Source organism: Anolis carolinensis, unplaced genomic scaffold (assembly GCF_035594765.1).
Source record: "Anolis carolinensis isolate JA03-04 unplaced genomic scaffold, rAnoCar3.1.pri scaffold_13, whole genome shotgun sequence".
In the NCBI taxonomy this organism is placed as follows: domain Eukaryota; kingdom Metazoa; phylum Chordata; class Lepidosauria; order Squamata; family Dactyloidae; genus Anolis; species Anolis carolinensis.
The window spans coordinates 5,590,940-5,735,118 of NW_026943824.1; the positions used below are offsets into that span (position 1 = coordinate 5,590,940).

At 40.9% G+C, this 144,179-nt stretch overlaps 7 protein-coding genes across 16 annotated transcripts in view; 5 read left to right on the top strand and 2 right to left on the bottom strand.

The window, feature by feature from the left end:
- Positions 1-6,424: 6,424 nt before the first annotated feature.
- Positions 6,425-56,523, bottom strand: tom1l2 (target of myb1 like 2 membrane trafficking protein). Of its 6 annotated transcripts, none has more exons than XM_062964582.1 (16): positions 56,368-56,523; positions 46,800-46,884; positions 38,713-38,791; positions 36,560-36,709; positions 36,162-36,296; positions 35,485-35,640; positions 35,247-35,363; positions 35,008-35,141; positions 33,023-33,071; positions 31,069-31,192; positions 29,708-29,828; positions 27,713-27,788; positions 22,262-22,327; positions 15,979-16,038; positions 13,300-13,336; positions 6,425-9,955 (listed from the first exon to the last, which is right to left on the bottom strand). In XM_062964582.1, exons 1-16 carry the CDS (start codon positions 56,417-56,419, stop codon positions 9,807-9,809), a joined length of 1,590 nt encoding a protein of 529 aa, XP_062820652.1. In that variant the 5' UTR covers positions 56,420-56,523; the 3' UTR covers positions 6,425-9,806. The 6 variants fall into 6 exon arrangements, with proteins under 6 accessions (XP_062820652.1, XP_062820653.1, XP_062820655.1 ...); XM_062964584.1 differs by having other exon boundaries at positions 9,815-9,955; positions 13,228-13,336; positions 35,247-35,365; positions 35,484-35,640; XM_062964583.1 differs by lacking the exon at positions 22,262-22,327.
- Positions 56,524-56,792: 269 nt separating this feature from the next.
- On the top strand, positions 56,793-70,635 carry drc3 (dynein regulatory complex subunit 3). Of its 4 annotated transcripts, none has more exons than XM_062964589.1 (13): positions 56,793-56,949; positions 58,499-58,716; positions 58,961-59,077; positions 60,246-60,412; positions 60,555-60,701; positions 61,494-61,613; positions 62,178-62,290; positions 65,679-65,853; positions 65,989-66,120; positions 68,067-68,137; positions 68,663-68,786; positions 69,863-69,994; positions 70,103-70,635. In XM_062964589.1, exons 2-13 carry the CDS (start codon positions 58,554-58,556, stop codon positions 70,208-70,210), a joined length of 1,569 nt encoding a protein of 522 aa, XP_062820659.1. In that variant the 5' UTR covers positions 56,793-56,949; positions 58,499-58,553; the 3' UTR covers positions 70,211-70,635. The 4 variants fall into 4 exon arrangements, with proteins under 4 accessions (XP_062820659.1, XP_062820658.1, XP_062820661.1 ...); XM_062964588.1 differs by having other exon boundaries at positions 56,831-56,956; XM_062964590.1 differs by lacking the exon at positions 56,793-56,949 and adding an exon at positions 56,988-57,108.
- Positions 70,636-70,766: 131 nt separating this feature from the next.
- LOC100553942 (phospholipase A and acyltransferase 4) lies at positions 70,767-81,002 on the top strand. The gene is made up of 4 exons (XM_062964592.1): positions 70,767-72,329; positions 75,457-75,532; positions 80,161-80,263; positions 80,421-81,002. The coding sequence occupies exons 2-4, from the start codon at positions 75,500-75,502 to the stop codon at positions 80,714-80,716; spliced, it is 432 nt and encodes a 143-aa protein (XP_062820662.1). The 5' UTR covers positions 70,767-72,329; positions 75,457-75,499; the 3' UTR covers positions 80,717-81,002.
- A 1,382-nt stretch (positions 81,003-82,384) lies between these two features.
- Positions 82,385-91,102, bottom strand: atpaf2 (ATP synthase mitochondrial F1 complex assembly factor 2). The gene is made up of 9 exons (XM_062964593.1): positions 90,889-91,102; positions 88,764-88,910; positions 88,015-88,059; positions 86,932-87,077; positions 85,675-85,772; positions 85,326-85,406; positions 85,103-85,215; positions 83,688-83,803; positions 82,385-82,850 (listed from the first exon to the last, which is right to left on the bottom strand). The coding sequence occupies exons 2-9, from the start codon at positions 88,894-88,896 to the stop codon at positions 82,713-82,715; spliced, it is 870 nt and encodes a 289-aa protein (XP_062820663.1). The 5' UTR covers positions 88,897-88,910; positions 90,889-91,102; the 3' UTR covers positions 82,385-82,712.
- A 240-nt stretch (positions 91,103-91,342) lies between these two features.
- gid4 (GID complex subunit 4 homolog) lies at positions 91,343-98,341 on the top strand. The gene is made up of 6 exons (XM_008123702.3): positions 91,343-91,690; positions 92,247-92,306; positions 92,446-92,553; positions 93,159-93,260; positions 94,253-94,383; positions 94,599-98,341. Exons 1-6 carry the CDS (start codon positions 91,358-91,360, stop codon positions 94,660-94,662), a joined length of 798 nt encoding a protein of 265 aa, XP_008121909.2. The 5' UTR covers positions 91,343-91,357; the 3' UTR covers positions 94,663-98,341.
- A 2,050-nt stretch (positions 98,342-100,391) lies between these two features.
- On the top strand, positions 100,392-114,623 carry drg2 (developmentally regulated GTP binding protein 2). 2 transcript variants are annotated; one of them, XM_008123700.3, is made up of 13 exons: positions 100,392-100,543; positions 103,055-103,215; positions 103,897-103,986; positions 104,805-104,865; positions 105,010-105,100; positions 106,464-106,536; positions 107,773-107,863; positions 109,499-109,596; positions 110,871-110,947; positions 111,379-111,467; positions 113,085-113,143; positions 113,972-114,025; positions 114,216-114,623. In XM_008123700.3, exons 1-13 carry the CDS (start codon positions 100,480-100,482, stop codon positions 114,300-114,302), a joined length of 1,095 nt encoding a protein of 364 aa, XP_008121907.1. In that variant the 5' UTR covers positions 100,392-100,479; the 3' UTR covers positions 114,303-114,623. The 2 variants fall into 2 exon arrangements, with proteins under 2 accessions (XP_008121907.1, XP_008121908.1); XM_008123701.3 differs by lacking the exons at positions 113,972-114,025; positions 114,216-114,623 and adding an exon at positions 113,320-113,960.
- A 20,129-nt stretch (positions 114,624-134,752) lies between these two features.
- LOC134294220 (unconventional myosin-XV-like) overlaps positions 134,753-144,179 on the top strand; it is a 14,247-nt gene continuing 4,820 nt past the window's right edge. Inside the window, exons 1-3 of the mRNA XM_062964568.1 lie at positions 134,753-139,107; positions 142,414-142,487; positions 143,847-143,910. Coding sequence (XP_062820638.1) covers positions 135,433-139,107; positions 142,414-142,487; positions 143,847-143,910 — 3,813 coding nt within the window. The 5' untranslated portion in view covers positions 134,753-135,432. The remainder of the gene's footprint in view (positions 139,108-142,413; positions 142,488-143,846; positions 143,911-144,179) is intronic.

The window sequence follows — 144,179 nt, forward strand, 5'->3', positions numbered from 1 at the left end:
GCAGGGGGCGGGGCTAGGATTTAAAGGGGCCGCGCAAAATATTAGGAAGAGTTTCCTTTTAGTAGGAGCTTTGACGGGAGAGGAACGGAATAATATTATTAAATAACTAGCTGTGCCCGGCCACACGTTGCTGTGGCGAAGTCTGGTGGTCTGGGAAATAAAGTATTGAGGAATTGGTGGTAGTTAAGGTCAAGGGTAAAGGTTTTCCCCAGACATTAAGTCCAGTCGTGTCTTACTCTGGGGGTTGGTGCTCATCTCCATTTCTAAGCCGAAGAGCCGGCGTTGTCCGTAGACTCCTCCAAGGTCATGTGGGATGACTACATGGAGCGGCGTTACCTTCCCGCCGGAGCAGGACCTATTGATGCACTCACATTTGCATGTTTTCGAACTTCTGGGTTGGCAGAAGCTGGGGCTAACAGTGGGGGCTCTCTCCGCTCCCCCAATTCAAACCTGCGGCCTTTCGGTCCAGAAGTTCAGCAGCTCAGCGCTTTAACACGCTGCGCCATCAGGGGATATTATTTCCTAAAGGTTGTGAATATACAATATTTCTGATTGGTTTTTGTTTGTTTGTTGGAGGCAAGTATGAATGCTGCAATTAGGAAAAATGATTAGGATGTAATGGCCTTGCAGCTTTAAAGCCTGGCTGTTTCCTCCCTGAGTGAATTTTTTGTTGGGAGGTGTTAGCTGGCCCTGATTGTTTCCTGTCTGGAATTCCCGTGTTTTCAGAGTGGTGTTGTTTGCGATATTTTATGTGCTTCTACTGTCTATGGCCCTGAGAAAACAGAGGATTTTCCAGACTTTGATGATGGGAATCCTTTGTTGGGAGGTGTTAGCTGGCCCTGATTGTTTCCTGTCTGGAATTCCCTTGTTTTCAGAGTGGTGTTGTTTGCGATATTTTATGTGCTTCTACTGTCTGTGGCCCTGAGAAAACAGGATTTGCCAGACTTTGATGATGGGAATACTTTGTCGGGAGGTGTTAGCTGGCCCCGATTGTTTCCTGTGTGGAATTCCCCTCTTTATTTACTGTCCTGGTTTTAGAGATTATATTGTTCTGCATTATTCTATCCCAGTAATTATTTCATATTAAAGAAGAATCTCACTTATCCAACATTCGCTTATACAATGTTCTGGATTATCCAACGCAGTCTGCCTTTTCATAATCAATGTTTTTGTAGTCAGTGTTTTAAATTCATTGTGATATTTTAGTGGTAAATTTGTAAATACAGTACAGTAGAGTCTCACTTATCCAACATAAACGGGCCGGCAGAACGTTGGATAAGCGAATATGCTGGATAATGAGGAATTAAGGATAACCCTATTAAACATCAAATTAAGTTATGATTTTACAAATTAAGCACCAAAACATCATGTTAGACAACAAATTTGTCAGAAAAAGTAGTTCAGTACACAGTAATGCTATATAGTAATTACGGTATTTATGAATTTAGCACCAAAATATCACGATATATTGAAAGCATTAACTACAAAAATGTGTTGGATAATCCAGAACATTGGATAAGCGAGTGTTGGATAAGTGAGACTCTACTGTAAATACTACATAGCATTACTGCGCATGGAACTACTTTTTCTGTCAAATTTGTTGTATAATATGATGTTTTCGTGCTTAATTTGTATAACGATTACCTAATTTGATGTTTAATTGGCTTTTCCTGAATCCCTTCTTATTATCCAACATATTCACTTATCCTGCCGGCCTGTTTACATTGGATAAGTGAGACTCTACTGTATATTTCTAATCTTATATTATCTGCTCAGAACTGGATTATATGAGGCTCCTTCTTCACAGTTGTATAAAATGCACACTGAAGTGGATTATATGGCAGTGTGGAGTCAAGATAATCCAGTGCAAAGCAGATAATATAAGATTATAAATGGGTTATATAGCTGTGTGGAAGGGCCTTGAGTCTACACTGCCATATAATCCAGTGCAAATTAGATCATCTGTGGAAGAAGTCTAAGTGAGGCCTAAGTCTGCCTGTCCCCTAACTGAACCCTGGCTGTCCCTTGGTTGCTAGGCAACCAAGTGGGCAGAGATTAGCCCTCTAAACTGGCAGCCATTGGATAAAAAAAATTATTGCTCTCCCTCTAATTAGGACTTTATTTTTCTTTTCTTTTTGTTGTATCAACCTTGAGGCGTGGATGATGGGTTGTGTTGTCAAATTTTGAGGTTGGGGGGCCTGTACTTTTGTTGTTTTGTGAATCGCCGTGATGCCATCACTCTTTTATATATATAGATATAACTTATTACATAATTTGAATTATTATTATGACATTATTTCTTAGGTGCCCTGTTGTATTGCTCTGACTTAAATAATATTGGAATAATATTGTTAAATAATATAACTTATTACATAATTTGAATTATTATTATGACATTATTTCTTAGGTGCCCTGTTGTATTGCTCTGACTTAAATAATATTGGAATAATATTGTTAAATAATATAACTTATTACATAATTTGAATTATTATTATGACATTATTTCTTAGGTGCTGTTGTATTGCTCTGAAATAATATTGGAATAATATTAAATAATATAATTTAACTTATTATTACATAATTTGAATTATTATTGTCATACTATTATTATTAAATAATTATAATTACTCTTATTATTTCAAACGTGTTGTCCTTGGTGGATCAGGATGATGGGAATCATAGTCATATAATATTATTATTAAATAATATAACTTAACTTATTATTACATAATTTAGTTTATTGTTATGAAATTATTATTAAATTATTATGATTACTCTTATTATTTCAAACATGTATTGGCCTTGGTGGATCAGGATGATGGGAGTCATAGTCATATAATATTATTATTAAATAAAATGTAACTTATTATTACATAATTTAACTTATTATTATGGAATTATTATTATTAAATAATTATTATTACTGTTATTATTTCAAACATGTGTCGGCCTTGGTGGATCAGGATGATGGGAGTCATAGTCATATAATAATAATATTATTACATAATATAATTTAACTTATTATTATGAAATTATTAAATTATTATTATTACTCTTATTAATTCAAACACGTGTTGTCCTTGGTGGATCAGGATGATGGGAGTCATAGTCATATAATAATATTATTATTAAATAATATAATTTAACTTATTATTACATAATTTATTATAAAATTATTATTAAATAATTATTATTACTCTTATTATTTCAAACATGTGTTGTCCTTGGTGGATCAGGATGATGGGAGTCATAGTCATATAATAATATTATTAAATCATATAATTTAACTTATTATTACATAATTTAACTTATTATTATGAAACTATTATTAAATAATTATTATTACTCTTAATTCAAACATGTGTTGGCCTTGGTGGATCAGGATGATGGGAGTCATAGTCTTATAGTAATATAATTTATTATTACATAATGTAACTTATTATTATGACATTATTATTAAATCATTATTATTACTCTTATTTCGAGCATGTGTTGTCCTTGGTGGATCAGAATGAGGGGAGTCAGTCATATAATAATATTATTTAAAAAATTTAACTTATTACATAATTTAACTCATTATTATGAAATTATTATTACATAATTATTATTACAATTATTATTTCAAACATGTGTTGGCCTCGGTGGATCAGGATGATGGGAGTCATAGTCATATAATAATAATATTATTAAATAATATAATTTAACTTATTATTATGAAATTATGAAATAATTATTATTACTCTTATTATTTCAAACATGTGTTGGCCTTGGTGGATCAGGATGATGGGAGTCATAGTCATATATTATTATTATGGAATTATTATTATTAAATAATTATTATTACTGTTATTATTTCAAACATGTGTGGATAAGGATGATGGGAGTCATAGTCATATAATAATATTATTAAATAATATAATTTAACTTATTATTATGAAATTATGAAATAATTATTATTACTCTTATTATTTCAAACATGTGTTGGCCTTGGTGGATCAGGATGATGGGAGTCATAGTCATATAATATTATTATGGAATTATTATTATTAAATAATTATTATTACTGTTATTATTTCAAACATGTGTGGATAAGGATGATGGGAGTCGTAGTCATCTCACACATCGGGGATGATAGGTCATTGGAGAAGTCTGAAGTGATGGCTTCCAGGTCAGAAGGGTAGTGCTTCAACTCCAGGTTTTCCTTCTGGCTTTTAATGGTGCCAAATTCTTCTTCACTGCTTCTGGGAGAGACACGCTGTTGGCAGGGGATCCTGGGAGATATAGTTCCCCATCGAAAACACTCCGAAGGAGGAAAATATATTGCTGTTTGGAAGTCTGGTAGAGTCCTCTTCTCTGCAGTTCGTTGCAAAGTCTGGATGGCCATCTGTCAGGAGGGGTTAGATCAGGCATGGGTAAACTTCGGCCCTCCAGGTGTTTTGGACTCCAACTCCCACAATTCCTAACAGCTTACTTGGGGATTCTATGGCATTATCATCATCATTATTAAGCAGCGGCTGAACCGGCCATCTGTAGATAACGCACGAGGTTCCATATGAATGGATTTAATGATCTATGTTTTTAAGCTTTATAATGTACTTTAATAGTACAGTAGAGTCTCACTTATCCAACATAAACGGGCCGGCAGAATGTTGGATAAGCGAATATGTTGGATAATAAGGAGGCATTAAGGAAAAGCCTATTAAACATCAAATTAGGTTATGATTTTACAAATGAAGCACTAAAACATCCTGTTAGACAACAAATTTGGCAGAAAAAGTAGTTCAATACGTAGTAATGCTATGTAGTAATTACTGTATTTATGAATTTAGCACCAAAATATCACGATATATTGAAAACATTGACTACAAAAATGCGTTGGATAATCCAGAACGTTGGATAAGCGAGTGTTGGATAAGTGAGACTCTCCTGTATTTTTAATTGATTTGTATGTACTGCTTTGATTTTATAATTGTGTTTTGGACATTGAATTTTGCCAATTTTTGTGAGTCCCCTCGGGTGAGAAGGGCGGGGTATAAATGCTGTAATTAATTAATTAATTGGTAGGGTTTGGACTGTATATTCCTGCATAAAATGGGGTTGGACTGGATGATCTTTGGGTGTCCCTTCCAACACAAGGATTCAATGGTTTTATTATTCTTGTTGTTGTTATTATTATAATACAGTAGAGTCTCACTTATTATGGGTTCAGGGTTTTCGTGCTCATCGATTGGGCTGCGTCCATCAATGCAAGCCACCACTCTCTTCGAATGAAAGATGTAAACAAAGGGATCTGCTGGGTTGCTGTGAGTTTTTTGGGGCTGTATGGCCATGTCCCAGTAGCACTCTTTCCTGACATTTTGCCTGTTATCTGTGGTAAGCATCCTCAGAGGTTTGGAAATGAGGCAAGTGGAGTGTAAACACAGTGAAGTCTTACTTATCCAAGCTAAACGGGCCGGCAGAACCTTGGATAAACCAAAAATTTTGGATAATAAGGAGGGATTAAGAAAAAAGCCTATTAAACATAAAATTACATTATGATTTTACAAATTAAGCACCAAAACATCATGTTATACAACAAATTGACAGAAAAAGCAGTTCAATACACAGTAACGTTATGTAGTAATTACTGTATTTGTAAATGTAGCACCAAAACATGGCAACATTGACTACAAAAACACTGACTACTAAAAGGCAGACTGCCTTGGATAATCCAGAACCTTGGATAAGTGAAGCTTGGATAAGTGAGACTCTACTGTATTATTATTATTATTAAGCAGTGGCAGGATGGCTATCTTTACAGAGGGGTTACATTGTCTCTCTTACACAAAATCGAGTTGGACCGGATGGATGACCTTTGGGGTTCCCTTTGATTATTCCAATGTCCTTCCAGCTTCTAGGCAAAGAAAGATAACCTTTTGGGCTGGAAAACCTTTGCAAAACAGTCCTAGCTAGTAAACCAGCTGCAATAAATCACTACTGACCGAGAGGTCATGAGTTCAAAGCCCGGGTTGGGTTAAGCCCCCAACCATTAAATAGCCTGGCTTGCTGTTGACCTATGCAGCCCGAAAGACAGTTGCATCTGTCAAGTAGGGAAATTTAGGTACGCTTTATACAGGGAGGCTAATTTAACTAATTTACAACACCATAAAACTACCAGCAAAACACGAGGAAAGGAATGAGGAAGTACAGCCACTAGTGGACGGTGAAGCAACAGCTCCCCCTGTGGCCGGAATCGCGAAGCTGGAAAAGTGTTAAATGCCTCTGTGTCTGTCTATATATGTTGTTTGTCTGTTGGCACTAAATGTTTGCCATATATGTGTTCATTGTAATCCACCCTGAGTCCCCTTTGGGGTGAGAAAGAAGGGCAGGATATAAATAATGTAAATAAACAAAATTTCAATATCCAAGAGGCGAACGGGAGCCGTTTTGACAGTTTGCAACTAACGCTTCTTTTATTATTGGAATATTCTTATGGTGTGTTTTTATTTCCACATGCAAGAACAGAAGAAAAAACATACAGAGAAAGACGCACAGGATGAAAGGATGAAGAGTTAAAACGACGGCAAGGTCTGTTAACACATAATAAAAAGGGGAAAACCACACACCAAGAGGGACTTATTTTGCTTCGTACATTGAAGAACATCTACGTAAAAGAGAGAGATAGCAACCTGGGAGAGTTGTGAAGGCATTGAACAATTATTATTATTATTATTATTATTATTATTATTATTATTATTATTATTATTATTTATACAGAGCTGTCTTTACATTAAAAAAGAAGTTAATTCCCTTTCCCGGCACCCCAAAAAACACACATGTTCAGGAAATAAATATTCTCCACTTCGCACTTAAATATACAGAGGGATATTCTAGGACGCAGGTTCGAGGGGATGTAACAGCAGAACATATTTTGATGTTTTAATATGTATACATACAGTATATATATTTAAAATAAGATATTCTATAGGAGTGTTTGCTTTTTTTAATGGGTTAGGAATGCCAGCAAATGGTTTTAAGTACCATAATACCCAAGAGAGCCATTAGAGAACTATACGTCCAATACAGATATCCATTAGAGAACTATAAGTCCCATCGGAGGACTACAACTCCCATAATGAGCTTTTTTTTTTCAATTCCTGGTTCATGAAAGCCGTGCCTGGTTTTTGCAATTTTTCCTCTCTCTCTCTCTCTTGTTCATAAAACTTCACTTTATTTCGGACTCCGAACCACAGTCAGCGGTAAGGAATGCTGGGATTTGTAGTTCACCCTCATCTAGAAAAACCATCAAGGGATTGAAGCTGTATTTTTAAAAAACTCAATAAATATTATGAGCTGGTCATTGACCGTAATAAAAGTTTACATTACATTACAATAAAAATTAAATTTGGGAAGTGGGTAGTTTTAGCTAGGAGTTTTTAAAAAGTAATTTAAATTAATGGGTTGCTGTGAGTTTTCCGGGCTGTATGGCCTTGTTCCAGGAGCATGAAACGTCAGGAGAGAATGCTACTGGAGCATGGTCAGACAGCCCGGAAAACTCACAGCAACCCAAGATATTTTCAGATTGAAAATATCAGGAACTAAAAATCGACCCCTGAATCAATTGGGGCCTTTTTTAATGTGGTTGGACTACAACTCCCAGCATTCCTGGCTAAAGGCCTACCTGTTGGAAGTTGTAATTCACAACGAAAACATATTTTTTTCCGTCAAAAATGAGGAAAATTGCAAATCATGAGCATCTTCCTTGAACCAGGATATAGGTTGGACTAAAACTGTATTTAAAAAAATTCAATAAATATTATGAGCTGGTCATTGACCGTAATAAAAGTTTACATTACATTACAATAAAAATTAAATTTGGGAAATGGGCAGTTTTAGCTAGGAGTTTTTAAAAATAAATTAAATTAATGGGTCGCTGTGAGTTTTCCGGGCTGTATGGCCTTGTTCCAGAAGCATGAAACTTCAGGAGAGAATGCTACTGGAACATGGCCAGACAGCCCGGAAAACTCACAACAACCCAAGATATTTTCAGATTGAAATACATAAGATTTGTAATATCAGGAACTAAAAATCGACCTCTGAATCAATTGGGGCCCTTTTTAATGTGGTTGGACTACAACTCCCAGCATTCCTGTTGGAAGTTGTAATTCACAACTATAAAGTATTTTTTTCCTCCCAAAATGAGGAAAATTGCAAACCATGAGCATCTTCCTTGAACCAGGATATAGTTTGGACTAAAAGCACATGATGGGAGTTGTAGTCCAACGCCCTGGAAAGACAAGGCAGGGCTTCCTTCTCTTTCCAAGTGAATTGGCTTGAATTCAATGCGCTCATTTTTCCTCTTTTCGCTCAGAAAGTAGTGCAAACAGTCAGGATTTGTAACAGATTTCGCCATTGCAGCCGATAAAAAGATCAGGAAAGAAAAGGTGGAAGATGGACTTGTTAATATAGTACGGAATCTATAAAGAATTCAATGTTTTCTGCCCCGATTTGGACCGAGGCATTAAAAGGAAGCAAAAGGAAGAAGAAAAAAACAGATTTCCCTTAGAGCTCGGGAACCCAATGCGACCCGACGCTTGCAAACCACACAACGGAAAAAGTCTCATTAGTGCCTTAATTTAGTGCCATTAACCCTTCTTACTACAAAAACAGTATTTTTTAACATTATATAGATTCCCACGCTACATTACCTGGGGAATTATTAGTATTATTTTAATGACCCATGCCGGGATTCTCTCCAATTTTGGGAGTTGTAGTCCGAAAATATCGATTCCAAGTGTTTCCGATGCAATGCATTGCACCTACACTGTAGAACTGATGCAGTTTGATACCTCCTCAATTTCTCAGTGCTATCTGGAGTCTTGGGAGTTGTAGTTTTCTCAAGAAGGCGAACTACAACTCCCAGAATCTCTCCGCATGGAACCCAGGAGGCGAAAGTGGTGCGTTTGCTAAGACTCAACGAATACAGATTGGAGAATCCGCTCCGAAACTGATGCTCATATGGTCATCTTATCGGTAAACCAATCAAGCCATTTCAACATTTGGCAAAACTGGCAAATAATAATAGAGTTGTTGTGTGTTTTCTGGGCTGTATGGCTATGTTCCAGAAGCATTCTCTCCTGACGTTTTGCCCACATCTATGGCAGGCATCCTCAGAGGTTGTGAGGTGTATTGTTCAAGGGTCTGCAAGCCATGAATTCCTATGAGGGAGCTGGATATACCTCGCAACCTCTGCCATATAGATGTGGGTGAAACGTCAGGAGAGAATGCTTCTGGAACATGGCCATACAGCCCAGAAAACACACAACAACCCTGTGATTCTGGCCATGAAAGCCTTCAACAACACAGTTATAAAAAAAACTGCCTTTCCTCCAAACTGGACAACTTTGAGCCGAAGCGTATGAATGAGAACGGCAAAGGGAACCTTGATTTAAAATAGTAGGTGAGATGTGCAATGCAGTTTTTTTGTGGTGGAAATTGGGAAAATAGTATTGGGAAAATCTGTGTGCTTCGGATCGGCTCCCGAGAGGCACCACAACGTAAAACTCCAAAAATCCACTCCGAATCTAGTGACAAGTATTTAGGAGGCAATAATAGCACTCATGCATCTCAAAGAAAACCAAGGAAAGGACCAAGGAAAACCCCGATATTCGTTGACCTGGAGGCGAGGGATGGGAAGCGGCCGCAGGAGGGACGAAACCGGACCGAGACGTCGGTCTCGTACAAAAAGTTAGCTTATTTGGGCACCTGGGAGACCGGGGAGTTTGCCACGAAGGCGAACGGGGCGAAGGAGTGTTTGCCTTGCATCCTCACAGGGCAAAGAGGGCGTCTTCCGAACGTTCGGGTTTCTTCTTGTTGGGGTTCATGGCGGGGGCCGCGGGCTCCTCCTGGGGCGGCGAGGGCAAGTCGGGGACCCTTTCGGCAGCCTTGGCCCGCTCCTCCAAAAACTTGTCAAACTCTGAAAGAGACAAATGAGATGATTCAGGGACAACACAGCCTCCAACATCTTAGAACTCTAGATTTCAAAAAAGGCCATCTGGTCCAATCACCCATTCTGTCACCATACAATTAGCCGTAGCTTCGGTTTGTTGACAATAAATTCAATAAATTGACTGCATTTACAACCTGAGGAGTCCCATAGAACTGCTCCAAGACTACAGAGACTTTGATTTGTTTTGACTCCAAGCCAGGTTTGAGTCAATTGATTTGTATACTGATATACAGTAGAGTCTCACTTATCCAAGCCTCGCTTATCCAAGCCTCTGGATAATCCAAGCCATTTTTGTAGTCAATGTTTTCAATATATCATATTTTGGTGCTAAATTCATAAATACAGTAATTACTACTTAGCATTACTGCATATTGAACTACTTTTTCTGTCAAATTTGTTGTATAACATGATGTTTTGGTGCTTAATTTGTAAAATCATAACCTAATTTGATGTTTAATAGGCTTTTCCTTAATCTCTCCTTATTATCCAAGATATTCGCTTATCCAAGCTTCTGCCGGCCCGTTTAGCTTGGATAAGTGAGACTCTACTGTATTTAGTTTCACAGCATATTATCACATGCCATTTTGGAGAGACTGAATGTACACATACTGTGTCGCTAACAAACTTTAGTTCGAGTCTTGTTGATATATGTTTGATATATGTTCTATACTGAAAACTGCTCTGTGTAGCATTTAAATCTGGATGATTGCAGTCTATAAATCTTTATACTCTGTAAGTTACGACTGTGTGCCACTACAGCTGACTGAATTTGGTCATCAGTTGTATTATTATTTGTATTATTATTGTTAATACTATTATGAATATGATGCTCTAATATACATATTGTGTTCTATGCTTTGAAACTTTATCGTGGTGCATATTTTTCAGATATTGTTTAGAATAGACAGCTGTGTTTAGTTATAGAATCACAGAACCCAAGAGTTGGAAGAGACCCCAAGGACCAGTCTTATGTCAGCCACCTGCGCATGCGATTGCCCACCAGTGTGTCCTTCCGTGTCTTTATTCTATTAGTATTTCTAACATCTGTGTTTGCTCTCCAACGTGCATCCCTAGATTCTGGCCACTGAGGCTTCAGGGAGAAGTAGTCACAGAATCCTAGAGTTGGAAGAGATCCCCAAGAGTCATATAGTCCAACCCCCTGCCATACAGGAACACCGAATCAAAGCACTCCCAACAGATGGTCATCCAGACTCTGCTTAGAAACCTCAATGGACACCAAGGCAGTGTTGAAGCAGCTCTTCCCACCAGGAAGTTCTTCCTAATGCTTAGGTTGGACCTCTTTTTCCTGCCATCTGAATCCATGGCCTCATTATGTTGTAGTCTCCAGAGGAGCAGAAAACAAGCTTCCCTCCTCCTCAATACAACCTCCTTTAAAATATCTAAATAGGGCGATCATATTCCCCTTCTCTTAGCTTTCTCTTCTCTAAGTCAAACATATCCACATGCTATGCTAATTTTTATTTTTTTATATATATATATATATATATATATATATATATATATATATAATATGTATAATAATCTATAAATATATAATATATATAATAAATAATATATTGTACTAACTGTGCCCGGCCACGCGTTGCTGTGGCGAAGTATGGTGGTATGGGAAATAAAGTATCTTATATTATCTGCTTAGAACTGGATTATATGAGGCCCCTTCTACACAGCTGTATAAAATGCACACTGAAGTGCATTATACGGCAGTGTGGAGTCAAGATAATCCACTGCAAAGCACATAATATAAGATTATAAATGGGTTATATAGCTGTGTGGAAGGACCTTGAGTCTACACTGCCAGTTCAAATCAGATAATCTGTATTTTATAGGCAGTGTGGAAGAGGCCTAAGTGAGGCCTAACTCTGCCTGTCCCCTGGGCTGAGTGGGTTGCTAGGAGACCAAGTGGGCGGAGCTTAGCCTTCTAACTGGCAGCAATTGGATAAAAACAATTAATCCTCTCCCTCTAATTAGGACTTTATTTTTCTTTTCTTTTTGTTGTATGAACGTAGAGGCATGGATGAGGGATTGTGCTGCCAAGTTTAGTGTTTCTGGGATGTGTAGTTTTGTTGTTTTCTCCTAGGCTGAATTTTTTTTATCCTTTTATATATATAGATGTGACTTTTTATGACTGTTTTTATCGTTGTTGATGTCTTATTGCTGATTGATCTGTTTTATTGCTTTTATATTGTTGTGTCCGGGCTTGGCTCCATGTAAGCCGTGCTGAGTCCCTTCGGGGAGATGGGTCGGGGTATAAGAATAAAGTTGTTGTTGTTATTATTATTATTATTATTATTATTATTATTATTATTATTATTATTATTATTATTAGGCCGAGAGGAGACATGATAGCCATGTACAAATACTTGAAGGGAAGTCACAGGGAGGAGGGAGCAAGCTTGTTTTCTGCTGCCCTGCAGACTAGGACACAATGGAACAATGGCTTCAAACTACAGGAAAGAAAGGAGATTCCGTCTAAACATCAGGAAGAACTTCCTCCCTGTGAGAAGGGCTGTTCGACAGTGGAACTCTCTCCCCGGGGCCGTGGTGGAGGCTCCTTCTTTGGAGGCTTTTAAGCAGAGGCTGGATGGCCATCTGTCGGGGGTGCTTTGAATGCGATTTCCTGCTTCTTGCAGGGGGTTGGACTGGATGGCCCATGTGGTCTCTTCCAACTCTACTATTCTATGATTCTAAGAACTTCCTCGCTGTGAGAAGGGCTGTTCGGCAGTGGAAGTCTCTGCTGCGGAGTGTGGTGGAGGCTCCTTCTTTGGAGGCTTTTAAGCAGAGGCTGGATGGCCATCTGTCAGGGGTGCTTTGAATGCGATTTCCTGCTTCTTGCAGGGGGTTGGACTGGATGGCCCATGTGGTCTCTTCCAACTCTACTATTCTATGATTCTAAGAACTTCCTCGCTGTGAGAAGGGCTGTTCGGCAGTGGAAGTCTCTGCTGCGGAGTGTGGTGGAGGCTCCTTCTTTGGAGGCTTTTAAACAGAGGCTGGATGGCCATCTGTCGGGGGTGCTTTGAATGAGATTTTCCTGCTTCTTGCAGGGGGTTGGACTGGATGGCCCGTGAGGTCTCTTCCAACTCTACTATTCTATGATTCTATGACCACAGCAACCCGTTGGCTGCCCCGAAGGCCAAGAGACGTTGGGGCTCCTCCGAGGGCCAGACCCGCTTCCCCCGGGGCCCCATGCTCTGGAAGAACCAACTCATAATACACACAGAGCCCGGCTGGTGCTTTATCCCTGGCCAGGCCATTAGCGGGGGCCTCTGTCCCAGCGCCTCCGCCATTACCTTCGCTCGTCACCCCTTCTTCCAGCTCGTCGCCTTTCTGCAAAAGGAAGAGAAGAGAAGGAAAAGGAACATATCAACGCACGGTTCAAAGCATCTCCATTGCAGTATTCCAAGTACATTGGAGTCGCTTTCGACAATAGAACGACTGCTGACTTAAGCTGTACGTCTTCTATGAATCATACAGAGCTTTGCCAACCCGATGCCTTCAGGATACCTTGGATTTCAGTGCCCATCATCTCTGCCAGGGCCTACAGAATGAATCCACTTTAATTGCCTTGGTTCAATGCTATGGAGTCATGAGGGCTGTAGTTCTGCAAGGTCTTGAGCCTTCTCTTCCAATAATAATAATAATAATAATAATAATAATAATAATAATAATAATAATAATATCACACAGTCCTAGACACTTGGGAAGTGTTCGACTTGTGGTTTTGCGAAACGAAATCCAGCATATCTATCTTGTTTGCTGTGCCATACAACGTCGTTGTGTTGATAATAATAATAATAATAATAATAATAATAATAATAATAATAATCACACAGTCCTAGACACTTGGGAAGTGGTCGACTTGTGGTTTTGTGAAACGAAATCCAGCATATCTATCTTGTTTGCTGTGCCATACAACGTCGTTGTGTTGATAATAATAATAATAATAATAATAATAATAATAATAATAATAATCACACAGTCCTAGACACTTGGGAAGTGTTCGACTTGTGGTTTTGCGAAACGAAATCCAGCATATCTATCTTGTTTGCTGTGCCATACAACGTCGTTGTGTTGATAATAATAATAATAATAATAATAATAATAATAATAATAATAATCACACAGTCCTAGACACTTGGGAAGTGTTCGACTTGTGGTTTTGTGAAACAAAATCCAGCATATCTATCATGTTTGCTGTGTCATACAACGTCGTTGTGTCAATAATAATAATAATAATAATAACAACAGGAAAAACTCAGCCGCTATCAGGACCTCAAGACTGAACTTCAAAGACTCTGCCAGAAACCAGTGCAGGTGGTTCCGGTGGTGATGGGCACATTGGGTGCCATGCAAAAAGATCTCAGCTGGCATTTGGAAACAATAGACATTGACAAAATTACGATCTGTCAACTGCAAAAGGCCACCCTACTGGGATCTGCGCACATCATCCGAAAATACATCACATAGTCCTAGACACTTGGGAAGTGTTCGACTTGTGATTTTGTAATACAAAACCCAGCATGTCTATCTTGTCTGCTGTGTCATAATAATAATAATAATAATAATAATAATAATAATAATAATAATAATATACATCACACAGACCTAAACACTTGGGAAGTGTTCGACTTGTGATTTTGTGATACGAAATCCAGCATGTCTATCTTGTTTGCTGTGTCATAATAAAATAATAATAATAATAATAATAATAATAATAATATACATCACACAGACCTAAACACTTGGGAAGTGTTAGACTTGTGATTTTGTGATACGAAATCCAGCATGTCTATCTTGTTTGCTGTGTCATAATAAAATAATAATAATAATAATAATAATAATAATAATAATAATATACATCACACAGACCTAAACACTTGGGAAGTGTTCGACTTGTGATTTTGTGATACGAAATCCAGCATGTCTATCTTGTTTGCTGTGTCATAATAAAATAATAATAATAATAATAATAATAATAATAATAATAATAATAATAATATACATTACACAGACCTAAACACTTGGGAAGTGTTCGACTTGTGATTTTGTGATACGAAATCTAGCATATCTATCTTGTTTGCTGTATCTTACAATATAATAATAATAATAATAATAATAATAATAATAAAAAAAAAATTTTTATACGCCGCCTCTATCTCCCCAAAGGGGACTCAGGGTGGCTATACAAAATCCCAGAATACTTGTAAAGTATCTACACAAACACAAGATGGTCTGTGTACAAAGAAAATATGTCCAAATAGCATATAGTATTATTAAAGTTCCCCGAACAAAGCTCAATTTGGCAGTACCAGACAAAATGAAAAGGAGCAACAGCTCTAACACAAAAGTTATCCAAGTCTGATATTGGTTCCAATGTATATAGGCTTCAGGGATACATAGTCAATGAAAATATCTTCCAAACAAAGTAAACAGACGGTTGGTCATGTTGCTGTATACTGGAATATCAGACCTGGATAACTTTTGTGTTAGAGCTGTTGCTCCTTTTCATTTTGTTTGGTACTGCCAAACTGAGCTTTGTTTGGGGAACTTTAATAATACTATATGTTATTTGGATATATTTTCTTTGTACATAGACCACTTGCCAGTTGCTTGAGAGCTCTGGTCGCACATGACTAGACTTAATGTCAGGGGAAAATCTTTACCTTTCCTAATTTAGCCCAAAAAAGGTGAGCATTATATTTCAGTCAATAGGGTAATTCAAAAATGGCACATCTTTCCTGTAACCTGAAGAGTACCCCATGTGATATACCGCCTGGTTGAACCGAAATCCATAAGGTTAGAACGGAGATCCATAATGGAAATATTAATTCTCCATGCAAACATGGAAGTCTCTCATTTCCCACTTGTACACCGCACATAATATTTGAAATATAAAATGCACATACACACACATATATATGTATATAATGCAGCAAAGAAATAAACAAACAAACCAAGAGAAGTCTTACCACGTCGGTACTGAGCCACTCCTCAATGTCATCCATGACAGAGGATTGCGCGACTGGAATCTAGGAAGCGCAGTAAGAGATACAGCAAGGCAGGCCAAAAAAACAACAAACCCAACCCACAGCCACAGAAATGGCCACGGAAATGAGAGGAGGGGAAAGCGAGGAAATAAAAAGGAAGGAGGAGGAGGAAGAGAGAGAGAAGGGAGAACACATATGCCGTGTGAGATGCGTTGTTTACATCGTTTTGGAGAGAGAGAAAAATGCAACAAAAAATACAACAAAACACACACAAGTAAAAGCGACGCAAAGCAAGGGATGGGAACCCAATGCGGCCGAAGGCAACGGAAAAGGAGTCATGAGCGGAAATGGATGGAGACACGCGCCAAAGGAGGTCCAACTGGGCCCCCCAAAATCAAGGAGGCTTCTCTCTTTGAAGGACCCCGTTCTCGTAAGGTTGGAATGACGGATATATCGAATCGGATCAAGGGAGAGGGAATATGTCTGAATGATCATGGCAAAAACAATGGGCGGTCAGGACTGGGATGGGCGGAGTTACGAGCTCTGAGGTAGGGCTGAGCTTCTATCCCTGTCCTGCGGTGCCTGCCAGGACACAGGGGGCGGGGCTAGAGGAGGGGGCGGGGCCTCTTCCCAAGTGCCTGACGGGGTTGAACCTCTATATCCCGCCCCCGTGTTCTAACAAACACCTAACAAGGAGGTTCCGCCCCCGCCCCTAGCCCCACCTTTTAGTCCTATAAGGCCTCTCAGGAGAGATATAGAAGCTCAGCCCTGTCTCAGGCTCTTGGAAGGAGGTCCCACCCCTGCCCCTAGCCCCGCCCTTTAGTCCTATAAGGCCCTCAGGAGAGGTATAGATGCTCAGCCCTGTCTCGGGCTCTTGGAAGGAGTTCCCGCCCCCACCCCTAGCCCCACCCTTTAGTCCTATAAGGCCTCTCAGGAGAAGTATAGAGGCTCAGCCCTGTCTCGGGCTCTTGGAAGGAGGTCCCGCCCCCACCCCTAGCCCTGCCCTTTAGTCCTATAAGGCCTCTCAGGAGAGGTATAGATGCTCAGCCCTGTCTCGGGCTCTTGGAAGGAGGTCCCACCCCTGCCCCTAGCCCCACCCTTTTGTCCTATAAGGCCTCTCAGGAGAGATATAGAGGCTCAGCCCTGTCTCGTGCTCTTGGAAAGTCCCGCCTCCGCCCCTAGCCCCGCCCTTTAGTCCTATAAGGCCTCTCAGGAGAGGTATAGAGGCTCAGCCCTGTCTCGTGCTCTTGGAAGGAGGTCCCGCCCCTACCCCTACCCCCGCCCTTTAGTCCTATAAGGCCTCTCAGGAGAGGTATAGAGGCTCAGCCCTGTCTTGTGCTCTTGGAAGGAGGTCCCACCCCCGCCCCTAGCCCCGCCCTTTAGTCCTAAAAGGCCTCTCAGGAGAGGTATAGAGGCTCAGCCCTGTCTCGTGCTCTTGGAAGGAGGTCCCGCCCCTACCCCTAGCCCCGCCCTTTAGTCCTATAAGGCCTCTCAGGAGAGGTATAGAGGCTCAGCCCTGTCTTGTGCTCTTGGAAGGAGGTCCCACCCCCGCCCCTAGCCCCGCCCTTTAGTCCTATAAGGCCTCTCAGGAGAGGTATAGAGGCTCAGCCCTGTCTTGTGCTCTTGGAAGGAGGTCCCACCCCCGCCCCTAGCCCCGCCCTTTAGTCCTATAAGGCCTCTCAGGAGAGGTATAGAGGCTCAGCCCTGTCTCGGGCCCTTGGAAGGAGGTCCCGCCCCCTTCCCTAGCTCCGCCCTCTGTGTCCCAACAAGCGCCTCAGGAGAGGTATAGATTCTCAGCCCTGTCTCAGGCTCTCGGGAAGAAGTCACGCCCCTCCCCTGGCCCCGCCCCCATGTCCTAATAGGTGCCATCACCGCCCCCCGGATCGCTGCAGCGCCCACCAGGGGTGGTAGCGCCCACTTTGGAAATCACTGGCTTAACCTTTCCCAAGAGAGAGCTAAGGCACTAACCTACGAGTCAATCTGGAGGCAGGGGAGGCATCAAATCACCAAATATTAAGAGTTAGAAGGGATCACAAAGGCTATCTAGTCCAACCCCCTCACAATTCTGGAAATTATAACCCAAAACAGGAGATTGCCCAAGCTCCGCCTTGCATTCCCTATTCCTCCGTTCTAGTCTTCTGCTTCAGAATTTCGTAACACTGATAAGAGAGCCAATAAATTTAAACCATATCAGACGCTCCAACCCTAGGAATTCTGTAAATCAACACTTTTATGTGGATTCTGTGAGTCTATCATAGCTGGGAGCCATTCAGGAATTAAACCCAATCTTGTTTAGGTGTTTTAAGGCATCACAAGACCAATAAATCGAAATAACAAGACTATCAGACACTCCAGTTGTGGCCCTTATGGGTGGGATCTTTTTAGAAGTCGAGGCTCGAGGCTTTGGGGGCAAAATGGAAGCGCCAACGTGGAAAAGAGAGGAGCAATGACGAATTTAACTATACATGCATTTTAAATTTTATAATTCATGGTTTAATAGAGTCTAATTAGTTTTAATTGATGTGGTACTGTTTTATTGTTTATTGATATGTCGTTTTATTGAATGTATTTTGGGTGGTGAAGTGTGTTAAAGCACTGAGCTGCTGAACTTGCAGACCAAAAGGTCCCAAGTTCAAATCCCGGGAGAAGAGTGAGCACCCGCTGTTGCTCCACCTTCTGCCAACATAGCAGTTCAAAAACATGCCAATGTGAGTAGATCAATAGGTACCGCTCCGGTGGGAAGGTAACGGCGCTCCATGCAGTCATGCCAGTGGCCACATGACCTTGGAGGTGTCTATGGACAACGCCGGCTCTTCGGCTTAGAAATGGAGATGAGCACCAATCCCCAGAGTCAGACACGACTGGACTTAATGTCAGGGGAAACCTTTACCTTTACCTATTTTGGGCAATGTAATTTGCCGACTGTTGTAAGCCACCCTGAGGCCCTCCAAGTGAGAAGGGCGGGGTAAAAATGATGTAAATAATAATCATTAAAGACCCAAATCCTAAGAGAGTTGACAAGTTTAGTGCCACACTCCCATCCCAATGGGGGGTGTAACGAAGTGTGAATTTTTTAGTTTACAGATGTCATGTTTAATTGCGTTTTGAAAGGGTCAATATTTCTGTTACTCTGCACTCATGAGTTGGTTGCCATGGAGAAGGGGGCGGAGCCAATTTCCGTTTTGGTGGAGAAGTGCAGGTTTGAAAAAGAAGCAGTGAGTCTGTGCCCTGATGAGGTACAGTGAAGACTGACCCTAAGTTGAAGGGATCAGGGAGACTCAAATGCTTATTTTTGAGTCAATTTAAAATAAGTTTGGTGACTTATTTTAAGGTCGTCTGTGCCCTGATGAGGTACAGTGAAGACTGATCCTCAGTTGAAGGGATCAGGGAGACTCAAATGCTTATTTTTGAGTAAATTTAAAATAAGTTTGGTGACTTATTTTAAGGTAGTCTGTGCCCTGATGAGGTACAGTGAAGACTGATCCTCAGTTGAAGGGATCAGGGAGACTCAAATGCTTATTTTTGAGTAAATTTAAAATAAGTTTGGTGACTTATTTTAAGGTAGTCTGTGCCCTGATGAGGTACAGTGAAGACTGATCCTCAGTTGAAGGGATCAGGGAGACTCAAATGCTTATTTTTGAGTCAATTTAAAATAAGTTTGGTGACTTATTTTAAGGTCGTCTGTCTCCTGATGAGGAAGAGATAATCTGTGATTGTTATTCACAGGGTGACTGCAGTTTAGAGCAGTAAAGAAAGAAGTGACATTTTAAGAGGTTTGAAACACCTCATTCTAGCCTTGCAACTGTTAACCAAAGTGTCTCTAAGTGCCAGAATAAACATGTTATTGTTCTATTAAACATCTCAGCTTCTGTCATATATATTACCATCAAAAACAAACAAGAAGAAAGAAGAAAAACAAAATTTAAAAGGTCTCCTCTCTAAGTAGCTAGTGGCTATATCTTCCCATAGTGGTGGCAAGCGTGGATAATCCCCTTTACATCTGGTGGCTGCATTATAAACATCTTTACACTGGTGGCAGCGGTTATAATATAATAATATAATTAAATAAACATCCAAAATCTCTTCTCCGTAGGGGCAAAAGGAAACAGACAGACGGATGGATGGATCGGGCCCTAAATGTGTCCTCAGCAGAGCCGACAGGTCCGTCTGCCTTTGCTAAATGCTGCCTCATTGGTTCACTGTTTTCAGTGAGCCGTTGCGACACCTTTGGCACATTTGCTTCTGTTAATGGACACGGTTAAGAGCTACCGCTAGTTCAGACAGGATCCAGGTTAAGGATTAGTTTTGGGGGGGGGGGGGGTCTAGCAGACGCCAAAGATGTATGTATTAAGAAACAAACAAGAGTGAGTGGTCTACAATGGAGGAGAAGGGAGAAAACTGGTTAACCTGGCCAGTCTCCTACGAATGGACGCTGTTATAGCTGGCAGCAGTATCCTTTTTCCAAGACGAACAAACACAAGCCAAGAGTAAAAACTGTGGTTGCGGAAAAGAGATAAGAGTTTGGGATCTGCAGTTTAGGAAGAAATCAGCCAGAGAGCTCCGTGAGGCAACCATCATTGAAGTGGAATCATATTGGTGCTGTTATTTATTTTGTAATCATTATTGTTTGTATCCCACTATGAACACACAAAGCGGTTCATAATAAAACCAATGCGATACAATGTAAAACCTAAAAATATATAAACATTGCAATAGAATGAAACATTAATGGGACTAAAAATAAACAGTTAAAACCAATTCGAGATTGTGTCTGTTTTGGTCCTGCAAGAGCCTTAAGAACCGAGGTGTGTCTTAAGAGTGCAATGGTTTAATGATCTCAGAGAACTACAGCTCCCAAAATCAGCTAGGAAGAAGCCATGGCAATTCAACATGACATTAAACCCTATTTATAGTGTATTGTACAATTTTTATATATGCGTTTTATTGTAAGCCGCCTTGAGTCCCCTGTTGGGTGAGAAGGGCGGGATATAAATATTGCAATAAATAAATAATTTTATTTATTTATTTATTAGCGACATTTATATCCCAGTCTTCTCACCCTGAAGGGGACTCAGGGCAGTTTACAAGAGTATATGCATACAATATATTATACAACTATATTGCAATATTATTAGTAATATTGCATGTAATATAAATATACAATTATTATAGTGAATTATAATTATTATTACATTGTATTACATCATAATATTATTATTATGAGGTGATATGTTTGGTAACGGACGCTCAAAAAAGTCCTGTTATCTTTTGAGGGCCCTCTTTGTCCACTACATATAATGATACAGTATATACATACAATATATTATATTATACGACTATATTGCAATATTATTAGTAATATTGCATGTAATATAAATATACAATTATTATAGTGAATTATAATTATTATTACATTGTATTACATCATAATATTATTATTATGAGGTGAATTGTTTGGTAATAGACGCTCAAAAAAGTCCTGTTATCTTTTGAGGGCCCTCTTCATCCACTACATATAATGATACAGTATATACATACAATATATTATATTATACGACTATATTGCAATATTATTAGTAATATAAATATACAATTATTATAGTGAATTATAATTATTATTACATTGTATTACATCATATTATTATTATTATGAGGTGAATTGTTTGGTAACGGACGCTCAAAAAAGTCCTGTTATCTTTTGAGGGCCCTCTTCGTCCACTACATATAATGATACAGTATTAATAACGGGAAATATTTTGGGACCATAACCCCCAGAACCTCACAGCCGGGATGTCCAATGGCTTCTGGATTCCGGAGTCCAAAAATAAGGATTCCCCGACCCTAACAATATTCCGTATCCAGGCTTCTCGAACCTGAGTCTGGGTTGTTCAGTCTGGCAGGGGCCATAGGATCCAACTTTGATCCATTTTGAGGAAATGAACAGAACTTGTGTTTACCCTGAAGGGGAAAAAGAGGAGATACTGCAGATGTTAAAAGCAATGGGACAGTCAAAGGAGCCGGAGGGATCCATCCTCTTTTTGAAGCAACTTTGGAACATATCGATTCCCCGCATCTCTCCCAATCTGAGCCTTCCTCCTCTCGTTCTGGTCCAAGATGGGGGATCCAGCTCCTCGAACTGTTCATTGCGAAGGTCTTTGGAGTGACGGTCAAACAAATAGGACGGTTATATGCTATTTAAAGGAGACGGAAGGAGAGGACAACAGGGGACCGGGGAGGGTTTTTTGGGGGTCACAGGACACCTCACCATTCCTTGGGTCATTAGCCACTTGTCTATGGGCTCCATGTCTGAGCTCCCACCTTTACCTCTCCTCTGTGTGTTGAGAACAGAAAGTCCCATTAAGAATAAGGAGGGAGGAGACACGCAAAGAACGCGGCGACAGCCAACAACGAGACGGAGTCAATACCACAAGTAGACTTTTCTCACTTCAATCCTGCAACTATGCCTAAGGATCATGGCAAGGGCTTCCTCACATCAAGAGAACCCAGATCAGATCCCTTCGTTTGAGTCACAAAGACCGCGAAAAAGCAGCCGGTTTACTTTCAACTTCACCTCTTTCATATAGCTTCACATCCTGAGACAAAAGGCCTGAGATGGGAGGAACACAGCTTATTTATCTGTCCAGAGGTAAATCTGTTATCTTGAGTTTACAACTTTAACAAAGTGCACTTTAGCTAGTCTATTACTCAACTTTGCTGTTTTTAATTCCGTGTTTTATTAAGTGTGTTTTAAGCGGCATGAGCGGCCGCTGTTAGCTCCAGCTCCTGCCTACCTAGCAGTTCGAAAACATGCCAATGTGAGTAGATCAATAGGTATTGCTACAGCGGGAAGTTAACGGCGCTCCATGCAGTCATGCCAGTGGCCACATGACCTTGGAGGTGTCTACGGACAACGCCGGCTCTTCGGCTTAGAAATGGAGATGAGCACCAACCCCCAGAGTGTGAGTAGATCAATAGGTACTGCTCCGGCGGGAAGGTAACGGCGCTCCATGCAGTCATGCCAATGGCCACATGACCTTGGAGGTGTCTATGGACAACACCGGCTCTTTGGCTTAGAAATGGAGATGAGCACCAACCCCCCAGAGTCAGACATGACTGGACTTAACGTCAGGGGAAAACCTTTACCTTTTTTATCTTTAATTTTCACAGGTTAATGTTTAAATTTTATAATTGGTGTATGCTTTTGTTTACTGATGTATTGTTTATTGTCACTGTTTTTAATCTGATACTATCTGTGAGCCGCCCCGAGTCCCCTTCGGGGGAGATGGAGGCGGGGTATAAATAAAATTATTATTATTATTATTATTATTATTATTATTATTATTATTATTATTATGGAGCCTCCGGTGGCCTAAGGGATAAAAGCCTCGTGACTTGAAGGTTGGTTGCTGACCTGAAGGCTGCCAGGTTCGAATCCCACCCAGGGAGAGTGCGGATGAGCTCCCTCTATCAGCTCCAGCTCCATGCGGGGACATGAGAGAAGCCTCCCGCAAGGATGGTAAAACATCAAAACATCCGAGCGTCCCCTGGGCAACGTCCTTGCAGACGGCCAATTCTCTCACTCCAGAAGCAACTCAGGTTGCTCCTGACACGAAAATAATAATAATAATAATAATAATAATAATTATTATTATTATTATTATTATTATTATTATTATTATTATTATTAAATCCCACTGAGGTCGATGGGGTTCCCTTCCAGGAAAGTATAAGGAAGGGTGTAGCCAAAAGGCAAGGCTTGATAGTCTCACAAAGAAGCTTCAGGTGGTCAATGTAAGGTCCATCAGAGACCACAGTTCTCATCATCCCTCACAATAGGCTTTGAGACTGATAGAAAATAACACCCAACAACACTTGTTTTGAAAACATAAGCCAAGCCTATTATGAGATGCTTTCATGGCCGGGATCACAGGGTTGTTTTATGTTTTCCGGGCTGTACGGCCATGTTCTAGAAGTATTCTCTCCTGACGTTTCGCCCACATCTATGGCAGGCATCCTCAGAGGTTGTGAGGTAGATGTGGGCGAAACGTCAGGAGAGAATACTTCTAGAACATGGCCATACAGCTCGGAAAACATACAACAACCCAGAGCTGCTTTAGGTTTCCCCCATGCTCCCTAGGGATTAATCTGCATTGGAAAGTATTCTCAGGTATGGTTTGAAATCTTGTGTGACCATCTCTGGCAACTCTCAACTTACATCTCTATCACAGAAAACCATGAAGATTTCAATATTAATGTCAAAAATACGTAGTATGATTTTACATAGGATTTGTGCTACATTAGAACAGTAAAGACAAATATCACTTAAGTGAAATAAACATTAAATATTAAATAACCAAAAAAATAAAATAAGGTGTAAACACTAAGCTAATCTGGGAATCTGCTATTGCAACACATCCAATGAAGTGGTTTAAAACCAGTATAAAAAAAGATTAGGACTAAGTACGTTCCAGTCTACTTGGAATACACGAAGCTCATTCCAGAAGCGTGTTTAAGAACTGGTCCAAGAGTTTCCTCTTTGAGTTTGTTAAACCTCGAATATGCCAACAACGGCATTATGGGCACAAACAGTTAAGCAAGGACGAAAGAGACTACTCCAGTGACTTGTTGGGTAGCTCTTTACATCCTGCCAATCATTCCTGGAGCATCTCTGGAGGGAGGCAAGGTCTGAGGAGGAGGAGGAGGAGACTTTCCTACACTTTGACCCATTTGTTGTGTTGGCTCAGGCAGGGCCCTTTGGATCCGGGCTGATAAGGACTCTGCTGACAAAAGGAGCCAGGCAGCAATTTCTAGATCTGAAGCCAGGCTTACATCAGGGTGCCCTGAGGCTGAGTGCAGCCCTTCAAAGGCCCCCCAAAAAAGAGGGCAAACTGCTTTTCTAGGAAGCCTTTGGGGTTAGAAACACACTGCTCTAAACACGCTGCCATGGCCTCTCTGCACTAACCACTTCTCTTACTTTTTGACAGAACTTCTGGTTCTGCTTCTTGATTTAGACTGGATTTGGGAGGGTTTTTTTTTGTCAGGAGGAGATAGTAAAGGCTTTGGTCCCGGGCTGGAGAGCAAGCCAGCTGCAACCAGCTGCAATGAATCACTCTGACCAGGAGGTCATGAGTTCGAGGCCCGTTCAGAGTCTATGTTTGTCTTGTCTTTGTTCTATGTTAAAAGGCATTGAATGTTTGCCTATATGTGTAATGTGATCCGCCCTGAGTCCCCTTCGGGGTGAGAAGGGCACAATATAAATGCTGTAAATAAATAAATACAGGAGCCCCCAATAGCATAGTGGATTAAAACCTTGTGATTTGAAGGTTGGGTTGCTGATCTGAAAGCTGCCAGGTTCGAATCCCACCCAGGGAGACCGCAGATGAGCTCCCTCTGTCAGCTCCAGCTCCATGCGGGGACATGAGAGAAGCCTCCCACAAGGATGATAAAAACATCAAAACATCCAGGCGTCCCCTGGGCAACGTCCTTGCAGACGGCCAATTCTCTCACACCAGAAGCAACTTGCAGTTTCTCAAGTCACTCCTGACACTCTATACCCTGTTTCCCCGAAAATAAGACAGTGTCTTATATTAATTTTTGCTCCCAAAGAGGCGCTAGGTCTTATTTTCATGGGATGTCTTATTTTTCCACAAAGAATTCATATTTATGGTTGAATTTTTAAAAAATGAAAATTTATTATATAGTGTACAGTAGTTGTCATCACAAACCAGCATAACCAAACTGTGAATCCTTTCAAGAATTTCTAGATTATATTTTATTGCTATACTGTTTTTAAATTACTGTTTTAAATGTCTGTTCATATGTAAATTTATGTTGTTGTTGGGCTTGTCCCTGTTTAAGCTGCCCTGAGTCCCTTCTGGGAGATGGAGGTGGGATACAAGAATAAAGTTATTATCATATTATTATTATTATTATTTCTTGTTACTACCTTTATTTCCATGTACAACAATCTATGGTATGTACATTTACCGATCCTGCATGCTTCCAAACAAAAACTTTGCTAGGTCTTACTTTCGGGGGAGGCCTTATATTTAGCAATTCAGCAAAACCTCTACTAGGTCTTATTTTCTGGGGATGTCTCATTTTCTGGGGATGTCTTATTTTCAGGGAAACAGTGTGTGTGTGTGTGTGTGTGTGTGTGTGTGTGTGTGTGTGTATATATATATATATATATATATATATATATATATATATATATATATATATATATATACACACACACACACACACACACACTAGCTGTGCCCGGCCACGCGTTGCTGTGGCAAAATCTGGTGGCATGGGAAATAAAGTATTGAGGAATTGGTGGTAGTTAAGGTAAAGGGTAAAGCTTTTCCCTGACATTAAGTCCATTATAAATGGGTTATATAGCTGTGTGGAAGGGTCTTGAGTCTACACTGCCATATAATCCAGTTCAAATCAGATAATCTGTATTTTATAGGCAGTGTGGAAGAGGCCTAAGTGAGGCCTAACTCTGCCTGTCCCCTGGGCTGAGTGGGTTGCTAGGAGACCAAGTGGGCAGAGCTTAGCCTGTTAATTGGCAGCAATTGGATAAAAACAATTATTCCTCTCCCTCTAATTAGGACTTCATTTTTCTTTTCTTTTTGTTGTATGAACGTAGAGGCATGGATGAGGGGTTGTGCTGCCAAGTTTAGTGTTTCTGGGATGTGTAGTTTTGTTGTTTTGTCCTAGGCCGAAATTTCATTACCCTTTTATATATATAGATATATAGTACAGTACTGGCTATGCTATGCTCCACTATAGATACCGCTATCCCTACAATAAGATCTTCCACCTCCTTTTTCAGTAGTCGGAAAGGAAGGAAGTTATACCAGGACCTGTTATCATGCCAGTTGGCTTTATTGCAAAACCACATCTCTTTTCTAGCCACGATACAGAAAAGGTTGCCTTTGGTTGGAGACCAAGAACCAAACTTCTCTCCATCCAATGGCAGCAATGTCCTTGCTCACTAGCTTGTGTTGCCTTCATTAGAAGTTGGACTGCAACTCCCAACTGGCCATGCTGGTCTCGGGGATGCTAGGAATGGTAATCTCCCAAACCCTGACCTTCATATAGGAGTGTTTTCTCTCTCTTTCTCATGCTTTCCTTCTCTTAATATCGAATATTTTCAGACTCATAACTTCCTTAGGAAGTTCACAAAGACTATCCCATAAAGGAAAGATGACTCCCTTGCACCCCCAGGAGGACGCAATGCAAAATGGAAGGAAGGAAGGAATCCATATTCTACGAGAAAGCAAACAAAGCTGGAACTGTAGGCGAGGAGTGCGATTTTTTTAATCTGAAAAGAAGGTCCTCCTATATATTCAGTGAATAAAACCAAGAGGGATCTTTGTGCCCCAAATCAAGCCCAGGCCCCAGGCCTTAAAATCCCACTTTCACCCAAAAGAGGGGAAATATCTACTTTTCAAGAAAAATCTCTTCCTGCCTGGCTAAGTGCAAGAAAGTGAGGCTTAAGGGAAAACCGTATGGAAATAACCTTCCTACGTGCCTTCCGGTTCCTTCTGGAAAGGAACGGATCCCGAAACCAGTTTCTAAGAAAACATTCAGTGCCCTTTTTGCACCCTTCAGGAATACAAAGCTGCGGAATAGCATGGAAGAGAGCCTATCGGTGCCGCCAGGAAGGCCAGAGACTGGATTTCCACGATTCAAAATGAAAGAGAGCAGAGAAGCGACCTACCCCTGCCGTAGTCTGTTTCCGGACATCCAAGGCAGACGCCAGACCTTTGACGGCCTTGGGATCTTCATAGGTCACCCTGAAACAAAGGGAAAGATTCAACAGCAAAGATTCTGGGAGAAGCCAAAAGCCCTTTATCAATAATAATAATAATAATAATAATAATAATAATAATAATAATAATAATAATAATTGATTTTGATTGAAGTCAAAAATCAGAAACTCCTCAAAGCACAGCAGACAAAAAAACAGTACAAGAAAACCGCACTACAAACTAGAGCTGACAGCTGGCACAACAAAACATTACATGGTAAGTTCCTTGACAAAATTGAAGGAAAAGCTGACAAAGGAGAAGACCTGGCTCTGGCTCACGAATGGGACCCTGAAGAAGGAGACAGAAGGCCTGATCCTTGCAGCCCAGGAGCAAGACATCAGGACAAAGGCCATTAAGGCCAAGATAGAAAAATCAGCTGATGACCCAAAATGCAGACTGTGCAAGGAAACCGACGAAACCATGGATCATATCCTCAGCTGCTGTAAGAAAATCGCACAGACAGACTACAAACAGAGGCACAACTATGTGGCCCAAATGATTCATTGGAACTTATGCCTCAAGTACCACCTCCCAGCAGCAAAGAACTGGTGGGATCACAAACCTGCAAAAGTATTGGAAAATGAGCACACAAAGATACTGTGGGACTTCTGAATCCAGACTGACAAAGTTCTGGAACACAACACACCAGACATCACAGTTGTGGAAAAGAAAAAGGTTTGGATCATTGATGTCGCCATCCCAGGTGACAGTCGCATTGACGAAAAACAACAGGAAAAACTCAGCCGCTTTCAGGACCTCAAGATTGAACTTCAAAGACTCTGGCAGAAACCAGTGCAGGTGGTCCCGGTGGTGATGGGCACACTGGGTGCCGTGCCAAAAGATCTCAGCTGGCATTTGGAAACAATAGACATTGACAAAATCACGATCTGCCAACTGCAAAAGGCCACCCGACTGGGATCTGCACGCATCTTCCAAAAATACATCACACAGTCCTAGACACTTGGGAAGTGTTCGACTTGTGATTTTGTGAAACGAAATCCAGCATATCTATCTTGTTTGCTGTGTCATAATAAAATAATAATAATAATAATAATAATAATAATAATAATAATAATAATAATAATAATACATCACACAATCCTAGACACTTGGGAAGTGTTCAACTTGTGATTTTGTGATACGAAATCCAGGATATCTATCTTGTTTGCTGTGTCATAATAAAATAATAATAATAATAATAATAATAATAATAATAATAATAATAATAATAATACATCACACAATCCTAGACACTTGGGAAGTGTTCAACTTGTGATTTTGTGATACGAAATCCAGGATATCTATCTTGTTTGCTGTGTCATAAAAAATAATTATTTTTAAACCCTGCCTCTATCTCCCCAAAGGGGACTCAGGGCGGCTTACATGGGGCCAAGCCCGAATAAAAACAATAGCAATATAAAACATAACAATAGATAAGAGACATGCACAATTATAAAAATTTAAACATTAGACAATAAAAACAAATGACAAGAACTAATAAAAATATGGATTAAAACAGAGAGGTTGTAAAAGTAGACTGGGTAAGGTGCACCATATAAATATTGTAAACACGAGGGGACTGATAAAAGTGCTAAAAATTCTTGGGATGGGAGTAGACCCTGTGTCTATATCAAGTTGACAAAGGTAAAAAGTGCAAACCAGTACAAAATGGTCACAGATACAGGATTGTTATGGGGATGAGCAATCTTTATCCAAAGGCCTGTACTTCAGTTCATTGGCCTACCACACTATGAAACAAAATTTGAAAAAAATTCTGTTCCTGGGTCAAACCAGACATCAACAAGAGAGTAACCTGCTGTTCTGGCAAGCTAAGGACTTGGAGGCCATGTGGCATTTGTTACCCAAAAGAAAGCTCCTTTGAAACAGAGCCAGTCGATACGTACGTCTTGCGTTGATCTGCTAAGGTGCCGCCACCCCTCGTCTGTGCAAACATGTCAAAGTCGTCACGGGGATTGGGCTGCGGGAGGGAGCTGAGCGTCCCGCTAACACTGTTTGCACCCAAATCTGCAAAGACATAGAAAAGGGGAATGAGAACACCGTAGGCCAGCCCTTCTCCATCCTGCAGGGTCTCAAGCGCCTTTGAGAGCATGACGAAAGCCATGGAGCCACCCATCAGTAAAAAAAACACATAGAATCAGGAAGGAAATGGAATAAAGCAGCTGGAGACCATTCAAACTGTCTTAGGGATTTGTGTACTAGGTGTAAGGTTGGGAAGTCTTCTTTCAAATATGATACATGTTTTATGATTATTAGAAAGAAAATTACTACTGTTAATGAGTGGCTTTATATAGAAATACTTATGTTATAATGTGTACACCAGGGGTCCTCAAACTTTTAAAGCAGAGGGCCGGTCCACAATCCTTCAGACTGTTGAGGGGCCGAATTATCATTTGAAAAAAAAAAATGAACAAATTCCTACGCACACTGCACATATCTTATTTGTAGTGCAAAATAACAACAATAACAATGAAAGACCAATACAATATTTAAAAATGAAAATAATTTTAACCAACATAAACCTATCAGGATTTCAATAAGAAGTGTGGGCCTGCTTCTGGCCAATGAGATAGTCAAGTTAATTAGGATTGTTGTTGTTGTGTGTCTTCAAGACATTTCAGACTTCGGGCGAGCCTAAGTCCAAAATTATTTATTTATTCATTTACTACATTTATTTACTACATTTATATCCCACCCTTCTCACCCCGAAGGGAACTCAGAGCAATATATTATATTATTAGCATAGCATAGCATATTATTAGCATAGCACAATATTAGCATTATATATTACTATATTGAACTATACCAGTATACTGTAATATTATATGTAATATATACCATATAATTAATATTATTATATGGTATTATTGTTAGTATCATATTGTATAAAATGATAATATTATTATCAATATCATATGTATATAAAATATATTATATTATTTAAACTGATATAAAAATATTATATTATAAATGAGGGCGGGGGCCAGGTAAATGACCTTGGAGGGCCACATCCGGCCCCCGGGCCTTAGTTTGGGGACCCCTGGTGTACACTTTGGAAATAATAATTTAAAAACGGAAGAAAAGAAACAAACAGGCAGCCAGTGTTGCTGCTGCAACCAGGGGTGGTCTGCTTTCCATTCAGCAAAAAAGGAGCCCCAAGAACCCGCCCTGCAGATGCACTTCGTGCCATCCCCGTTTGCGAAACACCTGCTGGTCTAAAGAACATGTTGGCCAAAGTGGCACTCACCGATTCCAGCCAGTTGGGAAGAAAGCGTGGCGGCAGGAGCTGTATTCCCAACCATGGGGCTGACCACCGCAGGAGAGCCGGGCCCCAGGTCTATCAAGTTGTCTTCGGTCACCTCGCTGAGAACCTATTGGGTCATTCGTGACAACAGATAATGGTCACACGCAAGGCAGAAGTGAGCATTTGCACAAGATCTGAAAGACAAACTGGTCCCTTTCTTTTGTTATATATAACTAGCTGGGGCCGGCCACGCGTTGCTGTGGCTTTTTGGATTTGTTTGTTGGCCAGGTGGATTAGCAGTGAATAGCCTTGCAGCCGCAAAGTGTGACCGTTTTCTTCCTATTGTAATCCTAGTTTGGTGAGCTGGAATACACTGAATAGTCTCGGTGTGGCAGGTATGCATGCTGTTATTAGTGACCTTGATTAGCATGTAATGGCCTTGCAGCTTCAAAGCCTGGCTGCCTCCTCCCTGGGGGATTCCTTTGTTTGGAGGTGCTAGCTGGCCCTGATTGAACCCCCTCCCTTCCTGTCCAGGGAGTTGAAGAAGGACCAGCAGAAGACAGGGCTCAGTGGAAGGCGCCTCCCCCAGGCTGCTGTAATCAATAGGAATGATATTTAGTAATAATATGAAGGATGTGGGTGGACTACAATTTCCAAAAAACAGCGAAACTGAGGCCCTGGGGTGAGTAGGTTGTTGGAGACCAAGTGGGCGGAGCTTAGCTCTCTAACTAGCAGCAATTGGATAAAAACAATTATTCCTTTCCCTCTAATTAGGACTTTATTTTTCTTTTCTTTTTGTTGTATTAACCTAGAGCCGTGGATGATGGGTTGTGTTGTCAAATTTCGAGGTTGGGGGGCCTGTAGTTTTGTTGTTTTGTCCGGTGCCCTGATTCCATCACTCTTATATATATATAGATTTGTGTTGAAGTTTCTGGAGCAGCGGAAAACATGTTCCAAATAGGATTTTGCCATGTCACCTCTTGGTCTTCTCTCCTCCTATCTAAAAATGCCCAACTCCCTAAGCCATCCCTCGTAAGGCTTGCTTTCCAGACCTCTGAGTAGCATTTAAGGCATCACTATCAGAAATGAAATGCTGCACTCTCTTTAATAATAATAATAATAATAATAATAAACTTTATTTATACCCCGCCACCATCTCCCCAACGGGGACTCGGGGCGGCTTACATGGGGCCATGCCCAGAACAATACAATATAACAAAATATAATAGAACAACAAATCATAGCACATTAAACAACACAATAAAAGAAAATATACACTACATTAAACAAGATCAAAAGAACAATAAAACCAAGGGCGGGCCACATGAACACTAGATTAAAACTCGAGGTGAGAAAGGAAGTAGGAGTAAAAACCACAGAGGACAGGGTCATAAAGTCCTCTCTTTACTGATGTACATTTGAACTGTATTTAGTCCGTTTTAATATAATGGTACTATAGGAAGTTGCATTCTATGGGGTCTGATCTTGGGTTCAATATTGGCATCCATAGCTTTCCAGGGTTTTGTGTTGTACTTTTTACTCTGCTGACCTAGAGAGCCCTATTTTTCCTTTCTAGTGGTCTCCCATCCAAGTCCTAACCAAGCAGATCCCAATGCAAAACAAGAACAAGGATGATGGGAATGTCACTCTATCCAGTGGCTGTTGAGTTCCACAGTTTTGCCAAGCATTGGAAAGACATTATTATCTGATACACAACAAAATTCGTATACCGCAAACAAGAATACTGGCTGTTGTATTGGATTACACGCCGGACACTTCCCAAGTGTCTACGACTATGTGATGTATCGGCAAATAATGCGGGCAGATGATGATGATGATGATGATTATATTTTTACCTGCCTTTTCGTGTGGCCCGAGGTGGGTCACAATATAGCAAAAAACACATAATCAACAACGACATTACATAAAATACACATATTAAAACGTATGTTCTTACCCCGTTGCTGGCGTTCTGTGTAGACCGCCCCAACCGATACCGTTCAAACCTAGAAGCAAACAGAGGAGTCTTCATACACTCAGCAAAAAAAGGTGGAAGTTAAAGGAAGGCGATTCAAAAGCATATAAAGACCAACTATGGCTGTCTCAAGCTTTCAACGCAGCTAGAAACTGTGCTCTCTATTCTAACCCACTCTGAGTCTTTCTGTGAGAGAAAAAGTGGGATACAAATACCCTATTTCCCCTAAAATAAGACATCCCCAGAAAATAAGACCTAGTAGAAGTTTTGCTGAATTGCTAAATGTAAGGCCTCCCCTGAAAGTAAGACCTAGCAAAGGTTTTGTTTGGAAGCATGCCCACCGAACAGAACACCAGAGCATGCAGGATCGGTAAATGTACGTATTATAGAGTGTTGTACATGGAAATAATGGTAATAACAAGAAATTCTTGATAGGATTCACACTTTGTCTGATTATGCTGGTTTGTGATGACAACTACTGTACAGTATATAATACATGTTCATTTTTTGTTCAATAATAAATGTGAATTCTTCTTCATGGAAAAATAAGACATCCCCTGAAAATAAGACCTAGAGCATCTTTGGGAGCAAAAAATAATATAAGACACTGTCTTATTTTCGGGGAAACACGGTAGTAATAATAATAACACGAAGTCTTCGAGTCATTATCATGAAAGCTGGCAGAAGTAGAAAAGAACACACTTAGCCAGGCCTTGATAATGATCACTGTTTCAACCTAAGTAATCTTGGACTTGGTAGTTTGGGGAGGCATGGGAGTCCTGTATCGGAGACTTCTATGACTTCACCCCCACTCCTCAACTGAAAATCCCAGGATTCAAAAAGGTGGAAGCATGGCAATTCATCCCTGGAGCAGAACCACATTAGAATGAAACAATGCCTGGTTCTAAGCAGTTAAAGAATAGGCAGGTAACAAAATTATTATTACTATTACTATTATTATTATTAGTAGTAGTAGTAATAGTAGTAGTAATAGGGTTGTTGTATGTCTTTCGGGCTGTGTGGCCATGTTCCAGAAGTATTCTCTCCTGACGTTTCGCCCACATCTATAGCAGGCATCCTCAGAGGTTGTGAGGATGCCCCCAGGCAAGAGACAAAATCTTTCCAATGCTAATTAGGGTGATTAACTGAAACATTAATACTGGCTTCCCAGTGACAAAGGACTCTTGCCACACCCTGGACTCTCCACAGATATATATTCTTTCCTTTCCTTACTTAGTTTATCCATACCTCACAACCTCTGAGGATGCCTGCCATAGATGTGGGCGAAACATCAGGAGAGAATACTTCTGGAACATGACCACACAGCCCAAAAGACATACAACAACCCTGTGATCCCGACCATGAAAGCCTTCGACAACACAGTAGTAGTAATAGCAGTATTAAAATAAATATGTATTGTTGTTGTTGTTAAACATGTATTAATACATTTGGTAGGGAATTAAAGACAGCAGAAAAATGTCAGGGTATTGTGTATTGTGAAATGTTAAAATCAATCTGGGTTGTTAGAAATGCCTTATGTGTTAGTTTTCGGCAAGGCATTCCAGTAGTTATGGAGTTAATGAGAGCCTGCTATGACTGACGTATTACAGGACCAATGGGGTCAAGTTTGTTTTGACCGGGACTTTCTTCTTGGTCTGTGGAATGCAGAGGAGTTTCCTGAGTGTGTGCATGAGTTGCTTTGGCGAGAGCACTCATAGAGAAAGGACTGATTTGTTCTATTTGTATATAGTTATGTAAATAAAGATTTATTGCCATTGGATTTTCAACCGAACCCTCGTCTGCTGGAGTGTGTTTGACCAGTGCTGTTTATCCACACGGGAAGACAGTCTGGAGAAGGAGGTGAGACCGGGATGATGTTTTTGGAATCCACTCTGCATCCCATCATCCCCTGACAAAAAATGATCACAAGCCAAGGAGGTGCACGCTCGCAGAGAAGGCCAGCGTACCTCTCGTATCGGAGGAAGACGTTGTTCAAGTCGTCGTTTACGTGGAGCAGCTCTTCTGTGACTTCCTCATTGGACACGCGGGAGATCAGTTCCACAATCCGCTGCTGCATGGCTCGACAAGTCCGGTTCAGCTCCTGGGGAGAATGCAAAGAACTCAGTAGAAAACAGCCTTTCTGAGAGGGATCTAGGAGTGTCTCAGCAGACCCCCAGCTGAACAGTTGGACAATGTTCCAACTGACCTGCAGCAGTTCAAGGTCCGATGAGTCTTCCTGCCCCGGGACCATTTCCGTGAGCATCTCCGACATGACTTTCGTGTTCCCACGCACCACGTCCAGTTCGCTGCGGAGCCGTGCGATCTCCAGCAGAAGCAGGAAAAGGGGAGAGAAAAGTGTTTGGGTTCAACTCTAGCGCAACGTGTGGGCTTTCCCTCCCAGCTACGAAGGAAAGAGGCCTCGTCCTGCCCCTCTCGCAAGGTACCTGCTCTGTGTTTGCAGTGATGGGGCTGGCGACGTTCAAAGCCGGAGCCTGTGGCGCTGAGAAAGCCGTCGGGGAGGGAGAGAAGGAACCGGAGCCCACCCTCTGATGGGACTGGGACCGGTTCATGTTGGTGGCTGGGTCGACTTCGGGAACGCTCTAGGGGCGAAAAGGACACAAATGGAGAACAAATTACAAAACAGAACACTATGGGGAAGCCCATCAGAAAAAGAGATGGACGTTTGACAAAGTTACTATTCCTTTTGGACGGCCACATAATGGAAGCGTGAATTGACTAAACCATGCAAAATTCAGGAATGTACCAGATAGGGATGTCCTCTTTTATCTTCTTATTTAAATAGGGATAGAGATATTAAACAGAACCTATAGAATCTATTTTGTTCTTAACTTAGGGACTGCCTGTACAAGGATTACATCTAAAGGGACCAAGTTTTAAAGTTAAAAGCATTAGCCAATGACTTGGTGATATTTTTAGGGGAACGGCATACAGAGAACTGTCAGGCTTTACATTTCACAAGGGTGAGACTGCGGTTCCAACTAAGAAGATGATCAAAGAAGAACAGAAAACTTTAAGGGTGATAGGATATTCATAAAGTTAAACATCCCTTCCAAAAATTCCAATTTATCCAACGATAATTATAGCAGAATGAGGTCCTTACTCTCTGCGGGGTGTGGATGGGGGACAAAGCGTCGAGATCCGCCATGGGAAACTCCACTCCTTTCCTTTTGAGCTCTTCGTAGATGTGAACGACTCCGGTCAAGTCGGGGCTGCTCCTGAACGCGTCGGCCCAAGCCTGGGACACAGAAACAAAACAGGAGTTTCACCCACAACTAAGTCTTCCTCCCAAAACGGCAGAAATGGAGGCTGGATCCTGTGTCAGTGTTCATATCTGGCATGGGCAAACTTCGGCCTTCCAGGTGTTTTGGACTTCAACTCCCACAATTCTAAGAGTTGGGCATTAATCAGACTGAAAGCTCACATAACTTGGGTAGTCTGGATAGAACAGACCTCAAAAAGGATCTTTCTCTTGGAAACAATCATAATTGTTCAACAGACCTGTATGAGTGCGAGTACTTTGTCCTGGACGATGGTCGGAGGGTTGTTCTTGGGGGAGATGATTTTGACAAGGACGCCATCGATGAAGTCGCGGCTGGCGACGAGGACGTGGAAGCGGTGGCCGCAGTTCTTCACGCAGGTCTCCAGGACCTGGCCAAGGGAAGAACTGTGTTACAAATAGCAGGCACAGATACAAATGGGCAATTTTATGTATCACATAGTTCCATAGTCAACCCTCCTTTAAGCTGAGTCACCCATCAAAGAATCATAGCATCCCAAAGCTAAAAGGGACCCCCAAAATCTTCCAGCCCAACCCTATTCTGCCATGTAGGCATACACCCTAATTCTCAATCTCCCCAGTATGTTGATTAGAACATTTGCTTATTTTTCTGAATTTTGTGATGCAAAGCATCATAAAGTTGGAAGGGATCCCAAAAGTGATCAAATTCAAGCCTATTCTGCTTAATTATCAATAATATGTTGATTAGACCATTCATTTTCCCTCTCTGAATTATAAACTGCATATCTCAACTTAAAATTGGCATACCCAAATCTATGCACTAGCGCAGGGGCTCCCAAACTTTATAAGTGGAAGGCCGGTTCACTATTGGGGGGTTGGACTTTAATTTTGTGTGTGTGCGGGTACTGTGAGTGCAGCAGCCATGCCACAAACACGTAATAATATAATAATAATAAACTTTATTTATACTCCGTCACCATCTCCCCGTGGGGACTCGGGGTGGTTCACAATGTTACAAAAGTAATAGTGCAAATACATTAACAATATACACAGTTTAAAACACAAGAAGATGATAAAACAGAAGTTTAAACAAAGGTATATACAACAGTAATAATATCAAACCACCACCAATGCAATTCAGTCAACTTCAAAGATGGGGGAGACTATAGCAGCAATATAAGATAAAATTATTAGATTAAAATACCCCGATGAAAGGAACCTAATAACATTCAGAATAGAATTATAATGAGGCTTGTTGCCACCGCTGCCACACACCCGCTGCCACTGCTCATGCACTCACTGCACACCTGCCACCACATACCCGCGCCCCTTAGTTTGGGAACCCCTGCAATAGGGATTCTTTCATACAAAAGAATTGTTACTACAGATTGTTCTTTCACTACATCTGGTTCATTTGTAGGTTGGCATGTTGAGAGACCAGGACTTCCCAATCACAGTTGGTTTGGGTTTATCCCCTCATTTAGATGACTTAGACGAAGGGTTAGAAGGCACAATCATCAAGTTTGCAGACGACACCAAACTGGGAGGGATAGCTAACACTCCAGAAGACAGGAGCAGAATTCAAAACGATCTTGACAGACTAGAGAGATGGGCCGAAACTAATAAAATGACAACAGGGACAAATACAAGATACTTCACTTCGGCAGAAAAAATGGAATGCAAAGATACAGAATGGGGGACGATGCCTGGCTTGACAGCAGTACGTGTGAAAAAGATCTTGGAGTCCTTGTGGACAAGTTAAACATGAGCCTACAATGTGATGTGGCAGCAAAAAAAGCCAATGAGATTCTGGCCTGCATCAATAAGGGTATAGCATCTAGATCCAGGGAAGTCCTGCTCCCCTCTATTCTGCCTTGGTCAGACCACACCTGGAATCACACTGTGTCCAATTCTGGGCACCGCAGTTGAAGGGAGATGTTGACAAGCTGGAAAGCGTCCAGAGGAGGGCGACTAAAATGATCAAGGGTCTGGAGAACAAACCCTATGAGGAGCGGCTTAAAGAGCTGGGTATGTTTAGCCTGCAGAAGAGAAGGCTGAGAGGAGACATGTACAAATACATGAAGTGAAGTCATAGGAAGGAGGGAGCAAGCTTGTTTGCTGCTGCCCTGGAGACTAGGACGCGGAACAATGACTTCAAACTACAGGAAAGAAAGGAGATTCCACCTGAACATCAGGAAGAACTTCCTGACTCTGAGGGCTGTTCGGCAGTGGAACTCTCTGCCCCAGACTGTGGTGGAGGCTCCTTCTTTGGAAGCTTTTAAGCAGAGGCTGGATGGCCATCTGTCGGGTGTGCTTTGAATGAGATTTTCCTGCTTCTTGCAGGGGGTTGGACTGGATGGCCCGTGAGGTCTCTTCCAACTCTACAATTCTATGATTCTATTATTCTTCTTACCGTTAAAGCTAGCATCACTTCTCTGTAGTTTTTGTTTCCATTCAACCTCTTCTTAAGCGCTCGGATGGCATCCTTCGGGCTACAGAAAATGGAGAGAGTAGAGAACCAAAGCGGAGAGAGGAGTGAAAACACTGCAGTTAACAAAGCCTCTGACAACCGAGTCCCTTCTTTCATCCTCATCCACTATCTAGCTAGAAGCTTTTTATTTGTGTCAGCATTTTGGAAGACGGTGAAGGAAGGCCAGAGAAACAGAATTTTGGACTTCAGCTACACATCTATTAGTAAACAGTGCATTTAGGAAGAGCCTGAAAACTTGGCTCTTCGCACAGGCTTTTGAATAAGTACCACCCACTTGAATGTTAAATTCTCGTACTAATGGTTATCTCTGATTGGTTGCATCCACATGGTTAATTTCTTGATATAGCCTCAGGGTTCAACTCACATTTTTGGGTTCTCCCCCATGATCTTATAGCACTTTTAATTTCCTCCATGTTTACAAGTTTCACTTAATGCACTTTTGACCAGCCCATCCTTAAGTTTTATTGCTGCGTTTTAACTTTGTCTTATTAATGGTTGTGATTTTATCGTATGTTTTTAATTTTCATTTGCACGTTTTTGGTATTTGAGGTTATTGTATGTATGTTTGTTTTGTATTTGTAAGCCGCCCCGAGTCCCTGCGGGGTGATGGAGGTGAGGTATAAGAATAAAATTATCATTATTATTAAAATTCAAGCTGGGAATGAGCAAGATTCAACTCCAAATCATTAAAATTTGATAGCCTGGACAATTATTAATTTGTGTATGCCCCAGCTTTCTCTCAGAGTCTCTAAGGCTGAATTTTGCACAAATCTGGTTTAAGGAAAAGGAAATTGGCTTTCTTGAGTTAGAGTCTTGGTCTATATAAGCTCTGTAGTATTAACTCTGGCTGCAATGCTTCTGTTATGATTGAGCCTCATGGCTCTGTTACTGACAGACGTGGGCGTAAGACTCCTCGAGAGTCAGATACTCTCGAGGAGCGAGAGAGAAAAAGACTGCGAGACATATTTGCAGCACCTTCTGACGAGGAGTCTTTCGAAGGTTTTACGGAGAGAATGGAGGAGGGGCTGGTTAGCTCAGAGGAGGATGAGATGGATTGGACTCGGGTAAGGGAGGAAGTGGGTGCCACTGGCCATGATGGGACAGAAGATGAATGGGGACCTTCAGGATTAGACCCATGGTTTAGCTGGAGGGATGGGACGGGATCCACAGCTGGAGATGCTGTTGGGCGTAGTCAGAGGTGTTCCAGCTCTGACGAGGAAAGTGATGAGGAAACGCCCGGGTTAAGGAGGACAGCTGACAGTGATGAAGATTTGTAACTGGCATAAAATGGGGCTTGGGAGCAATTGCAAATTGCGTTGGGCAAGGTAATCTGGGCAAACGCTTGGGATCCGTGTGTGTGTGGGACGCTTCCCTGAAGACTTGTGTGCTTTCCTGTGCTGTGACGTAAGTTGATTGGAATCCAGGGTCAGACGGCGGGAGGGATTGTGTGGGCATTTGTTTGTGCAAACCTGTGCTTACTCTTATTAGCTTGACCCTCCGTCGTCTTCTTGACGGACGCCATCTCCTGCTTTGAGAACTCGGACTGAACTGACCACGGCTTGTCTTCCCCCCTTCTTGGACTTGGAAAAACTACAAACGTCTGCTTCTGGCTTTGATCTACGGAACGGAACTGGTCTACTCAACTGCTACAATCCTTGGCTGTTTTACTCGTGTTGGAGATCCTGTCTGCTGTGTGTGTGGGGGAGCGACGCAAGTTACTCTAAGCACAGTGTTGGCAGCAGAGAGGAATCTGCTGCCAATTAGTTGCATTCTTTGTACCTTTTGTTCCTTGGCTTTCGTTTCGTTTATACCCAGGCTGACGCAAGCAGTTTGTTTTTACCCGGATTAAACTCCGGTTTAATCCGGTTTATCTTTTGAACATTTACTTTTGCCCCTTTTTGCTCCTAAAGGCAAAAACTGCCTGGCCCTTGTGTTTTACGGGCATTTTTGAGTTCTGTAATCTAATAAACTCTGTTACTTTGAATCTTGTGGCGTTCTGTCCTTGACAGATTGCCCAACGCCCATAAAAAGTTTATTGCAGCAATAAACCCGTCAGGAAGACGATGGATGAGTTAAGGGCCAAAGTAGACCAATTGCAAACGGCTTTTACCGTTAGCCAAACAGCTCAGGCTGTGAAAGGACATGTTTTGACTCCTGAACGCTTTGACGGAACCAGGTGCAAGTTGCCAACCTTTTTGGCACAAGTGGAGCTTTATTTTTCTCAGCTCAGTGCTCATGCTTTTCCTACAGACACTAGCAAGGTGGCCTTTATTTTGAGTTTGTTGACCGGTCCCGCAGGACAATGGGCCACTAATTTAATTTTGGGAAATGACCCAGTCAAGGACAATTTGAATAATTTCAAAAAGTTGTTAACTGATACTTTTGGGGATCCTCTCCGCACGGAGAACGCTGGGTGGGCTCTGTATCGGTTGAAACAGGGAAAGGGGACTGTTTTGGATTACTTAAATAAGTTTAACCTGTATCGCCACCAGCTGGATTGGGGGGAAAATGCATTCATGCTTTTATTTACTGCCGGGTTAAGTGATATGCTCCAGGATGAATTAGCACGCTTGGAGCCGGCTGAAAGCTGGGACGCCTTAGTAGCTAAGGTGCTGCGTTTAGACGCAAGGTTCGAGGCTCGTAAACACTCAAAAGCAATGTGTGCGCCACCCATGCATGTAACCAGGGCACCTGTGGTGATGGGGGAAGAGCCCATGGAGCTTGGGGTCTTTAAAAAGCTGTCTACAGAGGAAAAGAGCCGTAGGAGGCAGCTGGGCTTGTGTTTGTACTGTGGGAATGCTGGGCATTTTGCCAAAAATTGTAATGTGAAACCTTCCCAGCTTTCGGGAAAAGGCCAGCCCTAGTGCGACGTGAGTCCAACGCACTAGGGCTCCTCAAGCAGTCAACTGAGGGGAGGAAGCATGTTTTCGTACCCATTACATTATCTGTTGGGGGAAGGGAACTTGTTTCTACTTTGGCACTGCTGGACTCAGGGGCTACGGTCTCCTATGTAGATATTGAGTTTGCTAAGAAGCATGGCATTCCTAGAGTGCGCAAGGCATGCGACGTGTGGGTGGAAGGAGCAGATGGGAGACTGCTGGAGACTGGGGTGGTTAACCATGAAACCTCAGCAGTAACGTGGGAGGTGCAGGGAGTAACGGGAACGTTTGTGTGGGATATTACGAGCTTGCCTAGATATGATGTGATCCTGGGGATGGATTGGCTAGCTGTAGTAAACCCACAAGTAGATTGGGCAACACGTAAAGTGATCTTAAAGAGGCAGGATTGTTGCACTCTAAATGTTACTCATTCTGATATGGAGGGAGTGCCTGCTGAGTATGGGGAGTTCTCTGATGTATTTTGTAAAAGAGAAGCGGACAAATTACCACCGCACAGGCCATATGATTGCGCCATCAAGTTGGCAGAAGGTGCGAAACTGCCAGCAGGGAGGCTGTATGCCTTGACTGTACCGGAAAGGCAAGCTTTGCGGGAGTTTCTAGATGAAAATTTAGCCAAGGGGTTTATTCGCCCATCTAGTTCTCCAACTGCGGCACCAGTATTCTTTGTAGCCAAAAAGACTGGGGAACTTAGGCTGGTCTGTGACTATCGGATCCTAAACAAATACACCATTCGGGATAGGTACCCGCTCCCTTTAATCTCGGAACTGTTATCAAGGGTGCAAGGAGCTAAGGTCTTTACCAAGCTTGACCTGCGGGGGGCCTATAACTTAATCCGTATACGGGAAGGGGATGAATGGAAGACGGCATTTAACACGTGTTTCGGATGCCACGAGTTCCGAGTCATGCCTTTTGGGCTTTGTAATGCTCCTGCGGTATTCCAGAGGTTCATGAACGATGTGTTCAGGGACCTAATTGACCAATTTTTAGTGATTTATTTGGATGATATCTTGATTTTTTCTAAGGACGAGAAAGAACATCGTCAACATGTCAAGCAGGTTCTGCACCGACTGCGGGCTAATGGGCTTTTCGCCAAGGCTTCCAAGTGCGTCTTTCATGTGCCTGAAGTGGAGTTCCTAGGTCATGTAGTGTCAGGTAGGGAACTTAAAATGGACCCACATAAGGTTGACGCCGTCAACTCATGGCAGGAGCTGAAGACTAAGAAGGATGTACAAAGGTTCTTGGGTTTCGCTAATTACTACCGGGAGTTTATTCCGAATTTTGCAAAGCTCACGGTACCTTTGACGCAGCTTCTGCGCAAGAAACAGCCATTTGTGTGGGGGCGGGAAGCTCACGAGGCGTTTCTACAACTAAAGTCTAGCTTTCAATCAGACAACATACTAACCCATCCTGATGTTGACAGACCGTTCGTGGTAGAAGCGGACGCTTCTAGCTACGCGTTGGGGGCTGTATTGTCTCAGAAGGATTCCTCAGGGACCTTGCGTCCCTGTGGATTTTACTCGCGGCAACTAACACCCTTCGAGCAGAACTATACCATATGGGAGAAGGAGTTGTTGGCGATTAAGGTGGCGTTTGAGGTGTGGCGGCACTGGCTTGAAGGGGCACGGCACCAGATCGTGGTCAGATCTGATCACAAGAACTTAGAGCACTTGCAAACAGCAAAGAAGTTAAACCAGCGTCAAATCCGCTGGGCTTTGTTTTTCTCCAGGTTTAACTTCAAGGTGCAGTTCGTGGAGGGGAAGGCAAACTTGCGGGCCGATGCTTTATCCCGCAAGCCGGAATTTAAGACCAATGAGCAGGTAGTATGTCAGACCATCTTGCCTACTGCCTCTCTGTGTGTTGTAGATAATGAGCTTGGGTTACATGACCAGATCCTTGAGGCTCAGAAGGATGATGTGTGGACTCAGGAGCAACTGATGCTGCTCTCTGCAGGTAACCGTACCATACTGCCGCATCTCCAGGATCAAGACGGGGTATTGGTGCGTAGGGGGCAGGTTTACGTACCAGTAGGGACCCTCAGGTTGGAGGTGATTAGAGCCCACCATGACGAACCCATGGCTGGGCACTTTGGCAGGTTCAAGACCGTACAGCTTATCACCAGGAGCTACTGGTGGCCAAAGATGCGGCAAGACATTCTGCGCTTTTGTGACAGCTGCGCCGTTTGTCAGCAGAGTAAGACGCCTGTTGGGCGCCCTAGAGGGTTGTTATCGTCTTTACCTGTTCCGGAGAGGCCATGGCAAATCATTTCCATGGATTTTATTTCAGATTTGCCTAAGTCTGGGGGTTATACTTGTATTTGGGTGGTGGTGGATTTATTTAGTAAACTGGCTCATTTTATTCCTTGTTCAACCATTCCGGCGGCCCCTACGTTGGCCTTACTATTTACAAAGCACATCTATCGTTTGCACGGAGCACCCGAGGTGATTATTTCAGATAGGGCTCCGCAATTTGTGTCACGCTTTTGGAAACACTTCCATGAGTGTTTGGGGACTAAGTTAAACGTGTCTTCAGCTTTCCATCCGCAAACGGATGGACAGTCAGAACGGGTTAATGGGCTCTTAGAGCAGTATCTGCGTTGTTTTTGTTTAGATCAACCCACGGCTTGGGTAAAGTGGTTACCGGTGGCGGAATTTGCTTACAACAATGCGGTGCACACGTCTAGTCAGCATACGCCATTTGAGCTAACTTATGGTTTTCACCCACGGGGAAGTGTGGCGCCGTCGACCAATGTGGTCTCTTCGGACCCTGTGTACCGCTCTTCGGAAATGGCTGCATTGCATGATGTTGCCCGTCGCTTACTGTTGGAAGCTAAGGCAACGCAGAAGACTCAGGCTGACCGCCACAGGCAGGCAGGGGAGGAGTTGGAAGAAGGGGATTTGGTGTGGTTATCTTCCAAACATATTAAACAGGCTGGGGGAAAGTTTGCGCCTCGGTATTTGGGTCCCTTTCCTATCGTTAAAAAGATTTCTTCTGTTGCGTTTCGTTTGCGTTTACCGTCTAGTTTAAAGGTCCATCCAGTCTTTCATCGTTCACTGTTGAAACTTGATACCTCTAGTCGTCGTGGTGCTATAGCGGAGGGTATCACTGCCACTTCTCCGCCATCGGGGGAGGAGGCCTTTGTGAGAGGGGATAGTGTTATGATTGAGCCTCATGGCTCTGTTACTGACAGACGTGGGCGTAAGACTCCTCGAGAGTCAGATACTCTCGAGGAGCGAGAGAGAAAAAGACTGCGAGACATATTTGCAGCACCTTCTGACGAGGAGTCTTTCGAAGGTTTTACGGAGAGAATGGAGGAGGGGCTGGTTAGCTCAGAGGAGGATGAGATGGATTGGACTCGGGTAAGGGAGGAAGTGGGTGCCACTGGCCATGATGGGACAGAAGATGAATGGGGACCTTCAGGATTAGACCCATGGTTTAGCTGGAGGGATGGGACGGGATCCACAGCTGGAGATGCTGTTGGGCGTAGTCAGAGGTGTTCCAGCTCTGACGAGGAAAGTGATGAGGAAACGCCCGGGTTAAGGAGGACAGCTGACAGTGATGAAGATTTGTAACTGGCATAAAATGGGGCTTGGGAGCAATTGCAAATTGCGTTGGGCAAGGTAATCTGGGCAAACGCTTGGGATCCGTGTGTGTGTGGGACGCTTCCCTGAAGACTTGTGTGCTTTCCTGTGCTGTGACGTAAGTTGATTGGAATCCAGGGTCAGACGGCGGGAGGGATTGTGTGGGCATTTGTTTGTGCAAACCTGTGCTTACTCTTATTAGCTTGACCCTCCGTCGTCTTCTTGACGGACGCCATCTCCTGCTTTGAGAACTCGGACTGAACTGACCACGGCTTGTCTTCCCCCCTTCTTGGACTTGGAAAAACTACAAACGTCTGCTTCTGGCTTTGATCTACGGAACGGAACTGGTCTACTCAACTGCTACAATCCTTGGCTGTTTTACTCGTGTTGGAGATCCTGTCTGCTGTGTGTGTGGGGGAGCGACGCAAGTTACTCTAAGCACAGTGTTGGCAGCAGAGAGGAATCTGCTGCCAATTAGTTGCATTCTTTGTACCTTTTGTTCCTTGGCTTTCGTTTCGTTTATACCCAGGCTGACGCAAGCAGTTTGTTTTTACCCGGATTAAACTCCGGTTTAATCCGGTTTATCTTTTGAACATTTACTTTTGCCCCTTTTTGCTCCTAAAGGCAAAAACTGCCTGGCCCTTGTGTTTTACGGGCATTTTTGAGTTCTGTAATCTAATAAACTCTGTTACTTTGAATCTTGTGGCGTTCTGTCCTTGACAGCTTCTCTAGGTTTTCAGGCAGAATCCTTATCCATTTGGAGGTGGAGGGAATGAAACCCTAACCCTAACCCTAATAATATTAATTATCTATTTATATAAAAGGGTAATGATATTTCGGCCTAGGACAAAACAACAATACTACACATCCCAGAAACACTAAACTTGGCAGCACAACCCCTCATCCATGCCTCCACGTTCATACAACAAAAAGAAAAGAAAAATAAAGTCCTAATTAGAGGGAGAGGAATAATTGTTTTTATCCAATTGCTGCCAGTTAGAAGGTTAAGCTCCACCCACTTGGTTTCCTAACAACCCACTCAGCCCAGTTGGACAGGCAGAGTTAGGCCTCACTTAGGCCTCTTCCACACTGCCTATAAAATACAGATTATCTGATTTTAACTGGATTATAAGGCAGTGTAGACTCAAGGCCCTTCAACACAGCTATATAACCCATTTATAATGGACTTCATGTAAGGTAAAACCTTTACCCTTTACCTTAACTACCACCAATTCCTCAATACTTTATTTCCCATGCCACCATACTTCGCCACAGCAACGCGTGGCTGGGCACAGCTAGTATATTATATTTTACATGTAATATTACTAATAATATTACAATATATTGATACAGTACAATATTGTAATGTATTACCAGTATTGTACTATGCTAATAATATAATATTGTATGTAAATTTAATTTGTAAGCCGCTCTGAGTCCCCTTTGGGGTGAGAAGGTATATAAATGTAGCAAATAAATAAACAAAATAAACCCGAGGCCTTGCAACATTATAAACAGTACAGGCACCTACCCTTCTTCTGTCTCATTGATGATGTCACATATTTCCATGTTCAGGGTCCAGTCTTCGCTCTGGAGGGAGCCATCCGTGGCCTTTTCTAGAAAAGCAGAAAAAGAAAATAAAGCCAAGACATTTGGTCACCCTCCTAAGGAATCAAAGGCCAATTCAGAGACAAAGGCAGGTCCCAGATGGTGTGAAATTGTACCAACTGGAAATGACAATCATTTGCAGGACATGATTCTTCTTCCCTCCAACGTGCCAGAAAAACCGGTCCCGAAACCTGTAAAATTGCCCTGTTGCTGACCTGTAACACAGAGGAATCTTTGTCTTGGGCATCACGTTAGGAAGCTCCCAGCAACATGGGGATGGTTTATGGGAACTTGTAGTCCATAACAGCTTGTGGCCCAAAGGTTTTCCAACCCTGCCCTGCGACATGGTAACTCACAAATGATATCTAATGGAGATAGCCCTCCTCAAAACCTCAACAGCATCGTTTTTCTCCTAAATCTAGTCCTGCAGCATCTTGGTTTTCTATTCTCCAGTAGGAAACAAACTGGGAACACCGGTTGCACAAAGGAGAGGCCCACAATTATGAGTCAGCCCTGTCCAGGCAGGGAAAATGTGTCAAATGCCAACGGGGACAGCAGTGGCGTATAATAGAAATATAACAACTGTGACAAATATGGGTGGGTCTCAACAGACATAATGATTTTAGTGCAGCTTTTCCTTTGCCTTCCTTGTCTATCTTGAGATGTTTGCAGCCCTGAGATGCGGCCTGTGGAAGGACTGTGTTTCGAAAGCCACTCACAAGCTCCACTGATTGGGAGAAAAAGAAATCACTGGTTATATTACAACTCCCAGAATCCCCCAGAATCTATGGCTCTGAGAAGTTGCAGTCTCCCCTTCAAGTCTTCCAAAGCTCTATACCAGGGGTCCCCAAACTTTTTAAACAGGAGGCCAGTTCATGGTCTCTCAGACAATTGGAGGGCTGGACTATAGTTGGAAAAAAAAACCTATAAACAAATTCCAATGCAGACTGCACATCTCTTATTGTGAAGTAAAAAAAAACAACAAATGGGAACAAATACAGCCTCAATGATGATGATGATGATGATAATAATAATAATAATAATAATAATAATAATGGTTGGAAGAGACCCCTTGGGCCATTGAGTCCAACCCCCTTCTACCTTTGTCCACCAAAAGCACAAGCAAAGCACCCCTGACAGATGATCACCCAGCCTCAATGTTAATAATAATCATTATCATCGTCATCATACACATCGCACAGTCCTAAACACTGGAAAAGTGTTCGACTTGTGATACGAAATCCAGCATATATATATATATCTTGTTTACTGTGTTATACTGTGTCTTTGTGTCAATAATAATAATAATAATGATTGGAAAAGACCCCTTGGGCCATTTCGTCCAACCCCCTTTTGCCTTTGTGCACCAAAAGCACTGCCAAAGCACCACTAAATAATTAATTATTAATTAAATAATAATTAAAATATCATTATAAACAAGCAAAGCTTTGGAAGGCGCGCCATGGGGGCCGGATAAATGGCTTCGATGGGCCGCATGTGGCCCCCGGGCCTTAGTTTGGGGACCCCTGCTCTATACTCTCCTAAATCTCCTTGTATCGATTCCAAGCCCCCATCAAGCCTTTTTCTAAATATGATATTGTAGAACTAGATCACCCAGCAGCCCCTATTCTTCACAGCCAATGATGAAGAATGTTGGGAGCTGCAATCCAACAGCATGAGGAGGGCTGCCTCTCAGGATAAAGCCTGTAAAGTTTGGCTTAGAATGGGCCCTTGGCATCCACTGAAGTTCAATTCTAAGAACCTTTGCAGAGCCCATTATAAACAATGGTGTAGTAAAATATAATTACTGTATATATTCGAGTATAAGCCTAGTTTTTCAGCCCTTTTTTTAAGACTGAAAACACCCCCCTCGGCTTATACTCGGGTGAGGGTCCTGGTTGGCTTATATTTGGGTCAGCTTATACTCGAGAATATATGGTACTTTTATTATTTTTCTCTCTTATTATTGGTATTATTACATTTATTATTTTTCTCTATTATTGTTGCTATTACATTTATTTTACTCTATTTTTATTATTATTAATAATACATTTATTATTTCACTCTGATCTTGTTATTATTATTATTACATTTATTATTTTACTCTATTTATTATTACTTGCATTATTTTCCTGTATTTATTATTATTATTATTACATGTATTATTTTACTCTATTATTATTAAAAGGATACATAAGCACATTTACATTGAAGAAGATGATAATCATGATCTGATCAGAGTTGGACAGTCTTATCTTAAATTTGAGCTTTATGTAAATATTCAAAAACATTTAACCCACCGATGCCTCAATTAATGTAATTTTATTGGTACAGTAGAGTCTCACTTATCCAACATAAACGGGCCAGCAGAATGTTGGACAAGCGAATAAATTGGATAATAAGGAGGCATTAAGGAAAAGCCTATTAAACATCAAATTAGGTTATGATTTTACAAATTAAGCACCAAAACATCATGTTATACAACAAATTTGACAGAAAAAGTAGTTCAATACGCAGTAATGCTATGTAGTAATTACTGTATTTACGAATTTAGCACCAAAATATTACTATATATTGAAAACATTGACTACAAAAATGCGTTGGATAATCCAGAATGTTAGATAAGCGAGCGTTGGATAAGTGAGACTCTACTGTATCTATTTTTATTTCTGAAATTTACCACCCCCGGCTTATACTGGAGTCAATGTTTTCCCAGTTTTTTTGTGAAGCAGAACATAATACAAGGAGAATAGTTAAAAAGCAGAAAGGTGGTGTAAGACTAGTAGCATCTGCATCCCAACGTTTCCTAGAAAAGTCACAGAGATGTAACTGGTAAGTAAAATTAGGTGCCTCGGCTTATATTCGGGTCGGCTTATATACGGTATGTAAAATAATAAAATCAAGATTTGTTTTTTGGATTAAAAATATTTTCCAAGCTCTTACAGTCTCTACTATAAACTTATTACTATATGATATCAGTCACAACATGTACCTGCAGGGGGGAATATTAAATGGCTTCATACATATTATGACTAGAGAAATTAAGGAAAGGTGCAGGGGGTTCCTTCAAAGACAGACCCTGTAGAAAGCATTTGCTGAAGGAGGGAAGTGCGGAAATAGCCAGCAGGATAGAATGGATGTTCTGCTTTGATTGAAGCCTGGTGCTCTTAAGATATCCTCCCTGCTTTTTCAGACCTTGGGGCTTTCCGCTTCAGAACAGAGGCACCCTATGGCTTTGCAACAGAGCTTGCACTGTGCAGGAAAGCCCTCCGACTCGTGGGAACTGTCTGTGCTGAAACAGAGAGATATTCAAAGTCACTAGTTCAGGGTTGCAGGGAAAGGTCACAACAAAATTCCCATGACATCCATTCCCCCCTCCGAATCAGTATCCTCATTCAAAACAGGTCAAAGCCTGTGCTGACCCCAAGGACAAAGAGGCAGGCTCTTGTGTGCCCCAAAGTATTTGTTTCCCAAATAGGAGAGAAAGGGCTTTGCATTAACAACCATCTACTATTTTCCCAATCTGCTAAAGCACAGCAAGTATATAGCAAAGGAAACCACTTCAAAAACATTGATAGTCGGATCCTCGTTTGCTTTGTCAAACATGTTGTCGCCATCACAACCTGAGGCAAGACTCACAAATGTCACCAGTTCTGACCGTACTGAGAAGAGTGGGAGCAAGAGAGTCACAGACAAAAAAGGATGGTGAAAATATTTTGCTATCAAGCCTTCTTATCTTTCTAAACTCCAGCAAAAGCTCCATACAACCCCAAAATACCATACCTTTCACTTCCTATCCTCCAAACTTCCCTCCTCTGTGGGATAGGAATATTGTGGCCTTCCTGATATGGGATATAAGATGGCTCACAATAAAACTAAATATCATTAGATCTATAAATCACCAAGAGGCTCAAAAGCAATCGAATAAACAGCTGTTTTTAAAAAATCAATTTAAACCAGAGCTTTCCAATAATAATAATAATAATAATAATAATAATAATAATAATAATAATAATAATAACCTGTGGCCCAAATGATTCATTGGAACTTATGCCTCAAGTACCACCTCCCAGCAGCAAAGAACTGGTGGGATCACAAACCTGCAAAAGTATTGGAAAATGAACATGCAAAGATACTGTGGGACTTCCGAATCCAGACTGACAAAGTTCTGGAACACAACACACCAGACATCACAGTTGTGGAAAAGAAAAAGGTTTGGATCATTGATGTCGCCATCCCAGGTGACAGTCGCATTGATGAAAAACATCAGGAAAAACTCAGCCGCTATCAGGACCTCAAGATTGAACTTCAAAGACTCGCAGAAACCAGTGCAGGTGGTCCCGGTGGTGATGGGCATATTGGGTGCCATGCCAAAAGATCTCAGCCAGCATTTGGAAACAACAGACATTGACAAAATCACGATCTGCCAACTGCAAAAGGCCACCCTACTGGGATCTGTACGCATCATCCGAAAATACATCACACAGTCCTAGACACTTGGGGAGTGTTCGACTTGTGATTTTGTGATACGAAACCCAGCATGTCTATCTTGTTTGCTGTGTCATAATAAAATAATAATAATACTGTAATAATAATAATTTTATTTTTATATCCTGCTCCCATCTCCTCAGGGGGACTCGGGCTGCTCACATGGGGACAAGCCCAGTTTCAACATACAATAAAATACTGGATAATTAAACCAATGTAAAACAGATAAAATACTATAAACATACAAACCAGCATAAAACATCAACATCAAAACATTAGAACATTAGAGTCTGAACATAATATACAAATTGTAAGATAAAATTCAGCAGACTCTACAAGAGGGAATTAAGGATCTCATTACAGAGTTCAATCAATAAGAGTGGAGTGTGATAAAGTGCAGTAGTTGTGGCAACTAATAACTAACCGGAACTATTTATTTGAATGCACATCGAAATAACCAAACAGTTTACTTTTCAGATATGCATCATGTCGCGACACAGTAATTCAGTTTAACTAGCAAACTGGATATATGATTTATTGCTTATTTCACATAGACTCAGAGGTTTCTCCTTATGTTCTTGTGACACATCTATGCACCACAGCCAACAATTTAACATGTTGCAACACATGGTTTGGAAAGCTCTAATTTAAACAGTTAAAACGTGCTCACAACATAACAATGCTGGGGTAAATAAACACCAATTAAATATCTTCTGCAGCTGCCAATCAAACATTTCAGGAAGTAAGAATGTCTTTGCCATCAGAAAGAAAACAAAGAGGGGCCCAACCAAGCCTTTCGTGGGAGGGAATTCCATTGCTTGGGGACAGACACCAAGAAAGCCCTATCTACTATTATAATTATTATTCCAGCTTTTTTTCTCTTGATCGAGATGCAAAGTGGCTTACCTTTAAGCTACACAATTTAAAATGCACACAATAAAGAAATATTAAGACGGAATTAAAGGAACACTTAACATCACTTAAAATTGTTAAAATAATCAAAATAATCTAGTTTCCCCATCAATTGTGATGGAATAGGGACTGACAAAGATGTGGTTAGATGTTAGGACAGCTTAAAGGAATGCTGGGACCTGAATTTGAATACCACAAATTGGAAGATAAGAAGGGAAATCAAAAGAACAGAGATAAACTACAGAACTGAAGTGACTAAAATGAATTTCAGTAAGAGACAAATGCATAATTCTACATTTAGGCCACAATAATTTAATGTGGGATGGGAGATACATGGCTTAGCAATAACACAGGGTTATTATAAGTTGACCATGAGCCAGCAGTGTGATGCAGCAGCTATGACAGTGAATGCCATCTTGGCCTGCATTAACAGAGGTATACATTCCAAGTCGAGGTAAACAATAGTCCCATTACTTTCTGCATCGTTCAGGTTTCATTTGGAGTATTGCTTCCTGTTTTTGAGGAAGGGCAAGTTGGACCAGGAGCAGAGAAAAGGTATGGAAAATAAAGTCTATGATGAAAGGTTGCAGAAATGGGGCATGTTCAAGTGGATGAATGAGTGAAGAGCTTGCCCTTATCAAAAAACTCAAATGCTTTCAAGAAAGGCCTATTTTCTGAGCCATAGCATTCATTCTCCAGTATAAATGCACCCTGTGCATTACATTTCCATATCCTCCATACAGATCCTACCAGGATATTGACCGCAGGAGGAATTTCCCTTCCCTTTTGCCCAGAAACCACATTTATCCTGAAAATCTGGTTAATCACAAGCATATGCTGCCAATCTCTGAAGATGATGAAGAACCACTGCTAAATTATATTCGCCCTCACAAATGTACTGCACTTGTTCCCCAGTCATTTTAAAATGTTAGTGTCCTCCGCAGCAGGCTAAAGTTATAGATTTCATGACTTAAATTATGCAACACTCCCTTCTTTTTAAAAGAGTCAGTTGATCGTAAAAATCAATGTCATCCAGTCCCTTGTGCCTTGACACACGCCTTTTGCAGTGCTTTACACTCCGCCTTAGTCATTGTTTTCTAAAACCAGGAAAACCACAGTCTCTGAACTCTGACTCAATCAGAAAGTTGCTGTAAACCAGTGGTTCCCAACCTTTTTTTTGGCCCTGTCTCTATTAAGCCTGTCTAAAATTCTGATGCCTTTCCAATCGCACCATTACATATAACTCTTATTACTCCAAAAGTGAACTATTTATTCTCACGGAGGAAGCCTACAAGGCCATGTACGTGATCTAAACCAGCTTCCTAAAAACATGGCTTCCACAAGAGAGAAAAATAAACAACTGAATGAATGGATTGGAGTAATCTGTAATCACTCAAATGTCCAACTTCATTGCGTGTCTTTGGTGAGAAGATGCGAGAACAATATCCTGTCACCTGATGTTCATTTTTTTGTGGTTGATCATCCTTTTCCATTTATTGTTTCCATACAAAAATATAGACTTATTTATGAGAGTAATAATTGTGCCTTGGATTTTTCCATGGATGCCTTGCTACATTCATACGCAGAACAAAAAGTCATTTTTCATCTATTTTGTACAGCTTGTAACGTTAAAAGAACATTGAGAGGAGCGGAGTGAAAGTGGCCTCCTTTTTTCTGGGCTCATGCACTCTCTAGTTTACTCTCTGCTCTTTCCCCCTCTCCATTGACACCAGCTGACTGCCCTGAACACTCAAGATTTTAATTTTAAAAATGTGCCTGTCCCAATACATATTTATAGATTGTAGATGAGGCCCCTAGAACCGTAAGGAATGCAAAAAAAATCGTGATTGTCTGCCTTAAGAATCAAATGCCCCCCCCTCCCCCCCATCCCATGTGCATGTGCCCAATTGGCAACCAGGGATTTAAAGCTTCCTAGCAGTTCCAGATACCTTATTTCAGATTATTGTAGGGTTGCAGGAGTTGCATAAGGCCCCTCAGAATCTAGGACACTATGAACAATTTTATCCAGTTTTCTCACATCTCCTTCCCCTCTACACACAGCACCTTTGCCCACACAGTTCAGTACTCTCTCGCCTACTACTCAATACATTTTCTTCACATCCTTTGCAACCATCGGACCACTTCACAGATTTAAAGGAAGACCCGCAAGAAAGAACTGGCTTCTTAAAAGGAAAAATAATCCGGTCATTTTGCAAACTATTTCCAAATGCCCTGATTCATTATACTGTATTGGGAGGAAGATTGGATAAAAACAAATCAAATAAATAAGGAATACAAACTACAGCTCTGTTGTTAATAGTAGGCTAAGGAAACCTTATAAAACCTACATGGATATGGACAAGAAATGGCTGGAGATGCATAAGAAATGTTTTCCCAAATGCAAGATATTTAGACCCAAGTCGTGGAGCTTGAACCGGGGAGAATGACTATTTTGTCAATGTGACAAATATTGTATTTCAGCACTTTACATTGACAAAAAGGCATTGTTATTATTATCAGAGAAAGTAGGGGAGAGGTAAGGGGGTGTATTCACACTGTAAAATTAAAGCAATTTGGCACTCTTTGTCAGGAAAAACTACAACTGCTAGGATTCCATCACACTGCAGCCATGGCAGTTCAAGTGGCATCAAACTGTATTTATTCTCCCGTGTAGATGCACCCTTGGAGACAATGCATTTAATACAATAATACAATATAATATCAATAATACAATATAATAATATTAATTATATATTGTATATTACATGAAATATTATTAATACTATTACAATATATAGATATAGTACAATATGGTAATTTATTGCCAGTATTGTGCTATGCTAATAATATAATATTGTATATAAATTTAATTTGTAAGCTGCTCTGAGTCCCCTTCAGGGTGAGAAGGGCGGGATATAAATGTATTAAATAAATAAATAAAAAATAAATTTTTAATTTGAGCTGGAGAAGGCAGTATCTGGAACTTTCTACTCACTCATTTATTAAATTATCTGTGTTAATCCCTCAATATATATACATAACTATCTATATCTATATGCACATATATGGGCTATGGATGATCTATATACAGATATAAGGTTATGGATTATTATTATTATTAATAATAATATACAGATATAGATATGTATTTATCCATATAAAGATATAGATATACATATCTATCTACCCATGTTCCCGAAGCATTCTCTCCTGAGGATGCCTGCCATAGATGTGGCGAAACGTCAGGAGATAATACTTCTGGAACATGGCCATACAGTCCGAAAAACTCAATATATATAAATACATATCTATCTATATTTATATACAGATATATGGGTTATGGATTAATAATAATAATAAACAGATATAAATATGTATTTATCCATATAAAGATATAGATATACATATCTATCTATCCATGTTCCTGAGCCATTCTCTCCTGAGGATGCCTGCCATAGATGTGGCGAAACGTCAGGAGAGAATGCTTCTGGAACATGGCCATACAGTCCGAAAAACTCAATATATATAAATACATATCTATATTTATATACAGATATATGGGTTATTGATTAATAATAATAATAAACAGATATAGATATGTATTTATCCATATAAAGACATAGATATACATATCTATCTACCCACGTTCCAGAAGCATTCTCTCCTGAGGATGTCTGCCATAGATGTGGTGAAATGTCAGGAGATAATGCTTCTGGAACATGGCCATACAGTCCGAAAAACTCAATATATATAAATACATATCTATCTATATTTATATACAGATATATGGGTTATGGATTGATAATAATAATAAACAGATATAGATATGTATTTATCCATATAAAGACATAGATATACATATCTATCTACCCATGTTCCAGAAGCATTCTCTCCTGAGGATGTCTGCCATAGATGTGGTGAAATGTCAGGAGGGAATGCTTCTGGAACATGGCCACACAGCGACCCAAAATACAGATCTCTCTCACTCTATCTATATTCAGATAGCTATCTCTATAGACAGATACATATCAATCTCTCTCTGTCCATATGGGATATCCATCGCGGGATAATTCCCCTCAGGGGCCTCTTACCCAGGTTCTGCCCCACCGGGGTGCTGAAGGGGTTCCCCAGCAGAAACTCCATCTTGGGATGACAACAAACCCCGGCCTCTCCGTTCCTCACTCTCCGTCCCGCCTCCTTCGTCCAACTGACAGCTCCGCCAGCCAAGCATCACCGCCGTCGTCTCACTCATCCCACCCCCGGAAATTCCGATGAAGGCCATCACCGCACAGCGATTGGAGGAAACACACGCCACTCACCGTCCGGCCTGCCTGAGTTGCCGGACTTCCAAAAGCGTCAAGACTAGCAATAAGGAGGCGGGCCTCGCCTCCAAAAGACCTCATTCTATTGGGTATCCTTTAAAGCCCTGCCGCCGATTGGACAACATCCCACAGAAGGAGCCAATCCCGAGCGGGGAGCGATTGTTTATGCGGCTTCTCATTGGGGGGCTCATTGGCAGCGGAGATGGCCAAAGGCGTTTCCGGATCACGTGAGGCCCGAGGGGGGGGGGGGGGTTGGAAATGTTGTGATCACGTGACCACCAGCCTTAGCAACGGGAGAGGCTTGCCTAGCAACGAGGCCTACCAGGAAAGACTGGACAGGGATTGTAGTAGGTAAAAGGTAAAGGTTTTCCCCTGACGTTAAATCCAGTCGTGATAGACTCTGGGGGTTGGTGCTCATCTCCATTTCTAAGCCGAAGAGCCGGCGTTGTCCGTAGACCCCTCCAAGGTCATGTGGCCGGCATGTAGTAGTAGTAGTTTGGGCAAAATAAGGTGAGCTTGGCTTCAGGACAGGCTGTGAGTCAACTGGTACAACACTCTACAGAGCAGTGATTAATATAATATTAGCATGACAAGCTGCAATTCAACTGGTAAAGTACATTATAGAATGAAAATAGTGTTTATATATATATATATATATATATATATATATATATAATTTATATACATTTATATAATTTTGCATATAATATTATACATATATTGATAATAATATTATAATGCAATACAATATTATACTACTAATAATACAATATAATAATATTAATTGTATATTATATATTAAATGTAACATTACTAATAATATTACCATATAATGATATAGTACAATATACAGTAGAGTCTCACTTATCCAAGCTTAACGGGCTGGCAGAAGCTTGGATAAGCGAATATCTTGGATAATAAGGAGAGATTAAGGAAAAGCCTATTAAACATCAAATTAGGTTATGATTTTACAAATTAAGCACCAAAACATCATGTTATACAACAAATTTGACAGAAAAAGCAGTTTAATACACAGTAATGCTATGTAGTAATTACTGTATTTATGAATTTAGCACCAAAATATCATGATGTATTGAAAACATTGACTACAAAAATGCATTGGATAATCCAGAATGGTAGATAAGCGAATGTTGGATAAATGAGACTGTACTGTAACTTGTAAAATGCCCTGAGTCCCCTTTGGGGTAAGAAGGGCGGGATATAAATGTCGCAAATAAATAAATAAATAAATAATATTAACATGACAGGCTGTAATGTAACCAGTATAATATTTTATAGAGTGAAATTAGTGCAATATTACTGTAAATCATCTGAAAAAATGTACAATATCACAGGATGTCTACGCCCTCCGGTAGCGCAATGGGTTAAAGCCTTGTGCTGGCAGGACTGCTGACTTGAAGGTTGTGTTGCTTACCTGAAGGTTGCCAGTTCGAATTCGGGGAGAACACGGATGAGCTCCCTCTGTCAGCTCCAGCTCCCCATACGAGAGGCGAGAGAAGCCTCCCACAAGGATGGTAAAACATCAAAACATCCAGGCATCCCCTGAGCAATGTCCTTGCAGGTGGCCAATTCTCTCACACCAGAAGTGACTTGCAGTTTCTCAAGTCACTCCTGACACAAAAAAAATGCTGGGGAAATTATATTGTTTAGCCATTATTGCACCACCTGATATCTGTCAGGAAGTATCAGCCTGTAATGAAAGGACCAAGGCATTGACATCTCCGGCCCATCCTCTGTTCAGATATCAGCCAGAAAACCAATGCTTTAAATTAAGAAACAGCTTCCTAAGCTATAGAGATACTCGCAAGGAAGCTCTTGCTTACAAATGAGCAAATATTCACTCTTACATGCCATTAACATTTCAATTTTTACTCCACAGACTTAGAAAGAGTGTTCTTTCCCCTAAATCTTGGGAGAAACCTTTCCTTTGAAAGATGGCCAGCCGGCTATATGACAGCATCGAACCCAATGTCATCGATGAAGAAATGTTGCAGAAAGCAGTGGAGGAGCAAGGACCACAGGAGGAAGCCGGACAATTGGCTAAGAAGGAAGGCATCAACTTCAAAGACGTCAAGGAACTGCAGCTGGATTTCAGAGGTCAGTGTTGAAGTACAAAATGATCAGTTTAAGCAGACAATGGGAATTGCCAAAGTGGAGTCTGACTGCATTCATTCTACAGTGTAGATGCACTGCTAGTCTATTAAAGCTGAAATACGTCAACTAGCTTGTTTTGCATTTTTTTGCACCTCTAGTCTGTTCAAGCTGAAATATGTCAACTGGCTTGTTTTGCATTTTTTTCACACTTGCCGTCTTGAACTTTGGCTTTCTCTTGTGGTTTCAGGTATCTTGAAAATTGATAATCTCTTCCAGTTCATAAACCTGACAAAATTGCAGCTGGACAACAATATGATTGAGAAGATAGAAGCATTGGATAGTCTGATCTATCTGGTCTGGCTAGGTAAGCTATTTTGCCGTAAAGGCATGCTATTTAGAAAACATCATACTACAGTGGAGTCTCACTTATCCAACATAAGCGGGCCGGCAGAATGTTGGATAAGCGAATATGTTGGATAATAAGGAGGCATTAAGGAAAAGCCTATTAAACATCAAATTAGGTTATGATTTTACAAATGAAGCACCAAAACATCATGTTAGACAACAAATTTGACAGAAAAAGTAGTTCAATACGCAGGAATGCTATGTAGTAATTACTGTATTTATGAATTTAGCACCAAAATATCACGATATATTGAAAACATTGACTACAAAAATGTGTTGGATAATCCAGAACGTTGGATAAGTGAGACTCTACTGTATTTCCAGACGTAAAGCAACTCTGAAAAATACCGTATATATTCAAGTATAAGCCAACCCGAATATAAGCCAAGGCACCTAATTTTACCACAAAAAACTGGGAAAACATTAACTCCAGTATAAGCCGAGGGTGGTAAATTTCAGAAATAAAAATAGATACCAATAAAATTACATTAATTGAGGCATCAGTAGGTTAAATGTTTTTGAATATTTACATCAAGCTCAAATTTAAGAGAAGACTGTCCAACTTTGATCAAATCATTATTCTCATCTTCTTCAATGTAAATGTGCTTATGTATCCTTTTAATAATAATAGAATAAAATAAAGCATGTAATAATAATAATAAATACAGGAAAATAATACAAGTAATAATAAATAGAGTAAAATAATAAATGCAATAATAATAATATCAGAGTGAAATAATAAATGTATTATTAATAATAAGAAAAATAGAGTAAAATAAATGTAATAGAAGCAACAATAATAGAGAAAAATAATAAATGTAATAATACAAATAATAATAGAGAAAAATAATAAAAGTACAATATATTCTCAAGTATAAGCTGACCCAAATATAAGCCAACCAGGAGCCTCACCTGAGTATAAGCCGAGGGGGGCTTTTTCAGTCTTAAAAAAAGAGCTGAAAAACTAGGCTTATACTCGAGTATATACAGTAACTATCCACCCTCTTTTTAAAGCCTCTCCAAAAGGTTCGGGAAGACTTTTTGTAGAAGTGACTTCTCTTTGTTTGTTGATGAATAAGCCACTCCAGGAACGCTTCTGGATGTCTCGATGTCTTCCTCATTTTTAGATCTCTCCTTCAACAATATCGAAATCATTGAAGGCTTGGATGCTCTGGTGAAACTGCAGGATCTTAGTTTGTACAGCAACAGGATTTCCACAATCGAGAACATGGATACGCTCGAAGAGCTTCAAGTCTTCTCTATAGGAAACAACAATATAGAAGTTCTGGAAAATGTAAGAGTTTTGTGAATAAAGCAAGTTAAGCGTCTGTGACAACTGTCAGAGTTGCTGTGAGTCCAATATAATTGTATTTTGTATTTTTTTTCAATGAAATAATAATAACAATTTGGATCTCTCTCTGTCCTATGGTTAACAGATTATTTATCTCCGGAAGTTCAAAAACTTGCGCACGTTGAACCTCGCTAAGAATCCGGTCTGTGACAATGACCTTTATGCCATGTTTATTGCCGCTTACCTCCCCGATCTTGTCTACCTGGATTTTCGACTGGTAGACGAGAACACGGTAAGGACGCAGTCCTGCATTTAATTATTTGAATTTCCCTCTATATCCATGAAGCCGTCAAACGTGCAACAATAAAATAATATTCTCGACCTCGTTTTATTACCAACAGACATGACTCCGCTTTTCTGTGCATGACAACCAAAGCAAAATAATAATAATAACAACTTTATTTTTATACCCCGCCCCATCTCCCCAAAGGGACTCGGGGCGGCTTACATGGGGCCTAGCCCGATAAAACAAACAAATAACAATAACAAAGCAATAAAACAATTATCCCAGTATAAAACATCAACATCCATAAAAACAATCATTAAAATCAACAAGCAGGATACAGTGTTAAAAACAGGAGACTAAATCGTAGATCCCAGGCAAAGTGCAGAGTGTTACAAAATGCAATGAAATCATACTGATTTGCCAAAAACAAGCAAAGATTGGCTAAGCTGGTGACAAAGCAATCCTTCCACTTGTCCTGTTGAATAATTAATAAAATCATAAAAGTTGGAAGAGACCCCAAAGGTCATCAAGTCCAACCCCCTTTTGCCATCCAGGAACACACAATCAAAGCACTCCCTACAGATAGACTCTAGAGCTCCAAATATCACCATATTATGAGTTTACACCTAGGCTTTTAGCCCTTAAGGGGACCCATTTCAGCCTTTGCAAACTGAGGAGGTTGATTCAAAAATGGAGAAATCTAGTAGATATGGCTCTTTGGAGAACCTCTAAAGATCTGACTGGAATGGCAGGAAGCTCAAGGTCCTCAAGCCATGTGTCTTTATCGCCTTTCCCCAGCGTGACATGGCCTTCATCAAATACCAGTATGCCATTGAGGAGATGAAGCATGGGGAATATGTGGCTTTGTCCAAGCAGAAGATCCAAGAAGCTGCTGATAAAGAGCTGGCCTACCACAAGGTAAGTTCTCATTTGGTCTGCCATGGAGATGTGCAGTGTGGAAATGGAACCTTTTTGGATTACCGCTCCCAGAATCCCCCAACTGGAGCTTTCTATATTCCACTGGGTTTGAGGTTTAACTAGATCCTGGGTTTAAATATTATTTATTTATTTATTTATTTATTTATTTATTTACATCACTTTTACCCCGCCTTTCTCTCTGAGGGGACTCAAAGCGGCTTACAGTAAATAGGCAAAAATTCAATGCCTAAAAACAATGTAAAAACAACCATTCATATAAAACAATCTACAAAACAACAGTTCATATAAAACAGATACCATTATAAAATAAAATCACATTATATAAAATTTTAAGAGGATTTTATAGGATATTATAGGATTCTTTGTGCTTTGGAAACAGCCACCGTTTCTTTTGGGGCGATATAAATTCCTTTTTTACGATAATCTATATTTCTTGCCTGGGACCTCATCCTTTCTGAACATCTCTTTGGAGAAGTATAAAATCAGGAATAACATCCCTCCACTCCTGTTATTAAATAACTTTCTTATTCTTTCTTCTTTAAGTCTGCCTATGTGGAGTATCTGAATGGACCCTTCCTGTTTGACAGCATGTACGCAGAAGATCCTGAAGCAAGCAAGCTGGTGTACCTCCCAGGAGTACCAGAACTCCTGGAAAAATATCCTTCCCTATTTGAGACAGATAAATCTTTGGGAGCGGGTTGATTTCAGAGTCTGTTTTCCGATTCTACCCGGAGTTGCACACCTTTGAAGTCTTGAAGTCACCCGTTTTTGTTGGTTCGGGAGGCATCCTCAAACTATTAAATGCAACTTTACTTTGAGACAGGCAAGAACACATTTAACATACAGTAGAGTCTCACTTATCCAACACTCGCTTATCCAACATTCTGGATTATCCAATGCATTTTTGTAGTCAATGTTTTCAATACATCGTGATATTTTGGTGCTAAATTCGTAAATACAGTAATTACTACATAGCATTACTGCGTATTGAACTAGTTTTTCTGTCAAATTTGTTGTACAACATGATGTTTTGGTGCTTAATTTGTAAAATCATAACCTAATTTGATGTGTAATAGGCTTTTCCTTAATCCCTCCTTATTATCCAAGATATTCGCTTATCCAAGGTTCTGACAATGGGGCAGGCTGCCTCAAGGTTTAGTAGACTCTCTTTCTTTGGAGGTCTTTATGCACATCTTAGAGGCCCTCCTGTCGCCACTACCTATATCTCAGGTCCGCCTTGTAGGAACAAGGGAGAGGGCCTTTTCTGCTGTGGCCCCCCGCTTGTGGAACTCGCTGCCCATTGAAATCATGCAAGCCCCCACCCTTTTAGCCTTCAGGAAAGATTTAAAAACATGGCTCTTCCGGTGTGCTTTCGGAGAGTAAATGTTCTTTGCTACTCCCCCCAATATTTATCCTCTAGACTGGTTCACTATCTGACGTCCCTGTCCCTCGAGGTTTTTATTCTGATCCCTTTCTCACCCAGTTTTTAATTTTTAATCTAGTTTTTTAATTGTAGTGTTCATGCGGCCCGCCCTTGTTATACTGCTGTTTTGATCTTATGTTGTACTGTTTATTTTATGTATTGTATTATTTAATTGCATTATGATATGGTTATATTGTATTGTCCTGGGCATGGCCCCATGTAAGCCGCCCCGAGTCCCCATTGGGGAGATGGTGGCGGGGTATAAATAAAGTTTTATTATTATTAGATAGACATCCCTCAGAAGTGCTATCTGTTTCCCCAAGGCAAGGGGTTGGACCAGATGGCTCTTAGGGTTCCTTCCAGATCTAGGATTCTTTGTTTTGAAGATTAGTGCCATATATTGAAAAACAGATTCACTAAATCCCACGTCTCCCATGGCATCTTCTCCAGTGGAAACATTAAAAGAGCTTAGGAAGGTGTGTCATACCATACCAGACTTGCCTTCCAGTTAGAGCCTCTCCTTCCGAAGGAGCTTTTGACACTTAATTTGTTGTTGGACTGATCTATCTGCCCATTTTATAATAGCGCCATTCTTGAGGTGTTGCCAATGTTATTTTGCGCTTTCTTGTCCATTTCAACCGTGAAATACCTTCCCCATTCCAGCACATTCTGTACTGGGTTTTATGAATTAGTCTCCTGTTTTAATATTGTATGCTTCATGTCGATTTTATTGATTGTTTTACTGATAATTGAGGTTTTATTGGTATAATTGTTTTATTGTTGTATCATTGATATTTGATTGTTTTATCGGGCTAGGCCCCATGTAAGCCGCCCCGAGTCCCTTCGGGGAGATGGGGCGGGGTATAAAAATAAAGTTATTATTATTATTATTATTATTATTATTATTATTATTATTATTATTATTATGTACTCTGATAGATATAAATACATACACATACACACACCTTAGCTTAGGTACCTAGCATTGCCTGGGTTAGGACTTTTCCAAAGATAAATATTAGAAAAATAGTCATTGTTTGGTTTTGCATTTTATGAATGATCCCATTAGAAATACATATGGCTCTCTGAATGTAGGATACACATGGCTCTTTGGATGTGGGTGGACCACAGCACTCATCATCCTCCCTCAATTTCTCCTGGAACCTTGCCGGTATGTTAAGTTGTTCGTGACGGGTTATGTGTGCCACGTTTGGTCCAGATCCATTTTTGGTGGGAGTCACAGGATTTTCTAGATGTAGGGTGAACTATATTTATTTAATATTTACTATACTTATATCCCGCCCTTCTCACCCCGAAGGGGACTCAGAGCAGCTTACAAATTAAATTTACATACAATATTATATTATTAGCATAGCACAATATTGGCAATAAATTACTATATTGTACTATATCAATATATTGTAATATTATTATTAATATTACATGTAATATATAGTATATAATTAACACTATTATATTGTATGATTAGTATTATATTGTATTCCAAAATAATATTATTAATATTATATGCATAGGGATAAAGGTAAAGGTTTTCCCCTGACGTTAAGTCCAGTCGTGACCGACTCTGGGGGTTGGTGCTCATCTCCATTTCTAAGCTGAAGAGCCGGCGTTGTCCATAGACACCTCCAAGGTCATGTGGCTGGCATGACTGCATGGAGCCATTACCTTCCCACCGGAGCGGTACCTATTGATCTACTCACATTGGCATGTTTTCGAACTGCTAGGTTGGCAGAAGCTGGGACTAATAGCGGGAGCTCATTCCGCTCCTGGGATTTGAACCTGGGACCTTTCAGTCTGCAAGTTCAGCAGCTCAGCGCTTTAACACACTGTGCCACCACCAGAGGCCCAATATATATATATGCATATACAATAACTATATTAATAACTATAATAACTAATAATAATAACTATAATACTATAACTCCTATCATCCTCTGTCATTGCCCCCCTCTCCCCCAAAAAAACCCTGCCAGTGCTTAAAGTTGGTCATGTGGGGTCAGTTGTTGTTGGGAGTCACAATGCTAGCTGGATATGTGAGCCATCTTGGAAAATACATACAAACGTAGATAGACAGGTAGGTAGGAAAGTGATTGATTGATAGATAGAATATAAATATATTTGAATATAAATAAATATATATGTACTATACATACACAGCCCCGGTGGTGAAGTGCGTTAAAGCGCTGAGCTGCTGAACTTGCAGACCGAAAGGTTCCAGGTTCAAATCCCAGGAGCGGAATGAATGCCCGCTGTTAGCTCCAGCTCCTGCCAGCCTAGCAGTTCAAAAACATGCAAATATGAGTAGATCAATAGGTACCGCTCCGGCGGGAAGGTAACGGCGCTCCATGCAGTCATGCCAATGGCCACATGACCTTGGAGGTGTCTATGGACAACGCCGGCTCTTCGGCTTAGAAATGGAGATGAGCACCAACCCCCAGAGTCGGTCACGACTGGACTTAACATCAGGGGAAACCTTTACCTTTACCTATATATACACAAGCACACATATATGGAAGCAGGTGCTTGGAGCTGCTGGGTGGGATCCTTTTCTCTTTCTCTCCTCCTTTGCTCTGTTATTGTCCCCTTGACTCCAGTTTCACCTACAAGACCAAGTTTGTGGAAGTTTGCGAGGCTCTCTTTGACTACGGCCTGAAGCAGCACGAGAAGCGAGAAGCCGAAGTCGCGCTCTTCTACGAGTGCCTCAACGAAGCCCTGTCTGAAAACCAAGCAGAGGGGACCAAAATCATCCGCGACTTCGAAGAGCAGCATTGTGCGGTAGGCAGAGGGTCCTGGGTTTTACTCCACATATACCCTTGGAGAAGGGGCAGTTAGAGCCAAGTAGCAGATGTAAGACATGTCTTCAGTGGGAGAGGAGCCTCTGATTTTCTCTCTCCCAACTTGTGCATCCAGACTCTCGACTTGATTCAGAACACCAGCGACCCGCAGCTCACGGAGCTGAAACTGGCAGATTACAACGAAGACATCTCCAAGCTCTACGATATATTGATGAGCCTGGAGATGCAAATTGTCGACCAGTTAGAGGTAAGTGGAGGTCCATTGGGTGAGCTGGGCAAGGGATGGACTTTCTAGACTTAATGTCAGGGGAAACCTTTACCTTTCTATATATATAAAAGAGTGATGGCATCACGGCAGCGGACAAAACAACAAAAGTAAAAACCCCACAACCTCGAAAATTGACAGCACAACCCCTCATCCACGCCTCTAGGTTGATACAACAAAAAAGAAAAGAAAAATAAAGTCCTAATTAGAGGGAGAGGAATAATTGTTTTTATCTAATTGCTGCCATCTATATATATAAAAGAGTCATGGAATCCTGGCGACCGACAAAACAACAAAACTAAACACCCCACAACTTCGAAAATTGACAGCACAACCCCTCATCCATGCCTCTAGGTTTATACAACAAAAAGAAAAGAAAAATAAAGTCCTAATTAGAGGGAGAGGAATAATTGTTTTTATCCAATTGCTGCCAGTTAGAAGGCTAAGCTCCGCTCACTTGGTCTCCTACCAACCCACTCAGCCCAGGGGACCCTTGACCTTAACTACCACCAATTCCTCAATACTTTATTTCCCATACCACCAGACTTCGCCACAGCAACGCGTGGCCGGGCACAGCTAGTACCTTATAATAAGCAGCCTAATCGTCAGCCAGACAAACCAGATACTTAACAGTGACAACAGTCAGGAAGGAATTAGCAGGAGTCCCCAAACTAAGGCCCGGGGGCCGGATGCGGCCCTCCAAGGTCATTTACCTGGCCCCCGCCCTCAGTTTTATAATATAATATTTTTATATCATTTTAAATAATATAATATATTGCATATACATATAATATTGATAATCTATATATATATAAAAGAGTGTTGGAATCCTGGCGACCGCCAAAACAACAAAACTAAACACCTCACAACCTCGAAAATTGACAACACAACCCATCATCCATGCCTCTAGTTTGATACAACAAAAAGAAAAGAAAAATAAAGTCCTAATTAGAGGGAGAGGAATAATTGTTTTTATACAATTGCTGCCAGATAGAAGGCTAAGCTCTGCCCACTTGGTCTCCTAGCAACCCACTCACCCAGGGGACAGGCAGAGTTAGGCCTCACTTAGGCCTCTTCCACACTGCCTATAAAATACAGATTATCAGATTTTTAACTTCCACAAGGCCCTTCCACACAGCTATATAACCCATATAATTTTATATTATCTGCTTTAACTGGATTATCTAGACTCCACACCTTTACCCTTTACCTTAACTACCACCAATTCCTCAATACTTTATTTCCCATACCACCAGACTTCGCCACAGCAACGCGTGGCCGGGCACAGCTAGTATTATTATAATGTTATACAATATAATATTAATAATACCATATAATATTAATTATATGATATATATTATATGTAGTATTACAGTATAGTGGTATAGTTCAATATAGTAATATATAATGTTAATATTGTGCTATGCTAATAATATAATACATTGTATGTACATACAGCTGCTCTGAGTCCCCTTCGGGGTGAGAAGGGCGGGATATAAATGTAATAAATAAATGTAGTAAATGAATAAATACATAATTTTAGACTTAGGTTCGCCCAAAGTCTGAAACCACTTGAAGGCACACAACAACAACAACAATCCTAATTAACTTGACTATCTCATTGGCCAGAAGCAGGCCCACACTTCCCATTGAAATCCTGATAGGTTTATGTTGGTTACAATTGTTTTCATTTTTAAATATTGTATTCTTCTTTCATTGTTGTTGTTTTGCACTACAAATAAGACATGTGCAGTGTGCATAGGAATTTGTTCGGTTTTTTTCCCCAAATGATAATTCGGCCCCTCCGCAGTCTGAAGGATTTAAAAATTTGAGGACGCCTGGAGTTAGCATCGTGTGCTTTGTTTTTAGGCAGATTTCTACCAAAGTCAAATTTCTCCCATTCCAAATGTCCCCCTTCTCTCAATCAGGAAGTTATAAAAGATTTCGAAAGAAACATCTTGGACCTGGTGGCTATCTTTATAGAAAATGAGCAAGGGCTATATCCTTTTTGCAGCAGACATGAGGATGATCAATCATGATGGATACTTCACTTTTGGTTTCTTCAGTTCGTCCACACTACCCTGGAGAGCAAAGTGAGGTAAACTAGGATTGAGATCATTTTGGGAACCATTTCCAGAGTCTATAAAACACAGCCTTTTCCCCTCTTTCTGTCAAGAAGTGTACAAGAAGACTGAGGTTTCTTTCTATAACCTGGGAACAGCCATCATAGTTTCCTGGAATGCATGTACATTGTGGAATTAATGTGGTTTGACACCACTAGCTGCCATGAGTCAGTGTTATAGAATCTTGTACACTTTGGTAGAGAAGGCTAAAACTACAAATCCTCTGGGGAAAAAGATAAGCCCTTTTTGTTTGTATCCTCATCAGTATTGGAGTGAATCTCTGCATAGAAGGACTTTTTGGTTCAATGCCTGGATCCTTAATGCCTGAATCTCCTATTAAAATGGAGGCAAGACATCTAAGGATCGGTACCCGCTGTTTGTTTCTTAACCCTCACCTCTACGATGGCTCAGTGTCGGGATCTGGAGAACCACCACCACGAGAAGCTGCTAGAAATAGCCATCAACACACTGGAGAAAGTGGTGAAAAGCGAGTTCGACGAGGAGATGCCTGATGACGTCCGGATGGTAAGTACTCATTTATTTATTTACAGTATTTATATTCCGCCCTTCTCACCCCGAAGGGGACTCAGGGCGGATCACATTACACATATAGGCAAACATTCAATGCCTTTTAACATACCGTGTTTCCTCGAAAATAAGACAGGGTCTTATATTAATTTTTGCTCCCAAAGATGTGCTAGGTCTTATTTTCAGGGGATGTCTTATTTTTCCATGAAGAAAAATTCATATTTATTGTTGAACAAAAAAATGAACATTTATTATATACTCTAAAGTAGTTGTCATCACAAATCAACATAACCAAACAAACTGTGAATCCTATCAAGAATTTCTTGTTACTACCATTATTTCCATGTACAACTGGCATGTACATTTACCAATCCTGCATGCTCTGGTGTTCTATGTGTTGTCGAAGGCTTTCATGGCCGGGATCACAGGATTGTTGTATGTCTTTCGGGCTGTGTAGCCATGTTCCAGAAGTATTCTCTCCTGACGTTTCGCCCACATCTATGGCAGGCATCCTCAGAGGCTGTGAGGATGCCTGCCATAGATGTGGGCGAAACGTCAGGAGAGAATACTTCTGGAACATGGCCACACAGCCTGAAATACATACAACAACCCTCTGGTGTTCTGTTTGGCAGGCGCTGGGCATGCTTCCAAACAAAAACTTTGCTAGGTCTTACTTTCAGGGAAGGTCTTATATTTAGCAATTCAGCAAAACTTCTACTAGGTCTTATTTTTTGGGGATGTCTTATTTTCGGGGAAACAGGGTAGAACAAAGACAAGACAAACATAGGCTCCAAGCGGGCCTCGAACTCATGACCTCCTGGTCAGAGTGATTCATTGCAGCTGGCTGCAGCTGGTTGCTCAACAGCCTGCACCACAGCCCGGCCCCAAGAAGTACTTCTGCTTCTTGAGTTAGCACAGGCTTTAATTTCTTAGTCCCATCACAGGCAAGACACGGAATAGAGCCTTTTCAATTGTGGCTCCAAAACTATGGCACTCCCTGGTCAGTAGCAACTCAAAACACTTGCTTTATTGCTTCTGTTTGAAGTCAGTCTCCCTTAACCTTCCTTCCATAGCTTTTTGTGGATAAAGACACCATTGTCAACGCCGTCAACGCCTCTCACGACATCCACCTCCTCAAGATCGACAACCGGGAGGACGAGATTGTGACCAAATCCAACAGCTGGGCTTCTGTGCTGATAGAAAGGGTAAGTGGACAATCCTCTGGCACTAGGCTAGAGAACGAGAGCCATTCCAACTCATGGCAAATGCTGAATTCAAGTGCGGGCCCCCACTCTTGATTTCAATCCCGGCAGGTTCACAACGACGAAATCAACAGGAACCGAAGCCGCGTCCTGGAGATCAACCAATACATTGACCATCTTCGGAGCGAGCTGGACAACTGGGACATTTTGGAGCAGTAGTTGGCTTTTGGTACAGAACCAAAATGTCCAGATCCTGGCCTTAGCACCCGGGAAGTGATTCTGCTTGAATGTCTCCTTCCCACCAAAAACATCTGTGTTGATTTACCCCAGAAGGCAGTTCTCCCCCCCCCCCTTCTTCCTGATGGGCTTTCAGGCATTTTTTAAAGGAGACTAATATAAAATCAAATCAGTGCTGTGTGCTTACAAACCACTGGACCTTCAGGACTTTGGTCCTCTCCTTCTTCAAGTTTTATCCCATACAAAGACAATACTGATAAACATTTTAAGACAGAGTTGTTTGGTCTTGCCGAGTGCCAGATAAGAGGAAAGGCGTTGCACTTGAGTACCACTGAACTTTCTGAAAGCAAACCTCAGCTCACAAATATTTCATTGGGTGAATAAAACCTATTTTCTAAATCTTGAAACTTGCTCTCTTTTTCTCAGCAGGCCCTTGTTGCATCTTGGACTGCTTTGCATCCACGGCTATAGTCTGATCAGTATAATCCTTCAGACGGGGAAATCTAATTCCAAAAATACCAAAATTCAATGGAGTTGTAACTCTTTTATCATGCATTACCCATTGGTCCAGCTACCCTTGCTTAACCTATTAAAAGATATTGTTTCAGTTGCTAGGGATTGAAAGGAGCTCAGAAACATGACCTTTGGGCGCCTGAAACATCTTAGAAAGACTGAAATACATTTTGAAATGTTGCAAGGCATTACGACGCAGGAGGCATCCTTTCGCTCTTCTGCATCTCTCTCCCCAAGAGTCTCACTTCTATGAACGGGGAGCGAAATGGGGCATTATTGTCCCAAATAAGCATTGGCTTCCCCACAAATAAAATTCTCCATCATTTCCCATATTTCCAGCATTGAATGCAACATTGATGCATTGTGCCGTCACACCCAGGCACCCTTTGGTTGAAATTAAGATGTGCTCCTTTCTTTGCCGGGTGGACTGCTGGGGCCTTACCTTGAAGCTCAGGAGTCCCAGCAACTAAGGCCACTCCAAATTGAACATCAAACAAGATTTTTATTTTCTCAAAGTTCTTGACAGGCTTGGCACAATTTGTTGAGGTTACAAATACAAACAGTCAACTTATAAAATCATGCAGATGTTTCTTTTTACCTTTCCCTTTGGCTGCTAGGTTAACTTCTTCCTAAGGTGGATAGAACCTAAGATGCTCTTTACCCTAATCCTGAGTTGCTATATCAGAAAGAGCAGGTCTTTCCCTGTCTAAACTCAAAGCAAGCTTGGAGACAAAGTAGTTAGAGCTTCTTCCAATGGCAGAAAAATCCTGGGATATTCTCTGCCCTAGTGCTGAGTTGCTATTTTAGAAAGCGCAGGTCTTTCCCTATCTAAACTCAGAACTAGTTTTAAAGGCAAGAGGTTAGTACTTACGATGGCTTGTCTGAGCTGGCCTGGCTTGACCACACAAGCACATCTGAGTTCTTTACTCTATTTTGCAGAAGGCAAAAAGGCTTTTTAAAATGGAGATTTTATCCCCAGGAAAAAGGGGCGGCCCTCAAGATAAAGAATATGCTTTTGCAAGCTGACAACAGCAAAGGCTTTGCAGGCTGGCTACAAACCTCTGTTGATGGTTAACTATCAGGGTGTTGCTGAGTCTGTAGCAACCCTGGAGGAAATGCAAAAGGGTGCTATTTCCTATAACTATGGGACAGTGCAAGTCAAACTCCTGGGAGACGGAACATGCATAATCATTCTTGCCGTCTTCATCGTCCCATAGCCACTTTGGTTGTTTCTTTCTTTGGATCTTTAAATTGAAGTTTGAAGTTACCAAACTGCTAAAAATATTGGGACTGAAGGAAATTAGACATCAAAGGGGCAGAATTGATACCCTCCTCTGTTCCCCCTCATCCCACCATAAATAGGAGAATTATTTGCTGTTTGGGGTTAAAGTCTGCTTCATTTCTGCAGCTAAAGCAATTTTATATCAGTCCAGTTTGCAGAACGAGTGCACAGATGATTTCCAGTTTTTCGACAAGTTACAAGAAACCTGGCAGTTCTATCATGCTTTCGATTTCTACTCGCCTATAAAGTGTGGGTTTTTTTCCAGACACGGTGAATTTAGTTTCCTTCTTGGCAAGGACTTGGTGGGTAAGTATTTCCTGCTTTGACTCTCTCTGTTTTAATTATAAATACTGAACGCCTGTTAGCAATTCTTCCCCTGAAAGCAGATCTTGCTATTTACTCGGTGAAGGTGTCAATCTCCACTTCAGTTATTCATTTTCATATAAATAATTACCAGGCTTTTTTTACCCTCCCAAGCTGGAGATTAATATAGGCAACAGATTTAATATGGGACGTCATGAAGGTTTAGGCCCAATGATAACTACGATGGGAGACCACCAGATGCTCCGACCATTGCTTCTTAAACTGTAGATCCTAAACCCACAGTTTTTGGAGTCCCTTTAGTTCAATGTTGGAGTCTCCAAAATTTAGCAGCAATAAAGGTTGCCTGAATATCACCTAATGGCTGTTTTAGCCATTGGCACGAATCTGTTGCACAGTGTTTACACTACACTCTGTAGATCAGGGGTCCCCAAACTAAGGCCCGTGGACCGGATGCGGCCCTCCAAGGTCATTGACCTGGTCCCTGTCCTAAACTTCAGACTTAGGGTTGACCTAAGTCTGCCTGGTCTTTGGAGGTCCCTTTGCTTACTTATGGGTTTTGAGATCGTTTAGATGGTCTTTGAAAGTCTCTTTGCTTAGCTACGGCCTTATGAGACTATCTAAATAGCTTTTGTGGGTCACTTTCCTTACCTATGGTCCTATGAGACCATCTAGATGGCCTTTGAGGGTCCCTTTCCTTAACTATGGTTTTATGAGATTGTCTACATGGCCTTTGGGGGCCCCTTTCCTTACCTATGGTCTTATGGAACCATCTAGATGGTCTTTGAGGGTCCCTTTCCTAATCTATGGTCTTCTGGTGGCCTTATGAGATCATTTAGATGGCCTTGGAGGGTCCCTTTCCTTACCCATGGTCTTATGAGACCATCTAGATGGTTTTTGGAGGTCTCTTTACTTACTTATGGTCTTATGAGACCGTCTGGATGGCCTTTGAGGGTCCCTTTCCTTACCTATGGTCTTATTAGACCATCTAGATGGTTTTTGGAGGTCTCTTGGCTTACCTATGGTCTTATGAGATCGTCTAGATCAGGGGTCCCTAAACTAAGGCCCTCCAAGGTCATTTACCTGGCCTCTGTCCTAAACTTTAGACTTAGGGTTGACCTAAGTCTGAAATGACTTTGAAGGCACACAACAACAACAATCCTCATTTTTTACTATTTCATCATAGTCCGGCCCCCCAACAGTCTGAGGGACTGTGAATTGGCCCTCCACTTAGAGTTTGAAGACCCCTGCTGTAGATGTTTGAGCTGTACTTCATAAAAAGGGAAATCAGTCTGTTTCGATATTCAAATTTCATATATATATGAAATTTCTTGGGCCGAATGGGGTCTTTGGTGGAAAAGTTTAAGAAGCCCTACTCTAGACCAGGTGTCCCCAAACTTTTAAAGCAGAGGGCCGATCCACAATCCTTCAGACTCCGGAGGGGCTGAATTATCATTTGAAAAAAAAAAACCCGAACAAATTCCTATGCACACTGCACATGTCTTATTTGTAGTGCAAAACAAAAACAACAACAATGAAAGAACAATACAGTATTTAAAAATGAAAACAATTGTAACCAACATAAACCTATCAGGATTTCAATGTGAAGTGTGGACCTGCTTCTGGCCAATTAATTGGGATTGTTGTTGTTGTGTGCCTTCAAGTCATTTCAGACTTTGGCAGACCCCAAGTCTAAAATTATTTATTTATTCATTTACTACATTTATTTATTACATTTATATCCCGCCCTTTTCACCCCAAAGGGGACTCAGAGCAGCTGTATGTACATACAATATATTATATTATTAACATAGCACAATATTGGCATTATATATTACTATATTGAACTATACCACTATACTGTAATATTATATGTAATATATAACATATAATTAATATTATTATATGGTATTATTATTAGCATTATACCGTATAACATTATAATATTATTATCAATATTATATGTATATACAATTATTATATTATTAAAAATGATATACAATATTATATTATAAAACTGAGGGCGGGGGCCAGGTAAATGATCTTGGAGGGCCACATCCGGCCCCCGGGCCTTAGTTTGGGGACCCCTGCTCTAGACTGTGTTTCAGAGGAAGGAATTGGCAAAAGCACCCCTGAGGATTCTTTTCCTAAGAAAACTATGGAATGCATGGAGTTGCCTTAAGTCAACAGGTAGAAAAACGTTTTGTTGTTGTTGTTGTTGTTGTTGTTGTTGTTGTGTGCCTTCCAATCATTTACATCTTATGGAGACCTTAAGATTTGTCTTCCTCTGAGGCTGGATCTACACTGCCCTATATCTTAGGATCTGTTCCCAAATTATCTCCTTATCTGATTATCTAGCAGTGTGGACTCATATAATCCATTTCAAAGCAGATAATCCGGGATCAGATCCTCAGAGAAACGGCAGTGTAGATCCAGCCAGGGTGTGACTACTACTACCTCTTCCTCTTTCTGTAATATTTATTTCTTATTTATTTATTTGCTACATTTATATGCCTCCCTTCTCACCCCGAAGGGGACTCAGAGTGGCTTACAAATTAAATTTACATACAATATTATATTAGCATAGTACAATACTGGTAATAAATTACTATATTGTACTGTATCAATATATTGTAATATTATTAGTAATATTACATGTAAAATATAATATATAATTAATATTATAATATTGTATTATTAGTATTATATCATATCACAATATAATATTATGAATATTATATGTATATACAATATGTTATAATATTTTGCTTGTTTATTTTGGGGTTGAAAAGTCCTCTAAAGATCATAACAGCCTTCAAAATTATTGCCTTTAGCTTAGTTTCAGAGTCTACCAGAAGTTACTGATTGGCATTTTAGACCAGATTATTTTCCTATCCCAGGAATCAGGATGATTTCAGCAGATAATGCAACCGGAGTAGGGTCACTTCTATATTTTTGTCTTTGTGCTGTTGTGATCCTAGAATTCCTCTCAAAACACCTCAAAACCCCTGGGAGCCACTGTGGTTTGATTTTCCCAGAGGAGCTGTATCTATTTGTAGGACTCAATAATTCATAACTTTTGGTTTCTCTTTGTCCTGCAATGTTGTCTTAGCCTCCACCTCCTCATCCCCATTGTCTACAATATAGAAAGTAGAATGGCGGCTGCATCATTTGAAGACGACTGTTTGGTGAGCAGAAAGATCGTTTGGAAACATGTTTCTCCTATGTGGAATTCTAAGTTTTCTCTCCCCCCCCCCCTTGTTTTGTCTTTGCTTTCGCTGTCTGTCTCCTTCCCTTCACCCCATTGTCTACAATACTGAAAGAGACGGAAAGGACTGGAGATAAGACTATGAGTCAGAAACATTTGGTGAGCAGAAAGGTTGTTTAGACCTGCTTTTCCCGAGTGCAATTCTAAGATTTCTATCCCCACTCTACCTCCCTTTCTCTAGCATGCAAGAAGCCACAATCCAAACATTCTTGACAGCCATCCAGCCTCAGCACAAAAATTCCAAAAGAAGTGGGTTCTATTGGCCAATATATCATACTCAAGGACCGTACTACATGGCTATAGTATGGCTAATTAAAATATCAGTTCAAGAAAGATAAGACAGTGGGTTTTATGGATAAAAATAATCTAGGGGATAGAATATTATTTACTGAAGGTAGAACAATATCCAAGATTTATAAGATCTTATTAGAGTGGAACACAGAAACGGAATTAGTAAAACATTGTATGGTAAAATGGTCCAAGGACATAGGCAGAGCAATTCATAGGGGCCGGGCTGTGGCACAGCTGGCTAGTAACCAGCTGCTATAAATCACTACTGACCGAGAGGTCATGAGTTCGAAGCCTGGGTCGGGTTAAGCCTCCGACCATTAATAGCCCCAGCTTGCTGTTGACCTATGCAGCCCTGAAAGACAGTTGCACCTGTCAATTAGGGAAATTTAGGGACGCTTTATGCGGGAGGCTAATTTACAACACCATAAAGAAACTGCCAGCAAACATGAGGAAAGGAATGAGGAAGTACAGCCACTTCTGGACGGTGAAGCAACAGCTCCCCCTGTGGCCGGAATCGTGAAGCTGGAAAAATGTTAAAAATACCTCTGTGTCTGTCTAATGTATGTTGTTTGTCTGTTGGCATTGAATGTTTGCCATATATGTGTTCATTGTAATCCGCCCTGAGTCCCCTTCGGGGTGAGAAAGAAGGGCGGAATATAAATACTGTAAATAAATAAATAAATAAATAATGAATGGGAAGCGTGCTGGGGGAGAAGACTTACATTTACATATGCCTATCAATTAAAAGAAAATTGGATGAAGGTTTTCTATAGATGGTATATAACCCCTAAAAATTAAGTATTATTAAGAAAAATAGCAACTTAATATGTTGGAAATGTGGAGAAGAGGAAGGCTCTTATAATCATATTTGGTGGAAGTGCAAAAAGGCTAAAGAATTCTGGTTTATGATACATGACAATGTCCAGAAAATATTAGAACACAAGTTCATTAAATTACCGGAAATTTATCTATTGGGAATTATTAAAAATACTAGGGAACCAAATGAGGAAAAATTAATGACCTATTTTACTGGAGACAAAAAGAAACCCCTACTAAAGAGGAATGGTTAATTAAAATCTCAGAAATTAAGAACATGGACAGGCTAACATTCTTAATGGCAAAACACCAGGGAAAATCTAGGAAAGAAACTGACTGGAAACAATTAGAGAGATACCTAACGGAGGAAAAACTGGGAAAATAAAATGGGAAAAAAGAGGAGAATAATAAGGGGAAAAAAGGCTCCAGAATACACCCATATATCAACAAGAAAACAGAAGGAAGATGTAGAAAATACTGCTGAAGAAACGAATGACAAAATAAGAAGAGGAATTAGAATTCGAGACATTACCCCCCCCCCGAAGAGAAATGGATGTCCAATTTTTTAAATTTTCTTTTTAATCCCTTAACTCCCCTCTCCTCATATACCCCCCACTTCTCCCTCCACCCCGTAGCCCCTCTTCCCCCTTTTCATATCCCTTCTACACCTGCCCCTTTTCTCAATACCCAAAACGTCCCTCACTACCCCTTACCCAACTCTGGTTTTCTTTGTTTTTATATATTTGTAATACAAAATTCTCAATGAAAATATATATTTTTTTTAAAAAATCATACCCAAGGACGTTCTTTCAAATATTTAGGTAGAATGTTTACTATAATTAAAATTGACTTCACTCTGCAGCATAGATGCATCCAAAGGTTTTCTTTTCCGTCGCTGGAAGCTTTGGTGTCCTAACACTTTGGTTTTAAAAAAAGAAATTCTAAGCAAGCAGAAACCGCAATGGCTAAATGACAAAGAAGGGCACTCACTTTTTGCCACGGTGCATTACATTCCTCCAGGTGTTGAAGGAACTCCCCAAGATGCTGAACTTTGAGTGTCGTTTTGGAGGAGCACGTTCAGCACCTTGGATGGCTTTTAGAAAGTTCAAACTCAAACCCAGAGCCAATCCCATACGGACACTGGAACCCACACACTGCTACTGGAAGTTGTTTTGGTTGAATGTTGTTTGGTTGACCGGGCCTGGCCCCATGTAAGCTGCCCCGAGTCCCTACGGAGAAATGGGGCGGGGTATAAGAATAGAATCATAGAATAGTAGAGTTGGAAGAGACCCCATGGGCCATCCAGTCCAACCCCCTGCCAAGAAGCAGGAAATCGCATTCAAAGCACCCCTGACAGATGGCCATCCAGCCTCTGCTTAAAAGCTTCCAAAGAAGGAGCCTCCACCACAGTCTGGGGCAGAGAGTTCCACTGCTGAACAGCCTTTCTCACAGTGAGGAAGTTCTTCCTGATGTTCAGGTGGAATCTCCTTTCCTGTAGTTTGAAGCCATTGTTCCCTTGCGTCCTAGTCTGCAGGGCAGCAGAAAACAAGCTTGCTCCCTCCTGCCTATGACTTCCCTTCACGTATTTGTACATGGCTATCATGTCTCCTCTCAGCCTTCTCTTCTGCAGGCTAAACATGCCCAGCTCTTTAAGCCGCTCCTCATAGGGCTTGTTCTCCAGACCCTTAATCATTTTAGTCGCCCTCCTCTGGACGCTTTCCAGCTTGTCAACATCTCCCTTCAACTGTGGTGCCCAAAATTGGACACAGTGTGATTCCAGGTGTGGTCTGACCAAGGCAGAATAGAGGGGGAGCATGACTTCCCTGGATCTAGACGCTATTCCCCGATTGATGCAGGACAGAATCCCGTTGGCTTTCTTAGCAGTCACATCACATTGCTGGCTCATGTTTAACTTGTTGTCCACGAGGACTCCAAGGTCTTTTTCACATGTACTGCTGTCGAGCCAGGCATCGTCCCCCATTCTGTATCTTTGATTTCCATTTTTTTCTGCCGAAGTGAAGTATCCTGCATTTGTTCCTGTTGAACTTCATTTTGTTAGTTTCGGCCCATCTCTCTAGTCTGTCAAGATCGTTTTGAATTCTGCTCCTGTCTTCTGGAGTGTTGGCTCTCCCTCCCAGTTTGGTGTTGTCTGCAAACTTGATGATCGTGCCTTCTAACCCTTCGTCTAAGTCGTTAATAAAGATCCTGAACAGAACCGGGCCCAGGACGGAGACCTGCGGCACTCCACTTGTCACTTCTTTCCATCATGAAGACGACGCATTGGTGAGCACCCTTTGGGTTCGTTCGCTTAGCCAATTACAGATCCACCTAAAGGTAGTTTTGTCTAACCCACATTTAACTTGTTTGTTTGCCAGAAGGTCGTGGGGGACTTTGTCGAAGGCCTTACTGAAATCCAGGTACGCTACATCCACAGCATTCCCTGTATCGACCCAACTCGTAACTCTATCGAAAAAAGAGATCAGATTAGTCTGGCATGACTTGTTTTTGGTAAATCCGTGTTGACTATTAGCAATGACCTCATTTGTTTCTAAGTGTTTGCAGACCACTTCCTTAATGATCTTTTCCAGAATTTTGCCTGGTATCGACGTGAGGCTGACCGGACGGTAATTGTTTGGGTCGTTCTTTTTTCCCTTCTTGAAGATCGGGACCACATTCGCCCTCCTCCAATCTGCTGGGACTTCTCCCGTTCTCCAAGAACTCTCGAAGATAATTGCCAGTGGTTCTGAAATAACTTCCGCTAATTCCTTCAATACTCTTGGATGGAGCTGGTCTGGCCCTGGGGACTTGAATTCGTTTAGAGTGGCCAGGTGTTCCTGGACAACTTGTTTCCCTATTTGGGGTTGGATTTCCCCCAATCCTTCGTCCATTCCATGTTAAAATTATTATTATTATTAGCTGTGCCCGGCCATGCGTTGCTGTGGTGTTGGTGAGAAATTGTTGAGGTAGTGGTGGTATTGAATGTCTGTTGTATGGTTGTCTTTATGTTTAGTAAGCACACTGAGGTGGATTATATGGCAGTGTGGAGTCAAGATAATCCAGTTCAAAGCAGATAATGTAAGATTCTAAATGCGTTATATAGCTGTGTGGAAGGGTCTTGAGTCTACACTGCCATATAATCCAGTTAAAATCTGATAATCTGTGGAAGAGCCCTGTGCTTGTCCCCTGGGCTGAATAGGTTGCTAGGAGACCAAGTGGGCGGAGCTTAGCCTTCTAACTGGCAGCAATTGGATAAAAACTATTATTCCTCTCCCTGTAATTAGGACTTTAGTTTTCTTTTCTTTTTGTTGTATCAACCTAGAGCCTTGAATGATGGGTTGTGTTGTCAAGTTTCGAGGTTGGGGGGCCTGTAGTTTTGTCCGCTGCCCTGATGCCATCACTCTTTTATATATATAGATTATGTGACTTTGTTGCATCTTGCAGGAAGAGAAAGTAGCAGACCGCGGAGACCTGGTTGAGTTTCATCGTGGCCTGTACAAGCATTACGGGGTGGCCGTGGACAGCAAACACGTGGTCCACCTCACAAGTAAGGACTTCTCTACACCAAGTAGATGGAGGAGGCCTGAATGAAAGGGGAGCTCATCCAGTGGAAAAGTAGAAATAATACAAAAACGCCACATTTGTAATACACATCTCCAAAACTGAGTAGCTGTCTTACGTTCTGTTATTTTTAATTTCTTGAGGTGCAGACCCAGGGCCTTTGGGCTTCAATGTTTCATGCAATGGCCCAAAGGCAGAGGTGAAGAAAGAACGCATTTCCCAAGTGGCCTGGAGAAACAGATATAAGATCCTCAAGAAACATGAGCAGGAGGAGGACTGTAGAGATACGGAGGTGATCGTCCTCGATGCCGAGGACATGGTGGGGAGGATAACGAGCTACAACGTGTTGAAGAAGAACTGCGAGCATTTTGCCAGAAATCTGGTCTTTGGAGAACCAAGGTGTAAACAGGTGCATAGACCTCTTGTGTGTCTGTCTTAGGTCCGTCTGCCATGAGATTTTCAAAGCAGATAATCCACATTATCTGCTTTGAACTGGATTATATGAATCTACACTGCTATATAATCTAGTTCACAGTAGATAATCTGGATTTTATATGGCTACCTACTGATCTACTCACATTTGCATGTTTTTGAACTGCTAGGTTGGCAGGAGCTAGGGCTAACAATGGGAGCTCACCCGGCTCCCCGGATTCAAACCGCCGACCTTTCTGTCAGCAAGTTGAGCAGCTCAGCGGCAACACACTGCAAACCCTTAAATGCAGAAAAAGAGATTCCACCTAAACATTAGGAAGAACTTCCTAACAGTTTTAATTAATGTTTTACTATTGTTTTACCTATTTTATTTTGATGTTAATGCTTAATTCTCATTTCGCGCGTGGTTTCTGTTATTTGATGTGTTTTATGTTTGTTATTGTATATGCCTGGGTTTTTGCCCCATGTAAGCCACCCTGAGTCCCCTCGGGGAGATGGAGGTGGGGTATAAGATTATTATTATTATTATTATTATGAGGTCCAGTGGAGTCTCCTTCTCTGAAGAATTTTAAGCAGAGGCTGGATGGCCATCTGTCGAGAAGGCTTGGACTGTGTTTTCTTGCCTGACACAAGAGGGTTGGACTGGATGGCTTTAAGAGGTCCCTTTCTATGTCCTGTACTTCTCACCCTTGGGGAGCGCTCCCTTCCCAAATTAGGAAGCAAAGCCACTTCTTACAAAAAGAGTTCAAAATGCAGGTGACGCACAGCTAACTTTGCTCTCCTTTTCTCTGCACAGGTCTCAAAGGTGGCTGATGGGGTAAAAATCGCAGGGGCTCTTGCAGCAGCGCTTACGGTTGCCTTTCCCGTATTCAAAATGATTAGAAATCGACAGAATCAGAATTAACAACTCTGGGATCGAAGGAGGAAGATCAGAGTTTCCCCGATGTCCTCCTGTGCAACCCAGGTGTGAATCCTGTGTTAAATGAATTAAAAGTGCCAAATACATGATAAGCAATGGTCTGGGTTTCTTCTCTTTTGTGTGCTTTTGATTTAGCAGCAGAGCACTCATTTTTCTGCAATCCCACGAATTCCATTTAGTAGCTAGCATTCCCTGTAAGCGGAGCAAAGGAAAACAAAAGACCCATCAGCATGAGTCAACGGAGTTAGATTCTCATCCATACTGCCACATCTTCCAGAAGTCCTTCAAATCTCCTTTGAAATGTAGTGGTGGCCACTGCTACTCTAGTATTAACTGTAGAAACATGGGTTTGCTCATTTCCTTTTTGGATAATGTTTAGGAACAGTTCTGTTGTATGTCTTGAAGTCACTTCTGAATTATGGCAACTAAGGAAGATCTATTGAGAGGCTTTCTTGGCAGGATTTGTTCAGAGGGGCTTTTGCCTTCCTCTGAGGCTGAGAGGAAGGAGAGGGACAGTGTGTGGTCTAGGAAAACCTGGTGAGAGCAGGAATGGGCAAAGTACAGTCCTCATGTTGGGTTGCATGTCTTCTCAACCTTAGTAAGGACCATTAGGAGCCATGTCTCTGGGGATAGAAGCCACAAGTCCAGGTTCAGCTGGGACAGGAGAAAAGACCACATTCCTCTTTGTAGCTATTAAAACATCAAGTTCTACCAGTGTCCTTATGTGGAGGTCTGGGCAAGGAAAGAGAAAGTAAAGACAGTGGAAAGGGCCCTTTATTGGCCATGTCCAACCAGTGGCAGAGGCGTCCCTGGGCAGCATCCCATAGCAAAGGAGACACACAACACCAGGGCATTATGCCAGTGTAGAACTCCCCAAAAGGGTCCCTACCAAAATCCTTATTCTGTTGTGAAAATCCATACAGATTGCGTGAGCGGTGCTCTCCCTCACAACTCAAGCATTTCTTGTAACCTCTCCTGGTCAGCCCAAAAAGACCATCAGTCCTGAGACAGACCCAGGAGGATGGCAATGTCCTTCCTTGTCTGTTAGCCATTTGGATCTTCTTCAGTCCGACCACGAAGAACATCAGTCTTGGAGCAGCTTGTGCTTGACGGTGGCGCTCTCTGTGCAAAGATGGACGAAGAGGGTGGCAGCGGCTGTACGGGAACGCATCTCATGCAGGTCATAGTCGTGGGCCCACTCCACGTTCCCCCAGCGCTGGATCTGGGAAGAGAGTGCCAGAGAGAGGGTCAATCTAGGAAGTCTGGGAAGATGTCCTTGTTTGCCTTTGCTGTTAAGCTGATTTGATAAGATATAGTTGCTTACCTGTAACTGTGTTTCTTCGAGTGGTGTTCTGTGGAATTCGCACATATGGGATTTCCTGTGCCTGCGCAGTACAGCCTTCAGAACCTTCTAGAACCTTTAGGCGGAAAGCCCCGCCCACACTCCCCAGTAGATTATATAAGCCCAGTGGGAGGGCTAGCTCCAGTTCCCCCTGCAGGCAGCGCATTTTTTGAAAAACGATGCCATAGCACTGGCCTGATTTCGTGCCAAAGCTAGATGTCCTCAGCGGAAAAATCCTGAGTCAGTAGACAGTCCGAGTCGAGGGCAGGAGAAAATCGATATAGCCAAAACCAGTCTGGGTCAAAAGGTAAGTATCAAGTCCAAAAGTCCAAAGCAATCCGAGGTCTAACCGATGGTAGATAGCAGTCTGTTCTAGAGAAGTTCCTACAGTGCTGAGCGGCAGAAAGAAGGAACTGGGGCTAGCCCTGCCCACCGGGCTTATATAATCTACTGGGGAGTGTGGGCGGGGCTTTCCGCCTAAATGGTCCACTGAAAAGTTCTAGAAGGTTCCGAAGGCTGTACTGCGCAGGCAATCCCATATGTGCGATTTCCACAGAAGCACCACGAAGAAGAATCTGGATTATATGGCAGTGTAGAAGGGGCCAAAGTCCCAGATCTGATTCCCATATGTCCTGACAATTATCTTTAACTGGCAGAGAGAATCCTTTTCATCATTTACCCTAAAGGCCTTAGCTCTGTGCCACCTCCAAGTCTTACCTGATATTCTTCTTCCAGGCGAGACAGCAGGACCGCATGCTCCACTGTCAAGTGTTTGTCCAAGAGGCCCATTGAGAGAATAAGGGACTTCAGCTGAGTGATCATGTACTCTATGCCTGGGGAGACAATTTGTGAAGGAAGAAAAGATACCGCAATTGATTTCACAATAGTTACCGCCGTGTAATGGTCAAATCCCCATTTCGGGGGTGACAAAATTAGTATTTTTTTGTTCCTCACATAATAGTCGCAGAGCTGTTTGGGGCAATTCTCCCTCTTTCCTTCTCCAAAGGCAAGGAGGTTTAAAAACCACACTCTTTTCTCCTTCCTTACCAAACCTGAAATAGTTTTCTGGAGCTCTGCTCTTCCCTCCTTCCTCCAAAAAGTTCAATTTCAGATTTTGTAAACTGTCCTGGCCTTCAGATAAAGAAGGAAAGGAAGTGGGGGAATCCTCCTTTCCCTAAGATAAGTTTATTGAAAAATAAACAAACAAACAGAAAAGGAGCTTTAACCACTGGTGGAGTTTAGGGACAATGATAGAGGATGATGGGAGTGGAAGTTCACCCACATCCTTACGCATTCCCTAATGAGACCATTCGTAAAATTAAAAAAAAAAAAAGACTATTTTTCTAATAAATAGTACTACATAAGCATTGCCAGGTACCTAAGCTAATATAAATGAAAGTTACAAAATAATAATAATAATAATAATAATAATAATAATAATAATAATAATAATTATTATTATACAGTTTATTCATATTCTGCCCTTCTCCCCTAGGAGACTAAGAGCGGATTACAGCATTTAATAATAATAATAATAATAATAATAATAATAATAATAATAATAATAATAATAACAACAACTATTTTTATACCCCGCTTCTATCTCCCCAAAGGGGACTCAGGGTGGCTTACATGGGGCCAAGCCCGAATAAGAACAATAGCAATATAAAACACAACAATAGACAAAAAACATGCACAATTATAAAAATTTAAACATTAGCCAATAAAAACAAATGACAAGAACTAATAAAAACATGGATTAAAACGGAGAGGTTGTAAAAGTAGACTGGAGGCAAACATTCAATGCCTTTACAATCACATGAGATACAGAAACAGAAACAAATATTAAATAAATATTAAGCATTAAAAACATTTAAAACCAATTACAATTATTGTGGAGACTCATCAATTAAATAGTATATTTTGCTAAGCTCAGTCATTAGTGATAAACATGAGCCAGAGAGAAAATTAAGAGAAATCTCCACAAAATCAAAATAAAATACTATCTGAAAAAAAAGTTAAATCTGCAAATGTGGAAGGGTGATTGGTGGCTGAAAAACCTCCTGCCTCAGAAGTATATGTAGACTGAGATACTTTCAATACACTGGAGACCAAAAGAGGCTTCTCTTTACCTTGAAGAGCCCAGGTGTTATATGATGCCAGGTGACTAATGAAGATGTCCTTGGTGCTCTGGGGGATGCTGGGCCCCATGATGCTGGTTGAAGAGCCAATCACGACATTGTACCTGAAGGCAAAGCAGAGTTTAGCCATGTTCCGAGCCATGGCAGTTCAAGTGGTGTCAAACTGCATTCATTCTGCAGTGTGGATCCAGACTCAGTCCTTCTTTGCACGTACCTTTTCTCGGCCCACTCGATGATAGGATCCCATTCGTTCTTCTGCAATTCCACCAAGGCAGGGGGCTCCTCCACTCGGTAGCTAACATTTCCCAAAAGCAGAACAAAAGAAAGCCCAAGGTGACTCAGTGTTTTTATACTGAATGGGGATATGAATGCTTTTTCCAATGCTTCAACTTACTACACTATGCTGGAGGTAAATAATAATAATAATAATAATAATAATAATAATAATAATAATTTAAAAACAGAGCTTATGAACATTGCTTTTAGGGGAATACAATTCCCAGAATTCTCCAACCACCATGGCCACTTGCCCACCCTTTCCAGAACCCCAAATCCAGTCCTACCAGATGGTATCTGTCTCCAAGAACTTCAGAGCTGCCCGGATAATTTGGTCCTTGGTTCGTTGTGATGGGTTGTCCAAAGCTGTGTTGCACAAAGTAGTCTGGAAGGCAGGGAGGCAGTTACAGAAATTCAGAACACCTAAATGGGTATGATAACTAAAGCCTCATCTACACTGCCATATAGTGCAGTTTCAGAATGCAGATCAACTGCAATGAAATTTATTATATGACAGTGTAGACCAGTGATGGCCAACCTATGACATGCGTGTCAGCACTAACACGCCTAGCCATTTTTGCTGACACGCTACCGCATGCAGATTGATTGGATGACTTTTGTGGCCAAATTCGGTGTGATTTGGTCCAGTGGTTTTGTTGTTTACTCCATGGGAATTATGCACATTACATTTATATATATTTATATTATATTATAAATATATAAATAATGTATAATATATAAATATATATAATATATATATATATTATATTATAAATATATAAATAATAAATATATTTTATTTATATATTTATATATATTTTCTCATATATTCATATTCTATTATTATTGTAGTATATTATCATATGATTACTATTATATTATTATTATATTATTCATTATTCATGACTACACTGGAACTAGAATAGAGAGAAATCAGCGTGGAAACTGCAAGAGGTACCATAGATTGTTGTACATGGAAATAATGGTAGTAAATAGTTTTTGATTTATTAAATACAGTTATATATTACAATTATACATTTTTGTTATTTAAACTATACATATTGCGAAATTATAATTTTTTTTCTTGAAGTGACACACCACCCAAGTCATGCTAGGTTTTTTTTGGTGAATTTTGACACACCAAGTGCAAAAGGTTGCCCATCATTGGTGTAGACTCATATAATGCAATCCAATCTGTATTATATGAATCTAAACTGATCATTATATTATAGTTCAACCTGTACTACATGGTAGTGTAGCTGGGGCCTAAGAAGCAAGCCAGCAAGTAACTAAATGCATACCTCCCTTCTGTCAGTTGGTCTTGGGCTATGTTCAACTATATGATAATTTTTAAGATACTTCTGGGCGTAGACGTCCAAAATACCTGGAGACCCAAAGGTTGGGAACCAATGACCTAACACAAGAATCCTAGCCACAAGGATAGATGGGTAATAATTTTATTATTATTATTATTATTATTATTATTATTATTACTGTTATTATTATTGTTATTATTGCTATAATTATGGCAGTCTGTCACTCACCAGGTGCATGGTGTAGGGTTTGATGGTGTCTCGCTGAGAGTCCCATTCAGTGGCCACTGCCAGAGCCAATGTCTCGCTGGGGACAGTGAAGAGCTTGGCCTGCGGGGTTTTCAGCTTCCGGTGGTCCAGATTGATTTCAAAGCCTCCTGGAGAAGTTAAACTGCTATTAAACCTGAACCCAGTATGACAGTGCAGACTTGATGAGCTATATAATTGTATATTTATATCACATGCAATATTACTAATAATATTGCAATATAGTCGTATAATATAATATATTGTATGTATATATACTTGTAAACTGCCCTGAGTCCCCTTCGGGGTGAGAAGGGCGGGATATAAATCTCGCTAATAAATAAATAATAAATAAATAAATATAGCTGGAATGAATAGCTCTGGCAGATCTGCTTGCCAGTGTCATGCGTTTTAGACTCTACGGGGGCCACAGAGACTGCAAAAAATGTGTAAAACATAACTGAAAGTATCCAGAAATTAATTTCTGTAGTCTTTAAGGACTCCCCGCCATGGATACCAAAATCTGTTGATGCTCAAGTCTCATTATATGAGAGGTAAAAATGGATGCCCCTACATAAAATGGCAAAACCAAGACTTGCTTTTGGAATTTTTGGGGCATCTGTGTGAATGATATTTTCAAGAATTGGACAGTTGAATCTGTGGCTGACTGTACGTAATTTTTTAACTACTGTTTAATTATAGAATTGTGGAGGTTGCATACCCCATTATACATTTTGCCATTTCTAAGGCTTAAAATGTGATTTCTTAATGGTTAGATAAGTTTACATTTAATTTGCACTACAGCTGGGCATCACAAAAAAGTTCTCCCAAGAATAGATTTCCTTCCCATGAATTGCTGAATTTCAAACTTTTTGCTAGATGCAAAAATTCTAAATTACTTTGTTCAGGGAAAAGATGGAACCAAACTCCTGTTCTGCCACAAAGTTCACCTTGAAGAACCCAGTACCATCCATCCTGCTTTGCGACAGGATGAATCCAGATAAAGCATTTTAGAATTATTATTATTATATATTAGTTATAAAATTCAACCAACATGTGCAAACTGACCTTCACCTTGGCTGATTGTAACATTCTGGTAAAACCGCTTCCTTTCTGCAACAAAGTATATTTATTTGAGAAATACATAAAATAACTAACGCAGACTAATGCATGCATTTCTAAGTCCCCTGAAATAAAGAATCTCTATCTTTCTATTGTTCCCATTTTCTATGGGGAAATTATTGGATTATGCTGGAAGCAATCATACTTAACATATAGCAGAATGCTAGAATAGAGAAAACCAAGGAAGTGCTCCTTTAATACATTTCGTTCTTCTAGTGCCTTTCTGCCTACAAGCCAACCAGATTAAAGGCTTTGCACACCCACTTTCTTAGTGGACTACATCTCCCACAATGCACTATCCAACTGAGGCCAAGGATCAGCTTTCAAAGGGCTCCCCCGGCGGCAAAAGAAAAGGGAACGTCTGCATTTCAAAGCATGGCTAATAATTTGCTCCCCAAGTTTACTATTCTCTCAACAGAAGAACCAGAAACAAATCAGACAGATATTTATGGAAAATGAGCCCATACTTATCTATAATTGTGAAAGGTTAAAAGGAGCAAGCTAAGTATCAGTTCTGATAAGAAGCAACAAGAATGGCCATTGAACATTTCCTATCATTTCCTAGTACCAAGATTTCTCTTCTAGATTTAAGTTCAATGGATGATGACGGATACCTGAATTCCCGCCTCTACTATCTAAAAACTATAAATGCTGCTGGGGGCTAAACTGTAGTTTCTGCTTGCTGTACCGCTCACCTGCTTGGGGGGTATAGAGGCGCTTGGAAGCCCCCGGGGAAAAAGCAGGGCAACGAAGGACAAAAGTGGCACGCAGATGCTGAACCACACAGGGCTGCAGGACCCACCGGCACTGGAACCATCCCGACCACATTCTGGGATGGAATGCTGTTGAAGGCAAAGGGAGAATTTGGGAAAACTTACATTGTCTGTGTTGATCACTCAAGCAAAAACAAACAATAGCATATCTATCTAGCTGAGCTGCTGAACTTGCTGACCGGCGGTTTGAATATGGGAAGCGAGGTGAGCTCCCGCTGTCAGCCCCAGAACCTAGAAGTCTGAAAACATGGAAATGTGAGTAGATCACTAGGTGTTTTTTTTTCGTGTCAGGAGCAACCAGAGTTGCTTCTGGAGTGAGAGAATTGGCCGTCTGCAAGGACGTTTCCCAGGGAATGCTCGGATGTTTTGATGTTTTACCATCCTTGTGGGAGGCTTCTCTCATGTCCCCGCATGGAGCTGGAGCTGATAGAGGGAGCTCATCCGCGCTCTCCCCGGGTGGGATTCGAACCTGGCAGCTTTCAGGTCAGCAACCCAACCCTCAAGTCACGAGGCTTTTATCCCCTAGGCCACCGGAGGCTCAGATCAATAGGTACTGCTCTGACAGGAAGGTAATGGCACTCCATGAAGGTGGTGGGATCGAGAGTCCCCCATATGTATGTGAGTATGTGGCAGCTTTCTGATTTGCTGCCACTTTCACAGGCCACTGTGACCGCCAGGAATTACGGATCTGGACCAAACTTGGCACACATAACCCCCGTGACCCATTTTACATCCTGGTGCCATTTGGGGGAGGGTGGACCACAGATGATGGGATTTGCAGTACTTTCAATCGCTTCAGATCCCACAGACCACTGCGAAGCCCACCAGTGACGGAACTGGACCAAACTTGGCACACAGAACTCCCATGACTGCACTGGCTACCAATAGAACATCGGATCTCTTACAAGATACTGATCCTGACATTTAGAGCTCGAAATGGCCAAGGACCATTATATCTTAGGGACCGCCTCATTCCTTTTTCCCATCAGTGGTCACCTCGATCCTCCCAGGAAAATCTCCTATACATACTGGGCCCTAGGGATTTACACCTGGAAGCTACAAGGCGTAGAGCCTTTTCGACCTATGCTCCAATTCTGTGGAACTCATTGCTTCCATATATTAGAGCAATGTCGGAGTTGTGGCCTTTTATAAAAGTGCTCAAGACTTGGCTGTTTGGTTGTGCATTCAAGTAAATCAGATCTAATTTGCCAAATAGTCACTGTTGAATGTTTTTATATTGTGGAACGTTATTTTAAATTGTAAGCCGCTCAGAGCACTCTGAAGAACTTTAAGAAATAAAGTTAAGTGAAGTGAATGACCCCCTTTATGTTCTGGTGCAGATTGGGGGAGGATGTACTATAGATGGGATTTACAGTACCTTCACTCACTTCCTGAGACCACTGCAACTCCCACGAATGACAGAACTGATCCAAACTTGGCACACATATCCCAAATGACACACTTTACACGCTGCAGCCGTTTGGGGGAGGATGGACCAAGGATTATGGGATTTGCAGTATCTTAACCCGAATCGCCTCCCACAGACCACTGAGATGCCCACGAATGACGGAACTGGGCCAAGCTTGCCACACAGATGCAACGTGGCCCATTTTACGCCCTGGTGTGTTGCGGGGGAGGATGGACCATGGATGGTGGGATTTGCAGCACCTTCACTCACTTCCGATACGGCTCCCACTGGGACCTATGCATTCCCCTTGAATGATGGACCTGGACAACATTTGGCACACAGACCCCCATGGCCCCCTCTACATCCTGGAGCTGTCTGGAGGTGGATGGGCCATGGACGATGGGACTTGCATATGGGAGTTGTAGTTCACCTACACCCACTGAACCCAGCTGACATTGGATGTAGATTTGGAACACAGGCAAACAATGCTTTTCTCAAATGACCAGGGCACGGCCAGGTCCCCAAGCTAGTATGGCATAAAGGGTAGTTAAAATCGCACCAATCAAGGGAAAAAAACCATGAAAGTCCAGCAATGAATGGGAGCCTTGTGTTTCAAGGCAGCTTCAGAGCCTTTCTTACCTTCTTGATTCTTCAAATATATTTATTTATATGCTATATATAATATAGAATATATATACAAATATTCTATATTATATAAATAAAGAACAAAATGCTCTCGGTGGACGAAGTCTGAGGGAATGTCGTTGCTGCCTTCCCCACGGGCGCCGCCATCTTGAATTTGAAAAGAGGCGTGCTGGGCAATAGGCGTCACAAACGCGTTTTGTCCCCTCCGAGGCGCCGTCTCCTGGCGACGCGGCAGAGAGGGGAAAAGGATGGAGTTTCGGTGACGTCAGCGCCCGCCCTCGCACGTCGCCCAATAGGAACCCTGAGCAACGTGAGCGTCCAGCCTCCCTCCGAGGGCGGAAGCCAGCCAATCAGAGGCCTCACTCGGCGGCATGCAATAAGACGTTAGAAACGCCCCGCCCTCGACGCCCGCGACAGCCAATCAGGAGGCGAGCGTCGCTTTGCGTGGCTCCTCTCCCGACCAATGGGGAGCCGAGGGAGGTGGCGTCGCGGCGGAGGGGAGGCGAAAGCGGAGCGGGGAGTCTTTTTCCTGCTTCTGAGGGGAAAGCGAGAGAGGCCGCTGGCGCCGGGGGACGCGCCCGAGATGCCGGTGCGGAGCGCCTGCCCAGGCTGCCCTCCTCCGGCAGCCAGCGCCGCCTCGGCCTCTTCTTCGGCCTCCTCCTCGCGCCTCGAGCCGCCGCCGCCCATCAACACGGCGCAGCCCGGCGTCAGCACCAGCCGCCTCTACAGCGGCGCCAAGTTCCGCGGGCAGCAGCGCTCCAAGGGCAACGCCTACGAGGTGGAGGTGGTCGTCCAGGTAGGTAGGCCGCGAAGCCTCTCCCGCGAACCGTTTCGGCCCTCGCAGGCCTCCGTCGCTCGAGCAGGGGCCGGCTTCGGCCTGCTCTCCCGGGCTCCCACAATTCCACTCGGTCATAATCGAAGCCTAGAGTTGGCATCCAGTCCAACCCCATCCGGCCAAGAAGCAGGAAAATTGCAATCAGAGCATCCCTGACAGATGGCCATCCAGCCTCTGCTTTAAAGCCACCAAAGAAGGAGTCTCCACCACACTCCCTTCGCAGAGAGTTCCACTGCTGAACAGCTCTCTCTCACACAGGACGTTCTTCCTAATGTTCAGGAGGAATCTCCTTTCCTGTAGTTTGAAGCCATTGCTCTATTGTGTCCTAGTCTCCAGGGCAGCAGAAAACAAGCTTTCTCCCTCCTTGTTAAACTACAACTCCCAGGATTCCATTGTGTTGTGTCTTGGCAGTTAAAGGAGCCTCCACCACACTCAGTCTTAAGCCTAGGTTGCTATATCTGGGGGATGGTTGCAATGGAGGCAGAGTCATAGAAGACTTTTTTGTTGTCCCTTTCAGCATGTGGACATGGAGAATTCCTATCTTTGTGGATACTTGAAGATTAAAGGCCTTACGGAGGTATGTACCTGATTTAAAGAATATTAAGTCTAATATAGTAACACTGCCTTTAAAAAACATATTCGTAAGGGCTTTGTGAAGATAGGAAAAGCTGTTGAGTTCTTTGTGTTCACCGCATTTCCTGTCGTGCTCATTTCAGGAATATCCGACCCTTACCACCTTCTTTGAAGGGGAAATAATCAGTAAAAAGCACCCATTTTTAACGCGGAAGTGGGATGCAGATGAAGATGTAGATCGTAAACATTGGGTGAGTACCTTGGCCGCGTTTCCATGGAGGAGGCAGCTAACATTTTGGGGCTGCTGGACATAGCAGAGGGATTCTTTGTGAAGGAATGAGCCATGCTGGGTATCCATTCTGAGAAAAAGGCAGGTTGAAAATATTTTTTTTGATGGCTAGCACTTTCATAGGGCTTTCTTAGGCAAGAAAGTACTCAGCTAGTTTTCCCATTGCTTCCCTTTGAAATTCATCTCACAGCTTTGGTGTTCCTAGTACTTTTGCTTTGCAGAAAGCTGTGACTCTAAAGCTACTGTTCCTGAGCAAATTGAGTTCAAAGGGAGAACAAAACCATAAAACGGATGAATTGTTCAACCCGAAGATCAATTCTGTCTCTTATGACTCAAATAAGGTTAATTGGCTTCAACCCACGCCAGAACGCTTCACCAACAGCTGTCCTGGATATATTAATAACATTACTGTCACTATGTTTTGTTTCCATTTGACCTTGCTGTTGGCTCCCTCATACCTATATGTACTTCACTTCAGGATAATGCTGCATGTGTCAAATGGAGTGGCCTGTATTCATAGTAAATGTGGCTATCTTTCAAATACTTTTGTTTCCCCTTTATTTCCAGGGGAAATTCCCAGCCTTTTACCAATATGCGAAAACATTTAATTCTGATGACTTTGGTTATGAGGATCTGAAGAATGATGACTTTGTCTTCATGAGGTGGAAGGTGAGCTCCTTTCCATGGTCCCTGCAGGAGGCCACTGTAGCAGAGGCACTGGATCATTATTTGCCCCAGCACTTCAACATTTATTTTAATCCAGCCAAGCTGGAGGCATGTGTGAAACTATTCAGTCAGCCTTGTTCCTGTTCTGGAAATAGGTTATTAATCTTACTGTATAACTACCTCATGTAAAGAAACTGAAACAGTTTAGAGAGGAAAAGTAACTCTTGCACTCTTTGTGAGGCTGCCCTTCAGCAGAGTCTTGGGGCAGCAGTTAGGGGCAAATTGCAACAGTTACATAGTTGTCCCTATGCCTAAATAATAATAATAATAATAATAATAATACTTTATTCTTATATCCTGCCCTATCTCCCCAAGGGGACTGGGTGCCATGCCAAAAGATCTCAGCCGGCATTTGGAAACAATAGACATTGACAAAATTACGATCTGCCAACTGCAAAAGACCACCCTGCTGGGATCTGCGCGCATCGTCCGAAAATACATCACACAGTCCTAGACACTTAGGAAGTGTTCGACTTGTGATTTTTTGTTACAAAATCCAGCATATCTATCTTGTTTGCTGTGTCTTACAATATAATAATAATAATAATAATAATAATAATAATAATAATACTTTATTCTTATATCCCGCCCCATCTCCCCAAGGGGACTCAGGGTGGCTTACAAAGGGACCATGCCCAAACAATATAAAAATACAACAATAAAAACAAATTCAAACACAGCAATAAATACATCAAAACAGCATGCAACAACAACAATTTAAAAACAATTAAAACATGTTCAATGCCCTGGAGCGGTATAGTTGGTACTTCAATCTTCAGACTAAGGGTGAGGAATAAGGTTAACAAGGTGCAATGCATTATAAATACCCTAAAGGCACCAGATTTACTTAAAAATTAATTGCAGTGATATATATGTACATATTTCAACAGTGTCCACTCCATAAGGATTACCATATTTCGTTCATTTTTGTGCAGGAACAGTTCCTGGTCCCTGATCACACCATCAAAGATATCAGTGGTGCTTCCTTTGCCGGGTTTTATTACATATGCTTCCAGAAATCTGCGGCATCTATAGAGGGCTATTACTATCACAGGAGTTCAGAATGGTAAGAGCCCACCTTATCATAAGTATGATTTTAGGTGGCTTTGGTTAGTTTTTAAGTAAATACTTGTTTTTTCCATTATAGTTTTTGCTTAAGCAATGGCTATCAATTCATGTTCCATGCAACTTTTGTAGTATGGTAGTAGAGGGTTTGAAAATAACCTAAGAGCATGCCGCCCAGTTTGTTCCATTGAGACCCTTTGTGCTTTCCTCCCCCAGGTATCAGTCCCTGAATTTGATGCACGTCCCTGAGTACAGCGCACCCATTTACGAATTCCGGTGACAGCGATACCGAGAGTGGCACCAGGAGATGGACCGCGAGGCCAGGGAGAGAGAGCGAAAGAGAGAGAGACGGGGAGAGAGAGAGAGCATGCTCTGTTAAGACAACTGTGATGTCCCTGTCAGGACAGGAGACTTGGGGCTCTCCTCCTGCCAGGCCACCGGACTGGCGCAAGATCATGACTGTGGAGCTGCCAGAGACTGACCCTCCCTCCAGCTATGTGGCAAATTTGATACTCTGAACGGGTTTTTAAAGCTACCGTTTTGATGCACTTTTTCTTTTTTGGTATTGCACAGCTAATCTCTTTTTCTTTTTATATAATTTTCCCACCCACAGTTCTTTCCTCCTGCCCCTCTTTTGGGGAAGGAATTGGCTGTGCTGAGCTGGGTTTTCCTTTGAACGTGAGGAAGCCAAAGTTGCTGCCTGCTTGTGCCCATCCAAGCTTTGGGTTTTCTATTTAATGTCAGTGATTTGTGTGCCCTGTGCCCACATAAGAGGGTGGAGGAGGGCCTATCAAGTTGCGTTCCTATTGGTTGACAAGGCTGCCTCTCTTGGGAATGTCAGCCTGTCCCAGGCCATTGGGATTTACAGAGTATGTGAAAGGAAGACAAAAAATAATAACTCACCAAGGACTGCTTTTGAAAAGCACTTGAGTGCTATTCCAATAGCCTGTCTTTTCCAAAGACTAGGAATTCTTCCTCATTACAGTTTTACCGTGTTTTTTTAAAATTAAAAGCCGGTGTTGGTGGTGATCTATCTGTGTTAACAGCTTTGCGGTGTTGCCACCTGCTCATCCCAGACTTTTGTGGTGGCTCCTAACATACGCACATGCTACGGAAAATATTCGATGTTTGCTGTCGGAGAAAAATACTTTCCGTTCAAAATAATAACAGTAATAATAAACTGCTCTTCCAGGACTTTGAGCTGTTCCATAACGTGGGGCTTGTGTGCCAAAGTGTGTGCGTGCGGGGGGGCTCTGTGTGTCTATATGCATGCAAGTCTAACAGTTGCTGTTTTCTTCCAAGCTGCTACTGTCAATGGAGGGATGGGTTGACCTGTTTTTTGGATGGTTGTCACTATCCTGCTGTTGGGTTTTGCAAGGTGAGAATGAGGTTGGATCGACACTGCCATGTAATCCAGTTTCTGATCCCATCATATCTGTTTTGTATGGGATTCTATGAGCCTGCACTGCCATATCATCCATTTCAAAGCAGATAATCTGGGATCAGAAACTGGATTATATGGCAGTGTCGATGAGGCCTGAGATGTTCAGTCCCTTGCAGAAAAAGGCTAGCCCTTTGCAAACCTCCCCCCCCCCCTTGAAAGTTTCTGGGATTTATAGGATAGTCTCGCACAGCGCTTATAAGAGAAGTTGCTTTGAAAGGTGAAGCTAGATCATGGCTGCCTTGATTGCACTCTTATCTGACTTGGTAGCCTCATGGCTGTACCTAATGGCTCACCCTTGAAAAAAGTAACTGGTCGGCTGAGCTGCCTCTGTGTTTGCATCCCAGGGCCTCCTGCGAGTTTTGATAGTGAAGTGAAGTTTAACTTCAGGTTGTGATAGCGAGTGTGAAGTTCACTTTTTGTTCTAGTGGAGAGAAAACAAGTTTCTAGTCCTCAAGAAAATGTGGATGCTTTAGAACGCGAGAAAGACAGCTGGATAAAGTTTCCAGGGGAAGTGGTGGAGAAAGTCTCCCTTAGCTCCTTGTTTTATTTTTTCCTCTTGGCTAGTAAACATAAATTAGTAAGGAAAAATAAGCAATGGGCTGGCATTCCTTGAAGAGATGGCAAAACCCCCTCTTCCTTGCTGCAGATTACTGTATAATGTTTTCATAGTGCACATTTTCCAGAGCTAAGCAGCAGAAAGCGGGAGAAGAAACCAAGCCCTAATTAGTCTTGGAATTGCTACTTTTTGCCCCCTTTTAGTGCAGGCTTCCAGTCTGCATTCCCTTTCCAACTCTGTGCTGTGAGTTGTAGTGGCTGCAAGCACTGATCCAATGTGGGTCATGGCTGGTGCGTAAGCATTAGAACAAATGCTTGCTTTTGCTGCTGGGAGGAGATGGCTGTAGAAAGTGAGATTTGGAAGCAAGTTCTGAGTGGAAGCTTTTCAAAAGAGAGTTGCAAAATTTTGCTCCATGCTGGGGGTTAGCGTCCAGTGAGATGTGTGGGATTTCTTCCCTAAAAAATTCCAGAGAATTTAGGTTTGCTTTGTGGATGGACACCCTGTGGCAGGCTGGCTTTTGGTCCTCATCCTCTTTTATCAGGAGATGAATTGGGGCTTCCGTACATAGAAATGAGGATAGTCTTGGTGGGGTTTGTGTTCCTTTCTGCTGCTTTTATTTTTGGTCCATAAACGAGCTGTCCACGCACAATTCTAGAAGTTCTTGAGTGCCTCAGAGCTACTATACCAGATTATTCCCCCATATTGAACCTTTCCAGCTTTCTTGCTCAGATAGGCTCTGTGCAAAAGACGGAACTAACTGTGTGCCTTTGTTTAATTTAGCTTAAAGCGACACAATGTGTCCTTTTCGCAACCTGAGTTTTTAAAAGGCTGCTGATCCCTGGAGGAAGCAAGTGCTTTCCTGGAGAGGATAACTGCAGATCATCTAAACGGGTTTGGCTCCTTAATAAATTAAAAGAGAGACCCCACATAAGTTAGGTTTCTTATACAGGAATTGCAGTGTGAAGAAAAGGAAACATTTTGAGCAGGAAGCCAAGCACTTGGTGGATGGAACCCCTCTCAAACTATGTTTTGCTTCAAGTTTGTTGGTAAATTTGAAGTCAACTGAAGTCCTTTTATTTTGCCTATATTGTTTGAATATAAGCAGCCAAAGGTGTCACATAAAGGGGCTTGAATTGAACCCATAAGATGTCGAATCCTGCCTTTTAAGGCTTGGGGTTTTCTTTCAGTCTTCTTCAAGTTAAAAGAGTATGAGAATATGATACTGCTGTGATGTTGGATGTGGTGGCAAAGTCAGTAAAAAATGGAAGCAGTATGGATAGGGTTTTTAAGGTGCTTGAACACATTTTATACATTATCTTAAACCTCTTCTCGGCCACAGAATCAAAGTGTGAGATGTTGGTTTCATAATAGTAGCAACCTGCTAAAGGATATCTCTCTAAACAGGCGTTGAGAATGCAAAGAACCCTCTCATTCATGTTGTATCAGGATTTCCTCTTCCTAAACAAACTTGGCATTACCTTAAAACTGGTCCAGTGTCTGTCCTGTCTTAATATGGGAGGCAAACAATGCTCTGAATAGCTTCCCAGAAACCTAAGATGTGCTCTTTGGAAAGTATGGTGCCCATTCTCTACTTTTGTACTAGACATAACAGATAAAGAGGAGCAAATATGTGCTGCTGGGTTTTTTTTCCCTTTGCTTTTTAAAGGCAGGTCTCCTTTTCCCCCCTTCGAGCCTTGAACTTTGGTTTCCTCCCCTCTTTCAATGAAATATCAGATGTTAAAACAAAGAGGGCTTCAGGGACACGGCTCCTACAGCAGAGCGGCTTGTCATAGGCAGGACAGCTTCCGTGGGGGAATCTTCCAAAAGCTATTAAAACAAGTTTTATAAAGCTAACTTTGTAAATCAGAATATTTGAGAGTATTTATGAATGAATGGCCGATAAGGGACTGTGAGTTTTCCAGAGTTATCAATGTCCAGATTAAAAGAACATGTATTTAATGAGGCTGTGTGTCTTCTGTATTATCCAGCGGTTTGTCAGAATGGGTTTTGCTCAGTCGACTTTTTTTTCCTGTTTAAAAGAAATTTCTTAAGGAAGGAGGTTATGGACAGAATTAGTGGTATACTGCTAGATGGATATTCTACTTTCTCCAGAATAATTATTTTCTTGTCTTACATACATATATCCCTAAAACTCCCATGGCAGTTCAAATCTGATGGCAGTGGAGATGCACCCAAGGATGTAGCTTGTGTTTTAAAGCAACAATTCACACAAACAAGCCCAAGAATATGTGGATTTTTTAACCCTGCAACATGACTCGGGAGCCTCACAACCTCTGAGGATGCCTGCCATAGATGTGGGCGAAACGTCAGGAGAGAATACTTCTAGACCATGGCAAGACAGCCCAGAAAACCTACAACAACCTAACACCCAACTGCCTCTCTGAGTCAGAGAGTGAAAAGGCGGCAGCCAGGAAAAAACAGCTGTATCATGTCTCTTGCAGCATCACTTCGGAGCCCCTCAATATATACAATATATTATATTGAAATAATAAGATTGTAATGTAGTAATAATATATATGCAGTAGAGTCTCACTTATCCAAATTCGCTTATCCAAGGTTCTGGATTATCCAATGCATTTTTGTAGTCAATGTTTTCAATATATCGTGATATTTTGGTGCTAAATTAGTAAATACAGTAATTACAACATAGCATTACTGCGTATTGAACTACTTTTTCTATCAAATTTGTTGTATAACATGTTTTGGTGCTTAATTTGTAAAATCATAACCTAATTTGATGTTTAATAGGTGTTTCCTTAATCCCTCCTTATTATCCAAGATATTCGCTTATCCAAGGTTCTGCTGGCCCATTTAGCTTGGATAAGTGAGACTCTACTGTATTTGCGAATAATAATATTGTAATAACATTGTAATGTAGAGATAGATATATATATATATATATATATATATATATATATATATATATATATATATAATGTAGTATATGTTAGCTATACTACAACTTACATATTAACGGCGCTCCATGCAGTCATGGTGGCTACATGACCTTGGAGGTGTCTATGGACAACGCCGGCTCTTCGGCTTACAAATTGGAGATGAGCACCAACCCCCAAAGTCAGACACAACTGGACTTCATGTCAGGAAAAATCTTTACCTTATACAGTAGAGTCTCACTTATCCAACATAAACGGGCTGGCAGAACGTTGGATAAGCGAATATGTTGGATAATAAGGAGGGATCAAGGAAAAGTCTATTAAACATCAAATTAGGTTATGATTTTACAAATTAAGCACCAAAACATTAAGTTATACAACAAATTTGATAGAAAAAGTAATTCAATATGCAGTAATGCTATGTTGTAATTACTGTATTTATGAATTAAGCACCAAAATACTACGATGTATTGAAAACATTGACTACAAAAATGCGTTGGATAATCCAGAATGTTGCATAAGCGAGTGTTGGATAAGTGACACTCTACTGTATATTAAATATACAGTAGAGTCTCACTTATCCAAGCTAAACTGGCCGGCAAAAGCTTGGATAAGCGAATATCTTGGCTAATAAGGAGGGATTAAGGAAAAGCCTATTAAACATCAAATTAGGTTATGATTTTACAAATTAAGCACCAAAATATTATGTTATACAACAAATTTGACAGAAAAAATAGTTCAGTATGCAGTAATATTATGTTATAATTACTGTATTTACTAATTTAGCACCAAAATATCACGATATATTCAAAACATTGACTACAAAAATGTCTTGGATAATCCAGAAACTTGGATAAGTGCGACTCTACTGTAATAGTAGTGATAATACTGTATATAATGATATATAATACCGTTTTCTTACTGTATATTTGAAGTTGTAATTTTTTTCAATTGTGAGCCACTTTGAGTCTCCGTATGGAGAGAGAAAGCGAGATATAAATGAATTTAAAAAAACAGGTTAGGGTTAGGCAGAGTGCTTCCGGAACAGGAAAGAGGCGGAACCAAAAGTCCTCGGCTCTGGTTGTTGAGGGGGGTTCATAAGCGCGGGGGACCTATGAAGCGGAATCGACTTCCGGAAGCGCTATTTCCGGCGTGTTCTGGTCCAGTTTGCCAGCCGCCACGATGGGGATCTTGGAGAAGATCGCGGAGATCGAAAAAGAGATCGCCCGGACGCAGAAAAACAAAGGTAGGGATCCCAGGGGAAGAGGAAGTGGTATTACAGGTTATACCAGGCCTGGGCCAACTTGGGTTTCTCTTCAGGTGTTTTGGACTACAACTCCCAGCATTCCTCACAGCCTCAGGCCCTTTCCTTTTCCCCCTCAGCCGCTACACGTTGTTATTATTATTATTATTATTATTATTGAGACATATGTCCGGTCTGAAGCTATGAAGGAAAGAAATTAAAGAAAAAAGTATTATTATTATTATTATCTTTTGATCCAACTCATGATTTTAACATTATTTTGTATATTGACCTTTTATGACTGTTTTTATCCATGTTGATGTTTTATTGTTGGCTGATTTGTTTATTGTTTTTGTTTTGATTTTGTGCTGTTGTGTCCGGGCATAGTCCCATGTAAGCCGCCCCGAGTCCCTTCAGGGAGATGAGGCGGGGTATAAGAATAAAGTTATTATTATTATTATTTTATTATTATTATTATTATTGAGACATATCTCTGTTCTGAAACTATGGAGGAAAGAAACCAAAATAGATCAAGAAGATGAACAAATTATTATTACAGTATTTAGTAATCTTATTTATTTATTTAATACATTTATATCCCACCCTTCTCACCCCGAAGGGGACTCAGAGCGGCTTACAAATTAAATTTATATACAATATTATATCATTAGCATAGCACAATACTGGCAATAAATTACCATATTGTACTATATCTATATAATGTAATATTATGAATAATACTGCATGTAGTATATAATATATAATTAATATTATTATATTGTATTATTAGTGTTATATTGTATTATAAAATAATATTAATATTATATGCATATGCAATATATTATAATATATATTATTGTAAATTATATTGTATATATGTATACATGCATGAGTGTATACATATATATATACACACACACACACATATATATATATATGTATACATATTATTATTCACAAGGATGGATTCTGAAAGAACCAATCTAACTTTAACCTACAATTCACTTATATAAAGGTCAAAAGTAAGTATGGTTAGCATGAACCTCAAAGACTCTCCCATGGCTTGATGGATCTGGGTCAAACCTGGCTCACAGGCCCTTCATTGTTCAACTTAAAATAATGGAGGAATTTGGGATAATAATAATAATTTATTTTTATACCCCGCCTCCATCTCCCTGGACTCGGGGCAGCTTACATGGGGTCAAGCCCGGATAAAACAGCAAACAACATACAATAACATCAAAAAATACAAAAAAAAATAACATTCAAAGCATAATAATAATAAGAAGAATAAAAACATCTATATATATAAAAGGGTAATGAAATTTCGGCCTAGGATAAAACAACAAAACTACACATTCCAGAAACACTAAACTTGGCAGCACAACCCCTCATCCATGCCTCTGCATTCATACAACAAAAAGAAAAGAAAAATGAAGTTCTAATTAGAGGGAGAGGAATAATTGTTTTAATCCAATTGCTGCCAGTTAGAAGGCTAAGCTCCACCCACTTGTTCTCCTAGCAACCCACTCAGCCCAGGGGACAGGCAGAGTTAGGCCTCACTTAGGCCTCTTCCACACTGCCTATAAAATACAGATTATCAGATTTTAACTGGATTATATGGCAGTGTAGACTCAAGGCCCTTCCACACAGCTATATAACCGATTTATAATGGACTTAATGTAAGGTAAAACCTTTACCCTTTACCGTAACTACCACCAATTCCTCAATACTTTATTTCCCATACCATCATACTTCGCCACAGCAACGCGTGGCCGGGCACAGCTAGTATATGTATAAAAGACCACCCCTTTCAGGCCCAGAGCTATACACATGAGTGGGAAATATACCATATATACTCGAGTATAAGCCGACCTGAATATAAGCCAAGGCACCTAATTTTACCACAAAAAAACTGGGAAAACATTGACTCCAGTATAAGCCAAGATACCAATAAAATTACATTAATTGAGGCATCAGTAGGTTAAATGTTTTTGAATATTTACATCAAGCTCAAATTTAAGATAAGACTGTCCAACTCTGATTAAATCATGATTCTCATCTTCAATGTAAATGTGCTTATGTATCCTTTTAATAATAATAGAGTAAAATAATACATGTAATAATAATAATAATAATAAATACAGGGAAATAATACAAGTAATAATAAATAGAGTAAAATAATGAATGCAATAATAATAATAAGATCAGAGTGAAATAATAAATGTATTAATGATAATAAAAATAGAGTAAAATAAATGTAATAGTAGCAACAATAAGAGAAAAATAATAAATGTAATAATACCAATAATAATAGAGAAAAATAATAAATTTACCATATATTCTCGAGTATAAGCTGACCCAAATATAAGCCAACCAGGACCCTCACCTGAGTATAAGCCAAGGGGGGCTTTTTCAGTCTTTAAAAAAGGGCTGAAAAACTAGGCTTATACTCGAGTATATACAGTAACTGGTATTCTGTGTTACTGATGACCCTGTCTTTGTCTTCCTTAGCAACGGAGTACCATCTTGGCCTGCTGAAGGCCAAGCTCGCCAAGTACAGAGCCCAGCTCCTGGAACCATCCAAATCGGGCGCTGCGAAGGGCGAAGGCTTCGATGTGATGAAGTCGGGAGATGCCCGAGTGGCGCTCATTGGTTTCCCTTCTGTGGGTAAGGTCAGTGACAGCTGGAGAAGTTGTGTTCCTCTCAATAGTTATCGCATTTCCTCAAGTCTGATGCACTGTCGAATCTAAGGCGCACCTCAATGTTTAAAACTATGAAATTAGAAAAAGTATTTGCTGCTCAATGCAATGCAAAGTGGCAAAAAGTGTACTATACAGTTGCTGTCTCGTATTGAAAGCAGCTGGTTTTCAAGAATGAAGTGGTAATAATAATTATATATTTGGGAACACAATCTCAAACCATTACTTTATAGTAAAAGGTGAAGGTTTCCCCTGACGTTAAGTCCAGTTGTGACCGACTCTGGGAATTGGTGCTCATCTCCATTTCTAAGCCCAAGAGCTGGCGTTGTCCATAGACACCTCCAAGGTCATGTGGCCATAGGCATGACTGCATGGAGCGCTGTTACCTTCCTGACGGAAGGACCTATTGATCTACTCACATTTGCATGTTTTCGAACTGCTAGGTTGGCAGGAGGTGGGGCTAACAGCGGGCGCTCATTCCGCTCCCAGGATTTGAACCTGGGACCTTTTTGGTCCGCAAGTTCAGCAGCTCAGCGCTTTAACACACTGTGCCACATCATTTGACTTATTTGCCAGCTACAGGCACCTACTATATTTCTCCTTTGGGATCTGCATCTTTTTTATCATTAACACACTTGTTTCTTCTTTTTTCAGTCTACATTTTTGAGTTTAATGACTTCCACGGCCAGTGAGGCGGCTTCTTATGAATTTACAACATTGACCTGTATTCCTGGAGTCATCGAGGTAAGTGTCGTTTCCTTTGATTGTCCTTTCCTTGTGGGGTGGGAGGACGCTATTCTGAATGATGTTGATATAAGATTGTGCGATTTTAACAATTTTATTTTTTACTAGCTTTGCCCAGCCACGCGTTGCTGTGGCTTATGGGAATCCTTTGTTGGCCAGGTGGAATAGCAGTGAATAGCCTTGCAGTCTCAAAGCCTGGCTGTTTTCTGGAGTAGCTGGAGCTTTTTGTTGTATGAACATAGAGGCATGGATGAGGAGTTGTGTTGCCAAGTTTAGTGTTTCTGAGATGTGTAGTTTTGTTGTTTTGTCCTAGGCCGAAATTTCATTACCCTTTTATATATATAGATATTCTGTCTATTTCTGAAGGTGTCTCGTATCAGAATAGATTAAATTGACATGCAGCCCAAAATTAGTGCAGATAAAGAAGCTTGAAACCATGAATAGAACCTATACGGGCTGTGGCGCAGGCGGGAGAGCAAGCCAGCTGCAATTAACTGCAATGAATCACTCTGACCAGGAGGTCATGAGTTCAAGGCCCGCTCGGAGCCTATGTTTGTTTGACTTTGTTCTATGTTAAAAGGCATTGAATGTTTGCCTATATGTGTAATGTGATCCGCCCTGAGTCCCCTTCGGGGTGAGAAGGGTGGAATATAAATGCTGTAAATAAAATAAATAAATAAGTACTTACATCCAGTCTACTTCCGTACATCCAAAGTGGCAAACAGAGCCAATAGACTGCTTTTAAGAACCATCTTTAAAAGCCAAAATACCTTGTCTTTTCTAGTTGCACCTCTTCATGGTTTATTCCTCTTTTGCAGTACAAAGGAGCCAACATCCAGCTTCTGGATCTTCCTGGGATCATTGAAGGAGCAGCACAAGGTAAAGCCCTTTTTATTCTTTCTCCACGCTTTGTATTCCTATTTCTTTGTTGATTTGACTTCAGTAAGAAAAGGGGGGATAGCCTACTGTTGGGCACTGATAGGCAGGAACTAAATTTGCAATGTTTCTTCTTTTATTTTTTAGGAAAAGGTCGCGGGCGCCAAGTGATCGCTGTGGCTCGTACGTCGGATGTTGTCATCATGATGCTGGATGCCACCAAAGGGGAAGTGCAGAGGTGAGTCTTGCGGCAGGTAATGGATGGGAGGCTGAATAATACACACAACAATGGGATTTGTTTGGGCTGGGGATGTTGGGCACATTATTCCTACCAATTTGGAGGCTGCTGGACTTGGAGTTCTACGGCTTTGGGGTGGGATCCATAGACGTGGAGATCAGTGGGACTCCAAAGACGATCTATTTATTTATTTATTTTATTATATTAATTATTTACAATATTTATGTTCCGCCCTTCTCACCTGAAGGGGACTCAGGGCAGATCACAGATCATTACAGACCATGTAATGATATAGTACAATATAGTAATTTAATGCTAGTATTGTACTATGCTCATAATATATCGTATTGTATGTGAATGTAATTTGTAAGCCGCTCTGAGTCTCCTTTGGAGTGAAAAGGGCGGCATAAAAATGTAGTAAAAAAAATAAATAAAAATCACATTGCACATATAAGGCAAACATTCAATGCCATAACATAGAACAGAGACAGATGCAGGCACGGGTTGGCCTCGATCTCATGACCTCTTTTCAGAGTGATTTGTTGCAGCTGGCTGCTAACCAGCCTGCGCCACAGCCCAGCCTATAACAATAATAATAACAACAACAATAAATCTGGACCCAAAATACTTTCTTTTAGGGATGCTTAACATTAATAAAGAAAAAAAATAAAGAAATACTATTTAACTATCATTATGGCAGCAAGAATGACATATGCCAAATATTGGAAAAAGAAAATGAATGAGATAAATTGCTGGATAAATGAGGTGTTGGAAATAATGAATATGGATAAGTTGACGTATTTATTAAAAAATAATCATGGTAGACCGAAAAAACAAACTGGAATTTGATTTAAAAAAACTACTTGAAAGAAGAGCAATTGAAGGTGTTAATTTAAGGATAAGATTTGTTATTATAGATTGATTGTATGAAGATACCGACACTAGATATAGAGAGATAAGAAAAGGTAATCAAAAACTTTCTAAAGTAACTATAAAAGATGTAAGTCAATATATATATATATATATATATATATATATATATATATATACACTTTCCTTTTTTCCTTTTTTTTCTTTTGGTGTCTCTCTCTCTTTCCTTTTAAACCACTATTTCACGTCACCTACTATAAAAAAGGACACACTCTTTCTCTGTTGTATTGTATTGTATTTCATGTCTATATCTATGTTTATCACTATTTTTTTTAAAAAAAACACTAATAAAAATTATTTTTTAAAAAACAAGCTCATTCCAACTATTATAGTGTTTTGTACCAGGGTATATTACTGTGTTTTTCATACTAGCTTTGTTTGGATACTAATACAGTTCTTTGCTCCATTCCCCTGCCCCTCCTGTGTCCTGCAGAGCTCTCTTGGAAAGGGAGCTGGAGTCGGTGGGCATCCGGTTGAACAAAAGCAAGCCCAATATCTACTTCAAGGTGAGCTCTGGGCTTTCTCTGAGGCAGCTTGATAGCACGAAGAAAGTCCCAAGTTCAAGCCCTTACCTCACTTGTTAAAACAGGGGGAAGGAAATACTTATACTATTATAATGTAATACAATATTATACTAATTAATAATACAATATATTAATTGTATATTACATATTATATATTAATTATATATTAAATGTAATATTACTAATAATATTACCATAAAATTATATAGTACAATATAGTAATTTAATGCTTATAGTGTGCTATGCTAATAATATATTGTACTAGCTGTGCCCAGCCACGCGTTGCTGTGGTGAAGTATGGTATTATTGGAAATAAAGTATTTAGTAACTGGTGGTAGTTAAGATAAAGGGTAAAGCTTTTCCCCTGACATTAAGTCCGTTATAAATGGGTTATATAGCTGTGTGGAAGGGCCTTGAGTCTACACTGCCATATAATCCAGTTCAAATCAGATAATCTGTATTTGATAGGCAGTGTGAAAGAGGCCTAAGTGAGGCCTAACTCTGCCTGTCCCCTGGGCTGAGTGGGTTGCTAGGAGACCAAGTGGGCGAAGCTTAGCCTTCTAACTGGCAGCAATTGGATAAAAACAATTATTCCTCCCTCTAATTAGGACTTTATTTTTCTTTTCTTTTTGTTGTATGAACGTAGAGGCATGGATGAGGGGTTGTGCTGCCAAGTTTAGTGTTTCTGGGATGTGTAGTTGTTGTTTTTTTTGTCCTAGGCCGAAATTTCATTAGCCTTTTATATATATAGATTATATATTATATATTAAATGTAATATTACTAATAATATTACCATAAAATTATATAGTATAATATAGTAATTTAATGCTTATATTGTGCTATGCTAATAATATATTGTATGTACATTTGATTTGTAAGCCGCTCTGAGTCCCCTTCGGGGTGAGAAGAGCGGCATATAAATGTAGTAAATAAATAAATAAGGAAACTTGGGGCCTTTTGGATGGTGATAGACTCTCATTCCCATCTATGGGAGGTCTGTCGATGAGTGTGTTGTCTAATATGATCTGACTGTGTTCTAAAGCCGCTTTGAGTCTCTTTGTGGAGAGAAAAAGCAGGGTATAAATAAACATAATAATAATAATAATGATGATGATGATGATGATGATGATGATGATGATGCAATGTGTCTGAGCTCTGATTCTGAACTCTTTTCTGAAGTGATGTATTAAAATAGCCTTAACTTTCTCTCCTTTCAGCCCAAGAAAGGCGGCGGCATCTCTTTCAACTCCACAGTGACCCTGACCCAGTGCTCCGAGAAACTGGTGCAGCTCATCCTCCATGAATACAGTATCCTTTGTATGACGCTGCCATCTCAGGGCTGAGGATTATGGGGCCTGCTGTCCAGGGCAGGAGTGGTCGTTGCCTATGTACAGACCTGATGCTGAACAAACAGGGGCAGCTAACTCTTCAAAATCCCCGAAATGGCTCAGACATGTCTGGCGGTGAGGATAATGGGATCCAAATTTCTCCTTTTGTGGGAGATCTAGTACAGCTGGAGACGTGTGTCTGGTCTGAAGCTATGAAGAAAAGAAACCAAAGTAGGCAAGAAAAACAAAAGCAACATATTCTTATTGTTAGTTTTATTATCATTATTACTGTATATACTCAAGTATAAGTCTTGTTTTTCAGCCCTTTTTTAAGACTGAAAAAGCCCCCTCGGCTTATACTCAGGTGAGAGTCCTGGTTGGCTTATATTTGGGTCAGCTTATACTCGAGAATATATGGTACATTTATTATTTTTCTCTATTATTATTGGTATTATTACATTTATTATTTTTCTCTTATTGTTGCTACTATTACATTTATTTTACTCTATTTTTATTATTATTAATAATACCTTTATTACATTTATTATTTTTCTCTATTGTTGTTGCTACTATGTTTTCCCAGTTTTTTATGGTAAAATTAGGTGCCTCAGCTTATATTCGGGTCGGCTTATACTTGAGTATATACGGTATATGTTATTATATTATTTTATATTATTGTTGTTGTTATTGCTATAATTGTTATTATTATTATTGCAGTATGACCCCTGTGCCTACATTTTCTTTTTGCCATATCTGTAACAAAGTGCACTTTAGCTAGTCTATTACTCAACTTGGCTGTTTTTAATTCCGTGTTTATTAAGTGTGTTTTTATTTTTATAGGTTAATGTTTAAATTTTATAAGTTGGTGTATGTTTTTGTTTACTGATTTACTGTTATTGTCACTGTTTTTGTCTAATATTATCTGTGAGCCACCCCGAGTCCCCTTTGGGGGAGATGGAGGCGGGGTATAAATAAACTTATTTTATTATGACACAGTAAAAAAGATAGATATGCTGGATTTCGTATCACACAATCACAAGTCGAACACTTCCCAAGTGTCTAGGACTGTGTGATGTGTTGTATTATTATTATTATTATTATTATTATTATTATTATTATTATTATTATTATTATTATATCTGGCAAACTATGCCCTCCCTAGGCATTCTCTTGGTCCTCTAGTTTGACTCTCTCTGGCCTTCTTGGACGGGAAATCCTTCATTGGGTTCCCTATTATGTGCAGTTTCACATATCGACACCAAGTCATGAATACAAAGGTCATCCATCTTTATTATTATTATTATTATTGTCAGACTTAATTTATATCCCACTTTCTCCCCCAAAAAGCAAGATCCAAATGTATACATGAAAAATATAGAGTCCAGGTGAAACGTGCAGGAAGTCAACACAATATAATATGATATTAAAATGGAACCAAAACTGTCACGAACATTTTGAATCAGTTTAGAACTAAGGCCCTCTCCTTCAATAGATTGAGGACCCCTGCTTTAGAATATAATGCCAAAAAAGAAGTTAAAAGGCACATAACAATGATGGTGTTTTTGTGACAAAGGGGTTCAGCATAAGTGTTTGAACTTAACTCTTTTGATCTGAGAAATCTTCAATGCGGAGGTGCTATTCCGGGAGGATTGTTCGCCGGACGAATTCATCGATGTCATTGTCGGCAACCGCGTCTACATGCCTTGCCTTTATGTGAGTGTTTTGGGCTATGATCTTTGTCCTAACCAAATGAGTCAATACAATGCCTTTTGGGGACCTCTCAGGCCTTCTTTTGCTTTGCAACTCCTAACACGCCCATAGCGCCGTCCTCTGAGAGTTTTTAAAAAAATACTTTTATTAAGATTTCTTTTATAATACAATAATAATATAATAGTAATATAGAAGAAAAAAGAAAAGAGAAAAAGAAAGATTAATATATAGATATGAAAAAGGGACATAAATAGAACAAATTTAAGACTGCAAGTTAGAGTCTATTTTGCTATGTGTATTACCTACACTAAATTGTGTATATTCTGGAAAAAATTAATTAAAATTTTTGTTATTATTGTTATAGTTACTTAATTGCAGTATATAGAATATATATACAGTAGAGTCTCACTTATCCAACACTCGCTCGTTCTGGATTATCCAACGCATTTTTGTAGTCAATGTTTTTAATGATATTTTGGTGCTAAATTCGTAAATACAGTAATTACTACATAGCATTACTGTGTATTGAACTTTTTCTGTCAAATTTGTTGTATAACATGATGTTTTGGTGCTTAATTTGTAAAATCATAAGCTGATTTAATGTTTAATAGGCTTTTCCTTAATCTCTCCTTATTATCCAACATATTCGCTTATCCAACATTCTGCCGGCCCGTTTACGTTGGATAAGCGAGACTCTTCTGTATATATATAGAGCGCATAGGCGAAGAAGAAATTGAAATATAAACATAGATTAAAATTATCAGGATAGAGAGACGATGTTACATAGAAAAATGATTGGTTGTTTTGACTTCCTGGTATCTTCCAGAGGTCTGTTCCTTTTCTAATTTTCTGTTCTATTCTTGTTTCTTCCCCTTTGTTTTTGTACATAGTTTGGTTTTTACAAATAGTTCTTATCATATCAATATTTTTTTATTCTTTAACATGAGATATTCATTTACTTGTTTCCAGTTGGCTTCCTTTATTTTCCTTCCTTTATTCTTAGTCATGAGAAAGGTAAGCCTCTCCATATTTCTGGGAGTTATAGGATGGAAAGGAATTGTATGGGCCCTGAATACAACTTTCAAGAGCCGAGTTCGAGTCCTCGCTTGGCTGAGTTTGGGAAAGTGACAGTCTCTCAGCCCCGGAAAACCTCATCATGATAAATAAGTTGGAAAGGACTGGAAAGCACACAACGAAACCCTATTCGTGTCCTGGGCTTGGACTGGATCTTCCAACTCTATATGCTATGATTCTCCTTTTTTTCTCCCCTTCTGTAGGTTTACAACAAAATAGACCAGATCTCCATGGAGGAAGTAGACCGTCTGGCCCGGAAACCTCACAGCGTTGTTATTAGGTAAGGGGAGCCCCTCCAAAAAAACCTCTTTCATGTTGTTGCCTTTGCACCATGTCTCCTGTATCAATTTAATGATATAATGATATATAATAATATTATACTATACTAATATTATAATATATTGTATATACATGTAATATTAATAATAATATTATGTTGTAATACAATGTAATAATATTTATAATTCACTATTATAATTGTATATTTATATTACATGCAATATTACTAATAATATTGCAATATAGTCGTATAATATAATATATTGTATGTATATATACTTGTAAACCGCCCTGAGTCCCCTTTGGGGTGAGAAAGGCGGTATATAAATGTCGCAAATAAATAAATAATAATTTGCTTAGATGGCCTTTCTTTTCCAGCATGTTATACAATGGGATATTTGGAGTGTTTCCTGTTTTGTGATTCCTCCGTAGTTGCGGAATGAAGCTGAACTTAGACTACTTGCTGGAGAGGCTATGGGAATGCCTGGCCCTGACCTGCATCTTCACAAAGAAAAGGGGACGTAAGTGAAGCCCAGGGTGGATAGGGTTCCCATGAAGCCGAAGTTTGAAAATGTTAGGGAGCGGGGAGATAGAAAAGAATGATAGAGTTGGAAGAGACCCCCAAAGACCATGCAGTCTAACCCCAAATATCATCCGAGTTCTCTGCTTAGATGGCCATGCAGCCTCACTGGAGTAAGAGAATATTAGACTTGAGATACAGTCCAACCTTTCTGCTGTTCAGGAAAACACCATCAAAGCACTCCTGACAGATAGACATCCAGCCTGTCCTTAAAAGCCCCAGAGGAGGCTTTTAATCTAGATCTTAAGAATGGGAAGGGACACCCAAGGGCCATCCAGTCCAACCACTTTCTGCCCTGCATGAAGGCAAAATCAAAGCCCTCCCGACAGATGGCCATCAGGAGAGGCGGGTAATAAATAAAAATTATTATTTATTATTGACACAACAACATTGTATGACACAGCAAACAAGATAGATATGCTGGATTTCGTATCACAAAATCACAAGTCGAACACTTCCCAAGTGTCTAGGACTGTGTGATGTATTTTCGGATGATGCGCGCAGATCCCAGCAGGGTGGCCTTTTGCAGTTGGCAGATCGTGATTTTGTCAATTTGTTTCCAAATGTCGGCTGAGATCTTTTGGCACGGCACCCAATGTGCCCATCACCACTGGGACCACCTGCACTGGTTTCTGCCAGAGTCTTTGAAGTTCAATCTTGAGGTCCTGATAGCGGCTGAGTTTTTCTTGTTGTTTTTTGTCAATGCGACTGTCACCTGGGATGGCAACATCAATGATCCAAACCTTTTCTTTTCCACAACTGTGAGGTCTGGTGTGTTGTGTTCCAGAACTTTGTCAGTCTGGATTCGGAAGTCCCACAGTATCTTTGCGTGCTCATTTTCCAATACTTTTGCAGGTTTGTGATCCCACCAGTTCTTTGCTGCTGGGAGGTGGTACTTGAGGCATAAGTTCCAATGAACCATTTGGGCCACATAGTTGTGCCTCTGTTTGTAGTCTGTCTGTGCGATTTTCTTACAGCAGCTGAGGATATGATCCATGGTTTTGTCGGTTTCCTTGCACAGTCTGCATTTTGGGTCATCAGCTGATTTTTCGATCTTGGCCTGAATGGCCTTTGTCCTGATGTCTTGCTCCTGGGCTGCAAGGATCAGGCCTTCTGTCTCCTTCTTCAGGGTCCCATTCGTGAGCCAGAGCCAGGTCTTCTCCTTATCAGCTTTTCCTTCAATTTTGTCAAGGAACTTTCCATGCAATGTTTTGTTGTGCCAGCTGTCAGCTCTAGTCTGTAGTGCTGTTTTCTTGTACTGGTTTTTTGTCTGCTGTGCTTTGAGGAGTTTCTGATTTTTGACTTCAATCAAAGCAGGTTCTTCACTTTGCTTTACATATTCTGCCAGGGCATGTTCTTCTTTGATTATTATTATTATTATTATTATTATTATTATTATTATTATTATTATATTATGACACAGCAAACAAGTTAGATATGCTGGATTTCGTATCACAAAATCACAAGTCGAGGTGCTCTTAGTTCTATTATTATTATTATTATTATTATTATTATTATTATTATTATTATTATTATTATATTTTTTCTTCTCGTATAGAGAGACCGGATTTCTCTGATGCCATCATTCTCCGGAAAGGGGCCTCCGTAGAGCATGTGGTAAGTGCAAGACATGTCTGCATATATGGAGTGAAACCAGGTCTCCATCCATCCCAATTGTATCAATTTCAGTTGATGAATATCCCCAATCCTGAGTAATTCCTTCTTGGTGGAAGCCAAGATTTCCGAGGCCACAAAAGACTCCCACCTTACCTTTGGATTTCCTTTCTTTCAAGTGCCATAGTATTCATCGGACGTTAGCCAGCCAGTTCAAGTACAAATCCCATTGTCCCCCAACTGGTTAGCTGTGGATGATGGGACCTGACATTGATCATACTAGGAGCATGCCAGATTACGGGAAGATTCTGGGTTAGATTCTTTGCATTTTTCCAGGTGGTGCATATAAATATTGTAAAATTAATATTATAATAATATATATTATATAATATCTTTACAGTGGTAATTTGAGGTCTCTTATGTCTATCTTTTCTGCTATTCTCACAACGACCTTGCGATGTAGGCTAGAGCGAACCATATTTGGGGCCGGGCTGTGGCGCAGGCTGGTTAGCAGCCAGCTGCAATAAATCACTCTGACCAAGAGGTCATGAGCTTGAGGCCAGCCTGTTGGGGTGAGCACCTGACAATTAAAAATAAAATATAGCCCCTGCTCGTTGCTGACCTAAGCAACCAGAAAGATAGTTGCATCTATCAAGTAGGAAATTTAGGTATCACTTATATGTGGGGAGGCTAATTTACGACACCATAAAAAAATCATCAGTTCCAGTTGATGAATATCCCCAATCCTGAGTAATTCCTGCTTGGTGGAAGCCAAGCTTTCCGAGGCCACAGAATGCTCCCACCTTACCTTTGGACTTCCTTTCTTTCCAGTGCCATAGTATTCATCGGACGTTAGCCAGCCAGTTCAAGTACGCCCTGGTTTGGGTAAGTCTGCCTTGGCAAAAGCGAAGGACAAATGCATTCCCCAAACTCCATTCTGGTTGGTATAATAAGGGGAGAGTTGTTTCCGGTCCCTGGTCTGTCCGGGCGTAATGGAGGATGTTGGGAGTTATAGTCCAGAGGAAAGTGTGTTTCGGTGTTCCGGCTAACCCTCTTTGTCTCTTTGAACCCCAAGGGCACCAGCACCAAGTACAGCCCCCAGCGAGTGGGGCTCAACCACTTGATGGAACACGAAGACGTCATCCAAGTGGTCAAAAAATAATGGCAATGATACAGGACATTGAGGAAAGCGGAACACAGCCTTCCTCGGCTGCTATGAAACCTGCCTCAAGGACCGTCTCGAAACATTGGATGCTGGAAGAGAGAACAACGTCTCCGGTTTCATTTTTTGGCAGCGCAGAGGTCGAATCCATGGCCACGTCGTAACAGCCAGGTCTCTCTTTAGCTTCCCTGACCATTAGCCAAGACAGTTCTGGGACTAAAGTGAATCCAAAAAAGAGATCAAATTTTTCCACAAAAAAAAAATCATGTCCTCTACTGACATTTACTTCTCAACAAATAAAACAGTTCGCTATAGAGCAAATTTTTGTGAAATGATTTCTGTTTCCTCCTTAAAAGGTTTCACTGACTGTGGTTTTATCCTTGAATACGTGTTTAATCTGCCTTTAAAAATTTTAGCTTTACTTTTTAATACTGTTCATAAAAAGGGTAAAGGTTTCCCCTGATGTTAAGTCCAGTCGTGACCGACTCTGGGGGGTTGGTGCTCATCTCCATTTCTAAGCCAAAGAGCCGGCGTTGTCCGTAGACACCTCCAAGGTCATGTGGCCGGCATGACTGCATGGAGCGCCGTTACCTTCCCGCCGGAGCGGTATCTATTAATCTACTCACATTGGCATGTTTTCAAACTGCTAGGTTGGCAGAAGCTGGAGCTAACAGCGGGCGCTCACTCTGCTCCCGGGATTTGAACCTGGGACCTTTTGGTCTGAAAGTTCAGCAGCTTAGTGCTTTAACACACTTTGCCACCAGGGCTCCTTAATACTGTTTATATTTAATTCTATTTTAAGGTTTGCATATTTTTAGATTTTTTAAATTACATTTCATTCTGTTTTACTGTAAACCGCTTTGGGTCTTGTTTGTATAGAGAGAAAATGGGTATAAGTAAACATTATTACAGTAGAGTCTCACTTATCCAAGCTAAACGGGCTGGCAGAAGCTTGGATAAGCGAAAATATTGACTACAAAAATTGCTTGGATAATCCAGAGGCTTGGATAAGCCTCTGATCTTATTATTATTATTATTGCATTTCAGCCCTTTTTTTTTAAGACTGAAAAAGCCCCCCTCGGCTTATACTCGGGTGAGGGTCCTGGTTGGCTTATATTTGGGTCAGCTTATACTCGAGAATATATGGTACATTTATTATTTTTCTCTATTATTATTGGTATTATTACATTTATTATTTTTCTCTATTATTGTTGCTATTGTTACATTTATTTTACTCTATTATTATTAATACATTTATTATTTCACTGATCTTATTATTGTTATTATTGCATTTATTATTTTACTCTATTTATTATTACATGTATTATTTTCCTATATTATTATTATTACATGTATTATTTTACTCTATTATTATTAAACTAGCTGTGCCCGGCCACGCGTTGCTGTGGCGAAGTCTGGTGGTATGGGAAAGAAAGTATTGAGGAATTGGTGGTAGTAAAGGTGAAGGGTAAAGGTTTTCTCCTGACATTAAGTCCAGTTGTGTCCGACTGCACACTGAAGTGGATTATATGGCAGTGTGGAGTCAAGATAATCCAGTGCAAAGCAGATAATATAAGATTATAAATGGGTTATATAGCTGTGTGGAAGGGCCTTGAGTCTACACTGCCATATAATCCAGTGCAAATTAGATAATCTGTGGAAGAAGCCTAAGTGAGGCCTAAATCTGCCTGTCCCCTCGGCTGAGTTGGTTGCTAGGAGACCAAGTGGGCAGAGATTAGTCCTCTAACTGGCAGCAATTGGATAAAAACAATTATTCCTTTCCCTCTCATTAGGACTTTATTTTTCTTTTCTTTTTTGTTGTATCAACCTTGAGGCGTGGATGATGGGTTGTGTTGTCAAATTTCGAGGTTGGGGGGCCTGTAGTTTTGTTGTTTTGTGGGTCGCCGTGATGCCATCACTCTTTTATATATATATAGAAGGATACATAAGCACATTTACATTGAAGAAGATGAGAATCATGATTGGATCAGAGTTGGACAGTCTTATCTTAAATCTGAGCTTGATGTAAATATTCAAAAGCATTTAACCTACTGATGCCTCAATTAATGTAATTTGATTGGTATCTCGGCTTATACTGGAGTCTGTTTTCCCAGTTTTTTGTGGTAAAATTAGGTGCCTCGGCTTATATTCGGGTCGGCTTATACTCGAGTATATATGGTATGTGATACTAACTCCCTTTTCTACCCAAACCAGAGCCTTCTCTCTGGGAAACTGGCCCATTTCTTTCCTCTGACAAGTTGGCCAAAGTCCCCTTGGAGAACTTGATGTCACCCAATTATAATGTCTCTCTGAGCATATCTTCCTTGTATTGCTGCCCCAATGCCCGTTTAGCTTGGATAAGTGAGACTCTACTGTAATTACTACATACCGTGTTTCCCCGAAAATAAGACAGTGTCTTATATTATTTTTTGCTCCCAAAGATGTGCTAGGTCTTATTTTCAGGGGATGTCTTATTTTTCCATGAAGAAGAATTCACATTTATTGTTGAACAAAAAAATGAACATTTATTATATACTGTACAGTAGTTGTCATCACAAACCAACATAACCAAACCAGACAAACTATGACTCCTGTCAAGAATTTCTTGTTACTACTGTATAAATATAAATAATATAATCTTTTAATATATTATTACCATTATTTCCATGTACAACTGGTATGTATATTAACCGATCCTGCAATTTCTGGTGTTTTGTTTGGTGGGCGCTGGGCATGCTTCCAAACAAAAACTTTGCTAGGTCTTACTTTTGGGGGATGCCTTATATTTAGCAATTCAGCAAAACCGCTACTAGGTCTTATTTTTTGGGGATGTCTTATTTTAGGGGAAACAGGGTAGCATTACTGTGTATTGAACTACTTTTTCTGTCAAATTTGTTGTATAACATGATGTTTGGGTGCTTAATTTGTAAAATCATAACCTTATTTGACGTGGAATAGGCTTTTCCTTAATCCCTCCTTATTATCCAACATATTCGCTTATCCAACATTTGCCAGCCTGTTTATGTTGGATAAGTGAGACTCTACTGTACTACTAATTATTTGGTGATAGCAACTAGAATAATTTAGCTAAAAATTGGAAACTGAAAGAACCCCCCCCCCCCCCCCGCCCCGGATAGAAATTTGGATACTGAAAATATCAGATATCATGAATATGGACAACTTAACACAATGTCTTAAAAGAAATCAAGGCATACCAAAGAAATCAGCTGATTGGGCACTTTTGAAAGAATATTTAAAATTAGAAAAGAAGAAAAGTAGATTCCCAACCATAAAAATAGCATAAACAAATGGGTGGTTTTGTTCTTAAAGAAAAGAAATGTATATTTTTATATAAATACAGTAGAGTCTCACTTATCCAACATAAACAGGCCGGCAGAATGTTGGATAAGCAAATATGTTGGATAATAAGGAGGCATTAAGGAAAAGCCTATTAAACATCAGATTAGGTTATGATTTTACAAATTAAGCACCAAAACATGTTATACAACAAATTTGACAGAAAAAGTAGTTCAATACGCAGTAATGCTATGTAGTAATTACTGTATTTACGAATTTAGCACCAAAATATCACGATGTATTGAAAACATTGACTACAAAATGGCTTGGATAATCCAGAGGCTTGGATAAGCGAGGCTTGGATAAGTGAGACTCTACTGTACTGTATTTACGAATTTATCACCAAAATATCACGATGTATTGAAAATATCGACTACAAAAATGCATTGGATAATCCAGAACGTTGGATAAGCGAGGCTTGGATAAGTGAGACTCTACTGTACTGTATTTACGAATTTATCACCAAAATATCACGATGTATTGAAAACATTGACTACAAAAATGCATTGGATAATCCAGAGGCTTGGATAAGTGAGACTCTACTGTACTATATTTACAAATTTATCAACAAAATATCACGATGTATTGAAAACATTGACTACAAAAATAGCTTGGATAATCCAGAGGCTTGGATAAGTGAGACTCTACTGTACTATATTTACGAATTTATCACCAAAATATCACGATGTATTGAAAACATCGACTACAAAAATGCGTTGGATAATCCAGAACATTGGATAAGCGAGTGTTGGATAAGTGAGACTCTACTGTAGTATATCTTTGCTTAAATCCATTTCAAAATCTGGCATTCCTAAGAGAATGTATTTTTGTTTCATTTTGAATTTTATATTCCTAATATTTCTTGATTTTTTTCCATGTAGTTTCGTCCAAAAAATTTTCTTTTGCAATTTTGCAGTTTTTACTGTAAACGTCACAGTCCTTTGTTTGATTGTTTAGCAAGGCCTTTTGTATCTGTTTTCGTATTGTTGTATTGAACTAAATTGAGGTTTCATGATTTCTGCATTCCTGTACTAGTGGATACTTGTCTTTGTAGTTCCTTTTTTGGTGCTTATTAACCAACCAGGCCAGCCGGGCATCTCCCTCCAGCCGGCTGCCCAGGTGAGAAGAATAAACCCTCATCAAATATGGATGCGGCACCTGCCGGCTCTGCTCTCGTGGCCGCGGATGGGGCGCCGGAGAAGCCTCGCCGGAGCTGAGAAAGGCCTCTGGAAACACCCTTTCGGGGGCGCAAAAGGAGCCCCGTGTCCCCCCAAAAGGAACTGGCCATGGCCCCGTTGGCATAGGAGCCGAAACCAAGAGGCTCCTGTCCAGGTGAGTGAAAAACAACACCTAATCCATCTTCTTTGAAGGTCAGTCGGAGGCTGCGAATGCCCTTGTTTCCTCCAAGAATATCATTCTGATATAATGTAGATCAGGGGTCCCCAAACTAAGTGTTGTATAAGTGAAGAAAGGCATGGGATCAGTCTGCAGTAATTTAAAATGGGCTCACATGTATTTTTTCTTCTGCTGTCTATTGTACTTGCTTTCTTATTAAAGGCATTCATTTATTTTGCTTCTGTGCCACACATGCGAAACTCCTCTTGGCCTTATGTGCCTTCATTTGGCTTTTTCTTCAGAAGTTACAACTGATGTAAGGATCACATTGTATCTACAATGTAAGGATCACATTGTATGTTTTTCCAGCTGCTTTACCTTGGAGCACAAGATAACCATGAGCAAGGTTGGCAAATGCTTGCCCCAACCGCCAGTGCCCATTTCCATAGATAATTCGAGTGAGAGCAATACATTGAATTAGTTCTTTGCAGGCATAATGTGCCTGGGGAAAAAGAAAAAAGATAATAATACAAATTAGATTTGTATTGCGGCCCTCCGAGGTCATTTACCTGGCCCCCGCCCTCAGTTTTATAATATAATATATTGTATATACATATAATATTGATAATAATCTATATATATAAAAGAGTGATGGCATCATGGCGACCCACAAAACAACAAAACTACAGGCCCCCCAACCTCGAAATTTGACAACACAACCCATCATCCACGCCTCTAGGTTGATACAACAAAAAGAAAAGAAAAATAAAGTCCTAATTAGAGAGAGAGGAATAATTGCTTTTATCCAATTGCTGCCAGTTAGAAGGCTAAGCTCCTCCAACTTGGTGTCCTAGCAACACAAAAAAATAAAATAAAAAACACTAAAAAATTAATACAATAAAATACTATAATAACAGAAAATAACTAAAAATAATACAAGAAAATAATAAAATATAATAAATAAAAAGATAACTTACAATAAAATTAATAAAAAAATGCAAATAACGTCAAATAAAAATTACACAACAATTTTAAACCAATACCACCACCACTTTGCCACAGCAACGCGTGGCCGGGCACAGCTAGTATTATAATGTAATACAATATAACACTAATAATATTACCATATAATAATATTAATTATATATCCTATATTGCATATAATATTACTAATAATATTACAGTATAGTGGTATAGTTCAATAAAGTAATATATAATGCTAATATTGTGGTATGCTAATAATATAATATATTGTATGTACATATAATTTGTAAGCCCCTCTGATCCCCTTTGGGGTGAGAAAGGTGTGATACAAATGTAGTAAATAAATGCAGTAAATAAATAAATAATAAATAAATACATTTTAGACTTAGGCTCGCCCAAAGTCTGAAAGGCACACAACAACAACAACAACGACAACAATCCTAATTAACTTGACTATCTCATTGGCCAGAAGCAGGACCACACTTTCCATTGAAATCCTGATATATGTATGTTGGTTAAAATTGTTTTTATTTTTAAATATTGCATTGTTCTTTCATTGCATTGTTCTTGTTGTTGTTGTTGCACTACAAATAAGACATGTGCAGTGTGCATCGGAATTTGGTGTTTTTTTTTGGGTTTTTTTTCAAATGATAATCTGGCCCCTCAATAGTCTGAAGGATTGTGGACTGGCCCTCGGCTTAAAAAGTTTAAGGACCCCTGATGTAGATAATGTCTCATATATTCTTACCGTGTTTCCCCGAAAATAAGACAGTGTCTTATATTATTTTTTGCTCCCAAAGATGCGCTAGGTCTTATTTTCAGGGGATGTCTTATTTTTCCATGAAGAAGAATTCACATTTATTGTTGAACAAAAAATGAACATTTATTCTAGACTGTACAGTAGTTGTCATCACAAACCAACATAACCAAACCAGACAAACTGTGACTCCTGTCAAGAATTTCTTGTTACTACTGTATAAATATAAATAACTAGCTGTGCCCGGCCACGCGTTGCTATGGCAAAGTGGTGGTGGTATTGGTTAAAAATTGTGTAATTTTTATTTGACATTATTTGCAATTTTTTTATTAATTTTATTGTAAGTTATATTTTTATTTATTATATTTTATTATTTTCTTGTATTACTTTTAGTTATTTTCTGTTATTATAGTATTTTATTGTATTAATTTTTAGAGTTTTTTATTATTTTTTATTGGGTTGCTAGGAGACCAAGTTGGAGGAGCTTAGCCTTCTAACTGGCAGCAATTGGATAAAAGCAATTATTCCTCTCTCTCTAATTAGGACTTTATTTTTCTTTTCTTTTTATTGTATCAACCTAGAGGCATGGATGATGGATTGTGTTGTCAAATTTCGAGGTTGGGGGGCCTGTAGTTTTGTTGTTTTGTGGGTCGCCGTGATGCCATCACTCTTTTATATATATAGATATAATCTTTTAATATATTATTACCATTATTTCCATGTACAACTGGTATGTATATTAACCGATCCTGCAATTTCTGGTGTTTTGTTTGGCGGGCGCCGGGCATGCTTCCAAACAAAAACTTTGCTAGGTCTTACTTTTGGGGGAGGCCTTATATTTAGCAATTCAGCAAAACCTCTGCTAGGTCTTATTTTTTGGGGATGTCTTATTTTAGGGGAAACAGGGTATATATTTTTGTGCCTTCTCATAATGACTCCCCTGAATTGTATTCAAGAAGGAAGATGTTTGGCTGATGTTCGCCAGGCCTCATTGTTCTGTCTCTCTGAGTCTCCTTTTCTGCAAACTTCCCGAGAATTTTATTTATTTCGTGTCAAAAGCATTGCATAACAAATACATTTTAAAATGATGAGAAAAAAAAATAGAGGAAATCACAAACAACTAAATAGTTTTAGACCAGAAACGGGCAACAGCAACCGCATTGTCCGTAGCTTTAAACAACTCCTCACTTTATCTAATTTCTAATTTGCAACTAATACTGTGCGCTTTGCTGATCTACTATTACGGCCTCACTGTTTTTAATTCTATGTTTTTAATAAGTTTTTTTGTTAATGTGTAAATGCTACTACTGGTGCATGCTATTGTTTGTTGATGTATTGTATATTGTAATTGTTTTTGTATCTGATATTTCTGTGAGCCGCCCCGAGTCCCCTTTGGGGGAGATGGAGGAGGGATACAAATAAACATTATTATTATTATTATTATTATTATTATTATTATTATTATTGACACAACAACATAGTATGACACAGCAAACAAGATAGATATACTGGATTTCATATCACAAAATCATAAGTCGAACACTTCCCAAGTTTAGGACTGTGTGCTAAATTATTATTATTATTATTATTATTATTATTATTATTATTGTATGACATAGCAAACAAGATAGATATGCTGGATTTCGTTTCACAAAATCACAAGTTGAACACTTCCCAATGTCTAGGACTGTGTGATGTATATTATTATTATTATTATTATTATTATTATTATTATTATTATTATTTTATTATGACACAACAAACAAGATAGATATGCTGGATTTCCTAGCACAAAATCACAAGTTGAACACTTCCCAAGTGTCTATATTTTATTATTATTATTATTATTATTATTATTATTATTATTATTATTATTATTATTATTATTATGTCACAGCAAACAAGATAGATATGCTGGATTTCGTATCCCAAAATCACAAGTTGAACACTTCCCAAGTGTATAGGACTGTGTGATGTATTATTATTATTATTATTATTATTATTATTATTATTATTATTATTATTATTATGTCACAGCAAACAAGATAGATATGCTGGATTTCGTATCCCAAAATCACAAGTCAAACACTTCCCAAGTGTATAGGACTGTGTGATGTATTTTCGGATGATGTGTGCAGATCCCAGTAGGGTGGCCTTTTGTAGTTGACAGATTGCAATTTTCTCAATGTCTATTGTTTCCAAATGCCGGCTGAAATCTTTTGGCACGGCACCCAGTGTGCCGATCACCACCAGGACCACCTGCACTGGTTTCTGCCAGAGTCTTTGCAGTTCAATCTTGAGGTCCTGATAGCGGCTGAGTTTTTCCTGTTGTTTTTCGTCAATGCGACTGTCACCTGGGATGGCAACATCAATGATCCAAACCTTTTTCTTTTCCACAACTGTGATGTCTGGTGTGTTGTGTTCCAGAACTTTGTCAGTCTGGATTTGGAAGTCCCACAGTATCTTTGCGTGCTCATTTTCCAATACTTTTGCAGGTTTGTGATCCCACCAGCTCTTTACTGCTGGGAGGTGGTACTTGAGGCATAAGTTTCAATGAATCCTTTGGGCCACATAGTTGTGCCTCTGTTTGTAGTCTGTCTGTGCGATTTTCTTACAGCAGCTGAGGATATGATCCATGGTTTCGTCAGTTTCCTTGCACAGTCTGCATTTTGGGTCAACAGCTGATGATGATGATGATGATTATCAAAGGGTCAAGTGTGAACCCTCTGGCAATCCAAGGTTTTATGCATTCAGTCCATACATATGCTGTCTTTCTGGGTATATTTTTCTGCCGCCTTTCTGGTAGTTTTCGTGTTGCCAGGGCTCACCGTCCACTCTACTTCCTGACATTAAAATAACACAAGGTAAAATGGGAAAGGGACAACATTGCCTTTGGATGCAGAAGCCATGTTTCCAAAAACTCAACTGAAATGTAAAGATTATTATTGTGTTGTTGAAAGCTTTCATGGCCAGAATCACTGGGTTGCTGCGAGTTTTCCAAGCTGTATGGCTATGTTCCAGAAGCATTCTTTCCTGATTTTTTGCCTGCATTCATGGCAGGCATTGCCTCATTGCCTCTGAGGATGCCTGCCATAGATGCAGGCGAAAATGTCAACAGAGAATGCTTCTGAAACATAGCCATACAGCTTGGAAAACTCACAGCAACCTAACATTGTTGTTGTTGTTGTTGTTATAGAAATGGTTGCAGGGCTAGAAATGTGGAAAGAAATAAAAATGAAGGGCAAAGAGTTCCTCTCTTCTTGTTTATTGTGCCAACTTAGCAATTGTGCTCCAAATGGGGAGATACGGAGGGCTTTGGTGCCCATTTTGTGCTCAGAGTGGCACCAATTGTGGCCACTTATCTCTGTTGAACACAACCAGTGAAACCACAGCAACCAGTCCCTGCGACAGGTCGGGCGTCACAGCCATCTTCTCCTTTGTCTTCCCAAAAGACAACGGCTTGAATCCGATTGAGTCCCAACCAGCAGAGACCCACTGAGCAAACACTTATCTTCCCTTTTTTGGCTAAGTGACCTTGCCAAAATGAGGTTATGTATGAGATTTGCTCCGGTGGCTCATTGTGTTAAAGCACTGAGCTGCTGAACTTGCAGACCGAAAGGTCCCAGGTTCAAATCCCAGGAGTGGAGTGAGCTCCTGCTGTTAGCTCCAGCTTCTGCCAACCTAGCAGTTCGAAAATATGCAAATGTGAGTAGATCAATAGGTACAGCTCCAGCGGGAAGGTAAACGGCGTTCCATGCAGTCATGACATGTTTCATACCATAGAACCAAGGCAATGAAAGTGGAATAATTCTGCAACATAGAGCAGGCATGTGCAAAATTTGGCTCTCCACAGGTAGCAAATACTTTGGTTTCAGGGCTTTGGAAATTGAGATGCGCATTAGATTTGATTAAGTCTGGCAATATCCACCTCTGCTCGGATTGAGTTTTATGGCAATTAATGCACCAGTGCTGCAATGAAATAACCCTAACTTTTTTTCCCTTTTTTGTGAATATTTTTTTTAATTTTATAGTAAAAGTAAAGGTTTTCCCCTGATGTTAAGTCCAGTCATGTCCGACTCTGGGGGTTGGTGCTCATCTCCATTTCTTAGCCCAAGAGCCAACGTTGTCCATAGACACCTCCAAGGTCATGTGGCCGGCATTCATTTTATAGTGAAGCATAAGGCATTGAAAGAGGTGGAACAATATATTGATAGGAAAGTGGGAAAATATCAAGAGGAGGAATAGTCATAGAAATAGAGGCAAAAAAAGAGAAAAAAAGAAAAAAAGAAAAAAAACCAAAAATAAAAATAAAAAATTGGTTGGACTTCCCATCTTGGCTTTGGAGTTGTCTCTTTCGTTAATTGTATCTTTATGTAAAATCATAATGTAATTTGGTGTTTAATAGGCTTTCCCTTAATCCCTCCTTATTATCCAACATTTTCGCTTATGCAACGCTTTTATTTTTCAGTGATTGGTTTGGGGGGGAGGCAAATTCTGTTCGCTTACACTTGAAAATTACCTAGGGCCGGCCCTGGCTCAATGCTGTGGAGTCCTGGGAGTTTTGGTTTTGCAAGGTCCACAGAGTGCTGGTTGTCTCAGCAAAAGACAAATCCCAGGGCTCCACTTTCACGCAACCAAGAACCGGGGGATTTTGTGCCCCATTGTCTTCCTTGTTTGTTGTCCGCCAGCCTTGACGCAGGCGCTTTCTTTGGCAACGTGGAAGCTGGTGTTGTCATGGGTTTCAATGCACAGCATCCGTTGTGTCACTGAAACAGATGCAAACGTCAGCCTGGAAGACAGAGCATCCTTTTCCCCGCATTTCGGGCATTTCGGTCCTGTGCCAACTAAGGTTTCAGAAAGGAAATTGCAGAAGTTGGACAAGTGGGTCCAATGTTTCAGGTAAGTCTTGGCTTCGGTGTCAACTTGGTTGGCCGTTGAAAATGGCATCAAAAGGGACATTGAGGGTCTCTTTTCTCGTATTTTTGAGCTTGGACAGAATAGCTGAAATGGTTGAGGCCGGTGCTGGATTTTGGGCCAACTGAGTTTATTGCTGGCCATTGAAAAGGGCACCCCAAAGGGCATCTTTCCCCTCCCATTTTTTAATTTGGACAGGTGGACCCAATGTTTTAGGTAGGTCTCGGCTTCTGTGCCAGTTGAATCGAGTCCTGGACATCCCAAAAAGCATCATTTCTTTTTTTAAAAAATGTCTTTATTAGTGCTTTTCTATGGTTGGTATACACAAACATAGTGACAATGAGACAGACAAGACTACATATTATATGACAGCCAAACTGAAGTGGTGCCGACCCAAGTGACATAAAAGAGGAGAGGGGAAGAAATAGTATTATTATAAAGAATAATAATAATAATAATAATAATAATAATAATAATAATAATAATAATCTGCCAACTGCAAAAGGCCACCCTGATGGGATCTGCACGCATCATCCGAAAATACATCACACAGTCCTAGACACTTGGGAAGTGTTCGACTTGTGATTTTGTGATATGAAATCCAGCATATCTATCTTGTTTGCTGTGTCATACAATAATAATAATAATAATAATAATAAACAGTAAAAAAGTGAGAAAAAAAGAGATTTTATACACACACACACACACACACACACACACACATACACACACAATTATTTATTTATTTACAGTATTTATATTCCGCCCTTCTTTCTCACCCCGAAGGGGACTCAGTGCGGATCACATTATACACATATAAGGCAAACATTCAATGCCCATATACACATAGAACTGAGACAGAGACAGACGCAGAGGCAATTTAACCTTCTCCTGAGGGGATGTTCAATTCTGGCCACAGGGGGGAGCAGCTGCTTCATCATCCACTGTGACAGCACTTCCTCATTCGAGCGTCGCAGATTAGTTAAATTTGCCTCCCCACTTTTTATAAGTGGTACCTTATTTCCTACTTGATAGATGCAACTATCTTTCGGGTTGCTAGGTCAGCAATGAGCAGGGGCTATTTTTTATTTTTTAATTGACAGATGCTCACCCCGCCACGGGCTGGCCTCGAACTCATGACCTCATGGTCAGAGTGATTTATTGCAGCAGGCTGCTCACTATTGAAAAGGAAATCAACAAGGGCATTTGAAGTGCTTTTCTCACCCTTTCTGATCTTGGAAAGTTGTCTGTAATGTTTCGGGTCGGTCTTGGCTCTTATGCCAGCCAAATATGGAGTTGGACATCAAAAAGGGCACCCACCAACCCATGTCCAAATTTGGATCAGTGGCCCCAATGTTTCTGGAAAGTTTTGGTTCCTGCGCCAACTAGTTTGGGGATTGGCTTTAGAAAAGGTATCAAAAATATGAATGAATATATTGCACAAGATTCATCTACCCTAAAATGATACACTTTAATATATTGGGTTTATGGTTCTCATTCCCTTGATCAGGTTGTGTAAGTGTTATTTATTGCTATATAATTGTATTGTTTTATCTTGCTTAATAATGTGTTATTATGTTGCTATGTAATGTATGTGTTGTTTTTTTCAATTTGTTTCTATTGATACTTTACAAGCAACTTTGTTCAACTTATATATAATATATATATCTATATATACAGTAGAGTCTCATTTATCCAACAGTCACTTATCCAACGTTCTGGATTATCCAACGCATTTTTGTAGTCAATGTTTTCAATACATTGTGATATTTTGGTGCTAAATTCGTAAATACAGTAATTACAACATAACATTACTGCGTATTGAACTACTTTTTCTATCAAATTTGTTGCATAACATGATGTTTTGATGCTTAATTTGTAAAATCATAACCTAATTTGATGTTTAATAGGCTTTTCCTTAATCCTTCCTTATTATCCAACATATTCGCTTATCCAGCATTCTGCCGGCCTCTATTGTATATACAATATATTATAATATTAGTCTAGTATAATATTATAATAAATTATTATATCATTAAATTGATATCAGACAGGTCTAGCATCAAATCCAAGCTTCTTTTTGTTAGGAATTTTGTAAAGTTTGTCCAGTCTGTTTTGTTTTTTCCTTTTCTTATTTTTTGTGTTAATTTGTCCATTTGTACTATATCCAATATTCTTTTTATCCATTCTGCCGACCAGTTTATGTTGGTTAAGTGAGACTCTACTGTATCTGTGGAAAGTCCAGGGTGAGGGAAGAACTCTTTGTCAGATGGAGGCCAGTGTGAATGTTGTAGTTAATCACCTTGATTAGCATTGAATAGCTTCATCTCCTGGCTTCTCCTGCCTGGGGGATCCTTTGTTCAGAGTCGTTAGCTGCCCCTGGTTCCCATGTCTGGAATTTCTTCAGAGTGTTTCTTCGTATTTACTGTTCTGATTTTTGAGTTTTTTTAATACTGGTAGCCAGATTTTGCTCATTTTTTATGGTTTCCTCCTTTCTGTTGAAGTTGTCCACATGCTTGTGAATTTTGGGGACTGGCTTTCGGAAAAGGTATCTGTGGAGAAGTCATAGTTATTATGTTTAATTTTAACTGTTAGAGTATGTATTTGTGTTTAGTTGACACAGTAGCTGAAACAGAAGCCATCTTGTTTCAATCCACAGTAGTGCTGTTACCAAGGAGACGGAGCTGGCTAGCTCACCAGAGGGAGAAGTGGGCGGAGCCACAAAAAGAAAAAATTGGATTTTTTTTAAAAAAAGAAGCCAGGGAGTGCGTGACTGGAGGCTTTTCAGTCAAGAAGGGCTAAAGAGACAGGCCTGGCCAAAATCTTTAGTCAAGGCAGACTAAAGGAGCCTAGTCAAGATCTCTAGTTGGGAAGGACTAGTGATCAGGAATTTGATCGGTAGTAGATCAAATTAAAGGCTTTTATTGTAGTTGGGACATTGTTCACTAAGGAGCTCAGCTGAGGTTAGAGTTCACTACAATTTATATCATCAGTAGGAGAGTGAGAGTGGAATTACACCAGAGACTACTGTTGTGGTGGTTATAAGAGTTATTAAACCACTTGTTTATCTAAAGTTCTATAAGTAAATCAGTCAACCTGCAACCATAAGCTTTGTACGCAATAAACTTGTTGTTCTTTGTTAACAACCGACTCATCTCATCGCATCTGCATCTGTGGAGCCAAATTTCATCGGTGATAATTCAAAAGCCTCACGTTGGTGGCAGTTACCTTAATAAATCACCTAATTGGGGAAGAGTAATAGTCACAGTTAGAAAGGGAACAACAACACTGAAATCCCTAACTACAGAGACAGAGGCCGGGATCTTGAAATAAAGATCACCCCCTGTAATCCTTCCCCTCATATAAAGGTGATATATATATAATCTAGAGGGATTAAAAGATTCAAAAATCCCCTCAGCAGTGGAAATAGCATTTATAATTTGCTTTGACACCATTACATTTGGCTTGAGTCTTCCCAATAGGCTTTAGCGCCATCGCAGTATCAAAAAGTAGGGGAGACGGCATGTTTGGAGACTGGTTCAAGGCCAGGTCTCGCAATGTGATGGAGGATGCGAGCATGAAGGTATTGCCGCCCCAAATACAAATCCTGTCCCTAGTAAAACCCAATGAGTTTTGAGGATTTGAAACCATGTTTCCTGGTCCAGACTCAAACTGACAGCTATGAGTTGTGCTGTACCAACAAATTCATGTTGCTGACACTAGATGTCCCTCGTTGCCATACAAACAGAGCTGGCTGTTCCTAACAAATGGATTGAAAACCTTGAATACAGCCCTTCTGTTGTCCCTTTTTGCCCATATCCCTTTGATTAATCACACTATTATTATCTCTTCCCTGGTTTTGTGTGGATTGCTTTTCAAAATAGTACAAGAGCTGTTATTTGTAAAAGAAAGATAAGGATTAGAGAGAGATCTGCACAAGGTGCCACAATGCGATTGTTTCGACCCCAACACGGCCTTTTTATATCTACTGGTTTTGGGGTCCGAGGAAACACTCCGAGGGTGACTAAAGGTGTGCGCACGTTCCTCTACCTGCCTTGTAACCGAACCTGCCTTCCTTCGGTTTATCTTGCCGGCGAGGTTTGGGTGTCTTTGCCGCTCTAAAATATCTCCCCAGAGACTTGGAAGAAGGGATAAGGTGTCCTTTGGAAGAAGAGCCGCCTCCTGTTTTCTTTCTCGGTCGCTTCTTTTAAATCACAAAGGACGGTGTTTGTTGCGTGCCTTTGTTTATTATTATTATTATTATTTTATTAAATATTATTATTATTTTATTATGACACAACAAACAAGATAGATATGCTGGATTTCGTTTCACAAAGTCACAAGTCGAACACTTCCCAAGTATCTAGGACTGTGTGATTTATTATCGTTATTATTATTATTATTATTATTATTATTATTATTATTATTATTATCACAAGTCAAACACTTCCCAAGTGTCTAGGACTGTGTGATGTATTATTATTATTATTATTATTGACACAACGATGTTGTATGACACAGCAAACAAGATAGACATGCTGGATTTCGTTTCACAAAACCACAAGTCGAACACTTCCCAAGTGTTTAGGACTGTGTGATGTATTTTCGGATGATGCGTGCAGATCCCATCAGGGTGGCCTTTTGCAGTTGGCAGATACTGTGCGGTTTTCTGGCATTGTATATTTCTGCCGCTTCTGTGACTGTTCATTTGGGTTTTGATGATTCCGTAGCCCACTTGTCGATGAATGTCCAGAATCAGCAGCATCCACCGCGGTCCTTTTTATCCTGGGCGACGACCGAGCCAGTATAGACTTCGTTTTGGTTTGATTCTCCATATGCTATTATTATTATTATTATTATTATTATTATTATTATTATTATTATTATTATTATGACACAGCAAACAAGATAGATATGCTGGATTTCATATCACAAAATCACAAGTCGAACACTTCCCAAGTGTCTAGGACTGTGTGATGTATTATTATTATTATTATTATTATTATTATTATTATTATTATTATTATGACACAGCAAACAAGATAGATATGCTGGATTTCATATCACAAAATCACAAGTCGAACACTTCCCAAGTGTCTAGGACTGTGTGATGTATTATTATTATTATTATTATTATTATTATTATTATTATTATTATTATTATGACACAGCAAACAAGATAGAAATGCTGGATTTCATTTCACAAAATCACAAGTCGAACACTTCCCAAGTGTCTAGGACTGTGTGATGTATTTTCGGATGATGCGTGCAGATCCCAGTAGGGTGGCCTTTTGCAGTTGGCAGATCATGATTTTGTCAATGTCTATTGTTTCCAAATGCCGGCTGAGATCTTTTGGCAGAGCACCCAGTGTGCCCATCACCACCGGGACCACCTGCACTGGTTTCTGCCAGAGTCTTTGAAGTTCAATCTTGAGGTCCTGATAGCGGCTGAGTTTTTCCTGTTGTTTTTCGTCAATGCGACTGTCACCTGGGATGGCGACATCAAGGATCCAAACCTTTTTCTTTTCCACAACTGTGATGTCTGGTGTGTTGTGTTCCAGAACATTGTCAGTCTGGATTTGGAAGTCCCACAGTATCTTTGCGTGCTCATTTTCCAATACTTTTGCAGGTTTGTGATCCCACCAGTTCTTTGCTGCTGGCAGGTGGTACTTGAGGCATAAGTTCCAATGAATCATTTGGGCCACGTAGTTGTGCCTCTGTTTGTAGTCTGTCTGTGCGATTTTCTTACAGCAGCTGAGGATAGGATCAATGGTTTTGTCGGTTTCCTTGCACTGTCTGCATTTTGGGTCATCAGCTGATTTTTCGATCAGGGGTTTTCTTGTTTTTGCTTCCCTCTGAAGCTGAGAGAGTGTGGCTCATCAAAGGTCACCCAACGGCTTTCCGTGGCCTGGTTTCAGAGTTTCAATCCAAAGCTGGAGTTAATGCTACAACTTCACAACAATTTAGCAGACATGGAGACCTTTATTATCTTCCAGAATTGGGTTGCAGCACAGGGAGCAGATTGTTACCATCTGGGCCCCTGAAATTTCAATAAATTTGCTCCAGAATTTGAACTCTATTATTTAGGAATTTCTCCTAGGGATTATGGTGTCGTACTAGCATCAATCTAAACTGGATTTGAATAGAAACAATGGTATATCATATGGAATCCCTATGGAATCTCTTACGTCTACTAGTAGTATATATTGCAACGAATACTTTACTTAAGGTATCCAATACTTGTATTCTCATTCACTACATTAGTATAGTTCTTAACATAAAGGAATACACTTGGCAACACTTACTAAGGTATTATGGAAAAACTATTCCTATTTCTAGTTTAAGTGCCAGTTATGTCAAACAGAAATAAAAACCAGACAAAGTCTTATTGAGTGTTCTTGAGTTTTCGTCTCCCTTTGCTTCTCCTTCGGAAGGATCTCCAGGGCAGGCTGGAGCGGCCCACTTACATTATTCATATGGACGCCAGCCTAAGAGATATGGTTACATCCCAGCCTCGCCGTCAGGGACTATACCTTGACTTCTTAACTCCCGGCTGAAAGCAGAACGGAGGAGAGAGACCCGGGATCTGCTGGTTGAAACATCACAGACCTTGAAGGAAGGAGGGACCATTGTCGGACGCTGCCTTGGGGAGGATCTCTTTTTAGTCAACAATGGATCAACAGAAGAAAGAAAGGTCAAGGAGACATCACCAGATCAGCCGAGAAGGTAAATAAGAGAAGAACTCTTTGGAGAAGATTGTTTCGGTCATAGCAGACCAAGAGAAGAGAGAAAAGTCAAGGAAATGTCATCAAAGAGAAGGACTCCTTGGAGAAGACTAGCAGACCAATAGAAGTGGGAAAAGTCACCAAATTGACTGAGAAGGTAGATAAAAGGCAGAGTTGTGTTTTCTTGTCATCATGAAGCTGGTGGCAAACACAAAGGCAATTGAAGTAGTTTGAAAAGATAGACGAGAAGGACTCCTTGGAGAAGAATAGCAGACCAATAGAAGTGGGAAAAGTCACCGAATTGACTGAGAAGGTAGATAAAAGACCGAGTTGTGTTTTCTTGTCGTCGTGAAGCTGGTGGCCAACACAAAGGCAATGGAAGTAGTTTGAAAAGATAGACGAGAAGGACTCCTTGGAGAAGAATAGCAGACCAATAGAAGTAGGAAAAGTCACTGAATTGACTGAGAAGGTAGATAAAAGACCGAGTTGTGTTTTCTTATAGTCGTGAAGCTGGTGGCCAACACAAAGGCAATTGAAGTAGTTTGAAAAGATAGACGAGAAGGACTACTTGGAGAAGAATAGCAGACCAATAGAAGTGGGAAAAGTCACCGAATTGACTGAGAAGGTAGATAAAAGGCAGAGTTGTGTTTTCTTGTCGTCATGAAGCTGGTGGCCAACACAAAGGCAATGGAAATAGTTTGAAAAGATAGACGAGAAGGACTCCTTGGAGAAGAATAGCAGACCAATAGAAGTGGGAAAAGTCACCGAATTGACTGAGAAGGTAGATAAAAGGCAGAGTTGTGTTTTCTTGTCGTCGTGAAGCTGGTGGCCAACACAAAGGCAATGGAAGTAGTTTGAAAAGATAGACGAGAAGGACTCCTTGGAGAAGAATAGCAGACCAATAGAAGTGGGAAAAGTCACTGAATTGACTGAGAAGGTAGATAAAAGGCAGAGTTGTGTTTTCTTGTCGTCGTGAAGCTGGTGGCCAACACAAAGGCAATGGAAGTAGTTTGAAAAGATAGACGAGAAGGACTCCTTGGAGAAGAATAGCAGACCAATAGAAGTGGGAAAAGTCACCAAATTGACTGAGAAGGTAGATAAAAGGCAGAGTTGTGTTTTCTTGTCGTCGTGAAGCTGGTGGCCAACACAAAGGCAATGGAAGTAGTTTGAAAAGATAGACGAGAAGGACTCCTTGGAGAAGAATAGCAGACCAATAGAAGTAGGAAAAGTCACTGAATTGACTGAGAAGGTAGATAAAAGACCGAGTTGTGTTTTCTTATAGTCGTGAAGCTGGTGGCCAACACAAAGGCAATTGAAGTAGTTTGAAAAGATAGACGAGAAGGACTACTTGGAGAAGAATAGCAGACCAATAGAAGTGGGAAAAGTCACCGAATTGACTGAGAAGGTAGATAAAAGGCAGAGTTGTGTTTTCTTGTCGTCATGAAGCTGGTGGCCAACACAAAGGCAATGGAAATAGTTTGAAAAGATAGACGAGAAGGACTCCTTGGAGAAGAATAGCAGACCAATAGAAGTGGGAAAAGTCACCGAATTGACTGAGAAGGTAGATAAAAGGCAGAGTTGTGTTTTCTTGTCGTCGTGAAGCTGGTGGCCAACACAAAGGCAATGGAAGTAGTTTGAAAAGATAGACGAGAAGGACTCCTTGGAGAAGAATAGCAGACCAATAGAAGTGGGAAAAGTCACTGAATTGACTGAGAAGGTAGATAAAAGGCAGAGTTGTGTTTTCTTATAGTCGTGAAGCTGGTGGCCAACACAAAGGCAATTGAAGTAGTTTGAAAAGATAGACGAGAAGGACTACTTGGAGAAGAATAGCAGACCAATAGAAGTGGGAAAAGTCACCGAATTGACTGAGAAGGTAGATAAAAGGCAGAGTTGTGTTTTCTTGTCGTCATGAAGCTGGTGGCCAACACAAAGGCAATGGAAATAGTTTGAAAAGATAGACGAGAAGGACTCCTTGGAGAAGAATAGCAGACCAATAGAAGTGGGAAAAGTCACCGAATTGACTGAGAAGGTAGATAAAAGGCAGAGTTGTGTTTTCTTGTCGTCGTGAAGCTGGTGGCCAACACAAAGGCAATGGAAGTAGTTTGAAAAGATAGACGAGAAGGACTCCTTGGAGAAGAATAGCAGACCAATAGAAGTGGGAAAAGTCACTGAATTGACTGAGAAGGTAGATAAAAGGCAGAGTTGTGTTTTCTTATAGTCGTGAAGCTGGTGGCCAACACAAAGGCAATTGAAGTAGTTTGAAAAGATAGACGAGAAGGACTACTTGGAGAAGAATAGCAGACCAATAGAAGTGGGAAAAGTCACCGAATTGACTGAGAAGGTAGATAAAAGGCAGAGTTGTGTTTTCTTGTCGTCATGAAGCTGGTGGCCAACACAAAGGCAATGGAAATAGTTTGAAAAGATAGACGAGAAGGACTCCTTGGAGAAGAATAGCAGACCAATAGAAGTGGGAAAAGTCACCGAATTGACTGAGAAGGTAGATAAAAGGCAGAGTTGTGTTTTCTTGTCGTCGTGAAGCTGGTGGCCAACACAAAGGCAATGGAAGTAGTTTGAAAAGATAGACGAGAAGGACTCCTTGGAGAAGAATAGCAGACCAATAGAAGTGGGAAAAGTCACTGAATTGACTGAGAAGGTAGATAAAAGGCAGAGTTGTGTTTTCTTGTAGTCGTGAAGCTGGTGGCCAACTCAAAGGCAATTGAAGTAGTTTGAAAATATAGACGAGAAGGACTCCTTGGAGAAGAATAGCAGACCAATAGAAGTGGGAAAAGTCACTGAATTCACTGAGAAGGTAGATAAAAGGCCGAGTTGTGTTTTCTTGTAGTCGTGAAGCTGGTGGCCAACACAAAGGCAATTGAAGTAGTTGCAAAGATGTCTCCAAGCTTGTCTGATATGTTGAATTTCTGGTTTGGAAGGAACGGCACAAGGGTTTCGCCATGAAAGCCATCATTACGGGAGGGATCCGGCTTGCCAAGCTCTGAACGTTGCGGCCAAGTGACGGAGACGAAGCAAATAATGCGATTCCTGCTCCACCAAGACAATGGTTAAGAAGGGGAAGAAAGAGGTCCTCAGCGACTCGGAGGAGGTGTCGGAGGCCGAGGTGAGCAAAAGCAACGCGGAGGAGAGCGAGATGGGCAGCAGCGAGTTGGTGGAGGAAGAGGAAGCGGAGAGCGAGGAAGACCCAAAGAGGAAGGGGAGGGACCGGAGAGGGGCGGCCAAAGCCGGGAAGAAGGGGGAAACCAAAGCAGATCAGGCAAAAGCGGCGGCCGAAGATGCCAAGAAGAAGAAAGGGGCCAAGAAGGACAATGCCAAAGCCCAGCTGAAAGGGGCCACCAAGGCCATGGCCATGGCCAAGAAGGAGGTCGCGGCGAAGCCTGCGAAGAAGCGAAGCCTGAAGAGCACCTCCAAGATGGTCATGGGCTTCAAAGGGCCCGGGCAGAAGAAGACGCCCAAGACGTCCCATTTCAAGAACGCCTCCCGCTTCTTCTGGGGCCTGAAGAAGCACAGCACCAAGCGGAAGAAGACCAAGAACAAGAACAAGGGGGTGATGAAGTCCACCTCCAACCTCATGATGCGCTTCAAGGAGTTGGGGAAGAAGAAGAAGAAGAAGGACGAGCCGGCGGCCGCGGGGACCACAAAGCCCTCCTTCATGCTGATCCGGCTGGGCGGCCGGAAGACGGAAGAACAAGCGGGAGGGTTTTTCAGGACCATCTTCCGGAAGAGAGGCAAACCCAAGGAGAAGTTCAAGGTCCGGGCCCAGATCGTCAGCAAAGTGGCCTCCGCCACCAACTGGTTGGCCCGGAGGTTCATGTCCAACCAATGCACTTGCGCCCACAACTCAAGAGTGACCGACGAATCCTGGTTGAATAGGATCGGGGCCAAGAAGCTCCCCTTCCCTTCTGGAGATGAAGTTCTGAAGCACCGAGCGAATATGAGGAAGATTCCTGGAAGAGACACTCTCTACGGCCAAACCCAGGAAGGACTTGGTTACTGGGACGAACTGGATTCTGCCGCACCGGCAGACTTCCGAGAGGAGAGCAATTATGACCCACTGTCCTCTTCCCGCCGTAGTTACCTTGAAAGAAACGGGCCATATCGGGGCAGGACTGTTGTGGACGACCCGGTGGACTACTACGACCAAGACCAGTATGACTACCACAAGTACAAGAACCAACAGCAGTATGCCTCCTCGGCCAGTTATTCGCCCTACGAACCCTACGACGGATTCGGAAATGTCTACGAAGAGGTCGGAGGGCCACAAGGGACCACTTATGAAGAGACGGGTCCGGTGGAGTATCCCAACGAGGATGTCTACTCTCAGCACGAAGTCAGCTACAGTGAGCAGGAGTGGCCCTCTGAGACGCAGGCTTCCTACAACCCTTACGCTTATCCATTGGACGACATTGCGGAGATAGATGAGACCGAAGGCAACGAGGGCGGCCTAGGTTACCGCTTCCCTTCTTCTCGCTCTTCTCTTCTCGGACAACAAGGTGGGTTAGACAATTTGACATCTCAGTTGCCTTTGAACAGAGGGTTCCGGCTTTTTCCGAGGCCGCAAGTGAAGCTGTTCGGCGTTGACAAACTTGACGTCGTCCTCCCACCTTCCCCGCACTTTCCCTTCAGTCCTTGGGATCGCGAGGAAGAGGAGGAAGAGGAAGAAGTGGAGGAGGAGGAGGAGTCTGAGCCTTTGGTTTCTCCTTTTGCCCAGTTCGACAATCAGAATCTGGACCCACCTAGGTCAGCAGGGACTTTTTCGAAGATGTTGCCTGGCTGTTTCGTCACCAAGCTGCAAAGGCCTCTCTATAGAAACCCAACTGGGAGGAGTTTCGGCAGCGGAATGGGTCCAAAGAACCCTGATATCTCCCCAAGGGAGTATGGAAGCCCCCTTGGCCAGTTCCTACAGAAGTCCCTCTGCCAACCAAAGCCCATCCTGAAGCACCGCAGGAGTGGAGGACCCACCAGGCCTCCCACGCCTCCTCCAATGCAAAGAGGTCCGTCTTCACCGTTCAGCGAACGATGGCTCGCGAGGCCTGCTTCTCCTCAACCACCGATGATGAGACACTTTGAAATGCCGATTTCGGAGCCTTCTCCGAAACCTGCAAGGCGGTACGGGGCTCTTCTGCCGTCTCACCCCTCGGTGCGGTTGCGAGACGCTCTTCACGAAGAACTGCACAACACGCTCCCGTTCCTGGGATTGCCGTCCTCCAAGAAGGGCCACCAAGGCCTTGGCGCCTCGTTGTGGAAATCCAACCCAATATCTGCCATCAACAAAAGCTCCCCTCAACTTGCGCAGAGGCAGAACTCGTCCACGTCTCTGAGATCGTTGGGCTCCAACAGGCGAAACCAACCCATGAAGAAGAACCCAACGGGAGGTTCTACCATCCAGTCGCCTCAAACGGTGGCACGCAACACACTCGCAAACAAACGCAACCCATCGTCCTCGAGTTTAGCCTCAGTCCAGAGCCTAAAGACGGGTGTTCCTTTCAGCCGCTCGTTGTTCTACGCTCCTTATAAGCCTGGCTCAGCTGAGTACGAGGACTTTCCACCTAGTGGGACCTCAGGAAGGGCCCCAAATCCCTTTCGGCCGCCGAGAAAGATGAACAATTTCCCCGTTGAACCCATGGGGAGGTTCCCGCAAGCTTGGAACAGACAGAACGAGCCCCCCACCAAAGTGGTGAAGCCATTAATGCGGGACCAGTACATGAGGCAGTTTGTCCCACAATCCCCCGTTTTGTCCGCCCGGGAATCCCCTCGCATGCCGAGCAGGCAAGGCAGCCGGAGGGTCACCATCCGTGAATCGCCGATAGACCCGTCTCCATACGCTCAGTCCTACGACGAGGCCGAAGGCTCAGCGGAGACGCCGTTCTGGCCGCAGGAACAATGGGATTACCCTCCCGTGAGTGGACTCAGAGGCAGACGGAACTCCTTGCCCAGGAGAGGATCTTCGGCAAGTCTAAGGAGTGTTTCCAATTTCCCTCAACAACCGCCGAGTCCGGCTCCGAGCGCCCGCAAGGCCTTCCTTCAACGGATCGGCCAGCCTCTCGCCGGGATGGTGCAATCCGCTTCCTACATGGATCTGGAAGATGTGGATCCATACCAGGCTCAGTTTCATCACTCCCCTGGACCTTCTCCGGCACTTTCGAGGAGATCGTTCCCCGAGGAGTCATTTCCCGAAACAATGGGCGAAGGGGACTACACTCCCAAGATGAGCCGCAAATACTCCTCTGAGAATATGTCCTACGGTGCTCCTGCGGGCAATTTGGGCAGCCCGGCATCCCAACGGAGATACTCGTTCAAAGGGCCGCGAGGAGGTCCGTCCATGGCGTATTATCCCCCGCCTTTCCAAGATCAGTACGAGCCACCTCCAAGACCGGGTCCTGTCCATTATCTGGATGAGTTTCTAGAACACGGAATGGAGGACGGCTTGGGGAGGTATGCGGTGGTGACCCCGCAGATCCATCGGATGGGCTCGTCCTTCAGGAGGTCCTCCGGACGGCAAAGCCAACCCTGGAGTGACTACCACACGGTCCATGTTCACGAGATGCCCAACGAATGGGCCTCGGGGAAGCTCTACCAGCGCCCTCCAACTCCAAGGGGAAGCTCCAAGCGGAAGGGTCCTCGCCGGGGCGGAAGCAGCCTCTTCTGGTACTTGACGCGGGGGTCGTCGGTGCACAAAAAAGACTACGGCGGAGTCGACAGTAACTGGCAGTGCAAGGTAATTCGGGGTGACTCGGTGGCTTCCGTGGGTGCATTCTTACTGTATGATTCATGCATTTTGACACTGCTTCAACTTCCACGGCTCAATGCTATGGAATCCTTGGAGTTTGCTGAAGCACCGGGACTATTCGGCAGAGAAGGTTCAAGACCTTGTAAACCTACAACTCCCACGATCCCAGAGCATTGAGCCAAAGTACAATCAAAGCCTGAGCTGGCCCAAGGTAATTTTCAAGCGTAGGCGAAACAGAATTTTGGTGCCCCCCAAACCAATCACTGAGAAAGAAAAGGTAGAAGATAGAGGTGAATAGAATGGTTAACAGTGCCGCATGCTAAACATGCCCAGCTCTTTAAACCGCTCCTCATAGGGGTTGTTGTCCAAACCCTTGATCATTTCAGTCACTCTCCTCTAGACATATTCATGTTATCATTTCTTATTATCATTATTATTAATATAAGACAGACAATCCAGTTCAAAGCAGATAAAGTGGGTTATTTGTTTGAGGCAATTCTTCCATGTTCTAGTCCCCAATGTTATCATTTATTGTTATTATTATTATCAGAATTATAGTCAATTATTGTAAATAGTGTATCGGGCTAAAAACCCACATTAACTGCTTTGAACTGGGATATATGGCACAGTGTGGACTCACAATCCAGTTCAAAGCAGGTAATGAGGGTTTTTAGCTGGATGCACTATTTAAATGGCTTTTCCAAGGTTCTGCCGGCCCGTTTAGCTTGGATAAGTGAGACTCTACTGTATAAACAGATCTATAAACCCCATTTTCCTAGTTTCCAATATACCTCACAACCTCTGAGGATGCCTGCCATAGATGTGGGCGAAACATCAGGAGAGAATGCTTCTGGAACATGGTCATACAGCTCTGATTCTGGCCATGAAAGCCTTCGTCAACACATTTACTGTCAGTTTGGTACTCTTATTGGCTGGGGGGATTGTGATCCAGAAAGATGTAGTCCAGAAAAAGTTCAGAGAACAAGTTTGCTTTTAGTTTCTTGGGTGTCGTAGTCCGAAAAGAATTGATAGTGGGATTCTGGGACTTGTAGTTGAAAAAAAAAGGAGTTTTTTTTAGCTCACATACTCAGAGGCTGAATTTGCAATCGGTAAGAGAAGGAATGAAAGGCGACGGCAGCAGCATGAGGATAGTTGGCACAAAGGCCCGGGATGCTAATGTTGGGATTTGATCCCTGACATGGAGCCGGGCCCAGAACAAGAGCAGACGGTTAATTAGAGCCAAGCCGACTCAAGTTGCACGCACTTTTTATTTTTACTCTTTAACACTCTTTAGGACCCTAGAGAGAGCTGTTCAGCAGTGGAACTCCCTGCCGTGGAGTATGGTGGAGGCTTTTAAACAGAGGCTGGATGGCCATCTGTCGGGGTTGCTTTGAATGTGATTTTCCTGCTTCTTGGAAGAATGGGGTTGGACTGGATGACCCAATAAGATTCTATGATTCTGACACTCAAAGACCATTTACTGTATATACTTGAGTATAAGCCTAGTTTTTCGGCCCTTTTTTTTAAGACTGAAAAAGCCCCCCTCGGCTTATACTTGGGTGAGGGTCCTGGTTGGCTTATATTTGGGTCAGCTTATACTCGAGAATATATGGTAAATATGCTTACAATCTAATGGCTAACCATTGCACATTAACTTCAGAGACATTACTTGCTTTATTTGAACGGTCAGCTTATACTCCAGAATATATGGTACATTTATTATTTTTCTCTATTATTATTGGTATTATTACATTTATTATTTTTCTCTATTATTATTGGTGTTATTACATTTATTATTTTTCTCTATTATTGTTGCTACTATTATATTTATTTTGCTCTATTTTTATTATTAATACATTTATTATTTCACTCTGATCTTATTATTATTATTACATTTATTATTTTCCTGTATTATTATTATTATTATTATTATTATTATTATTATGTGTATTATTTTTCACTATTATTATTAAAAGGATACATAAGCACATATACATTCAAGACGATGAGAATACTGATTTGATCAGAGCCTGACAATCTTATCTTAAATTTGAGCTTCATAAAATATTCAAAAACATTTAACCTATTGATGCCGCAATTAATGTAATTTTATTGGTACAGTAGAGTCTCGCTTATCCAAGTCTCTGGATTATCCAAGCCATTTTTGTAGTCAATGTTTTCAATATATCATGATATTTTGGTGCTAAATTCGTAAATACAGTAATTACTACATAGCATTACTGTGTATTGAACTACTTTTTCTGTCAAATGTGTTGTCTAACATGATGTTTTGGTGCTTAATTTGTAAAATCATAACCTATTTTGATGTTTAATAGGCTTTTTCTTAATCTCTCCTTATTATCCAACATTTTCACTTATCCAACTTTCTGCCGGCCCGTTTATGTTGGATAAGTGAGACTCTACTGTATTATTAGATTTATTATTTTACTGTATTAATTACTATATGTATCATTTTCATGTATTTATTATTATTATTATTATTATTACATGTATTATTATTAAAAGGATACATAAGCACATTGACATTGAAGAAGATGAGAATAATGATTTGATCAGAGTTGGACAGTCTCATCTTAAATTAGAGCTTTATGTAGAGATTCAAAAACATTTAACCTACGGATGCCTCAATTAATGTAATTTTATTGTTACGTATTACATTTATTATTTTCCTCTATTATTGTTGCTACTATTATATTTATATTACGCTATTTTTATTATTATTATTAATACATTTATTATTGGTATTATTGCATTTATTATTTTTCTCTATTATTGTTGCTACTATTATATTTATTTTACTCTATTTTTATTTTTATTATTAATAATACCGTTCTTATTTCACTCTGATCTTATTATTATTACATTTACTATTTCACTCTATTTATTACTACATGTATTATTTTCCTGTATTTATTATTATTATTACATGTATTATTTTACTCTATTATTATTAAAAGGATACATAAGCACATTTACATTGAAGAAGATGAGAATAATGATTTGATCCGAGTTGGACAGTCTTATCTTAAATTTGAGCTTGATGTAAATATTCAAAAATATTTAACCTACTGATGCCTCGATTAATGTAATTTTATTGGTATCTGTTTTTATTTCTGAAATTTACCACCCTCGGCTTATACTGGAGTCAATGTTTTCCCAGTTTTTTTGATGGTAAAATTAGGCGCCTCGGCTTATAGTCGGGTCGGCTTATACTCGAGTATATACGGTAAGTACATAAAAGATTAATAAAGAGCTATTTGGTTCTTCCTTCAGATGCACTCGGTCCACAACTTGCAGTCTGGGGCCCAGCAAGGAGACGACGGCGTGGAAGACATGACTCAGTTGGAGTAAGTGGACGATGGGCTTTCGGAAACGTAACAACTTCTCAATGTTAGAAAATTGGGAACCAGATTGGGACCAGTGGGAGGTGTAATTTTTTCCATACAAAGTGGAGGAAGGAGCCACTGAAATCCACAATCAAGGTGGCCAGAATTCCAGACAGGACCAGTTAACACCTCCCGACAAAGGATTCCCCCAGGCAGGAGGCAGCCAGGCTTTGAAGCTGCAAGCCCATTCAATGCTAATCAAGTTGGCCAGAATTCCAGACAGGACCAGTTAACACCTCCCGACAAAGGATTCCCCCAGGCAGGAGGCAGCCAGGCTTTGAATCTTCAAGCCCATTCAATGCTAATCAAGGTGGCCAGAATTCCAGACAGGACCAGTTAACACCTCCCGACAAAGGATTCCCCCAGGCAGGAGGCAGCCAGGCTTTGAAGCTGCAAGCCCATTCAATGCTAATCAAGTTGGCCAGAATTCCAGACAGGACCAGTTAACACCTCCCGACAAAGGATTCCCCCAGGCAGGAGGCAGCCAGGCTTTGAATCTTCAAGCCCATTCAATGCTAATCAAGGTGGCCAGAATTCCAGACAGGACCAGTTAACACCTCCTGACAAAGGATTCCCCCAGGCAGGAGGCAGCCAGGCTTTGAAGCTGCAAGGCCATTCAATGCTAATCAAGTTGGCCAGAATTCCAGACAGGACCAGCTAACACCTCCCGACAAAGGATTCCCCCAGGCAGGAGGCAGCCAGGCTTTGAAGCTGCAAGGCCATTCAATGCTAATCAAGGTGGCCAGAATTCCAGACAGGACCAGTTAACACCTCCCGATAAAGGATTCCCCCAGGCAGGAGGCAGCCAGGCTTTGAAACTGCAAGCCCATTCAATGCTAATCAAGTTGGCCAGAATTCCAGACAGGACCAGTTAACACCTCCCGACAAAGGATTCCCCCAGGCAGGAGGCAGCCAGGCTTTGAAGCTGCAAGGCCATTCGATGCTAATCAAGGTGGCCAATGGCAACATTCAGACTAGCTTCAGGACAGTAAGTAAATAAAGAGCAACACTCAGAAAACGGATGAATTCCAGACATGGAACAACCAGGGCTAGTTAACACCTCCCGACAAAGGATTCCCCAGGCAGGCTTTGAAGCTGCAAGGCCATTCGATTCTAATCAATGGCAACATTCTACAGGCAGACAAAAAGTTCTTTCTTTCTCCCACCCTGGATAGTATTCCACAGATATATATATCAACCCCACTTGCTTAGTTTCCAACAGACCTCACAGACTCTGAGGAGGCCTGCCGTAGAGGTGGGCGAAACGTCAGGAGAGAATGCTTCTGGAACGTGGCTCTTATTAATTTCTCTCCGTTGCAGGGAACTCAAAGAAAGCATCGTGCTCCAGAACCTCAAGAAGAGATTTGACAAGGGACTTATTTACGTAAGTGGGTTTGGCAGAAGACGTTGTTGTAGGACAGGTATTGGCAAAGTTTTGGACTGCAACTCCCACCATTCCTAACAGCCTCAGGCCCTTTCCTTTTCACCCCCAGCCGCTTAAGCGGCTGGGGGTGAAAAGAAAGGGGCCTGAGGCTGTTAGGAATGGTGGGAGTTGCAGTCCAAAACACCCAAACGGTCCAACTTTGCCCATACTTGCTATAGATAGATATACACACACATATTTTCTTTCTCTTTCTTTCTCGTTCTTTCTCG

Bases quoted from the DNA above. Each gene is read 5' to 3' on its own strand.
- tom1l2 (XM_062964582.1), bottom strand. From the start codon at position 56,419: ATGGAGTTTCTGCTGGGGAACCCCTTCAGCACCCCGGTGGGGCAGAAC. The intron at 38,792-46,799 runs GTAGGTGCCTGT...CATTTTCTGTAG, and splicing joins ATCAATGAGACAGAAGAAGG to CCCGAAGGATGCCATCCGAG. The intron at 31,193-33,022 runs GTAAGAACATAC...ATGACCCAATAG, and splicing joins CACAGAACGCCAGCAACGGG to GTTCTCAGCGAGGTGACCGA.
- drc3 (XM_062964589.1), top strand. From the start codon at position 58,554: ATGGCCAGCCGGCTATATGACAGCATCGAACCCAATGTCATCGATGAA. The intron at 62,291-65,678 runs ATATCCTTCCCT...CTCCAGTTTCAC, and splicing joins GTACCAGAACTCCTGGAAAA to CTACAAGACCAAGTTTGTGG. The intron at 69,995-70,102 runs GTAAGTGGACAA...CAATCCCGGCAG, and splicing joins CTTCTGTGCTGATAGAAAGG to GTTCACAACGACGAAATCAA.
- LOC100553942 (XM_062964592.1), top strand. From the start codon at position 75,500: ATGGCGGCTGCATCATTTGAAGACGACTGTTTG. The intron at 75,533-80,160 runs GTGAGCAGAAAG...TGCATCTTGCAG, and splicing joins CATTTGAAGACGACTGTTTG to GAAGAGAAAGTAGCAGACCG. The intron at 80,264-80,420 runs GTAAGGACTTCT...TAATTTCTTGAG, and splicing joins ACACGTGGTCCACCTCACAA to GTGCAGACCCAGGGCCTTTG.
- atpaf2 (XM_062964593.1), bottom strand. From the start codon at position 88,896: ATGTGGTCGGGATGGTTCCAGTGCCGGTGGGTCCTGCAGCCCTGTGTG. The intron at 88,060-88,763 runs GTGAGCGGTACA...ACTTTGTTGCAG, and splicing joins CCTCTATACCCCCCAAGCAG to AAAGGAAGCGGTTTTACCAG. The intron at 83,804-85,102 runs GTAAAGAGAAGC...TTGTCTCCCCAG, and splicing joins TAACACCTGGGCTCTTCAAG to GCATAGAGTACATGATCACT.
- gid4 (XM_008123702.3), top strand. From the start codon at position 91,358: ATGGGGAGCCGAGGGAGGTGGCGTCGCGGCGGAGGGGAGGCGAAAGCG. The intron at 91,691-92,246 runs GTAGGTAGGCCG...TGTCCCTTTCAG, and splicing joins AGGTGGAGGTGGTCGTCCAG to CATGTGGACATGGAGAATTC. The intron at 92,554-93,158 runs GTGAGTACCTTG...CTTTATTTCCAG, and splicing joins ATGTAGATCGTAAACATTGG to GGGAAATTCCCAGCCTTTTA.
- drg2 (XM_008123700.3), top strand. From the start codon at position 100,480: ATGGGGATCTTGGAGAAGATCGCGGAGATCGAAAAAGAGATCGCCCGG. The intron at 103,216-103,896 runs GTCAGTGACAGC...TTCTTTTTTCAG, and splicing joins GTTTCCCTTCTGTGGGTAAG to TCTACATTTTTGAGTTTAAT. The intron at 110,948-111,378 runs GTAAGGGGAGCC...ATTCCTCCGTAG, and splicing joins CCTCACAGCGTTGTTATTAG to TTGCGGAATGAAGCTGAACT.